This window comes from Neltuma alba, unplaced genomic scaffold, assembly GCF_004799145.2.
Source record: "Neltuma alba isolate B1F8T4 unplaced genomic scaffold, ASM479914v2 tig00010816_pilon, whole genome shotgun sequence".
Classification (NCBI taxonomy): Eukaryota; Viridiplantae; Streptophyta; class Magnoliopsida; order Fabales; family Fabaceae; genus Neltuma; species Neltuma alba.
The window spans coordinates 14,470-157,697 of record NW_021635624.1 but is presented as its reverse complement, the minus strand read 5'-3'; the positions used below and the strand labels follow the sequence as shown (position 1 = coordinate 157,697).

The 143,228-nt window shown below is 34.2% G+C and overlaps 13 protein-coding genes and 1 long non-coding RNA gene across 17 annotated transcripts in view; 11 read left to right on the top strand and 3 right to left on the bottom strand.

The window, feature by feature from the left end:
* Nucleotides 1-6,330: 6,330 nt before the first annotated feature.
* LOC114759311 (probable pterin-4-alpha-carbinolamine dehydratase, chloroplastic) lies at nucleotides 6,331-9,851 on the bottom strand. Its single transcript, XM_028948478.1, has 3 exons — nucleotides 9,351-9,851; nucleotides 7,538-7,730; nucleotides 6,331-6,607 (listed from the first exon to the last, which is right to left on the bottom strand). Exons 1-3 carry the CDS (start codon nucleotides 9,708-9,710, stop codon nucleotides 6,516-6,518), a joined length of 645 nt encoding a protein of 214 aa, XP_028804311.1. The 5' UTR covers nucleotides 9,711-9,851; the 3' UTR covers nucleotides 6,331-6,515.
* A 2,936-nt stretch (nucleotides 9,852-12,787) lies between these two features.
* LOC114759290 (pectinesterase 1-like) lies at nucleotides 12,788-14,691 on the top strand. Its single transcript, XM_028948452.1, has 2 exons — nucleotides 12,788-13,312; nucleotides 14,641-14,691. Exons 1-2 carry the CDS (start codon nucleotides 12,788-12,790, stop codon nucleotides 14,689-14,691), a joined length of 576 nt encoding a protein of 191 aa, XP_028804285.1.
* Nucleotides 14,692-16,754: 2,063 nt separating this feature from the next.
* Nucleotides 16,755-19,475, top strand: LOC114759289 (pectinesterase PPME1-like). Its single transcript, XM_028948451.1, has 3 exons — nucleotides 16,755-17,267; nucleotides 18,191-18,636; nucleotides 19,316-19,475. The coding sequence occupies exons 1-3, from the start codon at nucleotides 16,755-16,757 to the stop codon at nucleotides 19,473-19,475; spliced, it is 1,119 nt and encodes a 372-aa protein (XP_028804284.1).
* LOC114759310 (biotin carboxyl carrier protein of acetyl-CoA carboxylase 2, chloroplastic) lies at nucleotides 19,072-35,766 on the top strand. The gene is made up of 9 exons (XM_028948477.1): nucleotides 19,072-19,076; nucleotides 30,070-30,075; nucleotides 32,880-33,048; nucleotides 33,935-33,988; nucleotides 34,107-34,270; nucleotides 34,379-34,694; nucleotides 34,830-34,901; nucleotides 35,187-35,252; nucleotides 35,510-35,766. The coding sequence occupies exons 3-9, from the start codon at nucleotides 32,896-32,898 to the stop codon at nucleotides 35,531-35,533; spliced, it is 849 nt and encodes a 282-aa protein (XP_028804310.1). The 5' UTR covers nucleotides 19,072-19,076; nucleotides 30,070-30,075; nucleotides 32,880-32,895; the 3' UTR covers nucleotides 35,534-35,766.
* Nucleotides 21,267-27,503, top strand: LOC114759313 (uncharacterized). Of its 2 annotated transcripts, none has more exons than XM_028948481.1 (3): nucleotides 21,267-21,439; nucleotides 23,148-23,387; nucleotides 27,238-27,503. In XM_028948481.1, the coding sequence occupies exons 1-2, from the start codon at nucleotides 21,367-21,369 to the stop codon at nucleotides 23,369-23,371; spliced, it is 297 nt and encodes a 98-aa protein (XP_028804314.1). In that variant the 5' UTR covers nucleotides 21,267-21,366; the 3' UTR covers nucleotides 23,372-23,387; nucleotides 27,238-27,503. The 2 variants fall into 2 exon arrangements, with proteins under 2 accessions (XP_028804314.1, XP_028804313.1); XM_028948480.1 differs by having other exon boundaries at nucleotides 23,148-23,392; nucleotides 27,243-27,503.
* On the top strand, nucleotides 25,273-27,491 carry LOC114759312 (uncharacterized). Its single transcript, XM_028948479.1, has 2 exons — nucleotides 25,273-25,443; nucleotides 26,990-27,491. The coding sequence occupies exons 1-2, from the start codon at nucleotides 25,371-25,373 to the stop codon at nucleotides 27,217-27,219; spliced, it is 303 nt and encodes a 100-aa protein (XP_028804312.1). The 5' UTR covers nucleotides 25,273-25,370; the 3' UTR covers nucleotides 27,220-27,491.
* Nucleotides 35,767-37,426: 1,660 nt separating the features above from the next.
* On the top strand, nucleotides 37,427-39,339 carry LOC114759317 (expansin-A23-like). Its single transcript, XM_028948484.1, has 2 exons — nucleotides 37,427-37,557; nucleotides 38,711-39,339. Exons 1-2 carry the CDS (start codon nucleotides 37,455-37,457, stop codon nucleotides 39,337-39,339), a joined length of 732 nt encoding a protein of 243 aa, XP_028804317.1. The 5' UTR covers nucleotides 37,427-37,454.
* Nucleotides 39,340-41,462: 2,123 nt separating this feature from the next.
* LOC114759308 (E3 ubiquitin-protein ligase At3g02290) lies at nucleotides 41,463-47,806 on the bottom strand. The gene is made up of 4 exons (XM_028948475.1): nucleotides 47,549-47,806; nucleotides 46,421-46,847; nucleotides 45,774-45,883; nucleotides 41,463-41,880 (listed from the first exon to the last, which is right to left on the bottom strand). The coding sequence occupies exons 1-4, from the start codon at nucleotides 47,666-47,668 to the stop codon at nucleotides 41,854-41,856; spliced, it is 684 nt and encodes a 227-aa protein (XP_028804308.1). The 5' UTR covers nucleotides 47,669-47,806; the 3' UTR covers nucleotides 41,463-41,853.
* A 14,245-nt stretch (nucleotides 47,807-62,051) lies between these two features.
* Nucleotides 62,052-73,328, top strand: LOC114759305 (AUGMIN subunit 5). Its single transcript, XM_028948470.1, has 10 exons — nucleotides 62,052-62,914; nucleotides 63,288-63,830; nucleotides 64,568-64,709; nucleotides 65,082-65,240; nucleotides 65,670-65,879; nucleotides 67,617-67,802; nucleotides 68,020-68,179; nucleotides 69,320-69,509; nucleotides 70,026-70,158; nucleotides 72,651-73,328. Exons 1-10 carry the CDS (start codon nucleotides 62,397-62,399, stop codon nucleotides 72,777-72,779), a joined length of 2,370 nt encoding a protein of 789 aa, XP_028804303.1. The 5' UTR covers nucleotides 62,052-62,396; the 3' UTR covers nucleotides 72,780-73,328.
* LOC114759307 (vegetative cell wall protein gp1) lies at nucleotides 65,014-84,877 on the top strand. Its single transcript, XM_028948474.1, has 4 exons — nucleotides 65,014-65,026; nucleotides 71,681-71,686; nucleotides 82,599-82,879; nucleotides 83,281-84,877. The coding sequence occupies exons 3-4, from the start codon at nucleotides 82,720-82,722 to the stop codon at nucleotides 84,420-84,422; spliced, it is 1,302 nt and encodes a 433-aa protein (XP_028804307.1). The 5' UTR covers nucleotides 65,014-65,026; nucleotides 71,681-71,686; nucleotides 82,599-82,719; the 3' UTR covers nucleotides 84,423-84,877.
* LOC114759309 (uncharacterized) lies at nucleotides 80,883-82,663 on the bottom strand. The gene is made up of 2 exons (XR_003741900.1): nucleotides 82,413-82,663; nucleotides 80,883-81,647 (listed from the first exon to the last, which is right to left on the bottom strand). It is a non-coding gene; the product is annotated as an uncharacterized LOC114759309 (long non-coding RNA).
* Nucleotides 84,878-99,276: 14,399 nt separating the features above from the next.
* Nucleotides 99,277-102,192, top strand: LOC114759306 (pentatricopeptide repeat-containing protein At3g46790, chloroplastic-like). Of its 3 annotated transcripts, none has more exons than XM_028948471.1 (3): nucleotides 99,277-99,401; nucleotides 99,629-99,776; nucleotides 100,008-102,192. In XM_028948471.1, exon 3 carries the CDS (start codon nucleotides 100,101-100,103, stop codon nucleotides 102,072-102,074), a length of 1,974 nt encoding a protein of 657 aa, XP_028804304.1. In that variant the 5' UTR covers nucleotides 99,277-99,401; nucleotides 99,629-99,776; nucleotides 100,008-100,100; the 3' UTR covers nucleotides 102,075-102,192. The 3 variants fall into 3 exon arrangements, with proteins under 3 accessions (XP_028804304.1, XP_028804305.1, XP_028804306.1); XM_028948472.1 differs by lacking the exon at nucleotides 99,277-99,401 and adding an exon at nucleotides 99,428-99,504; XM_028948473.1 differs by lacking the exon at nucleotides 99,277-99,401 and having other exon boundaries at nucleotides 99,520-99,776.
* Nucleotides 102,193-107,624: 5,432 nt separating this feature from the next.
* On the top strand, nucleotides 107,625-129,111 carry LOC114759304 (auxin transport protein BIG). The gene is given in 15 exon segments (XM_028948469.1): nucleotides 107,625-107,940; nucleotides 108,290-108,396; nucleotides 109,690-109,852; nucleotides 109,943-112,161; nucleotides 112,164-116,021; nucleotides 117,368-117,985; nucleotides 118,085-118,265; nucleotides 119,182-119,416; nucleotides 119,498-124,030; nucleotides 124,111-124,333; nucleotides 124,625-125,023; nucleotides 125,115-125,258; nucleotides 126,157-127,173; nucleotides 127,332-127,835; nucleotides 128,041-129,111. Coding segments are annotated over 15 exon segments (15,294 nt in total). The 5' UTR covers nucleotides 107,625-107,684; the 3' UTR covers nucleotides 128,878-129,111.
* Nucleotides 129,112-139,978: 10,867 nt separating this feature from the next.
* LOC114759303 (rhamnogalacturonan I rhamnosyltransferase 1-like) overlaps nucleotides 139,979-143,228 on the top strand; it is a 4,164-nt gene continuing 914 nt past the window's right edge. The window contains exons 1-7 of the mRNA XM_028948468.1: nucleotides 139,979-141,235; nucleotides 141,780-141,847; nucleotides 141,968-142,056; nucleotides 142,141-142,306; nucleotides 142,411-142,700; nucleotides 142,854-143,058; nucleotides 143,129-143,228. The exon at nucleotides 143,129-143,228 is cut by the window's right edge and continues 58 nt beyond it. Of these exons, the coding sequence (XP_028804301.1) occupies nucleotides 140,656-141,235; nucleotides 141,780-141,847; nucleotides 141,968-142,056; nucleotides 142,141-142,306; nucleotides 142,411-142,700; nucleotides 142,854-143,058; nucleotides 143,129-143,228 (1,498 nt within the window). The 5' untranslated portion in view covers nucleotides 139,979-140,655. The remainder of the gene's footprint in view (nucleotides 141,236-141,779; nucleotides 141,848-141,967; nucleotides 142,057-142,140; nucleotides 142,307-142,410; nucleotides 142,701-142,853; nucleotides 143,059-143,128) is intronic.

The window sequence follows — 143,228 nt, the reverse complement described above, 5'->3', positions numbered from 1 at the left end:
TTCTCCTGTCAAAGAACATAAAAAGCTATTTCTTTTTCTTGTCTCATGAATGGAGGGAAAATAGTGATCAAAGAACATCTGCTTGAATTCTGTCGAAGTAACTCCTGAGTCATTTATGCCACTTATGCTCCTCCACCACCTCTTAGCTTGATCCCTTAATAAGACCACCGCCGCTTGTACCTTCTGATAGGTATTACAGCTACACGCTTTGAATACTGTCTCCATATCATCGATCCAAGCCTCAGCTTTATCAGGATCCATACCCCCATCAAAAGTCTTTGGGTAATGACGCTTTATATCTTTCCATACACTCTTAAGGTTCACCGTCTCCTTTTTTTCTTGTTACCATTACGAGCTATTCTCTTCTCTGGTTCCTTCAATAGAGCCCCTGCGAGTTCTAGAATTACCCACAGACAGCTCAAGAAGCCCACTCTCTTTGAACTCTTCCACAGCTTTCTTGCTCCTCAGGTCTTCCTCCAACTTCCTTACCCTCTCATCTACCACCATAACTACCACTTCCCTTAGCTATTGCAATAAGGTTTCTTGGTTAAACTGTAGAGGATTTGGTGGTTGCTTAGGTGGGTTTGTGGATTCATCCCCATCCCGATTAGTTTGTCGGGATCACGTCCGTACTGTCCTCCCCACCTAAGGATAGAACACACCAAAAAGAAACAAAAGTAACGTCAAGCACAGACATAAAGTAACAAGGAAGGTTATATAAGATTATTATATATTGCCACTAAATGTAATGTAATACAACCCAATTCACATAATCTTTAGCACTGATACCAAATTGTAATGACCATTCTTTCAAAACCCATTTAGATTAAATCAAAAAATTAGTCATGATAGAAAAGAGGAAACCTTAAAATTTTAAAATCACTATTATGGTTAAAAGAAATAAACTTATATCACGAGCAACATCGACTATTAACTTGGGCCTTGGACTTTCAAAGTCCAGAAATATCATTTAACCATTAGTCCAAATCAAACTCATACTTTCAAACATACTAATTGATAAATCATTTTAATATAAGTTATAGAATCCATTAGTTAAAAGTCAACACTTTTAAAGAGTGCCATATGCAGATTCTTAGAGGTTTTTAGCCTTCTAACGGCCCTCTCATTTTAGATAGTAGTAATTAAAGGTATTAGTTTATAACGTTAGAGTAGATGAGCCCTATATGGCAATATATAACAAATAAGCACAGAACAAAAGTCTGGAGGCAATACAAGCTATAACAGCACATTATTCCTCCAGAGCCTTCCCTGATGGGCTACCACCTGAACTATCACCTAAAGATAGTAGAAACCACAGGGTGAGACAAACACCTCAATAATCAACTATCCAACTCATCATACGTACTAGCACGTGCTCGTGAGGTGTCAAGTGGGACAGTTATTAATTCTCAAGAAATATAGATATATCCATAGAAATCTAATTTCAATAATCAAAACCCTCATTATGGGGCTAATACACAAGCCACATAAATCTATCCCTTACTATGAGGGATCAATCAGACATATAGGCCTATCCTTTACTGTGGGGGACAAATAAGAAAAGAAGTCACAAAGGCCTATCCCTCACTATGGGGGACGAAGGAAGCCTACTAATGTGCACCAATAGTGGCCTTATCACATGGTAGAACAGGACTCAACTCGAAATTCAAATCACAACCAATCATTCACAATATAATAAGAAATATCTCAATTTTTTCTCAACATATATCCACAGGATATAGACCATATATTTTTTCAAATGGCTCAATCACAATTCCAAAAATCTCATAAGATAATCTTCATAGCTCAAAAGATATAACATATCTACTAGAGTTTCAAATAACACATCATTATTCTTAAATAGCAAAATACTCATAAACAACATATTAACACATATAACAAGTGGAAAGTGATTATCTCTCGCCAAAGCAATAAAAAGGATTACCAGAAGGTCAATTATTTGTTCAACCAATAATTAATCTATATAATTAATATAACAACAAATTAACATAAGCCTATATATTAGTTAAATTTCTAATTAAATGAAATTTTATTTTATTTTTATTTTAAATTCTTGCAACTCTCATAACCTAAAATTTAGTATTTTATAACTGACTTATAATTTTCTAACAAGCCAAATTATTTATTTACAGCTTCCAAATTATTTACTTTAATAAAAAGGATTTTTCAAAATTTTCAAATATGAAATTATTATGTTCTAAATTCTAAAAATCTCATTTAAAATTTAAACCTTAAAGCCGAACCATAAAAAAGTCAATAGTATCTCAAATATTTATATATAAATAATCTAATCAAAATTTTAATAGTATAACTATCACACACACACATATATTTCCATATATAATAAATTTTTTAGATAAAATAATTATTTTAAAACTTTCAGTTGCCCAATAAATAAAACTAAACATAATAAAATCTCAATAATATATCAAACAACCCAAATAAATTATTTGACTTAAATTTAGTCGGTAAAAATATAATATAAATCATATATAACAAATTTTTCAACTAGAAAAATTAATCTAAGTATTAAAAACTAATAAATGGACAAATCTAAACCAACTAAAATTGACAACTCATTTACCTCTAAATTTTTATGGTAATCTTTTATCAAAACTCAATACTTACATCATATATAAGTCAAAAATTTTCTCTAATCATTATAGTAATACAACTATTAGGAAGCGTAAAATATATAGGAAATATTCATAAAAAAAGTTTGATAAAAAGAAGTATATTTGTGTATCTAAATTATTTTCAAAACTTATCCTCTCCTTCACTGGTCTGTTCCTATCTCTCTCGTACTATTTATCTCTTCCTCATTCTCTCTCTTTCTCCCGCATGCACCTCATCTTCTACGTCCCCTCTCTCTTTTATTCTTCATTTTCCAACCACTCTCTCATATTTTTTTTCTTCTTGCATCAAAATCCCCCTCCCCCAAAGTCTTCTTTCATTACTTCCTTCTCCCAAATTTCTTTCCCATAGTCAATGCCTCAACTTTCGGTGGAAAGATATTACACATCATTTTTAGTGTGCTAAGGGGTCATAGGTTCAAGCCTTTCCTTAGCCACCTTTTTTTTTAAAAAAAAATCTTCCAGCCACCGGAGCTACAATAGGGGCCACCAGAGCTCCAACCTCCGACGGTAGCCACCTGAGCGCTAGTGGCCGAACCTCTGACCTCCGGTGATCAGAACTCCTACGACCATTAATATTTATTTTTTAAAAAAATAAAAATGAGGGGTATTATTGTAATCTTACTCTTAATTTTAATTTCAGTTTGATCGTTTAATCTTGCAGTGACAATGTGACATTTCAAAATATTTTGGGGGTTGTTTGAAATAAATTCTCAAGTGCAGTTTTTAAGCGAAAATTTTCCAATAATAAAAGCTAAAGCAATTGATGACTGTAAAAGCAAAAGTAAAAAGATGTTAAAGCAGCCATCTACTGTTTTAGCATTTTTTTACTTTTGCCTGCTAAAAGCCTCATAGGAAACTAGAACAGGCGCTTTTAGCCTAAGTCTAGAAGCCGTCGACCCCGTGGGTTGAAGTTAGGGGTGGAAATAAGCCAGGAAGCCTATCAAGGACTTGTGGCCTAGCCTGTAAGTTGCCTGACCTGACCTGACCTGACCTATTTCCAAACTAAAGTAGGTTCAGGCCTTTTTAAAGGCCTGTTTCTCTTAAAAGGCCAGGCCTAGGCTCTTTAATAAGCCTGTTGGGCGGCCTGAGCCTGTTATTTTTTTAAAAAATATTATAATTGTAAATTTATAATTAACTTTTTTAGAATAATAACATGTTTTGATTAATATTGTAATATGCCTCATACCATATTTTTATCCTGAATAAGATCATGTTTGAGTTACTCTTCAATATGCCTTGAATGATGATTTCTGTAATATGCACTTTATTATTCGTTCAAATCCTACTTGCCCGATGATGATTTCATGTTTGTCATTTTTTACTTTTATTTACCTACGCAAAACTACTCTGTTTTTCTAATGTACATCACCAACAATTGACAATAGAAATAACCCCTATATGAATTTGACTTTTGTTTACCCCTTGTATTGCGACCATTTTAACTACATCTTCTCCTCAAGTTATTAAATATTTTTCACTTAAATAATATGATTTGAAACATGAACAACAAAATAATACACTACCATTTGAATATTAAATATTTTTCACTTAAATATTTTAGATAATTTTTATGTTTGTATTTTAGACAATTTGGATTGAGTTATTGTAATTTTGAGTTGATTTAAATATGTTTAAAAATTTTTTAAAAAATACAGCCTTCTTAACAGGCTTCAAGTCAGACCAGGCTTTTGCGTAGGCCAGGCTTAGGCTGAATATCAGGCGTGTCAGAAGCCACAAGCCAGGCTCAGGCCAATAGGCTTCAATACAGGCCTGACCTATTAAAGGTGAAGCCTAATCTGGCCTTGCCTATTAAAGGTGAAGTCTAATCTGATCTGGCCTGTTTCCACCTCTAGTTGAAGCAAAACCTTTGCTAAGTTTCAGACTTGGATTCTCTCTACTACCCTTCCCATCATTCTCCCTTCCACTACCCTTCTTTTCTCTTCATATTTATTGAATCAAAACTCTAGTAGTCTAGATTTAATATTTTATAATATTTTATAAAAATAATATTATTATAAAAAATAGATAAATATATTTAAAATGTTAAAATCTAATCTGAATAGTTCATAGCTGCAGACTGTTATTATAGAGCAAATTTTTTCAATTTTTTTAATTACAGATATGAGCTGACTAGATTTTAACAGTTTAAATTTATTTATTTTTTTAATAATATTATTTTTCTAAGATGTTAAATCTGGATCATCGGAATTTTGATCCAATAGTTGTGAAGAAAAAAAGAGGGTAATGGAGAGGAAGAGGATGGGAAGGGTAATAGAAAGGATCCAAATCCCTAAGATCCTATTTGGTAAGAAGTATTGAAAATTAGGGATACGGATTGAAAAAATTTATTAAAAGAGTATTTAACATAAGAGATTACTTGTTATATGGAATTAGTCAAACCCATATATATGAGATTGGGGAATACCATAGGGAAAGTGATATTCTTCAATCTTACCTCTATGAATTTGCCTACTTCTATGTAACAAGTAATTACTCATACCAAATAATATTTTAATGAGTTTTTTCAATTGTAATCTCAATCTCTGTATCTCATTTTCAATGTTTCGTACCAACACATAAGTTCCTTGGGACACAAAGGCGGAATTGTCCATGGAACAAACTGAAAAAAAAAAAAAAATCAAAACTGATCGATCATCACAGATGGAAACGATGAACTCATCAGGACTCTAAAAACTTTTATCATACGTTAATATTCAAACCAGTCTTCATCATTAAAAACTCTAATTCAATTATTCAACCTGTCCATCACCCCAATGCCTTCACAAATGCTACCGTATATAAACATGAACCTGAAAAAAAAGAAAAACAGAGAATTTGCAGTGGTTGGACTAGATCGGACTTCAAACTCGCAACGGAAGCTAGATAGCGACAATGTCCCAGTCGATGGCGATGATAACCATGGAAGGGGTAAAAAGGCGACAAGCTCCAAAACAGAAAAAAATGGAGGTAGTAGAAATCGATATCTATCATTGTAGATCAAAGACGTACAGACACCGTTGGTCATCTGCTGCAATCTGCAAATCATTAAATCGAAGAGGGAAGTCGGAGAAATCGTAGATCGAAGAGCAAGGCACCATCTGCCGGTGCTCGTACCATCATCCTCTGCCGTTGCCCGCTCCATCGTCCTCAAGCCGTCCTCTGCCTTGTCGTCATCCATGTTCACCGTCATTTTCAAATCTGCGGGAGGGCAAAATGGTCACCATATTTGAGCTCCATGGAGCTGGTCTCAGTTGCATGGGTAGAGGCATGGAACCCAGTTCCATCGTTTTTTATGGAAGCGGGTTCCATTGAGAAGCGGGCTCCCAGCCACCAAACGTTCCAAATATATGGTTTAGATTCCACTTCCACTTCCTTGACCTCAGTTCCACACTACCAAACGGGATATAACGTCACAATTATACACCCTACAAGAGGAGCATCGACAAGTTTAAAATCCATTCGGAAGGTCCCAGGGCTTCTTCATTTTTTATTTCTTTCTATTTATTCATTTAAAAAAAACTATAAAATTTTAAATTGAAATTTACTTTTTTGGCAACAAAAGAATTTTTTTAAAAAAAAAATTCAAATATTAAAAATATAGATGCTATGTTTCGATTATTTTCTGTGTTCATTGAAATTGTTTGAATCCTCTAGCTACTGTCACTACAGGAGTGGAAAGTACTTGAATTATTGATGCTGACCACAGTTGTGGACAAATAAAAAATAAATATGTACGAATACAATTGCTTTGAGGGAAAATGACCATTAAAAAAAAATAATGATAAGAACTATAAATTCGAAATTTCCAATACAGTACAAGCCAGGAGTGATTTTGTGAGAAGAAAGAAAAACTACTCATTAGGCCCAAATTCTTTTCTTTGGTGCCAGATCTGCCGTCTTTATCTCATCTATCTTTGCTGCTATTATGAAGTCATTCATACTTAGTCCTCCTGCAAAAATTGAAACCCCTTTTAATCAACCAAAATCTTCACATCTTTCTTTTTTTTCCTCAACAATCCATATGAGAAAAATGAGCAGACTTAACTAAACAGTAAAAATTGAATGATGTAAATCCTAATGGGTTCACAAAATTAAAGAAAGATCTTTAGGGAAGAACAAAAACTATGGATAATATCCCATGTAAAAGAAATGTACTTTGCATTCTACTTATGTGTACTATTTTTATGTTTTTTGTTAGTAAAAAAACTACTTTTACACATACTTTATAGAACAAAGCAAACTACTCATTTTCATTTCGTTTAAATTACTAATAATAAAATAATACTCCTTTGGTCCCATTTATAAGGGGAGAGAGAAGACATTTTTTGATCCTATTTATAAGGTACTGAATGAAATTTTTTATATGGATATACAATTTTATCTTTCATTTATTATTGTGTTGACTTTGTTTTAAAAAGGTATAATGTATATTAAATAAGAATGAAGTTAAAAAGTTGTTGAATTTTAAATGAAAGTTAATGAAATTTAGGGTTTTTCTTAGTTTGTGTAAAACATGTTGAAAATGACTTATAAATAAGACAAAAAGAGTACATTTATTCAATAATTAAAAATGGAAGAAAGGCATTTCAGACATTGAAAACATTCTTGCAGTGTCAAGTTCTTCCATAATTCCGAGGATGGAAAATCAATCCCTGAAAACGGTTGTATCAAGTTTCCTAAATGAAAGGAATAATTGTAGACACAATGAATCAAACATGCATGCATTGTTTCCATTTCCATTATATTCTTTAAGGTACACTTAACTCTGAACCAGATGAGACCCTAAGATTCATTTTTGGCATACTCGCATGTCCATGAATGACTTGATTAGTTAAACTAATTTTATAAGACTGAGGAAGTGGGACTAGTTTAAGGTTTACCAATGGAAGCTGTCCATAATTCTGCTCGCACTTGATTTGGTTGTTCCAAGTGGAGTGTTGGGAAATGGCCTGAAGCCTCTGTAACCTTAAGGATCCTGTTGATCAGTTCAACTCCGCATTTAAAATCTCTCACTTTCCACAAGCATTGAAGTTTAAGTCCTTCTTCTTCATCCAATAGTCTCCAACCAACAATCTACAGGAACTAACAGAATGCACGTTCAGAAAGAGCAAGTGAAATGGACTTCCATCATATTCGCTTTCATTGACCAAGAATGAAACTTACTCCAAAATAAGAGACTCGGATAAAACTAGGAAGGAAATGACATTAATTTACAAAAAAACAGTTTTCTTGGGCAAGCATTATCGTACATTTTGTTTTCAAGTCTACCAATCTTGATTAACATGGTTACATAAATGATATTGATGTAAGACTGACAAACTTATGAACCAAGTTCCAACTACTAATTTGTGCACTTGACATCACTGGAAAAAAAAAATGCCAGAAAGAAATCAAGTATAATATAAAACTAAAGTAAAAGTATCCAATACTAAATTTAAAGGCTTGTGGAACATTAACTTCATAAGAGTATGTGGTAACTAACCCTAGAACAGAGAGTGCATAAGGGTAAATGGCAATGATTGCAACTAACAGTGCATGACAGCTTGAAAGCAATACGCCAATATCTTCTTAATGAAAGAAAAATTGCATTTCTCTTTTTCTCGATGTGGAATGGGACCCAAAAAAACTCATAATCAAGGAGTACAGAGCACAAAGTACAGAGAGAAGCTTCGCGTATTGAGTTGCAGGAGATTAAGATGCAAATTATGGATGTCCATTTTTCCTATGCTCAAAGTTCTACCAAAAGAGACGCATATGCAAAAAAACCATCTCGGCCTAAACTTTGTATATTCCTGATTAGGAATGGTCCTTGTTCCCCAATTTTACACAAACTAGTTCTATTGCAAAGAGAAGAGACGAAAGAGTTGGATCAACCATGTAAGTAAGTGTATCAGCTTCACATTCACCATATTATAGTCAAAGGATCCCCAAATTAGAGACATCGAAGAGTTAACTTGATCTATTTTACATGGGCTAAAATCAAAATCATAGGAATAACCTGATTTAACATATGCAACCCAAAATACAATATCTTACGCTACATCCGCAGACTACAAGATTTTTATCAGCTCTACGGTTCAGAGATCAAGAACCTAAAGTCAGTAAATGAACAATCTCTTTTCAAAGGCTAAGCAGCGAACTAGCACAGCCAAGTTCTGTCAATACTTGAGTATTACTGCTGATAAATGTATAAGCCAGACAAAATCATGGGCAGAAATTATTTCTCATAACAAGCTGGGCTGCAAACAATAATAGATTCATAGGTAATTTCAGGATAAACCATTCAATGACTCAAAGTCAATTCCAGCTTAGATATTGCTGGTAACAGACGTAAAAGACAAATAGCTCATAAGCACTTAGGCAGAGATCATTTGAGAAACACCAAGGTTTCAATTTGGTCCTCAACAAAAAATTTCATTCATTTTAGTCCTCCAATAATTAAAATATTTGTAATGTCCAGTTTTGATCCCATTTTTATTCAAAATTAACAGCAAACACAATTTAGCACATTATCCCTCATCTATCCTATTGTGACCAAATTGAAATAAATTATCTATCAGTAACCAAGTTGAAAGTTCACCCATCCAATAACCAACATAAGTCTTATCCTCAAAATTTGACAGCAAGACTGCATAGTTATACAGTTAATCGACAGAAAGAGTAAAATTAAGCAAACGGGTCATAAATTCAGACCTTCTTCAACAGTTTTTTGGCATCATCTTCAGACATGGGAGGCTGCAAAGGCGAAACAGGAGAGCACTCTTGCTGGGCAAGGGAAAGAGCAGAGAGATTGGGGATAAGGATTTTGTGCTCAGTGTCCTTGAAACCCAACACTTTCTCTCCAAACTGGCTTTCCAATTCAGCAGGAAAGGGGTCTCTGGCGCCAAAATCGCCAAGCAAATCAGGGGCCATAGCTCGAGTTCTGAGGCGAAAAGCAGAGGGAGTACATCGAGAAGGAATTGAGGGAGAAAAGGCGGGAAGAAGACGAGGAGTGGATATGAGATGCAGAGCCACAAATGGAGAAGAAGAAGAAGAAAGGTTGGTTATGGCCATTTGATTCGTTTGTGAATGAAAAAGAAAGATTCGATGGAGGGGAAGTAGAGTCGTTGAAGTGTGCCTGTGAAGGAAAGAAGGTTTTGAAATCTGGTGGCTGAGGAGTGAGGGAACAGGATGAGGATTGGTGGTGAGGATGGAATGGCAGCGTTTGGTTCGGACAAGAGTCAAGCTTGCCTGCAAGAGGATACAATAGAGTCAAAATTTTCATTTATTTAGTTGAGATTAATATTCTTTTCTAAAAAAATAAATTAGACACCGTTCTTGAATTTTTAATCGTATGTAAATAATTTTTAGAATTTTTTAAAACCCTTATTTTCAAGTTTTTATATGTCTGTCTGGTTTTTAATATGTTCATTATTCTGCTAATAAAGTACTACTTCTCCAGTTCTAAATCTAAGATCCTTATAGGACCGGAAGAGTATAATATGTTATTAACTATGCATACACTTTCTTAAATTTTATTGTTATGTCACCTAGTATGATCAAATTTTAAGTTATATATAAATAACTTTTTTTTAATTCTTAAGTCATATAAATAAATCATAAATCGTAATGTACTTTTGACTAAACGGAAAAATTGATATTAATAGGTCATTTGCACAAATTTAAAAATTTAAAGAATATGATGATTTCTTATTATTATCAAGTTCTAAGAGTTAAAGAAATTCTTTAATTAAGTTGTATGTGATTTAAAGTCATCAGGGTTATACATAATTTATAATTTAAAAAATATAAGCTAAATTATATATAATACTATTGTGTACATATCTATGATCATTAGTAAATAATAACTATATTTTATTAATTGATAATAACATACTACATGACATTTGACAATGAACAAAAGGGATAATTAATATGTAAGTCCTTACATTTTCAACTGGTTTTTAATCAGGTTTTTATAATTTTTTTTTCTTTTCATCAGGTCAGACCTTACACTTTCACATGTTTTTAATCAGGTTTTTATCATTTTTTTTTATCAGGTCCTTATTATCTTACTTTATTTTTAATCAATTCCTTATTCTTCATTCTATAAAAAATAATATTCTATAAATAATAAATTATTATAACAATCTTATGTTAATATTCTTTTAAATTTTTAGCTAAACGTATATATTATTTATTTTTCAATTCTAATTTTTATAATTATAAAATTCAAATTATAATAATAAAATTTTCTAAAATTAGAATATAATTATAAATAATTTATAGTTAAGTATAATTAATTGTTTTGATTAATTATTAATTACTAAATGATTATATCAATTATTTTGTCCAATTATGTAATTATTAATTTAAAAATGAAATAAATTTTAAAGAATAAAGTTAATAAATAATTTTTTTAAAACTACAAAGAATCTAATTAAAAAATAAATGAGACCTGATAAAAAGAAAAACAAATGGAGGGCCTAATTAAAAACACATGAAAGTAAAAAGACTTGATAAAAAGAAAAAAAATTATAAAGACCTAATTAAAAATCATATAAAATTATAAGGAGCTAGCGATTAATTATCCCTTGAACAAAATCACTATGCTCATGTAGTGAATGGGCTTAATGCTAATATAAATTACGACGTTGTGACATATAGATAACTTTGATTTAATTTATTTTAGGAAAAAAAAAGAGTTTTCATTTTGACTTCAAGAAGAGCCAACGTGGCAGCTTAGAAATTAATTTAAAATTAAAATTAATCTTTTTCTAAGATTAACGACTTAAGATTTAAAAATTTAATTGTCTTGTTGATATCTCCTACCGTGTCTACTAATTAAGGCATGTTATGTCACCAAAAAAAAAAAATTCGGGCATATCATTTAATTGTATTGCGTACGATGTATATATACAGGCATGCATGAGTTACCACTGATTAAAATTTGCGTGCATGTTTCGAGGTTGCAACTAAAATCATGTTTATTACCTACTTTTACGAAAATTACGATTTTAATATGTTCCAAAAGGCAAAACTAAACATTACTATAATAAGAAGCATTTAGCATATTATTTGATGCTGTATATTATATATGTGAATCTAAAATGAATCATTTAAGGTCAAATTTTTCTCTAGAAGTTTTGATTAATAAGTATGGGTGTGTAATAGTTTTTTTTAGATTCAATATCATCCCAAAAATGTTAAAAGAGAAGCAATGTCAATCGCCTTACGCTAAACCGATGTCTATTGCATTACACCTTATGCCATTTTACGTGAACATAACTGTGTTTTCTTCTTTAATCATTTTTGCTTTGGAAGTTTCGGGAAAATGGTCTCTCTATTTTCTTTTCCCTCCATTTTCATCGATCCCCTTCTCACCTCAGCTATAAGATTGAGATTTTAACAGTTCAGATTTCATATTTATAAAATTATAAATAAAATGTTAAATTTTCAAAAAAAAATCAAATAAAACTACTAAATTTCAGTCAGTATAATTCAAAACAATAATAAAAAATTATTTTTAAAAACATGAAATCTGGACCATTAAATTTCAATTTTAATGGTTGAGATGGGAAGTTGATATGGAAATAGAGAGGAAGAGAAGTGGAGAGACTCTTTGTCTTGAGGTTTTGAACTATCAATAATGCCCCGGAGGTTTTAAAAAGGGACCAGTTTTGCCCAAATTTAATAACAAAATGAAGTTGTAGGTGGCGGAGGGTCTAACATGGTAAACATTTGCTTAGCTAACATTAATATAGGATAACATTACCCTTTTTTAACATTTTTGGGGGCAACATTAAATCCAAAAAAATTTCGCATACCCACAATTCCTACTCACAAACTTTTAAAACAAAATGGAACGTTAACTCTTACCTAGAACATGCATTAATTTGTTCAAGAGCTTTAGGTAACATTTTATGAAACTCAACAAAATTGAAACGAACAACATGGTATAAAATATAATCAAAACAGTATACTTTCATAAAACCCAGATATGTACGTACATCGAACAGATTATCGAAGAGCTATACATAACTACGCACACGCACACACATATATATACGCATCCAAGTCTCATGCCTTTACATTTCTTACATTGTCTAGTATAATAAACATCACACCACCATCATCATTTATCACTCATCATGGCCACAAAAGCAACTAGCAGCTCCGCCATCGCGGCGGCTGTATTTATGGTGGCCGCTCTGATCACCACCGTCCTCTCTGACGACATGCTTCCAGTTCCCGGCGACAAGTCCCAACTTACGAAATGGTTCAACGACAACGTGAAGCCACTGTCGTCGGCACAGCTTGAAATGAATAATAATAAGGGCCTAAGAATAATAAACCCTAAACTTGCAGCTGCAGAAAAACGAGTGAAGGTGGTGAAGGTGAAGAAAGATGGAAGCGGAGACTTCAAGACGGTGTCAGACGCCATTAAAGCCATCCCTGAAGGTAACAGGAGGAGAGTAATAGTGTATGTTGGAAGTGGGACTTACTTTGAGAAAATAAAGATAGAGAAGACGAAGCCTTTTGTAACTCTGTTTGGCGATCCTAAGAATTTCCCAAACTTGACCTTCGATGGAACTGCACAAAGATTTGGAACTGTGGATAGTGCTTCCTTGATTGTTGAATCCGACTATTTCGTTGCTGCCAATCTCGTTATTTCGGTTTGTATAATCCAAATCTCTTTTTTATTTTCACAAATTAAACTTAATATACAACATATATTTTGATTTCTTAGCCAAAGCTAGTTATATATGGAAAGTTATGTAGGGGAATATAAGTTGAAAATTTCATAAATTTCAAAATCTTAAAGTTTTGAGTCAACATGTGATCGAATCCACTTAGATGCATCTTCTTGTTGCTATAAGCTTGGCAATCCAGATAACTCTATGTCCTAATTAATTTATAGTACCTTTATGTATTATTATTTGGCTAAAACACATAGTAATCGTTTAATTTTACATGAGGTCATGTCATTAGCAGTGTCTTTTAGTTATTTAACTTTTAATGATATTAACAAAAACTGCTGAGTTGAAATTTTAAATGTCGAAAACATAATTTTAAATGTTGACATATTAAGTTTAATTTTTAAAAATAATAATTATTAGCACAAAAAAATATTACTTGAGACTAATGGTGTTAGATTTAGAGGATTAAAAAGATATTTTATAAAATTAATAGACCAAATTGCAATATTATATAAAGTCAAAGTACTAAATAGTCCCTTCTTATTTTTGAAAGAAAGTGCAATACAATATTGTGATGGATAGTATATTGTGAATTTTTATCTAATCATTATACTCATAAATTCTTTATTAATATTGAATGCACCACATGGATTTTTGTCATGTAAGTATTTAGGGAATTCATATTATTTACTTTTGCGGGTACATGCATGAATGATTATATAAAATATTCTTAATATAAGAGCTTGTTTGATTTTTAATATTTTTTCTTTCATATTTATTTTTTTTCTTCAAAATAGTCATTATAGTAATTGCACATGTTAAAGATATCATCAAATGATAATTCTAGCTAATATACTATATGATTAGCAAAAGTGTTTTAGAAAAAATAATACTTATTTATAACAAATAATTAACTTAACTAATCTTCACAAATTAATCAATTAAATCTTATATTAAAGACTAGAGGTAGTAGTATATTACAGGGAAAGAAGGGTTGGGAAAGAAGGCATTCCTTTGTATAAACATTAGAAAATTAACTGAATTTAGAGGTTCAGATTTCATATTTATAAAATTATAAATAAAATGTTAAATTTTCAAAAATAAATAAATAAAGTCAGATAAATCTACTAAATTTTAGTCAGTATAATTCAAAACAATAATAAAAAATAATTTATAAAATTATTTTCAAAAACATGAAATCTGGATCATTAAATTTTCAATTTTAATGTTTGATACAGGAAGCTGATGGAAAAAAAAAAAAAAAAGTAGAGCGACTCTTTACCCAAAAGTTTTAAACTTTTCAGATGCATTCGGCACCAATCCCATTACTTGTCAGATTCACACCCAACGACTGAACGACATCCGCCGCTCCCTTTCTCACATAGCAGTCTTTTTTTTTTTGGGTCAAATTTCACACATAGTAGTCCACAAAATGTACCGCTTCTAAGTTGTAGGGGAGACTTTTGACTTTTGACTGTCTTGTATAGAAAAGAAAATGTTCACCCTTTTTATTTATCATTTGTACTTTTTTAATATTTTATTTTTAATTTTATCTTTATTAATTAAAAAAAGAACAAATATAAAAGTGAAGAGAGAGGAAATGAGTGAGAAAAAATATACTCTCCCATGTATGAGTATTTGGATTAGTTTTTTAAAAATGATTTTATAGTATACAAAATAAATATATAAAAAGATTTTTATCTCAAATTATGCAAAGACTCTCTTTTAAAGTGCTTTTAGGGTCGCCAAACTCTCCTAGTGCATGTTTGATTTAGGGAGATTTCGGATGAAAACTAAATTATAGTTTTAAAAATGATTTTAGAAACAAAAAAAAAAACTTAAAATCAAGCATGCACTTACTGGTTTTGGGGGAAAAAGTTCCAAATTCAATAAATATTTTGTTCGGAGAATCGGTGTGGGAAAATCACAGGGGGTTTGGATTAAAAAAGTGATTTTAAGTAAGTGAAGATAAAATTTCTCTTACATATTTATTTTGTATACTACAAAATTATTTTTAAAAAGCTAATCCAAACGCCTATTTTTATGATTTCTCCTCAGATCTAGCCAAGCGAACACTGCTCCAGCAATATTAAACACATAACAGAAGTACAGTGGAATTTTGCTTTCCTTTTCTTTTCAGGGTCTAACATTGTAGGTTATGGTTATCCTCATCAACGTTGCATTCTTTAGTAAAATTACCTTTCATCACAACTGCGTTGCTAATTGTTGTGGGGGCGGGAAAAAATCTAAACCGTACCTTTAAATCCAATTTTATCAAGTGAAAATTATAATGAAGTCCGAAAGAAGAAAAGTAATTACAAAACAAGTTTCATAAGTTGTCATTTTCTACTTTATAATTTTTATTACAGGCTACTTAAATTGATATTGAAAATTTTTGGTAATTATCTTTTTTAATTAGGATCTCATTGTAATTCTCTTTTTTATCAACCCAAATTTGAAGTTTTTAGTTAGTGATTTTTTTTCAAATGACCAATTGTTTTTAAGAAGTGATATTTATCTGTTTATACTTAGATTATTATTTTATATTGGGAAAACGACAAAAAAAACCTCCAAATCAATATTAATATTTTAAATTATAGTAGTCACCCATAGCATAATATTTCAAACCTGATCATATCATCAAAAGCTCCAACCTTCTTATCTTCCTTTACAAATTTTAATACTACCTCCACTCCCGATTATAAGAGTTAGTTGACTAATTTGATGAGATTAACGAAATAAGTTAAATTAGTCACTTGTAATGTAAATAGATGTTGTCTTTCCTAAAATATCATGATTAATCAAGTGTATTAGCTATAACTATCATTATTAGAAAGACTATCTTAAACAAAAATACATAAATATGAGAGACAAAGTGGATTGAAGTCTTATATTTATGATTAAAATAAAAGTCAAACGAGGTATTATATTAAGAACCGGAGCTAGTATTTTATTATCTGGATAGAAGAAGGATGTAGAATAATAAAACTGTTCGCATTAAATTCAAACTTTTTATTTCTTAAATTCCATGAGAAGGATTTAAATGCTACTTGTTGCTCTTTGCGTCGAAACTAACTCCAGATCACCCATCTGTTACTTTATAAGAGAAATAACATCACTATATTGCTGTTTTAACGTACAGCAACAAAAAGACCAAGTCTGTTTAAAGAGAAGGGAGTTTCGAGATTTAATTTTCTATTAATGGGCATTCATAGTTTTAGTTACTATTAGGTTTAATGGCTGAAGATGTTGAAACAAAAAGCGAAGAGCTCTCCAAGTCTCACATATTTAACCATACCAGCTCCTATAAATTGCAATTCATTCCGCTCTCATTTCAAGAAATATTCCATCTAATAAACCCCATCAGATTCAAGGGAAAAAAACATCTTTACAAAACAAAAAAAATAAGATAAAAACCATGACGGCGGTGGCCACCAAAATAAGTCGTGTTTCTTCATTTCAGGTGGCCGTTGTGGTGGCGGTTATCCTCGCCGCGGCCACGACGGTGTTGTCGGACGACAACGCGCTGATCCCATCGGACAAAGGTCAATTGGACCAATGGTTCTCAAAGAACGTGCTGCCATTATCAGCCCGGAAGGGTACTCTGGACGCAGAACTGGTGGCCGCCGAAGCTAATCCGAAGACGGTGACGGTGTCGCAGGACGGAAAAGGCGACTTCAAGACGATAACGGACGCCATTAACAGTGTTCCGACGAATAATGCGCAGAGAGTGATAATCAAAATCGCAGGTGGAGTATATAATGAGAAGGTGACCATTGATAGGACCAAGGATTTCATCACTATGATCGGTGATCCTAAAAATATGCCCAACTTGACTTACAATGGTGACGCTAAAAGATACGGCACCGTCGATAGTGCTACCCTCATTACCAACAGCAATTACTTCGTCGCTGCAAATATCATTTTCTCGGTTAGTATGTATATGCTTTCCCATGTGCTTTAATTTTCTGTTCTATATTGAAGCTTATAGATAACTATATCTTTGCATGGAAGTATTTGTTGAGGAGCCCTGCGTAACGGGAAGATTTTTTTTTTTTTTTGTGTTAAGCTCAATATCACCCGAAGCGTGTTAAAATTAATAGAAATCAATGTCACCCTTTTACCATTAAATTAAAAAATATCAGCAGTTAACATTAATTTTTTAACGATTAAGAAATATTATTCTTTTATTAATACTTTTTGGGTGATATTGAGTTTAAAAAATTGTGAATACCCATAGCTTATTTGCGAATACTTCTTCTAAGGCAAAATAATGACCCCTAACCCCTATATTTAACATATTTCTTTAGTTCTTAGTATAAAAACTAATTAAATGGTTAAATTTAGTTTTAAATATAAGAAATTAATTTATTTTATTTTTCATGTTTATCATTTTTTAAACTTATTTAGTCAACTTATAAACTAACTTATTATAATCTAATAATGTTTACAGGGATATTTGAGAGGAATTATGTTATATTTGTTATAATTAACTAATATTTTATTTTTTTAATCTATTCAAATTAATTAAGTAACTCTTATACTAACTATTACAGCTAGTATATAATAATATGAAATTTATATATTGTACGTTTTTGCATGAATTTAGATCAGTCATGAATAAACTTGATTAATATTAGGTTACACTTGACCGATAAATTTCACATATAAGTATTCGATATCATTTAATTATATTTTTTTTTTTATCAGAGGCATTCCCATTTGTGTTTAAACTGACATTATCAATTATCAAGTAGACCGAAAGATCATCTAAATCTAAATAACATGTATTATCTTTGTCTACATTACTATGGCACTTCATATGATGGTGTTAATTTCACAATTATATTGTAGAACTCGGCACCGATGCCGGATGGGAGAAGGGAGGGAGCTCAGGCGGTGGCGCTACGAGTTTCCGGCAACAATTCGGCATTCTACAACTGCGTGCTATTAGGGTTTCAAGACACACTGTGTGACGATAGGGGAAACCATTTGTTCAAGGACTGCACAATCCAAGGCACAGTGGACTTCATATTTGGGAGTGGCAAGTCCTTGTATCTGAACACGAAGCTCATCGTGGTGGGGACGGTCGGCGGCGTGATCGCGGCTCAGGCGAGGGAGAGCGACGACGACACCATCGGCTATTCCTTCGTTCACTGCGACATAAGTGGCACCGCCAGTGGCACCTTCTTGGGAAGAGCTTGGATGGCTTATGGCAGAGTTGTGTACGCTTATAGCACCATTAGCAACATTATTACTCCTCTTGGTTGGAACATTAACAACCATCCTGCTATGGCCCAGTACGTACTATTTTCTCTCTTCTTTGTCTCTTTCCCTTTTAAAAATATTTTCTTATGATAAGATATTATGTATGAGTAAACTTGATTTCATGCGAGAAATTTTCGCTAAAATTGGATTTAATTAACAAGACACCCACACACATACACACACGCGATTAAGATTGAAAGGAGTATTTTCCTCTCGGTTTGCTCTCAAGAAAATACTTAACATGTCTTGCAATGTGACATATATATATGTATATGCTTTGTGAAGTATTACCTCTGGTCTTTAATATAAAAATTAGTTAACTAATTTAAAAACTTAGTTAAGTTAATTATTTGTAATAAATATGTATTGTTTTTTCTAAAATACCCATGCTAATCATATGTATTATCTAAAACTATCGTTTGATGAAATCTTAAATATGTATAATTACTATAAAGACTATCTAAAAAAAAGGGTAAATATGTGAGACAAAATATATTGAGGTTTTAAACTTAGGATCAAATTGAATGTCAAACTAGCTTTTATATTAAGACCCGGAGATGGTATTTGATTCAATGTGTGTGTAAATATTTTAACTGGTAATAAACTACTTTTTGGGAGATCAAAGCATATTTAATTTAACTAGAATTATTTTTATCATATATTGCGCGAAATTTTGACAAGTGCAAAATAATAATGAATAAATAAATGCAGGACTGTGTATTTTGGAGAGTACCAGAATAGTGGAGATGGTGCAAATACAAAAGGACGAGCCCCGTTCACAAAGATACTAAATGACGCTGATGCTAAGCAATTCATCTCTCTTGGCTTCATTGAAGCTTCTAAGTGGCTGCTTCCTTCTCCTCAAGCCTAAAATTTTATTTTCGGATCTTATTTTTTATTTTTTGTATCATTAACTCTAAAAAAAAAAGGTCAACCACTGATAATCGACGGTAACATATTCAATATTGTCCATTTCGAGGTCCTAATATATGTGAGTGTGTGCAAATGTAATTTGATTACATTAATCGGAAAAAAATGATTTCCTTTCTATTCCTCTGGGGTGAGTGTGTGTGTGTGTCTTGCTCGGTTGAAAACAATTAAGTCTGCTTAAAAGTATTGAATTTTCAGTTTATTATAAAAATATAATATGTCTCTATAATATACATACAATTCAATTTTTAATTAATAATCACAAAATTCAAACGTTGAAAAAGAACGGGAAAATATTAGCTATCAAGTTTGACAGAACAATTTTGCATTTTATAGTAATACTCTTACTACTTTCAGTCCTAAGTATAAGATTCACTTTAAAATTACACCACAAGATAAATTTTTAAACCTTTTTTAGTCAGTGCTCTCAAATTAAATTTTACTTATTCCCCTTCCCTCAAATATCCAATTTATCATCTCAATCCTCCTTATATACTCTTGTACTCCTTCAATGAAAAAAAAATTAAATTTGGTAAATATATGAATAAGTCTTACATATATATGATCAATATCAACTTTCAAATTTGGTCCTCCATTAAGAATTGAAAGGGTATGTTTTAGTGTTTCATATTTAGAATCAAAATGAACTTCTCAATTAAATTCTACGTTAAAAATTAGAAGAGATTCTTAGTAGAATAATTTGGGCATGCATGCCACAATACCACGTGTATTTTGTGCTTGTACAAATTCACTGAATTGCAATGCTTTATACCGTTTATGTTGATCCAAATGTCAACATTAAATTAAAAAAAAATTGGGTTTTAGAGATAAATTAGAAGAGTTTCATTGCAGTTTAATTTTTCGTATATTAATATAATACTCATTTGCATAATTATTGGTCTAATAATAAATGTGTGCTAAACAAATGAACAAAGACTCTTTTTTTTTTTAATTAGCATTTATAATACTTTTTTAATACCCATCTAGTACTCTCTAGTACTCTTATTATCTTTCAAGGAGTTAATCTGTTGATTATATATGTAGAAACACAGGTATGTTATCATTAGCCTATAAACCCACATGATGAATAAAATTTGACATATGATCATGTGAAATTAGAGAACTTGACCTAAGTGTTTTCCAATATTTTATGTCTCATTATCCAAAATATAATTCCTTGAAAATTAATGTTTGGATGAAAAGTAATTAATTAATATTATTCAAATTTTTAAATATAAATATTAAAAATTTATGCATTTATATTTTTATAATATCAAGTTATATGATTTTTCTAAAAGAATAATTCAGTTCACCTAAAATCATGTTCCTTTAGAAAATAATGTTGAGATGAAAAGTAACATTCTTTATAATTAAGTAATATTTTTATATAGCATTAATTAATAAATCAATTTAAATTTTATATTTTGAATAAAATTAAAATTTTTAACCTATAAAATGTCTTCATATTAATTATAAAACCAACTCATTATTAAAATATTTACAAGAAATTAAAAAAAGGTATCGCATTGTTTCGCTATTTTCCTGGTTTCGGCCCAACAACCCATCTCGAAGTGACTATAGTGGGCCTAATTCACTGGCCTACCGAGGCCCATAACATACCGAACTTGGTGGAATACTCGAACCCGACCTAACCCGATTCAGTCCAAATGGGTACCCGAATATTCTTAGACGGGTACGGCACAGGGCTGGATTCCCCAGAAAAGTAGAAAACAGATTCCGAGTAACATTGTAACGCTCCCAGGAGATCAAGGAAGAACCGGTAAAGGGTGTATACGTCATCTTCTGTTGCATCTCATCTCGTACTAACTGTCATGGCGATGAACAATGGATTCAGATCTGCAGTGAGGCTCCTCAATTCTTCCGACACGGTGGTTTCAAAGTCAGGTCAGTCACGCGTGTATAATCCTTCCTCTATTTGGTTGATGATAACCTATTCAAAGAGGTTATGGATCGATCGTCGAACTTTGAGCCAATTTTTTATCTGCATTTTATGTTTCCTTAGTTTTGCTGTATGAAATTTTGGTTCTTTTGTTTACCGATACTCCTGTAGGAGTGAAATGAAGGTTTTTTTTCTTCTTATTATTGTGAATTTACGTGGTTTTGATCTGAGAAGAGGGTCAATATCAGCGAGTAATTGATTAGCTTCTCACATTATTGATTCTGAGTTTTTGGTTTTTAAGGGTGATGGGTTGTGGGCAAATAGACTATTGCAATCACGGTTTGACAGTTTTTTAAATGAAATTTAATGAACGAAGACGTGGGGTATTGGAGGCTTGTATTTTAATGAACAAACACGCTTTGCAAAATATGTTATTCTGCTATTTTACTTCAGAACTGTGTTCAAGACCTACTCCTTCGGGAATTTAGGTCCGAACCCTCGGTTACCATGCTCAATGGTTCAACCGAAAATGTCATGATATCAAGACCAAAAATAAGGCACTTTCTGCACAACATTTAATGCTGGCCAACGATCATGTCAGTTTGGCTTGATGACCTAAGGACTGATATGTGATATATAGTCTTGACAGGTGATTCTTTAGAACTTAGGGTAGTGGAAGAATTCCCAAGTGAGATGCTTCTTTTGAATTGCTTTAATCTCTGGAGTTCATATGGTCAAGTTTGTGGAGGATTTCAAATCACGAAAAATAATGTATGCGGAGGATAAAAGGTTCGTCTTAATGGACAGAAGCATGTGCAACTTGCTAATAATATATCTGGTGATGGTTGTGAATCCAGCAACAAGAGTGAATGAAGTACAATACAGGATACTACACTAATTCTGGTAGAAGTTTAAAATTAGGGCCATGGAGGCACACAAGAATCATATCGTGCCATGTAGATGAGACTACTTGGAATATAAACATATGGCAAGATAAATTGCGAAAGCAAAATTGCTTGAGGTTGGATTGCTGGTTTTAAAAGTAGTAGAGCCATTGTACGAAGGAAGTGGCTCAACTAGGAATTGAGAATTAGCTTTAAGAGGAATTGCTTTGGCAACATATAACGGGGTGTGGATCTTCATGTCCTAGGGCAATTGGGTTATCATCTGAATTTGGAAAAATTGTTTCTGGGAGTTGGAATTCATATTGACTTAGCATCCTATGTTTAACTTGGTATCATAATTGAATTGTGCGTTCTCCTAGGATTGGCAAGGTTGAAGCCTCTTGTTTGTTGATTCTTTTGCTACCTTCTCATTTTTCGTGTTTACTAGCTTGCAATTTGACATTTTATCATCAGTTCTTCTATGATAAAACTGGCACCTGATATCATTACATATGGGTTGGACTTTAAAGTTCTATGCAAGCCAATGTCTTCTTCAGTATTTTGACTGGAAGAATGCTGACCCCCCTAAAAGAAAAACAAAATGAAAAAAACCCCCGCATGCCACTATTTGAAAGATCATGAAGATACTAACGAAGCGTATCATGCATAGCAATGGTTTAAATGTAATGTATTGTCATTGTTCTCCTTCCCTTGTTAAACTTACGTAGGTTTTGTGCCTGTATGGATTTTTTTTTTTTTTGGAGAAAAATAGTGTGGTTCATTCTGGCAAGCGTGAATAAAAAGATAAAGGCATGTTAGTTGTTGACAGTGAGCAGAGGTTTCCGTTCCACTGGGGTTAAGAGAATGGGAGGTGGACACGGGCATGGCCATGACGAGCCAGAATATATGCATGCAAAACACATGTACAACTTGGATAAAATGAAGAATCGCCCCTTGAAGATGTCCCTTGCTGTGTTCAGTGCCTTCAGCATTGGTGTTGTTGTTCCAGTCTACGCAGTCGTTTTCCAGCAAAAGAAGACAGCTTCTGGCTAGCCGTCTGCACATGATTTGTTTGCTTGCAGTTGGGAATCCCAGACTAGCTGAATGATGATTTTTGTGCTGTTTTGGATTTTGTTTCTGAGCAAAACTAGAAATGGGTTTTCTCTGTTTCTTGATAATAATTGGTTCAGTGATTGTTCCCTAACGCTCAACGCTTGTACATTTTCATATCTTCAAAGGAATAATATACTTTGATTGGTTGATTTGGTTTGGTAGTTTGATTGGCTTAGTTTGGAGCAAGTTTTCAATTTTGGCTTTCTTCTTATGGACGGTAAATGGAGGGACAGTTCAGTAAACTACTATACTTAATGTTTTTCTATTAGGACTGAATATAGTCCTCATCTCCCGCTGAAGATCGAAGTTTTACAATCACCACTTCATGGTAGTCGCCAAAACTAAGCTAATTACAAGCATGTTCATGAAGTTTCTAACAAAATAAGCCCGATTTGTTCCTATGCTATTCCCCGAATTCCAATGAAAATGAGCTACTGTTCTTTTCGGTAATATCTTTACAAACAGGTGAAGCCATTGACATTCTTTATCCTTAAAGTTACATGTATTTAGTACATGTCCAACATTATTCCATAATTTATTTTCTTATTTTAATTTTTTACATAATTATCAATTATACAATAAAAATACCTCTTCAATGTAATCATTTTATCTTAATCAAGAGCTGAGTTTTTTTTTTTTAATCCCTACTATTGTTATTTTTGCACGTTTATATACTAGAATAAATGCTTGGCCTTATTTAGGGCCTGTTTGGTTTGAGGGGAGGGGAGGGAGAGGGAGGGAAGGGGAGGGGAGGTTTCATCCTCACCTTGTTTGGTTTGATTAAAAAGGAGGGGAGGGGAGGGATAGTAATAATCAATTTACCATTTTACCCTTATATATTAGTTTATGTTTTTTATTGATATATTATATAAATTAATTTACATCTTAATTTAAATTATATAATTTAATCAAAATTCAGTCTTATCATGTTAATATGTGTATTAAAAAATTGGTATAGTAATTTTTCATTCTAATTAATATAATAATATATTTAAAATAATCAAATTAACAAATTTTATATGCTCTAAGAAAAATGAAATTTTATTTTCTTTAGGCTATCTTTTTTTCCAGCTTTAAAATATATTTAATAAATAATATATTTATAAAAAACAATTAATTTTATAATATTATAATTTTTTATTTAAATAATTTTTATTTTTAAATAATTTTTATAATATATTTTTAATTATAATAATGTATATATTTTTTATTTTTTTTACTTAGGATAATATATTTTTTATTTGAAATAAATATTATAATAATATATTTTATGGGTAGAAGTGGAATATTAAAAAAATCATAAGGACATAATGGTCCAAAATTTTGGCTCCCCTCCAAAAACCCCCAATTTGGAGGGGAGTCAAAATGGGGGGAGGGAGGGGAAGGGAGGGGAGGGGACATTTTAGCTCCCCTCCCCTCCAAAATTTTTAACCAAATGAGGGGAGGGGCTCATTTTCCCTCCCCTCCCCTCCCCTCCCCTCCCCTCCCCTCCCCTCCCCTCCCCTCCAACCAAACACACCCTTAGTCTGTGATAATTTAAAATTGCAATATTAGCACAAGGCACAAGACTCGTACTAAAGGGGTGTTTGGATAGAAACCAAACCATGGTTTTAGAAGTGCTTTTACGGATTACGAAACAGATATGTAGAGAAGGTTACCTCGTTTTGCGAAAAAGTACTTCTGAAACCGCGGTTTTGAGAATGCCAAACACCCCCTAATTTCACGATTCTAGAGTTGACCCGGTTCTTGTAACAAAAAAAAAGAGAGAGAGAGAGTTGACCCGGTTCTGTTTAGTCCGGTTTCCTAACAAAAAGGGGCCGAAAGGACTCGATTGGTCTAGAAACCGGGCTCGACTGCGAGAGAAGCAAGAGGAAGAGGCAGCCGCGCAGAGGAGCATCTTAGCGGTCGTCTTCTGTGGCATCTCATCTCGCACCTTGCTATGGCGTTGAACAGTGGACTCAGGTCTGCGGCGAGGGTCCTCAAATCTTCGGACTCGTTGCTTTCGAAGTCAGGTCAGTTGCCGCCGCTTTAACCCTCGTACCGTCGTCACGCGTTGTCGACTCCCTCGCTTTTTGGTTGCTGGGGAGCTGTTTCAAAATGCTATGGATCACTCGTTTTTGAATCTCCTAATCCTTAATCATGTATGAAATTGAGTGCTTTTGCTTGCCGATGCGCATTTAGGAGTGAAATGGAGATTTTTGTGTATTTGTGCTGTTTTGATCTGAAATTGGGTGAGGGGATAACTAACAAGGAACCTTTTGGCACGATTGATGTGACCTTTGTTGTTTTGCTTCTTAAGGTCATAAGGTGTTCTCTTTTTTCTGACCACCGTTTCTGAAGGTGTAGGTAGTGTGGAAATTGCGACAATGCAATAAAAGAGAAGTTTGTCATGTATTTACTATCATAATATTTTAACAAAATAGAATATGATTTTTTGTGTAGGGACTTTGTAAATAGGTGAAAATTCCTCAGCGTTGTTGTATAGTCGTCTTATTTCAATTGAATTAATCATATTCTTGTCATGTTTTAATCTGAAAACCTCAAAGCAATAATACAACAAATTGTATGTACATTGAATTCAACTATCTTTTGGCCTGTTTCAGGTGAATTCAGTGAAAATTGAGGTAAGGTTAATTCAGTTGCTGTGCTTGACGTTAAGTTAAATGATATCAAAACTTTAATAAGGGGCTGTCTACCACTCTAGACAGTTAAAGTGTGCCCACGCATCATTCCATTTTGGTTCGATGATCTTTATATAGATATTAAAGTAACAAATTTTGTTGAACATGATGAGCTTTTGTCATCTGTACTCTGAGAAAACCCGTTCAAGAATTATTGTGACCTATCTTGGTTCATTGTGTGTCGTGGAGTCTAGACTTGAATACACTAGGAATTGAAGCAAAAAGTTGAGATCAAGTGCGGAAGGAAGACACTGTGATGTTTGAATATTTGACCTTGAAGGAAGAAGAGTCGTTAATATGAATGGACTCATTTAGTGATAAAAAATTAGATCAAGGTAAATTGCAGTCGTAAACCTTGAAGGCAGAAGATCCATTAGATGAAGGAAGTAACTATTGTAGAACAAACAATTAGCTAACCATAAATTGTAGTGGCAACATATAGTGAGGTTGGGACTTGGGATATTCACGTCCAATGGCGATGGGGCTATCAACTGAACTGGAAAAGAAACGTGGTTTTGAGTTGGAAATGATAATGGGCCTCTCAGGATAAAGTTAGCCTAATGAATTTGGCGATATTTTCAATCTACGAGTATATTTTTCTGCGTGATTCAATGCTTGAGATGATAACAGTAAATTCTAACTACTACTTTGGTTAGTACTGTTGAAAGTTTCCTGTTTTCTTGTTCATTTGCTACTTTCATCTGCACTATGTTTACAAGCTGCAATTTGGGCATTGTATTCTTCCATGATAGAACTCGCGTCAGATCTTCTTCCTTTATAAATAGAACTTGTGGACCTTTTATCCCTTGTATGGAGATGGAGTCATTTTATTATTTGTGCTGGCGAGCCCAAATAAACAAACATCTTGTTGTAACAGTGCACAGAGGTTTTCACTCAACCGGGGTTAAGAGGATGGGGGGCGGACATGGCCATGGCCATGGCCATGATGAGCCCGAATATTTACATGCAAAACACATGTACAACTTGGATAAGATGAAGTATCGTCCATTGAAGATGTCCCTTGCTGTGTTCAGTGCCTTCAGCATTGGTGTTGCTGTTCCTGTCTATGCAGTCATCTTCCAGCAAAAGAAGACAGCTTCTGGCTAACTCTCTCATCACATGCTCTGTTTACTTGCAGTTGGGGAACCCAGACTAGCTATGTAATAGTCTAGTTTATGTGTTGTTTTAAATCCTTGTGGTGATAATTTTTTTCCATAATTCAATCTAGTTCTCAGTTGGGGCTTAGTTGAGATGTTGGCGACCATGAACTGCCGTGCTTTTGGTTTTTAATCTCATGAACTATTTATATGACACTTGAGTTCCATTAATGTGTGAAATAACTGCGAGGCAGTTGAAGATAATGACGGAATTATGATTAAGAAATTTTTGGAGTTCATGTGTAGTTAACTGTGTAACAGTTTGCTGAATTTCATGTGAACTAGTTTGGTACTCATTCCATCCTCAGAAATAAGTATATATAGCTAATTCATTCTCATTAAGAAAGTTAATTTTAAAATCATTGCATTTCCAACCAAGTTGGAAGCCATTTTTATCCGAGTATGTTGTTTTTCGCTGTTTGATCAGCCGAGGACCTCAGTCATTCAATGTCATTTTCATAATTAAAGGTTTTGACTGTTATTATTTGTGTCAACTGCAACCGGCCACCTGTATCGCTTCAATGATTGCCTCAGGGGATGCAATTCCAAACCTGTAACCTCGGCTCTATTAATAAGCCGTTGAATGAAAAAGAATTATCATTAAGGCAAGTATTATAGTGTACTTTAACCATTTTAATTATAAAATGGGCTAAGGTGGGCATTTACCTTAAAAGATTTCAGGGGCGTCGGTGTCTGAAATTATTTTGGACTTAATGTCGTCTTGAAAGATTCTAAATAGTAAGTTCATTATAGCTGTTATTCAAGTTAAGTTTAACTATTAGTTCATCAAATATACATGTCATTCATATCATTTTTGTTAAAGATGCAAATTTGTCTAGACGTATTGAAAATTTTCAAATCATAGTAATGTTGTCAAGAACATAATCCAGGTTAAATTTGATTATTACATGATTAAATATGCTGGGCTGATAGGTTTACATATCATTGAAGTTATTTTGTTTTGGATTAATATGCAAATTTATTTCAGAAGTTTAAACTAAAAAACATAGGATGATAGAATTAAGATGTATCCTGAAACATTTTTTCAATATCACATAGTATCCTAAACTAATTCAGTGTTCATCCAACATCATAAAATATTTTTTTTCTGTAGTATCCTAAAAGTATTTACCCTTTAAGTATTTTTCTCTACAGCAATGAGCACCCTAAACATATGATATTGAGTATTACTGAACAAATATTTTAGAGGGTTGGACGTAAAAGATTACTGAATAAATAACTGCTGAGTTGAGTGCTGGTCAAAAAAGCATTTTTGTTTCTTTAAAATCAAAGTGCTACTCAAAAAACATGATACTACCTCTGGTCCTAGATATAAGAACTAGTCAAAAATTTGAATTTAGTCCTAAATATAAGATACTAATTCACTCTGTCTTCTAAAATCTATACGTATAATGTTTTCTCCAAAATATCCTTATTGATAGTAAGAGGTTTCCAACAAGGAGATAGTTCCAATGTATATGACTAAGTACAGTAATTTAGGGAAGTCAATGCACATTTGTTACAAATAATTAATTTAACTAATTTTTTTTAATCTTTTAAAATTAGTTATCTCACTCTTATATTAAATATCAAGATAGTACTTGGTAAACCACAAATTTATTTAAGATATTGAGTGCTAACATTGGCATTAGATACAACTTAACACTACGTAGGGGGATGCCATCCTTAAGAAAAATATGATATTTAACGTTTTAGACTAGGGAAGTGGCATCCAGCATGAACTATTTTTCTAAGTACATCCAACATCCTAAACTATTTAGTGGTGCATTCAACATTTTGAAATATTTATATAGGTGCATTCAACACTCTAAAATACATTTTTATACGATTTTATGCTTTATAATTTATTATACTGGATGCATCAAAAAATAATTTGGAATGTTGAACGCATCTGAAAATAATATTTTAAAGTGTTGGATGTATCAAAAATATAATTTAGGGTATTGGACACACTTAAGAAATGCTTCTTACCAAATACACTATAAAATATTTAGGGTGGTGATTGCATTTGAAAAAAAATACTCCATTCGGTTCAAAATATAAGATAAACTTTGTCTTAGTTTCTTTTTTCAATAAGATAGCGTTTATTTTTACCTAAGTATTTAATGAGTTTTTTTTTTCCAATTTTACTCCCTATATATTTTCTTTTCTCTTTGATTCATTTATTGCATTTTTTACTTATTCTCTTTATTAATAAGGATATATTTAGAGAAAAATATATTCATTACATGTTTATTGTTTTGAATTAATTTTAACTAATTTTTTTAATAAACATAAATAGATAAAATTTAAGAAAAGTAATAAAAAAAGACTTTGGAGTATATGAAATTATAATTTGGGTTTTTCAATTTACATAATTACTGTCAGAGACCTAGTTTTAAATATGAATTATGAAATGTGGGGGAAAAGAGCAAAGTACCCCCTTCTTCTTCTCTTTCTTCCATCCCATCCTCTCCTTCTCTTCTCTTCTGCAACTCTAAAAATTTTTTTTACTCTTTCTGGAAACTTTCTTTCTTAATTCTGGTTAACTATCCAGCAAGAGTATGTATTTTTCTCATGTTTCTATTTTTTTTTTTATATTCCAAATTTTATCATGTAATTAATTACTTCACCCCACCTACTACTCGCATATCACTCTCTTTTCTAGCCCTTTTGTTGATTCCGTCAAGCTTGAATCAGTTGTTAGGAGTTCCACTGCCAAGTAAGAACCCTTGCCTCTACCTTTCTCTACAATTGGGTGCCTACCTAATTATTTTGGGTGCAGCCGTGTAGGTAATAGTGGAGGGTCAAGCCTATCACAAATCATGTTTCAAGTGTTCACATGGTGGCTGTCCCATATCACTATCAAATTATGCAGTTCTTGAGGGCATTTTGTTTCAAGTGTTCATGGTGGCTATCCCATGTTATGTTTACTTACGTAATAAAGTGGGAAAACTGATAAGGAGGAGGATGAAGAGTGTTATTATGATAACTATGGTAAGAAGTTTTGTTTTACAGATAATGGTGAAGAGTATTATTATGAAGAATATTTTGTTTCTATTATAAAAATAGTTGTTGTCATGGTCATGCTATTTTTTTTAATATTATTGGCCATAAGAATGTTGTTATTTCCAATGTACATGTTGTTATTAGTATCCTAGTGATGAAGAATATTTTGTTTGCAAAAAGTAGTTACTCCACCGATCTTAAATTGTTATTTCCAAATATAAACTTGTTATTTTCAATTATGAACTTGTTATTTCCTATATAAAACTTGTCAGTTCGTCACACTCAGCTTATTATTCCTAACAACTTACCAAACTTATTATTTTAAATTTTAAATTTGTTATTTCTTATACAAAATTTGTTAATTCATCATATTCAATTTGTTATTCTCCATAACTTACCAAACTTATTATTTTAAATTTTAAATTTTTTATTTCCTATACAAAATTTGTTAATTCCTCATATTCAACTTGTTATTCTTAATAACTTACCAAACTTATTATTTTCAATTATAAACTTATTATTTCCCATGTAAAACTTGTCAATTTGTAATACTCAACTTATTATTCCCAACAACTTACCAAACTTATTATTTCTAATTATAAACTTGTTATTTTCTATGCAAAATTATCAATTCATCATACTCAACTTGTTATTCCTAACAGCTTACCAAACTTGTTATTTCTAATTATAACATGTTATTTCCTATATAAAACTTGTCAATTCATCATACTTAACTTGTTATTCCTAACAACTTACCAAACTTGTTATTTCCAATCATAAACTTATTATTTCCTATACAAAACTTGTCAATTTCTTATACTCAACTGGTTATTTCTAACAATTTACCAAACTTGTTATTTCCTATATAAAACTTATCAATTCCTCATATTCAACTTGTTATCCCCAATAACTTACCAAACTTATTATTTCCAATTATAAACTTGTTATTTCCTATACAAAACTTGTCAATTCCTAATGCTTAACTTGTTATTCCCAAATACTTAATAAACTTGCTATTTCTAATTTAAACATGTTGCCAATGATAAGTTTAATATGAAAAATAACAAGTATTGAAAACCTAATCACATTAATTGAAGCTTGATAAAATTTAAACCAAGTCAAAAATCAAAATGAAAAATGCATAACTCATGCTTTCTAGTTCATTATGTTATACTTTTTGTGTTGCCCTTGAGCTTGGTTTTAATTGTTTATATATTTTTTTAAAAAACAAAAAATAGTAGGGATATAAAAGTTCAACTTGTCCATACTTCAAAAACTTGCCAGCCAAAGAAAGCTTATCTTCAAGCTCACTTATCGCCAATCATTTATAAATAAAGAGAACATAAACTTAAAGAACAAATCAAAGAATATTAAAAAGGAATCCTCTGTGTTCGACTTTGTTCTCTGCTTACATACCAATCAATGAATCAAGGGGAAAAACAAAACAAAAAAGATCATATTTGAATTCTCTTTTTTGTGTGCGGATTCAAGCAAGAGTGAATCAGAAGATGAAAATGGAGAGCATCTATTGCAGAAGATGAGGGCAATTCCTTTAGCAGTACCTGTTGCCGCCGCCACAACTATCTTCAGCTTCAACCCAGTTTTGTTGAGTTTGATTCTTGTTTTTCTTGGTATCCTTATTTTTGGTCCCGTCCTTCACTTGTTTTGGGAGAAGGAACAAAGAAGACAAACTCAAATACAAAGAAGATGATAGAAGAAGAGAGAATGAGAGAAGTGGGGGGAGATGGGGGTGGGGATGAGGATGAGTATGAGGAACTAGGGTTAGAGGAGAAGGAAAAGGAAGAGGAAGGAAGGAAAGAGAAAGACAGAGAGGGGGAGGAAAAAGGAGAAGAAAAGAAAAAGAAAGGATGAGATAGAAAAAAGATAAGAAAAAGGGCATTTTTACTTTCTCCAATATTTCATAATTCAGGCAGCACTTTTGTTAATTCAAGTATCTATTTCACAATGTTTTATATTCAATGGCCTTTGTTTGCAATTTTTCCTAGAATTTGTTTTTTATTTTGAGTACTTTTCAATGGTAGATTCACCTTGGCGTTCTAAGATTTGGCAATGCCTTGGGCCCTTTCGGCCTCCTAACTGATCATCCGCTGATCCACTAACCCAAAGCCGCAAAATGGAGGATAAACTAGACCCATCAGATCGTCCCAACCTAATAGTAACAGCAGTAACCGTTAGATCATCAAACCCAGCGCCCTCTCTTACCCGCTGATCTGCAAGACCAAAGCCTCGCTTATCCGGAGTTGAAGGAACTCTCTCTTCCCCCGAGACAAAATGGTAAGAAACGCAAAATGAGCGACTGAGTACAGACAAAACCAAAGCCTTTTTTATCCTTCCAGGTTAGTTCGACACTTTAAACAGTGTGACGTTGATATCGCACACATTGTAATCATCGAAACTGATTCTAGCCTCTAAAAGCTAACACTTGTTCTTCTTACTTCGTATTCTCCATCCATCCCCACATCCCTCCTTTCTTCGATCTCATCGCCTCCACCTTTTTTATACTTGCTTCTTTCATCATTTCTTGTATAGATCAGAAGAGAGCCATTTGAGCTCAGGTCGAGACCCCGAGTAAGGTTCAAGCGTTTGGTTAGTTCCAATGGCCTCCTTTACTGTTCCCTGCCCGAAATGTGTTTCTCCTCTCCGCTTAGGATTGAACTCCCAGAATCTGCAGCGGCCGAGGCAGTCCAGCTTGAAGCCATGCCAATCCTTGCCAGCCTCTTTCTCTGATCCAGCGTTGTTTGGCAGTCGGGTATCTGATTTTAATCAATTTCAAATTTTAATTATGAATCTGGTTTAAAATGAACGACTCATTGTCGATTTGTTCGGATTTTAGCTAATGTTGTCGCTATTGGGTGTGCTTTGCTGTGTTATTGATTGTATATCTTCTGAATGAAGAAATAATAAGTAATAATATGATAAAGAAGCTAAGGGTTGGTTCATGCCTCTCCTTTTTATGGAAGACAGAAGGATGTAATTTTAGATATTGGTTTTTGGGCATGTGGGGGCCGTGAGGCTGAATTATTTCCATTTTTAGCATATCAACTTTTATCCTATTGTTGATGCTAACTTCAATTATTTTATACTTATCCAGTATTAAGCGAAATTCCGCACTAGGGGGCCTATGGTTTCGATAAAAAGGAAGAGCTATTCTTTTGTTCCAAAGACTCATCTTTACTTGAAACTTTTTTCAACATCTCACATATTATGGATGACTTATTCGGTGGTCCCTAGGCCGCAATTCTGCTATAGGAGATCAATGTTTAATTTAAAACTATATTTGCAGTAATATGCATTGCTTTGACGCCCTGGAGCTTGGCGTTGGATTTGAAACTTACTATAAGTTCTCTGCTTGTTATCACCAGTAAAAATTTTAGTCAGTAAAGTACATGATATGGATTTTATTTAATGAGGGCATCTGTTAAAAATATGCATTCAGGTACCACACCAGTAGTTTTAGTGCTTAAATAATGTCCTATGTGCTTAAACTTGGAAAAATTCATGATTAATCCATGAAATGAATTTCAGTTTGATGATGGTTTTTTTATTGATTGAATACAAATAAACAGTCATTGACTTCGCAGCTTTATGTTATGGATTATTTTTATTCAGCTGTTCTATGTGATTGTCTCCTGCAGAGCCTTAACAGGAAGCAACTTCCTTCCTTAAAGCTTCAAGCACAACCGAATGAGGTCAGTTTTCCATGAAATGTATTTTAAATGAAAAGCATCATGAGAGTTTGTTAATTCGCCTATTCAAAGAAATTCTTTTTAAGGCTGTACCAATATGTCTTACCCTGCTTTTCATTAGGCTACTGCTATCAAAGATTCTTCAAACTCTGCTCCCATGCCTAACATCGGATCTGAAGTTGCATCATCGCAAGAGAAAGATGACGGGAAACTCTCTGGTCCAAGCACTTCTGTGGATGAAGCTTCAATTTCTGCATTCATGAGTCAAGTATCCAATCTTGTCAAGTAAGACTAAGCAACTGAAATTTGGATGCAATCTCATATTTTCCATATTTCCATGTTAGATATGTATTGTTTACCATACTTGGTGTTATATAATTTCCATGTGCACAGACTTGTCGATTCCAGAGATATTGCGGAGCTGCAACTTAAGCAATCAGACTATGAGCTTTTGATAAGGAAAAAGGAAGCTTTGCAGCCTCCACCAACCACAGCAGTAGCTCCAGCACCTCCATCTCTACCCTATCCCCCATTTCCTTCTCCACCACCATCTCCTGCTCCTGCTCCTGCAAGCCCTCCAACTTCAAAAGCTGCACCTGCCTCACCTTCCCCAGGGAAAGCAAGCACCTCATCTCATCCGCCATTGAAAAGTCCAATGGCTGGAACCTTTTATCGAAGCCCAGGACCTGGTGAACTGCCATTTGTAAAGGTATGTATATTTTACTTATTTTCTGGTAATCTGTCAATTTACAAATGCTATTGATTATTTAACTATGTCATTATCAACTCAAGTATATAATTTTTACTACATAGAATAGTCTTGTTTAATTTCCTGCTGCTTCAGGTGGGAGACAAAGTGCAGAAAGGCCAGGTCTTATGCATTATTGAGGCTATGAAACTGATGAATGAAATTGAAGTACGTGTACTATCTTTTCTTTTGTTCTTGCATGTCTACATTGTTTTTCCCCCTGTATCATTGCTTTTCGAATTACCCCAGTTGACTCAGCATTAATGATACTCCTATATACCAAAACCCTTAAACAAGGCCTATCAGTAGGGCACCCTTAAGAGCAGACTTAAAGAACCACTGATACACTTTCTGTTTGCTTCATTTCCATTTTCTTGAGGTGCTTTAATCTCTAGTCGTTGGCTACGATAAAAACCAAAATTCACATTCTTTGGTTCTCCGTTTTTCTCCCAGGCTGATCAATCAGGAACTATAGCTGAGGTACTCTTGGAAGATGGGAAACCAGTCAGTGTAGATACGGTACTCTCTTTCTCTCCCCTCACTCCAGAAAGAAAAAAAATTAGTAGATAAGACTTGTATGAAGTTCTTTATGTGTTAGTTATTAAAAATCTTAATAAAATTGTAACATGTATGTATTTTATACAACTTATCATTATATTGTCGTCATTGGAGAATCTGATAACGAACACTGAAAAAGCTGCATCCAAATTGTGTCCAAATCGAATAATTAAAATAGATGGTTCATTTCTTTAACTTAATACTCGTGTTTCGTGCAGCCGCTTTTTGTAATTGCACCATGAGTAACAGGAGGGACCTTCTTCAAAGTTGTGGGCAACCCCCTTTGTTGGGTAAAATGAGGATTTTCTGAATTTTTTTAATGAGTTCCTTTGGTGTGTAACTTAATTTACTTCTGTTAGTCTCACTTTTAAAATCCGTGCTTCTTCATCCTTGCCTATTTATTCTAAGGTACCTTTTATTCATGAGGTCTTCAACTTGTTGAAATGAACTCCGGACAAAGTTGCAGTCTTAAGTAGTATGGTGCTTTTGTAGTTTAGAATAATAGCATTTTTCTGAAGCTGAGAGATGGAATTGTACCCAAAATAATGTTTGTTTTATATTTGAGCATATCTTATTCTTGGAGTCTCCTCATTCTTGATATCACAGCCCCAAAGTTATTATTTATTTAGTTATTTTACTATTTTAATCGAAATATATTTATGGTTTTTTTTCCCTGTTTGTTTTCCGAATTTTCACTTTCTAGACTTTTCCTTATTTGTGACTTGAATATTTAAGTGAACAATTAAAAAATATGTTAAAATTTGAAGGTCCTTTGTGCCATTAAATTAAGGTTCATGTGGCTGGAAATTGGAATCATCAATCAATCATTGACTACTCTCTCTCTAGAGAATCTTTTCATACACGTTAATAAATTTTAAAGAAATCAGAAAAATTACGGAAGAACTGAGAAGATGTATTATGTATGAAATTTATATTTCATAATTATATTGTGTACTTTTCCTTTTCTTTATGCATATTTGCCAAATGCACTTCCAAAATCAAATTTTCAAAGTAATTGATCTAAGTGTCTGAGTTAACCCCCCAAAAAGGCAGGTTTAAGGGTTAAACCTCAAAAGCACTGAAGCCTCAAAATGCTATCAATAGGTAAATTCAATGAAGTTTTTTCCTCTAATAATGAAATGCAGGCAAATGGAAGCGTCCTGCCAGCTTGTTATTATTTTTTCAAATTTCACAAATGAATATTTTTCATTTTTTTGTTTTTATATTTTATAAAATATATTTATAACTTATACAAAATATTTGAATATTTTCATTAAAAATTATAAAATGACTTTAAAATATTTTTCTCTTCATGCTGGTACTATCTACTCCACCACAAACGTATCTATTGGTATAAAAATTGAAAAAAATTAATTATAGTAAAGGACTAAATTAGGAAGACAATTCAATAGAATAAATTGGAAAACATCAATTCTCATAAAATATCAAACTGAAATGGCCAAATTCATGATCTTAGGGGAGAGTTTCCCTTACTTATGATCTCTCTGCATTTGTCCTTATTGAAGTTGCTCCTATCAAAAATTATTAAATCGCTGTTGTGAAATAAGTTGAAATTATCATCATCAAAAAAATAAATTGAAATTGTCATTTTTGGCCCGATTAATGCAAGAAAAAAATTCTGCATCAAGTAAATTTCGTTACGCCTCTCAATCATAATGTAATTCATTGTATCAAAATTTATATTTATGCATAACAAATATATAAAACTGGGTCAAAACTAGTAAATGCATTATTTTAATCGGTCAAAAAAATTAACTTGTATAAAATAATTAGCCATAATTAAAGAAAAAGACAAAAAATAGTTGTCTTCCTCTATTGATTGACTTAAATTGTATACCATCTCAATCCCCTCAATCACTCACTGATTTATATATGAATCTCATTAATTACTGATACATGGAACATAATATTTGGCTTTAAAACTTAAATATCAATTAATTTTCTGTATTTTTATGAATTTAATTATTTCTGATTCAAGAATATGGAAGCATTAAATGACCACAAAGCCCTGTATATAAATACCACCTTTCATTTATCAAAATTCAGATACATATGTGAATTCACTTCTTCTTCCTCCTCCTCACATATTAATCTTTAAAAGCCATGGCTATGTCTGTGTCTTGTTTCTTCTTGTTTCAGTTTATGGCCATTGCTTTCTCCGCCCTGGCTTCTTTTGCTATTGATGGAAGCTGGCATGATGCTCATGCAACCTTCTATGGTGACATGTCGGGAGGCGAAACCATGCGTAAGTGTGTATATTTGTGTGTTCTCTGTGTTCAGAGTTTAATAAGTTATACTGTTCATGACTTATGAATAATGCGGATCGCATTAACTCTTAAATATTGTACTATCTTTTTTTTCTCATCTCATATGCTAATCTCATGATAAAATAGTTCGTGAAAAATTCTCACAGTTTTTTTCTGAGGAAAAAAACTATTGTTTTTCCAGTGTTTTTCTGTAAATTACCCCCTCATATTTTTCCTCATCAAATAAAATGTTGTTTGATCATTTCTTTTATGAATTAGAGTGAGTACCCTGTGCAGTTGTTCAACTTTGTTCTGAATTTGTGTGTATATCAATTATAAATTTATACAAACATATAAAATAAAGAGTTAAAAAAGAAGAAGAACAGTCTAGATTGCCAATGAGTCTCATTTTGAAATTAGTTTTCCATTTCCTAATCTTTTCAACGCTGATTCGTTTTTTTTATTTATAAAATTGATCTTTTTATCAAAAAAATTAATTTTCCATATATGTATACAATTTTTTTTTTTGGGGGGAGCCCTAGACTCCCTAAAAAGACAAACTTCACTCCGAAAAACTTAAAAAGACCAAAAAAAAAAGAAATAAAGTAAATAAATAAAAAATTATTGACTTTGAAACGCAAGGATAATTATCTAGTCCACCTCAGATTTTGCTATTAAAGAGAGTAATCCTCACCTGTCATGTATATATACAATAGTGTTTATAATAACCTCCAAAAAAAAAATCTTTCATATTTAAGAAAAATAGGATATTCAGTGTCATCTCTTGCCAAGTTTAGAACATGTGAATTTATCATATAAGTTCTTTTCCAAAAATAGATTAATTTAAATATTTGAAAATTAACAACTCCCAATTCATTCTGTACGGTATATAATTCCCCCTCAAATCATTAAATTAGCGATTAATTTTTCCCCTTCTTTAAAAAAAAAAACAAAGAACATCCTCCCCCATTTATATATATATATATATATATATATATAGAAACATAATTTTCTCAGTATTGTTCCAATTTTATCAATGTCTCCGAAGGGATAAAATACCGAATATTTATTATTATTATTATTATTATTATTATTATTATTATTATTATTATTAAAGTGGTATGAATATTGTTATTTCCTTCCCATTTGCAGAAGGAGCTTGTGGTTATGGAGACCTCTTCAAGCAAGGCTATGGCCTGGAAACGGCAGCCCTAAGCACAGCTCTCTTCAACAATGGTCTCACCTGCGGCGCCTGCTTCGAACTCGAGTGCGTCAACGACCCGCAATGGTGCATCCCCGGCGCCGGCACCATCAAAATTACGGCCACCAACTTCTGTCCGCCCAACCACACTCCTCCGGACGTCAACCACTGGTGCAACCCTCCCCAGCAACACTTCGACCTCTCCATGGCCATGTTCACCAAGCTCGCTCCCTACAAGGCCGGCATCATCCCGGTTCGCTACCGCCGTGTCGCCTGCGCCAAATCCGGCGGCGTCAAGTTCGAGCTCAAGGGCAACCCTTACTGGATAACAACGCTGTTTTTCAATGTGGCGAACGCCGGCGACGTCACCGACGCGAAGATCAGGGCAGGTAATGGCGGCGGCGGGTGGATTCAGATGTCGAGGAATTGGGGTCAGGTTTGGCAGACAGGGACGAACCTGATGGGACAGAGTTTGTCGTTTAAGGTTACTACGAGTGATGGGAAGATGTTGGAGTTTGATAATGTTGTGCCATCGAATTGGCAATTTGGTCAGACTTTTGAGGGAAATCAGAACTTTTAATTTAATCAGATATTGGTTAATTTATAATTTAGACTAATTTTGTCGTTGAAATTAACAAATTTTTTTTGAAATGACTTTCTAGCCTTAATTAGCTTCGATTTAATAAGATACTCTTCCGATCCTTAATATAAGACTCATTTAACTAATTTGATTAGATTAAGAAAGTTAGGTAAATTAGTTAATTATAAGAAAAGTGACACATTTTTTCCAAAACACCATAATCATCTTTCTTAATACTCCCTCTCCCTCTTCTACTTGATTATGGTTGAGGGAGTATCCATAGGGGTAATTTAAAGAAAATTGATAAATATGTGAAATGGAAATTATATTTAGGACCAAAATCAACTTAAGAATTGGATCCTATATTAAGGACCGGAGGAGTACATGAGCATCCTATATTTTATGATAGATGTTGCATTTCTTATTCTTCTTGTTTGATTTTTTTTTAAAACTAAAGTATGGGTATCCTCTTATTAGAAACAATCCTATTTGAGGTACTATCTGGTACTAAATATTTCAATCTGAGCTGTTTTAACACATCAGTAAATCAAGTAATTGATCCTCCGTTCCATCTAGTAAAAAATTTTAGACAATCCATCTAGTCAAAAGTTTTGAACCAATCAATCAAATCAATTTTTTTTTAAAGTCTCCCTGAAACAATATCATTTTGAATTAAAAAAGTAATAGCAATCCGCCTGTAATTGTGCTTTTGTAATTATTTTGTCAGATTACGTATACTAAATGTTTCATTTACTCATAAATTGAGTGTAGTATTAAAACTCAATATGAGACGTTTTGAGAGATCAATAAATTGAGTAATTGATCTTCTGATCGATCTAGTCAAAAGTTTTGAACAAATCAATCAGATCAAATTATATTAATTCATGAAACAATATCATTTTTAGAAGATGTTTAAATGAAAACTAAATCAGGTTTTTAAAAGTATTTTTACAGAATACAAAATAAACATGTGGAGAAGTTTATCTCGTTTAACAGAAAAATCCTTTTCAAAAGTACTTTTTCGTATTACTAAATATCTCCTCAATTAAAAAAGTAATAACAATCCATCATAATTGTGCTTTTGTAATTATTTTGTTAGATTATGTATGGGTTATACAAAATGTTTCATTTACTCATAAATTGATACCTTTTTTTATTTAAATATGATTGGTTTTATGGTTATATATAAATATTTTTTAAAATCGTTTAATTAAATTATATTATTTTAATTACAGAGTTCCTCCTAATTTAATTATACATCCTAATTTAATTATAAGTGGACCCTATTCAGCGGCTGAAGCGAAAGATATGTTTTGGACTGATACAGGTTAATAACATGGGTGCGTTGGATGCGTCAGTGTGAGGGGGAGAGAGTACTGACGTGTGACTTGTTTGACAGAATAATATATGCCACGTACACATGCGAACATTAAAAAAGTGATTGAATAAAACTAAATCATGATTTTAAAATATTTTTACGGTTTACAAAATAAATATGTAGAGGAATTTTTTTCATTTTACAAAAAAATACTTCTGAAATTATAGTTTAGAAGTTGCTCAACACCTCCTAAATCATGAACTATTGAAGGACACACATATATTTATGGGGGAAATTATGTTATAATTATAGTATTACCGCTGTTCTTATTTGTAAAACTTCATTTCTAGTATAGATAAGACCGGATGTATATAATAATGATTCATTATAGCTTTTGCTCCAAAAAATGATTCATTAATTACAGTTATGATGCTTTTTTTTTCCCCCCGACCTGGATACAGCAATGATTCATTGAATGCGTACGTTTTGTGTTGTTTCAGAGCTGTCATGGTAAATGAACCACATGATTCCTTCTCAGATGAATTTGGATAGTTGGCCCAAATATTTTTTAAAAAACGAAAAAACCAGAGAGACATGACAGCTTTCTTATGTGCTGTGAAAATTCTCATTTCTCAGGACGTCTTCTCTCTCTTTTTTTTTCCCGTTTTTTTTTCACACGTAACCAAAAACACTTTCAAACATGTTTCTATTTTTGCCCAGGCAATTCTCCTCTCTCCCTCTCTCTCTCTCCCCCCCCCCCCTTTCTTTTTAATGCAATGAGCCAAAAATAAACACACAGGCCAGATCAATCAGCAATGTCAATATCAATATTAATATTCCCAAGTCATAAATATTTTGACTTCATTCCTTGTACAAAAGAAGATATATGATCTATTAACACTACTGAAAGAAGCACCGAACCAAAGGAAGAAATACAACTCTCAATATTACAAGGCTGTAAACATGTTTCAATTTAACTCATTTTTTCCTTTCCCAAGGTATTATTAAAAATGGAAATGCTGAAGATAGAGAAGCAGGAGATAGAACGTACAACAATGGTTAAGGAAAGTAACACGCTTACTATACAAGAACTTAATCTGTAGTATTCACAATGTCTACACTTGGTATTAATTCTTCCTTTTGCTTTTTGCATCTGGTGGTGGCTTCATCCGCAACACAAGCCTCTTGAAAAAGGATTATGGCGTTTCATCAAATTCCATCTCCTATACATAACCAAGAATACAAATCAACCATCATTCCATGAATGGGTTTTCACTTTCCAGGGCAATATTCAGCTCATCAATCAGAAATTCACTTTGTTAGCAGCCATAGAGAATATCAGACACTAGACACCTAAGGCTATTTCAGTTTGAGTGATAAGAGTAGAATGGGATGGGGGTATATGCAAGTCTAAGATTCAATCCCTCCTGATGTAACAACTCTCTCTCTCTCTCTCTTTCTCATTCACACACACACACACTGACACAGAGAGAGTCAGATTTTTTGCTCTCATAACACTTGCTCAAAAATCAAAGTCACTTGTATGCATAAATGCGATAAATTATCCCAGTTTCTTACTTCCGCCTCTTGTTATCAAAATATTTAATGATATAAGTGATTGCACGTCTAGGAAGCATTGACACTTCAAAAAAATAAATGAACTTCCTATATTATACATCAATCAATGTCAATAGAAAACATAAGATCTATAGCAAATAACACTATTAAAATCTTCTGAATGATGTGACTCATTTCTTAAACTCCTCACAATATCTGATGACTCGTCTAATTTGTGCGAAACGCGACATCTATCAAATCAAAAGCTGGACATTTCACACATAGTTTGTGCCACAATGTCCATGTTTCAAAGTGTTTGTCCATATGTTGTAGACCCCGCTGTAAGAACTTAATATGCACTAGTATAGGGAATGTGGGTGGAAGTCAATCAAAGTGAAGAACTTGCAACTTCAACTCATGCAACAAACCTTCTCATTACACCATGACGTATAAATTAGTATTCAAACCCAGTTTCCTATGCAAAATTTTTACTATAAATTGAGGAACGGAAATGGAATTCTAATATCATGCAAGTTAGGTTTGCAACTATGCATTGGGGGAGCATTTGGGTGCATAACAAATAAAAATAAATAAATATTTTAAGAATATATTTTTTGGATTACATATGGATAAGCTAAAGCTAGAAGCAAATAGCACCCACAACTTCTCACCAACAAAGGTGAGTGTTTCGTGTCACTAGGTCATATGGCCATTGGCATCTTCTACATACTAAGGTAAAAATATTATATATTTTATGTACTTTTAAAAATTTAAATCAAGTCCTCGAGCAAATTTAAGCTTCCGTATCTGGTTCTACAGTAGAAACAGGAAAAGGGGTAGAAACATAAAAAGAAAGCAAGAAAAGGGCTGGTGTTTTAGAGAGGCTAGATCCCATTCCCTCCCACAATTATTGCCGAATTTTCTGCCTACCCACTCTCTCTCTCTCTCTAAGCCCCCCATTTATAACCTCTAGATCCAACTGCTGTATAATGATGCTACAATGCCAAAAATTAATCACAATGCTATAATGCCAAAAGCATAGCGCTTACATATCAAACATTGCTTCAAGCTTGGTGGCGTTACCACTGAGTCCTCCAACTTTCCAATATTAATATTTTATGGCACATTGGTATTGTTTGCAAGATCATTTTATAGGAATAAATATTAATATCAGTTAAAATTAAATATATTACTTAAAAACAAACGACATGAACCATAAATAGACAAATAAGATGTTTATTTAAATTATCCGCACCATACCTCCTGCCAAATATAGTGTCTAGAGGCACACCAGATGCTCCTCGTCCAAAGGGTGCCAGATTTTAATTCCAATAAGATAATCTTATAAAAGAACAAATATATTCAGAAATTTTACAGGGGAAAATTGCATTACCCAATGGCAGTTCACCAGAATTTGAAGTTCTCTAACACATAAAGAACTCGGTGACACTTTCAAGATGAAAAGTGCAACATATGAATACAATTCTTTTTACAATGTAGCATTTGACAACTTTTTATCCATATTAAATTGTTTGAAATCTGACATAGTTCCTCAAACAGCCTTCACATGTCCCACACCCACCCTTATAGATCATTCACCAAGCCTTTTACAAGCTCACACAGCGCCGTCAACCCAAAACTCCTAACAACATTCTATTTCATAACCAGCTCTTGCTTGACTTTGGGTTGGGGGGGGGGGGCGTTTCTAAAGCCCAATAACCTTATCACTGGTGGGATAAAAATTTAATTCAATTATTTAAATAATCAATCAAGTGGTTAGAACTTTCCATGTGGCGGTTTTCTTTTGTTTTTTTTTTTTTTGGGTTTTGTTTTTGAATGAAGCCATATGGAATTTCATGATGGGCTAGCACATTCAAAGATGCCAACACAGAGAACATGCCGAATTTATACTCAAGGGCACAGAGGTACAAGCCAGTAGAAAAGATCTTAGGTCATAGAAATTTCCAAATGGACTTTGAGTCTATCATTGATTGATTTATCGGGCTTAATCGAATTCCCCATGAACATTTTATCTGGATGATAGAACCAACAAACTCAAGGATCACTAGTAGGCTCAGCGTTCAATCTACAGGTTTCCATAGTTACACCAGCATCAAATTTAGAGTTGAAACATCAACAAATGGAGCCTAAGAATGATAAACTGGTGGCCAGGCTTTGCATGTATGCAGTGTAGATATTGTAGCAGCGGCAAATCAAATGGATAGGTTAAGACTTGGGAAACAGCACAAAAAGTTATGCAGCTTATACAAGTAATAAAGCAAGAGGAAAAGGTTGGGAGCTGGGACTTTTATATAACTAAAACAATAAGGCAAGTAAATCATAGATATAAGTGAGGATTGAATAAAACCTTAGCTCATGGGCAAGCTAAAATCCAGTCTTAATTGGTTAAATTTAACCGCCAACACTCAATTCTTCAAAACGGTTCACACGCAGTTTCTCTTTTTAACTGAGTTGTTTATTTTACATTTAAAATCTTCCTGCTAGAACTTTAATAGAACTATATTTTAACTACCTATCCATAAGAAACAAGGGCTAAAACCAGGAAACTGCTCACTAATCAAACTCTGCCACTCAACGAACACCACATAATGATAATATGCCTAATATGACTCGGAAAATAGAAATTATATGGAAGTACTGAATTAAGAACCCAGCCCCTACATGCCCACTTAAAACTCAAATACTTTCAAAGTCTGCATCTTCATGTTCAGAAGGAGGATTCTCGTATATAGCAGGAAAAGATGTCAACGCATACAAGCCTAGAAATTCACGTTAGTTTCAAAAGTAGCTGACTATAAAGATTTATCATATAACTGTTCTTGCACCAACGAAATTCTGATAGTGAAGTGAAATGGAGGAAATAATTTGTGACAGACTAATTCCACATGCTTAAGTGCAAAAACCTGCATTTTAATTGGGAAAAAAATGTGGAAATCGCCGAACTATATGATTCCTATAAATTCTAAATATATTCATAAGTGAATCAGCACGTAAAACTGTTGATAAATTACTAGTGGCAATTAGAAAGAAGGGGAATAAGTATATTAGGAGAAAAGGCAAATATAAGTCAAAATTGATCATGTAAACTCCTAAATGTACACTAATGAATTGAAAACAAGCAACAGTTCCCTTTGATATTCATGCCTAGCTTTCAAGAGACCACAGGCACTTAAGAAACAAAATTATAAATTACTTAATTGCTGCACATCTAATTAGCCTAGTTTATGGTTTTCTACTCTTCTGTTCCATTCTTTCTCTGTTTTTTTGTTTTATAAATTTTAGGTAGGGGTGCAATCTCAACCCAAGTCAAAGACAGGGTGCTTGATCCAGCTGCACCATTCTTTTATTTCTAAAGAAGGGTGCCTTATCTTCCTCTTCTCTAGGTTCTCCCACAACAGGACCTCTTTTTATGTAAAACATATTTATAAAGATAATTAAGCATGCAGTTTAAGAGTCTTTATTCATTCTATGCTTGTCGCCGGTGAAATGCCAATCATTACAGCAAGAAAAAATTCACAAACCAAAGGAGGAAAAGTACCTTCCCACACACTGGACAGTTTTCACTTCTCTCCATCCACTCATAGATGCAACCAAGATGAAAATGGTGAGAGCATTTTGTCATTATCTTTGGATTCTCTTGGGTATATTCTGCAAGCAAAAGAAATATTGTAAAACCATCAGAATCTTCAGATCCCATTTTAGTAATAAAGAATTTGCCAGCATCAACAACTTATTCATTGAAACAACGATCATATGTCATGAAGTTGAATACTAATTTCAAACCCTAGCAGGTTCCTGAGTTTCTTAAGCAAAGGTTAAATTCTAAGTCAATGCTTCTTCAGAAGTGAAATGTTACTCCTTTCCTTCTTTAAAATCAACTAATGGAAGACCAAAACAAAACCATTGAGAGAATCATATTTCATTTTCTGAAAACGATATGCATACTTTACTGATTCAAACATCTTTTAAAACTTTTACGAATTGAGAATAAATTAAATTACGTGACAGAGGTCAGAGTCACAAGAATGAATGAGTGTTCCATACATCGTCCAACATAAGTATAAGAAAAAAACAAGTCAAAGGCCGGACATTCAGTTTTCTCGCTCCATATCAAGACATGCACCAAAACATTCGATGCTATCATCATGAAGCTTCAAACAAAAATTCCAGATTTAATATCTCTACCTTCAAGACATGTTGGACAAACATCTTCATCTTCTAATGGTGCATAGACCGCCGCAGCTCCAGGTGTATATTTTGCTGATGAAAGTCTTAGTGAGGACTTAGAAAGGTATTCCTTTGATCCATTTTCACAGGCACATTCATTCCATTTGTCTCCCATACTCAATGAGTCTGAATCCACATCTAGATCACTTCTTAGAGGTTGTGATTCCTCATTTGAATGACTTGAACCCTTCTCACGTCTTGAAACTAGTCCATCACGTTGCGAGAGAAAATACCTAGAGTCTGCGTCATATGGCAAAGGCCGGGGAGGAGCACGGTACATCCCTGATAATGAACTATCCAGGGATGCCGTAGAAGTCATAGATGCTGCCCCCTGGACGGATGAAGAAATGGAATGCACTTCACGCCTACGAAATACTGTATTATACTGAAATTGGAAGTATGGAAAAATGTTATATTTATATTGTAGATATGTAGCTCTAATCAATGAAAAATACCTCACCATGAAAGATAGATCTACCAGTTAGGATTAAGATATCTTTTTAAAAAAGAAAGTGAACGATAATTAATGTCAGTGACCAATGATACTGCAGATTTGCCACTAAAACGCTCTCAAAAAACAGAGAAAATTAATCAAAAAGCAATAAACATATTATCTCTGTCTCTCACAGACTTGATTTGTGACTTTAATAGGACAACCTGAAAAGCATTAGAACCTCATATAGCAAACTTATCCCTCCTACAATAGGCTTACAGGCAACTTTAATTAAAGGCGCACTTCAACAACAAATCTTCTTCATTAGCATACATGCTTATATGTGGCAAATAGAAAGCCATGATGTCTACGCATATTTTTATGACTTGAGGAGTGACAGAATGCAAGCAATCTACCTGCAAGTGCAATGGCCTTTCCTTGTTATAGACAAATGAACAAAAAGATGTACATGTGCACCAATGCTTAAAACAACCAGAGGCATGATCCTAGAGAAAATATGACAGACAGGCATTCTACTCCATAGAGATACAGGAAAAAATGGTGCATGATCAAGTCATTAGGGAAGGCATCAGATTCAAATTCTGAAACATGAGACAGAGAAGGGAGAAAGAGGCTAGGATTAAAAGACATACCACATTCAAAAAGTTATGTATGAAGCAACTGAAGCACATGCAATTTCTATATACAGAACTATTTGGATTTACATAATCTTCAAGATTCTCAACACTTAAACAACCACAAACAGAACCCATTGTGCCAGCTTCTGCGTCTTCCTTAAAATTTTCCCACTCCCCAACTAATCAACAAAAATATTTGGTGCTACATGCAGGAGATGAGAAAAAGTGAGGGCCTCCAACAGCAACAAGATTTGATAAATAAGGAGAGGGGATTCTAAATTTCCAGAAGCCCCACCGCGTCCGCAAACCAGGACCCTCCCTCTTCCATTTCAGATGCCCCCGTAATATGGATTAGCAGCCTGTTTTATCTCTCTCACCTGCAAAAGAAGCCACAATTGCATACAAATGCTCAGTGAAACAGACGGGAAAAGCTATAGCGGCTGTCATTCAGAGCTAAGATTTACTTTTGAAGGACCAAAGACTGGTATCGAGCAATGCAGGTTTTGATCGAGGGATAACGCAACATATACTTCGCTAGAAAATTGGGGGTGTGATGGTAGTCGAGGATACAGCTAAAAAATTATAAATTGAAAGAAGACAATAAGATATTAAAAAGAAGAAGAAGAAGAAATAGAGAATAAATGCTCTAAAATTACCCAAAAGTTGTGGAATCTTTTACCACAACCGACAAATCAATGACACATTTTCCTTCAAATTTTGGAAAAACTGATTCTTTACTTCACTGATGAACAGTGACGATGCATCAACTAACAGTAAAAATAATTGATTGTCCTTCTGATGGCTCATCACAACCGCTGATTCACCCAATATGTCGACAGAAAATAAGCAGGCGAAGCATGATCATCCCATACATGGAAAATTAAGGGAAAAAATTAAAGAAAAATCACATTCGATTTGTCTACTTCGACACTTCAACTTTCCATCAAAGAAGAAAGATAGACCCAACCCAACGAAAAATCAAAACACCCATTCGAGTTATCACATTCAAAATCATCATCGCAAGCAAGAAATCCAACTGTGACACCGAGATATTTGAAAAAGGTACCTCAGTTAGAGAGGGAGAGGTTAGAGGTGGAGAGAGGAGAAAAAGATTCAATTTGATCTTCCGTGGATGCAACACAACAGAGTTACACAGAAAGACTTCGAAATCAAGTGAACTGAATTGAATTCACATCATTGGAATCTAAAAGAAACTAGACGCGTGTCGGTTTACGGATTATTGGGCCAGAACAGTAATAAATTCAGTGAAATCGAATCCCTCTCACCGTCTCTTCTGCTATTGCGGGGCTTTGGTTTGGTGAGTGAATGGATGAATCTAAGCCAATCTTCATGTGCAAAGAAGCCTGAAAGCGAAAGCCAGTGCCACTGCCACTTTTATTAAATTCCAATGATGGCATAAGTTGCGGCACTGCGCGTATATACAGTACAAGCCCTAACTAACGTTATTTCTAAGTGCGTACGTTGGACAAATACGAGTCCTATTAGGCCATTAGGTGTAGGATTTCCATCACTGTGGAATACATGGTCGTCTGGTCTGGTAACCTGTCATCAATTTCCAGCTGCCGAGCAAGTCAACCAATATACTCTCTCTGTTTTTTTTTCTTTTTCTTTTTTCTTTTTGCCCTTTTCGCCCAACATTTTTTTTTTCCCTGTGAATGACTCGCGCACCATTATAAGGATTCGACTCAGGACATCACACTCTTGAAAAAAAAAAAGAAAGGATTAAAAAAGGCTTAACGTGAGCTAGTTATGATGCCCCAACCCAATATACTTAGAGATAATGTACCAAACACAAAAGTATACTTGTATATAGGATAGGATGGGGGCAACCCCATCCCAATCCCATCTCGTATTTAAGAGAGGACACTTTTTTTTCTTGTGTTCTGTCTCATTTTGATAAAGTCTAATCTTGATCGAGACAAAATATAATGAGAATAGTATAAAGATGTACCATTTTTTGATTTTTTTTGTATTTGAAAACTAATTGTACATGGTTTTCTTAAACTCTAATTGGTACGAGAAAAATGGAGGGAGCAGTATCAAACCAAAATACTTAATAAGTATTAGCTCTCCCTGAAAAGGAAGTGATCTAGCCGCACCTTCCAGTACGACTACCTTGTTACGACTTCACTCCAGTCACTAGCCCTGCCTTCGGCATCCCCCTCCTTGCGGTTAAAGTAACGACTTCAGGCATGGCCAGCTCCCATAATGTATAGGAGGATACAAAAAAATTTTAATTTGCATGATTTAAAAAATTTAAAAAGTGGGACTAAAATCTTTTAACTAGTTTTGTTTACTCTTTAGTTTTCATCAAAATTCTATAACATCACTTTTCACCAAAAGAAAAATTATAACCCTACTTTTCCAATTTTTTTTAATGGAGCGATCATTAAAATTTTTCCTCTTGTCCAATTCTCTCGTACCAAGCATACCAAACATAGTTAGAGTTAATAAAATAGCTCTGATCCGATGGATATTCATGGTTCCCCAATTATCTCCCAAATTAACTTCTATGGAGGGCGTTTGGCATCTTCATGATCTGGCCTGGAACAAGCAAAACTTCTTTGGATCCCTCTTTGCAAGCTCAGTTTCTACACCAAACTCAACTTTCCTTTGGCTTGCAAGTCATGGAAACACGTTGTTGCAGTAACGTCTTCCTTCACTAATGCTGAGACAAAGGAAGTTTATGGCTTTCATAAAGGCTACGCGATCGTTAGTTTCGATTAATATTTAATGTCTGGTTTGTTTTATGTCTAGTGTGCTTGATTTCCTTATCTAGCTAGTCCGTTTGTTTCTCTATGCATGTTTATTATTCGTTTTCTGATGCTGTCGTATGAGGCTGTTGTTGGTTTTCCGTAGCTTTTATGGTCAAAACTTTGAATTCTGGATCTTCCTTCCAGTTGCGTTTGCAACATCCTTTGGGATATCCTATCCGAGCCCTTCACCCTGCTGGCTCATCTAGGTAGTCATCACCACACACTCTCTGCAGTGTAAAGTTAGTTCTTCGCCACCTACATCGTTTCCGGCAATGTTCTTTGCGTGCAGCGTCTGAAATGAAATGGTAAATTAGCTCATGCTTTTTTGTGCTTGTTTTCGTTTAGTTGTGGTTGTTGTCTTATGCTTTCATGAGTTTTATTGCCCCTTTGATTTACTTATATAAGTACTTATAAATACATTTTACGTAAGTTGAGATAAAACTCTTCTCACATGTAGTATTTATACTTTTTTTTTTTTTTTGCTTTGAGTGATTGTCTTTTGGAAAAGAGTAGTATATACACAAGTCCTTACTTTACATTAATTTTTTAAGGCATTTAATTCCAAAAAGTCAATGGTTTAATTCAAAAGGACTTCTTCACCATGATCCTATGGGAACACGTCGCATCCTAGCGGGGAACAATCCAAAATGCACGTTTAAAACCGCATCACTCTTTCCGAGTGATTAAGCCATAAGTGACTTTTAATATTTTTATTAGAATAAAAACATTTTAAAACTGTTGGCAAAATAAAAATAAAAATTAAAAGAATTAAGATGCGAAAGTAACCAATATACCCCTGTGCACAGAAATTACAAAATTGTAGAATACTCACATTAAGTTTTTTATATCTATTATATTAAGTTTTCCGATCATATATAAAATTATGTGTCCTAATTTTCAAAATATTAGCATTTAATGATAAATTCATATGAAACAAAAACAACATATGATCATATGTAATTAGAAAGCTTGACATAGTAAATATAAGAAATTTGATCAAAGTTTTTTAGCTAGACGTAAAAGTAAACATGACCCTTCTAAAACAGAACAAAACTCCCATCTTGATTATGTGTATTTTAGCAATTAGGTGAACTATATGATTGCAAATATACTTCATAAGTACCTTTGCCCCTTAAGTCAAATTAAAAAATTGCACGCTTATTCTCTTTAATTTTTTGCTAACAATTTCACGATATTTCAATATTAAATATATTTTCTTCTTATCTTAGCTTCCAATGTCAATATTGAATAAACGTAAAACATTGTAACAAATCATTGGTATAGAACTTTATAAAAGGAATCACAAAGTCACTCATTCAAATGTTTGATACATGGGGACCTAGGGAGTACATCATGAAAGGGGCCGGGCAAGGATCCTTTTGGCCAGGTCTTTTTCTTTTGACCAAAAATTATGGATTTGAGACAGGAGCATTATGGGATTATACATTATTTAATTCCATTTCTATTAATCTACTATGCATATTAAACAAAATGCATAAAAGCATTATATTTATCTTTTTTCGACATGCCAAATGCGGAATTTTTGTTATAATTTTAATTCATAACTCCTTTCCTCTTCCTATTTTTTTTTAAATGCTTTCCATCATACCAAATTCGGGAAGCTTTTGGAAAGACTGAAAAAAAAAATACTCTATATACTAATATAAAATCAAGAAAAAATGAATCTTTTAGTACTTTCACTTTTGACTCAATCTCATAACTCCTTTCACTTTTAGTATGATTTGATACGAGTCAGTTTGTGAACTTTTGACTCGCTCAAAACTCAATCCTTATCTTTTCCCACTTTTTTAGAAAATGATCCTTATTAGGCATTGATGTGGCTGCCAAATCACCACCCCCATCATCTTCAATCTCCTTATATGTAAGAAAGCTCAACGATTTTTTTACAGCAATTTAATTTGCTTGAAAAAACAACATGAAAATCACCATTTCGATCATCTTTGACCGCACAATTTGGCGATAACCTTCACCATATAGACATACACATGAGGGAGGAGAGTTCATTGCTTGTTACTAAGGCCGAAGGAGAAACTATGGACGTATAATTGAGCAGTAAGGGCTCATCTTCCCTTAACTAAGGTCGGGGGTTCGAGTTTCGCTTGGGCATGGAAAGCGTTAAATTCCCTGGCCAGCTATCCCATCCTTTGAGGTGCCTACAATTAGCGAATTCGGATTAGTCAGGGCCGTTGATATACCTAAAAGACGGTCTGTCTAGGATATTGGATGGGTCACCCAACAAAAAAAAAAAGGCCAAAGGAGAAGGAATCTGTTAGACATTTGGTGGATTAGGTCCGAGCTCAAGAACTTTAGGGTCCAAAATACAATTAACTAAGAGTTTGGGGTTAGTATTCATAAAATACCCTTTATTCATCCAAATAATACGAGGGAACAATTATAGCACATATTTTTTGAACAAATGGGTTCCCAAGATAAAGGAAAAAGTGGATGCATTAATTGATTAATACAAGCCTCGATTAGTAGCAAAGGGATACACTTAATAGGAAGGTATAGATTATGAGGATACTTTCTCACTTATTGTGTGTTTCAATTTAATAAGACTTATTTTGATAATAGTAAACAGTTTAGACTTAGAGAATTACATCAAATAGATTAAATTAGCTTTCCTAAATGGTGATTTAGATGAACAAATCTATATGCAACAATATAACATCCTGGGTTTTTAATCATGAGGTTTGGAGACTACTAAGTTTGAATTTGGATAATTAAGTTGGTTAATCTTTTAGTCTTGAGGTTAATTAAGACATGGAAATATAAAGGATGATGATTGAGACCAATATCTCTATACTTTTATGAGTATTCTTGGAAATTAGGTGTTTTCAAGAGTTAAATGATCTTGCTTTTGATTAATTCCTTTTGTATTGGAAAATAGACATCTCAAACTTTTCAAAAATACCTAATTTGTAATTTTTGGAGATTTATGAAATTAGTTATGAATTTTCAGAGCCAAACCTTTTTATATGTGTTTTTTGCTACATGTTTGCTATAGCAAATAACATTGTATGTTGATCATGTCATTTTTTAGACGTTCACTGGATGTTCGTTGTGGCGATCAACATGGATCGTTCACATTTGCCAGTCCATATTGTTCGCTAGACGTTCACTATAAGGAATGCGTTGATATTTAATTTTATAAATCTGTTTTAGACGTGATTTTTAGAAGGTTTTGGGAGGAAAACTCATGAGACTTTGCTAGGGTTTGGCATTTTCAGCCTAAGGGAGTATATTTGAGCTTTCAAACATCAAAATAAGTAGTCCTAACATCATTTTTACTATTTTCTCTTAGATTTATGAAATTTGAGATAGTTGAAATCAAAGATTTATGATGATTTTTGAATGGGCTAAGGTTTTCACCGAATCTGTTGGATTTAAATGACTCATGGACTAGATTAAGAGTTTAATTAGTGTAGTTTTGTTGGATTCAAAGTTATATGGAATTTTGAGCTAGGATTTGATTTTTTTTTGAGTTAGATTTTGTTAAGTCATGATAATATGATAGTTTGAATCAAGGTTTGATGATTGGGTTATACTATTATAAGTTAGAATTGATATTTAATTGGTTTAAATTGTTGATAGAACTTGAAATTTTCAAATAGGTATTTTGAAGCTTAGAACCTGAGGGTGAAATTGGGAATTTTGCTCAAATTGATTAATTTGATGTGAATGAATGATTTAGATGAGTCAATTAAGTTATTAAGAATCTGAGTGTAGTGTTGGAATGGTTAGATTGTGATTATGACAAGAGTTGGGCTCTGTAAGAAGTTTAAGTCTTTATGTTTGTTGTGAACGACTCTATTAATTATGAATTAATATGTAGTTACTTGTGATTATTGTAGATTAATTATAAATTGTTGGTTTGAGCATGAGGCTTGGTTTGATTGTGATATTGCATAGCTTTGTTAAAAGGAAACTACTTTCGACTTATTATGCATGCTTGAATGATGTTGTGAGTGATTTTGGATTATATTAAATTTGTCAAATTGCCATTAGGCTATTATTTAAGCCATGAGATATATTATTGTTGAAATTACCTTGAAATACTTTACGTTATTAAAATATAACTACGAAACTATGATATCATAAACTTGTCTTGTGAGACATGATTTTATTGAGAAATAGTTTTATGGATTTACGTTAATGAATGAAATTAGAATTCTTGATTTTGGCAAAAAATATGAAAAGTGATTATCTTGTTGATAAATAATTACTGTATAAATATATTGAGTAATGATAATAGGGGATGGTGAACGTCATTTTGATGGGAGATATAAAGGGGTGTAATATTTTATAAAAAAGAGGAATCAAGGTGGTGGACTTCCAGATGTACACTGGTTGATCCTTTGACCCTTTTTGTGTGTTTTAGGGCATATGGCACTCGGTTAGTGGACTAGAGGGGGAACTCATAGTCCGATCTTATGCTCTATAGATTTTGGTCAGTTCACATCACTTGATCTATGAGCTCGTTATGTTGAGTTACTAATCATATAGGTGAGTATCAGCCCATGGTTTTAGTTAGAGAAAATAAGGTGAGAAGAAATAAGGTAGAATTGAGATTAAACTATTCTACTTTGATATATGTGTAACCATATGACAACTATGAATATTATTATTTTTGTAATTGTTACACTTAATACTTCTCAAGCACTTATTTATATGTCTAATGAGTAAGATTGTTGGTTATTGAGACTTTAGTCTCATCTCGTGATTTAACATTTTCAGGTGACAACTTTGGCGCTGGTCTATCAGGGAAGGCATCGAGAGCTTAGCTATCAAGTTCATCTTGTATAGCTTCTTTTTGTTATGTGATGGGTATTTGTATATTGCTACATAAGGTTTATTTTGCATACTTTGATTTATTTGACTATTTATATTAACTATATACTTTTGATAAATGGTTACTGGAGTAAATGCTGGTAGAAGGTTAAAGACCTTTAGGTATTCAGTTGTGCTTGTAAACTGTGAATCCACATATCTTTTGAAAATATTGGAGTACTATTGGCTTGAGAAGTTATAAAAAGTATTATTCAAAAAATTCCTTATTATGGGCTTGTAATTAAATGTAACATGCTTGGCTTCATAATACCCAAGGCTTAGTTATTATGAAATATTGTTACTCTTGGTTTATATGCGACTATTGTAATAAAAATCTAATATCCATAATAGCTTTCAAAGGTTTTATTTTGATTCTTTTCTATTATAGATAAGTATTAAAAGATGAGTTAATCTCAATTAATCATGATAGATATTTTCAAAAATTAGTTTAATTCTTTTCTATTATGGTTAGCCTTTCTTGTGATTCAAATGTTATACTAGATTTATTTTCTATCATAATTAGCGTTATTAAATGGTGATTTAAAAAAGTTAGTCATCGAGTCAAAAGAACTGTTGTTACAAACAGCTTGTTGGTTTTATTAAGAAAGATACATTTATGGACTAAAGCAGTCATCCAGACAATGGTATTTGAGGTTTCACAAAGCCATAACCTCATACGACTTCAAAATGATTCAAGAAGATCACTATGTCTACATAAACCGGTTTGACAATAATTTTGTGATGTTATCCTTTTATGTACACGATATACTATTGGCTGAAAAATAATCTAAAATTTGATAATAGCTATTAAAAAATGACTATCATCAAACTTTGAAATGAAGGATATGAGAGAAGCAGTGTATATTATTGGAGTTAAAATCCAAAGAGATCGCACAAAGAGAATCCTCTCTCTTTCCTAAGAAAATTATATCAAGAAAATTCTTGAGCAGTTCGATATGAAAAATTATAGTCCCTTAGACACCTCAGTAGTTACAGGAATAATACTAAGTCTTGACATGTGTCCCAAGATAGAGTCAAACAAGAAGAAAATGCAAAGAGTTCCTTATATTAGTGCTGTTGGTAGCCTAAGGCATGCAATAATATGCAAAGACCATATCTTTTTTTCATAGTTGGATTAGTAAGTACATTTTAAGCTAACCCAGGTAAAAGACATTGGAACGCAGTGAAAAGAATTCTAAGATACTTGAAGGACACATCAGATTATGCATTGTGCTACCAGACAAGAGATCTACTCCTAGTTGGATACTCTGACGCTAATTTAGGCGAAGATGGTGATGAGAGAAGATAGATTTCTGGTTATACCCTCTGTTGAATAGTAGCATCATATGTTGGAGTAACAAAAACCAAACATGATTGCCCTACATACAATGGAAGCTGAGTTCATGGCATGCATTATAGCAGTTCAAAAGGCAATGCGGCTTAAATGGTTTATAGAGCACCTTAGATTTGGAAATGAAAGTACAAATTTGAATTGGTGCACTGTGACAATGCTGCAACCATAGCTTACACTAAAAACCTTAATATCATAGCAAGACAAAGCATATAGATGTTAAGTGCATTTGTGAGAGACTATATAGCACATAAAGTTATCGCTTTATAATACATAGTAACAAAATGTATAGTTGTTGATTTCTTAACCAAACCAATATCAAGAGAATTATATGAAAAACATGTGAAAGTGCTTGGCATGCGAAGAATGTAAAATTACAAAACTTATAAGACGTGATTATGTTTTAAAGAAATTATTATTTTATCATCATTCTATGTTACATAGTAGTATATAATATCTAGTAGGCCATACATGCTGATAAAATTGACTCTCACACATGGGCAATTGCCTTTGACACTAAAGAAAAGTGTGCAAAGATGAGACTTGTATGTTTATCAGTAAACCAGTAACAAACATTGATTGTAATATGCTAAATTTTATTCTAGGATTTATGCCAAAAAAACTAAAATAATAATTAATTAATTAATTAATAATAAAAACTTTCCAATGAAATTTCAATAGAAAGTTTGGAAGAAATTTATTAGGGGGAAGCTCCTTCTAAATAAATGTTTGAGGGGTGATATATACCCCCACACTTCGTTCTTTCTTTCCCCAGGTGCTAGAGGGAAAAGAAAAAGAGAATGAGAGAGAGTAAGGAGCAGGTCTTCAATTTTTGTGAAGAAGAGGGTAAGTTTTGGAGATAATTTAGAAATATAAAATTACTTTTTTTCATTAAACTTTCTTTATAAATATTTTCTATATATTTTAAGTTTTCTAATGATGGTATTACTATAGTAACTAGAGAAAATTTGAAATTTAGGTAAAGAGTAAGTATTGAGTTTTGACAATAAATGACTGTAGGAATTTAGAGGTAAATGAATAGTTAATTTCAATTGGTTTAGATTTGCCCATTTATTGGTTTTAGTATTTAAATTAATTTATCTAGTTGAAAAAATTGTTATATATGATATATATCATATTTTTACCACTTAAAATTAAGTTAAATAATTTATTTGGGTTGTTTAACATATTATTGAGATTTTAGTTGGTTTAAAATATTGAAAATGCTGAGTTTATATTATTAGACAATTTTTTGATGTTGAAGCTTAACTTATAAATTAAGAATTTTATACAATGGAATGAAATTAAATTAAATTAGAAATTTAACTAAAATATATAAGCTCAATTAATTAATTGATTAGCTTATATTAATATGTGGTCATATTAATTGTGTAAATTAATTATTGGTTGAGTAAGAGATTGGCCTTATGGCAATCCTTATTATTGCTTTGGCGAGAGGTAACCATTTTTCACTTGTTATATGTGCTAATATGTTATTTGTGAATATTTTGTTATTTTCAAATAATGATGCGCTATTTAGAACTTGAGTAGATATATTATACTTTATAAGCTGTGAAAATTATGTTGTGGGACTTTTGTAATTGTGACTAAGTCGTTTGGAAAAATATATTATTTATATCTTATGAATTATACTGAAAAAAGATTGAGGTATTTCTCATTATATCGTGAATGATTAGTTGATATTTGAATTTCGAGTTGAGTCCTGTTTTGTCACGTAGTAAGGGTGCCATTGGTACATATTGGTTGGCTTCTTTCGTCCTCCCATAACAAGAGATATGCCTTTGTGACTTCTTATTCATCCTCCAAAGTAAGGGATATGCCTATATGTCTAATTAATCTCCTATAGTGAGGGATTGACTTATGTGGTTTGTGTATTGCCCCTATAGTGAGGGCTTGGATGATTAAGATTATATTAATATACGTGTTTTATATTTCTATTGATATATCTATATTTCTTGAGAATTAATAACTATCTCACTTGACACTTCACGAGTACTTGTTAGTATATATGATGAGTTGGAAAGTTGGTTATTGAGGCTTTTGTCTTACCCTGTAGTTTTTATTATCTTCAGATGATAGTTCAAGTGATAGTCCATCAGGGAAGGCTTCAAAGGCATAGTGTGCTGTTATAGTTTGTATAGCCTCTTTTCTTTTATTTTATGTGCTGACTTATTATATATTGTCACATAGGGCTCATCGACTCTGATGTTATAAACTAATAATTTTGATTACTGCTATTTGAGAGGAGGGTCATTAAAAGGCTAGAGACCTCTAAGACTTTGCATGTTACATTCTTTTGAAAGCATTGATTTTGATTAATGGACTCCATAACTTATTTTAAAATGATTTATTAGTTCATATGTTTGAAATTATGAGTTTTGTTTGGGTTAATAGTTGAATGGTGTTTTTGGACTTTGGAAGTCCAAGGCCCAAGTTAGTGATTGGTATTGCATGATATAAGTTTATTCCTTTTAACCATTATAGTGATTTTACAATGTTAAGGTTTCTTTTTTTTTTTCTATCATGGTTAATCTTTCGAATAATTATTTGATATAATCTAAATAGGTTTTTGAAAGAACGGTCGCTACATTAATAGGATAGAAAAGAAACAGAAACTATAATCGTCTTGACTAAAGTGTAAGTGTAGCTAGTCAAGATGAGATCCAATAAATGAACATAAATGTAGATCAAATCATGGATGCTCAAATTCATGATGCTTGTGGCTAGACATTAAATTCTTTACAAATTGACATCATATGTGATGATTGGAATAAAGAATTTAGGTTTAGATGGTGGGAGTATCTAGACTCAAGTTTGTATGGTGTTAATAATAAAATTTGAAATTGACACGCACTCTTATGGTATAAGAGTAATGCAGTAGCATGCAATTCATATTGTATGAGCTTAATAAATCAGCAAATAGATCCCTGCTTCATTGCTGTGTGAGTCTCTGGAAAGTACAACACTTCAATTGATGTCCTTTAACTTTGACTTTATCATGAAAATATACTCCAATGCCTACTGCTTTAGCATATAACCTATAATTATGACAAATGTGATCTGATATTTTATGTTAGGAAATCGGCTGATTATAGTAAAATGATATATGGGTGAAAAGAAGATTACTTGAAGTATACACTCCTATACTAGTGTTTGAGATGTGTCCCTCATATTTTTGTTAGTTTCATAAGTATAGATACTATCCATACAAGAAAGGAAATTTCAGTCTTATATTAGCTCGAAAGGGATTAAATTAGCTATAAGGAATGCACATAAGTAAATTTAGGACATCTGAGGTATAACAAATCAAGTAAAAGCTACGCTAAGAAGGTTGTCTTGTACTGGTCTCAGAAAAGAGATTTCTAGTACGAACATCTAAAACAACAACGTCTTGCCTATGACAAGCACTTAATATGAACAAAAGAAAAACAGAGTGGGCTATAGCAACTAATCCACCAAATATGGGTAGGAAATGTTGGATTAGACCTGATTCATTCTTGGTGGATTAGGCCCAAACCCATAAAATTTGAGGTCTAAAATATAATTAATTAAGAGTTTGGGGTTATTGTTTGTAAAACACCCTTTATTCATCCAAATAATAGGAGGGAACAATTATAGCACGTATTTTTCGGATGAAAAACTGCATAGTAGTGTGATTATAAGACCGTGTGTGTGCATAATAAGGCTATTTCGTTATTCTTTCCCCTCTATACTATTTTCTCTCTTGCCTTCCTTCCAAAGTGCACTTGCTGTATAACAATCTTCTGACTCCTCCCTATGATTGAACTGTGTGTGGGCGATCAAGTGAGTTCCAAAATTCCTCATAATCAAGTTAAGAAACAGAGTGTCCAAGTTGTGGGGTATGTGCATTTCATCTTAATTCATCTTCCTCTTTCATGATGGCGAGGAGTTAATTAAAATTAATAGAAGAGTTTAGTAGATAGAGTATGAAATGATGATCAATAGATAGAGATGAAGAAATAATGAAAGAAAGAATATTGAAAGAGGAGAGTCCGATGAGCTTTCTTGCACAAAAGGAAGTTTAAGATGATAGAGATGGTGACTTGGCAGCGACATCAGTGCTTAATAGGATGACCTAGTTATGAGCAGGACTAATAAGGATCATTTTATAAAATTAAAAAAAAAAACATATTGGATGTACGTATATTTTTTTTTTCAATTTTCAATTTGACACCTATGTGTTATTTTTCCTTCTAATTAAAATCTTTAATTTTACTCTATTAATATTGTCAATCCTTGCATAGAGATTAAAAATGCTAATACAACAAATTCACAGGAGCTAATGTTGCAAAAAAAAAAAGTAAAATTAAATGATTTAATTAAAAGAAAAAATACATAGGTATCAAATTAAAAATTAAGAGAAAGTATAGGTATCTCCAATATAGTTTTCCCTATTAAAAATAGGAAAAGATAGGGACTGAGTTTTAATTGAGTTAAAAGTTTAAGGATTGAGTTGCAACAAGTTATACTTAAAACACTGAGTTCCAAGTAAGTTAAAAGTTGACAGATTAAAACATTGATTTTTCCTAAAAACAAAATAAAAAATTGTTGACCATATAAGGAGGAGAATATAAGTTTGAATATCAGGAAATGCACTCATTTAGAGGATTTTAACTTTAACGGTCTCTATCCAATAAAAATGAGTCTTCAATCTAAAATGGCTTGAGGATATTTTGAGATAAAAAAAATTGAGTTATCCCCCCTCAGATCTTGTATATTAGTCATCTTTTGAAATAAATTGGTGATGGTTTTATGTATAAGTTTTTATACTTAACATAAAATGTTCAAACGACTTTTGAAATAAATTGGTGATGGTTTTGTGTATAAGTTGCTTTGCTTAACATAAAATGTTCAGATGTTTGTTTGGAGAACTGCTCACGTCTGGTACTCCATTGTAACTCGAACATAATTGACTTTAATTAAATATATGAATATTTGCAAACAATAAAAAAATACAAATAAACAAATGGAAATTTAATTATTTTTTAAAATTAACCTTATTTATGATTTTTATATTTTTTATTCATATTCTTAAATAAGTGTAAATTTAAAAAATATTTCATTTTTCAGACTATTTTAACTTGTGTAAGATACTCTCTCTCTCACATTCTATTTATAAGTTTCAGATTTGGAAAGGATTTGGTCCATTTTGGTTTGTTTTAACATTTAACTTGTGTAAGATATTAATCTCTCTCCAAGCCATTCTAAATCATTTTGAGCAAATTTTAATAATAGAAATTAATCTTTTTTTGGGGTAAAAAGTAATAGAAATTAATCAATACTATTTTTAACCATCGCCAAATGCAAATAATCTGAAGGTTTATTTAGAATAGTTTATCAGCAGTTTTTTCAATAGTGATTTATAAAATACAAAATAATTATGTAAAATTATTTTTATAAATATTTTTGAACATGATTTCAAATAAGTCCTAAGTATTCCCGAATTTCAAACTCAAATACGAATAAAGCAGCGCCCTCTCTTGTTTGCACGGGACGGTATAGCGACCAAGCGAGCGCGGATTCAGAGTGTTTTGCTTTGCTTGGCCGGCCATAAACCTCCGCTTTTGTCAGATCTGCGATTCTTCTTCCCTTTTCTCTTTCTGATCGCTCACATACTCCGACACTGTACATTCTCTTTCAGTTCTAAACGAAGAATCAGAAAAACCGATTATCTGGCAATTCGCAAGTGCTCGCTTGTTACTGTTTCATACTGAAGATGATCTCTCTTCTTCTGATTTCGGACCAGGTTCAAGAAAGTTAGCCTTGGGGGGGTGATTTGGAGTCAATGAGAGGTTAGTCTCAGAACCTACGATTTCTTCCGACCTTTGAATCCGGACTTGCAATGCAGAGCTCGTTGAGCTCAGTGGCTCAACCAGAGGCAATACTGGAATGGCTTCAAATGGAAATGGGGTATAGGCCCTTGTCTCAGTATGGCGCCTCAAGTAAATCGCATTTGCCATCGGTTGAGTCGTTTCGGAAGATTTGCCGTGGGAACATGATTCCGGTTTGGAATTTCTTGATAACACGGGTGAAGTCGGAGAAAACTGTGGAGAATATTCGGAGAAACATAGCGGTTCACGGTGATGCAGATCATGGTGGCAGTGTTAGCAGTTTGGTGAGTGCCGGAAAAGAAGAGGGTAGGAGTAAAGGGAGGAAAAAGGAGAAAATATTGGCAGAGAGTTCGAGCGCGGCGGAGACTCGAGAGGCTGCGCTGCAAGAGCGAGATTTGGCAGAGAAAGAGGTGGAAAGGTTGAGAAATATTGTGAGGAGGCAGAGGAAGGATTTGAGAGCTAGGATGCTGGAGGTTTCAAGGGAGGAGGCTGAGCGGAAGAGAATGCTTGATGAGCGGGCGAATTACAGGTTTGAGATCTTTCATAACTTGCCAAGAATGTGACTTTATGGTTAAGTACTTAGTGATATACCATTTACTTCTCTCTCCATAAAATCTTGTTAAACCTAGCTTTAACAAACTCAAATTAGGATACACGTTTTTTATATTATTGGAGTCGTAAGAGTGTAGGCATTATCTTATCGCTTGCTGGGATGAACTTCTGAAATTATGTGTTCTCATCCATGTTGCGATGCCAAAATTGAATAAGCCAGGAATTGGTTTCAATAAAAATATATACATCTTTGCTAATGAGCTGTTTGAAAGAAAGAGAAGAAAATAGAGGACAAGCTTAATATGTTTGGCTTGACATGATTAACGTGGTGTTTTAAACCCACTGTGCAGGCACAAGCAAGTTATGTTGGAGGCATATGATAGACAGTGTGATGAAGCGGCAAAAATATTTGCTGAATATCATAAACGTCTTTGTCACTTTGTAAATCAAGCAAGGGATGCTCAAAGGTCAGGTGTTGATTCTTCTATTGAAACGGTCAATAGTTTTAGTACCAAAAGTGAAAAGGAAGCTGTTTATTCTACTGTTAAGAGTGGTAAATCTTCGGATGACGTCATTCTTATTGAAACTACAAGGGAAAGGACTATTAGAAAGGCTTGTGAATCTCTTGCCTCTTACATGATTGAAAAAATAAGGAACACTTTTCCTGCTTATGAAGGTTGTGGCATTCACATGAATCCTCAATCAGAAGCAGCTAAGTTGGGATTTGATTTTGATGGAGAAATTTCAGATGAGGTTAGGGCTGTTATTGTGAATTGCCTAAAGAGCCCTCCTCTATTGCTTCAAGCACTTACTGCATACACATATCGGATCAAAAGTCTAATTTCTAGAGAAATAGAGAAGATTGATGTGAGAGCGGATGCAGAGACCTTGAGGTATCAAAATACATATTGTTTTTTGGTATATTTTTAACTTCTTTCTCATCTTGTTTTGTTGTTGCTCTTGTTAAGCCTCTGTGGTTCTAATTTTTGAGTTTTGAACCTTCCACAAATTCATTAGTCATTGTGTTGTAACTTTCTTAAAAGTCACTTAAGCTTAAGTGGCAAATCACACAGCAAACTAAAGTGTGCAACACTAAGAAATGTGGCCCTCTTCCCCTTCCTAACATTCAGTCCGACCTCTTAGGAATGAGATGATAAATAATTTGAATTTATAATGGTAAGGATATGTTTTGTTTAATAGGGATATTAGCGGATTTTAATGATTGATTTTTCATAAAGATTATCATTATACTTTATTATAATGCGTAAATTAGGATTATAAACATTTAGTATAATAATTACAAAGTTACTTTGGATTATTTAATTTATCAGCTATCAGTATTTTAGTGGAGTTTGACTCAGTTTCTGCAATCCGCATTTATATATGTATGACTTTTTAGATATTGTTTCTGTTACATTTTTTCATAGTCGACATTGCTTAAACTTTTAGGGTTTATTGTCAAAATTTCCATGTTTTATCCCTTTGGTTCTATACTGCCAAGCCGTACAGTGTTGTGGATGGAATGTGGAATACTTCTATGCCTTCTAGGAACGTTCTGTTTTATTTATTTTGTCTGAAATAATTTTAATTGCGGTGTTGATTATATGCAACACTTGCATTTCTCAATCAGGTACAAATATGAAAATAACATTGTCATGGATGTTTCCTCTCCTGATGGGAGCTCTCCATTACAGTATCAACTTGGCGGGAATGAAAAAATTGGAGTTGATGTACCTTCAGGAGGAAGTCAAAATCAACTTCTTGAGAGACAGGTCTTCTCCTGGAATTAACATTTTTATCTTTCTAAGGACTTGTTACAACTTAAGACCTAATTTGCTCTTTAATCTTGTTCCTCCTATTCCAATTATCTTTTCTATTGCCTTGAGCTTCTGCTGTTGTATCTACATAGTCATGTTACCATGTTCTTTCTCCTGAAGTTATAAATGGATGTGCCAATAAGGTTCGGTGTTTTCTCACAACTTTTTGCACGTTATAGTTAACTGTCACTAAGCCAGTTTATGAACCGTCAAATAACTTGATTCTATGTGGAAAACAAGCCTTGCCAATAATTACTTATTGTCCTTTCTTAGTTCTGCTTATAATCATGGAGGCAGTCAATTGACGTAACTTCTCTGCGTTTACAGAAAGCTCATGTTCAGCAATTTTTGGCTACTGAAGATGCGCTGAATAAGGCTGCTGAAGCTGGGGACTTATGTCAAAAGCTCATAAAACGTCTTCATGGAGGCAGTTCAGTTGGTATTGGAAGCACCTCGCAGAACATTGGCAGTCTTCGGCAATTTGAGGTTTTCCCCCTAGAGGAAACTAATGATTAGTAATTAAACAAACATAGCAAGTTTCTATTACAAATTTGAGGTTTTTCATAGTTATTAATAACATCCCATTTATTCGTGAATCTTTTACAAATTTCTATCTAATGAACAGTAGACTAAGCTTCTTAATGAAGATTTTGGCATGCCTTTGATTGATCAATTTTGCCTATGTTTTTATTCTTGAGATTGAGACGGGCTTGAGAACTTTTTTTTGGTAAGGTATTCTCGCATGTGGTTGGTTATGATTTTCTGTACTGTGCTTACGAAGAAGATTCTGAAAGTTGATTTTCTCAATAAATTCTAATATTCTGGAAACCAGGTGATTTTATTGGGATTTCTATGTCTATGATGAATTAATTACTTATACGTCTGCCTTTTCTTCATTTGTCTTCTGGTATTTAGTTGGATGTATGGGTGAAGGAAAGAGAAGTGGCTGGTTTGAAAGCTAGCTTAAATACCCTGATGTCTGAAGTACAACGCTTGAATAAATTGTGTGCTGAGAGGAAAGAAGCTGAAGATTCTCTTAAAAAAAAGTGGAAAAAGATTGAAGAATTTGATGCTCGTCGATCAGAACTTGAGACAATATACACAGCACTGCTAAAGGCCAATACGGTAGGTTCCATTCATTATTCTAGTGTTTCTTGCTTTTATATGAGTAGTAGTGATAATGAAACATCCTTTACATTTTATCATCCTTGGTTGATCATAGTACCCTCAAGGCCTCAACCCTTTCTTGTATCCATAGATTAGCTCTAGTTTTTTTTTCCTCTCTCCCTTATGTTTGATAATAGATTCATCCATTTAACATTGCTGCATTAATATGACATGTGAATTTCAAATTTGTAAAAGAAGATGTAGGTCTTGAAATTCCAGCTAGCGTAGACCATGCTATGTATCAGATAGTGATAAGGGAGATAACAAAGTTAACCTAGTTAATTGTGGAGTCTGTTGCAGACCTAAGAATGGGCTTGGGTCCTTGAAATCTTGTGTCTAAAGGCACTGCCTTGTCAACTGAATGGCCAAGTCATTTCCCTTTGTAGGTAACTGCTGTATGGCATAAGATTATTTGAAGTTAGTGTGGCATAAACCTGAACGGGTGGGATGCCAGCATTGCAATGAATGTGGCTTGTGCCAATCCTTGCATAAACCTAAAAGGATATGCCTCCTCTATGCCACTTCTTTCTCTAAAATTGGGTGATCGCCCAAAAATAGGATTTTGGGAAGATACTTGGGTTAGAAATTCCCTTTTTTGAAGTTCATTCTTCACTTTATCTATTTTGTACCATGCACAGCTCTCCGATCAAAATTTTCTTTACTATTCTTAATGCCAATCAATCTATGAATCTCCATTCTTTAAGAAGCTTGAATGATAACAAAAGCAATGAGCTTCAGTCTTGCTTTTCTTGAATTGGTTTTATTAATTCTTTAAGTCAGGATGAGAGTTTAGAATCTTAATCCTTTTGCTATTCTCTTTTGCTAATGTTATTTTCAGTTCCTTACTCATTCTCCTACAAGATAAAGATTTTTTCTCAATAAGCCAATTTGAAAATCCAAAGCTCCTCCAAAGGAAAAATCCTTTGTTGGGACAATGATAATCAATAGGATAAACACTTTTGACGTGTGACATGTTTGATAGCCCCTTGAGGGTCTTTCTCCCGAGGTGTATGTTTTGTGCACATCTGAGTCAATAACTTTGCCCAATCATCTCTTCTCTGTCCATGAGTGAGTTACATTTGGAATAAACTCTTTGGTGCTCAATGAGATGGTCAGACGTGTCCTAGTACTTGAGATCAATTTCTCCAAAACATTTTTCAGGAGTTCGTAGCAAGCAGGATAACAATACTTAAGTGGCAATATGCAGTTTATGGGAATCTACGGTTTGTTTTGTCGAGGAGTGCCTGTAATTTCAAGGGCATATCTTCGCCTTTCAAACATGCTATGGGATGAAATTGTCTATATGACTACTCTTTGGTTGTCAATCTATGGTTTATCCGAGGAAACCTTTGTTTCTAATATGCAAAGAAATTTTTAACAGCTCTACTAATCCAATTAGCTCCTTAGGGATTTTGTTACATGGTTGTATTTTTTTTTTTTAATGATTCAGATTTATTTTCCTCAACAATTTTAACTCTTTAATTACAATTTCTTTATTTATCAGAATGGTTTTAGATATGTGTGAGGGCTGAGTATTTGGGAAGCCAAGAAAATTTGTCCCTGCATCTTCTTTGATTCTATTCACTTTCATTAAGTAAAGCCACTTCGTAATTGTTGTTGTTTGTTGGTTTTTATTCAAAATAATTGTAAACAACTGTATTTGATATTCTTCTTTCACCACCTTTCTTATTGCAGGATGCTGCTTCATTTTGGAGTCAGCAGCCATTAGCAGCAAGGGAGTATGCATCAAGCACTATAATTCCAGCATGTGCTGTTGTCGTTGAGATTTCAAATAATGCAAAGGATCTTATTGAGAAAGAAGTCTCTGCTTTTTATCGGAGTCCAGATAATAGCCTTTACATGCTTCCTTCTTCGCCACAGGTTTGAAATGCTCCAAAAGCCAATATATTTCGTGTGTATGATTTACTCACAATAGCTATGAAGAAACGGAATTCTTAGCTCATGGTGTTTGATAAGTGAAGATGCTTTTTATAAGCTATCATCTTTTAGGGCTTCACTGAGACTTGCATTAAATATCAGTGAAGTCATGCAATTAGTTGTACCTCAACTAATTATTTCTTAAATGATTCTTCTTCAGGCACTCCTAGAGGCCATGGGCACCAGTGGCGCTGGTGGACAGGAAGCAGTTGCAAATGCTGAGATGAATGCAGCTATTTTGACAACAAGAGCTGGTGCTCGGGATCCTTCTGCAATTCCATCAATCTGTCGTGTATCAGCTGCCCTCCAGTATCCTGCTGGTGAGTATACAATTCTTTATTTGAAATTCAAGTGGCATGTGTTGATCATAAGCGATATGAATGGGTAGTCTTTCAGTAAATCTTATTCTTTGTATTTCTTCTGCCAGAATGATTTTCCTTTGATATGATCGATCTTGTTTTCACTTCCATGTACTTATTTTATATATTGATTTCACAAGTGCTTTATAAATTAACATAATAAGGATTATAAATTTTTAAATGGCCATTTGTTAAAGCCATGCTACATGGTATAGCTAAGGTTCTTCTTGCTTTGTAGTCTGTTTGCTCTGGAATATGTTGGTTGGAATCCTTTGCCAGATTTGGGTTTCCCAGAATATTTGGATCAATTTGTATTGATCCAGGATAATTCACGTGGGAAGAAAGTTAGATTGCTAAGATGTGTAATGTTCAGCTTCCCTATGATTTGGTGCATTTTATTGGAAAGGAACGGTAAAATTTCCAACGGTGCCTTAATAACCTCTTAATGACTTGCGGGAAAGGGTCATGTCTGTCTTTGATATTTGGTTCATGAAAGTTTCAAGGGTGTCTCTCTTATTGATATAAATAGGGACTGGGCAGCATTGTTAAGTTTGGAGTTTTCCTTCTGATGGAGCCCACATTCAATGCTATTAAAATGATAGAAATCTGGCAGTGTAGGTCTGACCAGAAAAAACCGTACATCTAGTGGAGGTGGGATAAGTCCTTATAGAGGATGCTATATAAAGGTGTGTTCAAATAATAAATTGATAGTATTTGCATTTAATTAGCTTTTCCACAAGATCGTCCCAATAGGTGAACATAGAAAAGGAAAGGTGGAGGATTTTGGAAGATGTTGGAGGGTTATAGCTTGACTAATTGCGGCAGGAGAGGGGAAAAAGCAATTAGTTAATTTGGGATTCTAAAGTTTTTCTTGTAAGAGAAAATTTAACATAATTATAGCATATGGAATGCAGTGGTAGAATGAAGCAAAACACAGTGAAAGATGTATTTTTTCTTGAGTCTCAAATACGTGCTTCTGGTTTGTATTATTTCATTTTCTTGTATTTGGAATAATACGACACATTTTGTTGTGTTGCATTTACTCATGTTAGAAGCTGTCGTAATGCCTGATATGTTTCTATGTTGATTGGATCGGTTTAGGGGGTTCAGATGCTGGTCTAGCATCAGTGCTGGAGTCCTTGGAGTTTTGTTTAAAACTTCGAAGTTCAGAAGCTAGCGTGTTGGAAGACTTGTTAAAGGCTATTAATCTTGTCCATATCCGGCAGGATTTGATAGAAAGTGGTCATGCACTATTAAACCATGCTTATCGAGTTCAGCAGGAATATGAAAGGTAAATATGAGTCTAATTCATCTTATCTGAGGATTTTGGCTTCATAGATCCTCCATGAATCTTCATATTCTGGTTTTGGAGTATATATTGGGCCCAGGTAGCATGGGCCTCAACTGTTTTCTTCCGTTTGAGCACACTACTTTCATCTCCAATTTGTACAAGGAAATTTTCCCTGCAGCAAGATTCCTATTTTCATTCTTCCTTTTGTTTTGACCTTCTGTTTATTTTGAATGTCAAGTGGCTATCTCCCATGATTCTAACTTGAAGTCGAACTGTTCTTTTGATCTAAGATATAGATGTATATGTGTTATGCTATCTGTGGCACGGTGAGCTGCTTTTCTGCTCATCTTTCTCTTAATTTTCCTTTCCTATCTGCCTCTGTTGATTAATTAAATAATGTTAAAATTTAAGCAAGACTAAAAGGTTCATATGAATTTTTTTTTTTTTTAAATCTCCTACAGCCTTGGGAATTTGTCAAAAGCATCCATTCTAACAACATTTTGTAACATGCTGCAGGACAACAAGTTTTTCTTTGAGTTTGGCTGCTGAACAGGAGAAAACTGTTGTGGATAAATGGTTGCCTGAACTTAAGGCTGCAGTCCTGAGTGCTCAGAAAAGCTTGGAAGAATGCAAATATGTCTGGGGTTTGGTGAGTGACTGCCCCTATAAACCCTTTTATGAGAAATTTTTCTTAGAAATGCCAAGGAAACATATACTATGTACAATAATTTGATAAAAATTTAAACCAAGAGAACAGCCACATTATCCGCCTTGAGAAAGAAACCCCAATTCCGTGATGCTTCCAGAAGCCAAATCACTTACCATATGCCAAGTATCTGTTCTCACCGGTTCTTACTAGCTCTCCTTCCTATTCTACTGCATTTGTTTCTTTCTAATAAAAGAAATGCTTGTTTAGACTACAACTGTGGTAGAAAACATCAAAAGAAAATGTGTCATTCACACTTCAGTAGGCTGGGGTTCACCTATATATAGTATTCCCCTCTAACTACCCACGACTGCTAACTAAAACTCTTGTTATTTCTTTATTCCTTACCGCAATTATAACATTTCGCTAATAAAGCCTACTAAGTACTGGTGACTTCTAGCAAATGTCATATAGCCCACCCTAAAAAAGCATCCTTGCCTGCAACGATGGAGGAAGGAACTAGAGAAGTGACGGTAGAGTAGTCTGGCAAGAGGCATAACCAGGATATCGGTGTTGAATTCATGAACATCCACCATCCATTCCAAGCCCCTGCATGTTTTAACAATCACTAACTGCTTTCCATTTGCTAGTCGTTTAGAGCCTCTGTCCAGTATCATGCCAAGCTGAGGACATTTAACTTAAGGTACATGCATGATGTTGTGCATACTGGCCCATGTCAATTATGATAGTGATCTGCTTCTTGATTTGATTGAGGACTTTTAGTGTTGAAGCTCCTGCCTTGGCATTAAGTACTGTGGCCATAGGAGGATCAGTGGAATCTTGAACCAGACCAGCTGTCGTTTCTTCCATGGCATCATGAACTATTCTTCAAGTTTATCTTGGGCCACAAGCATGACTTGCTTGGATCCCTTACACTCGCCTCGTGTTCTCTTATCCCCCATTCCCTTCTCCGTGATGTGAATTTAGGCTTGGAGGTGCTACTGCCAGTGGAAGTGACAGCAGAGGCATACCAAGAACAAGGGTCTGCATCTTTGAACCTGGGATACCAACAGAGTCCAATGTCATCTTCAATGAAGAAGAATAAATTTACTTTCAGGTTAACATTTGATGAAATCTGAAAACAAGGATTGAGAAGAAGGAAACAGCAATTAACTTCTGCTGACTGGTGCATTGGCGTGTAACACTTCAATATGGTCCTCTTGAGCACTTGCCATCTGGATGGTGTCTATTGTCTTAGCTGACTTGACATTAATAGCCGACTTCACATTAATTTGCTTTTCCGGATGTCCTTTCTCAAGCCTTTGATGTAATGGTGAATGGCAACGTCCTCTGGAACATCCACTTCCATTAGAAACTAATCAAACTTTCCATCATAATCCGCAACTGAACCATCTTTTCACAGATTCATAATTTTGATTATCACGTTACCCTTCCCTATGTTAATAAACCATGTGAGCTACCTGGAATGATGTTTCTTCATGAAGTTCAATGTGCCATTCCAGAGCTGTCTGTTCAAGATGGATACTCAGATTCTTAAGTTGCTGGCAACAGATGTGCTGTCAACTTTGAAGAACTGGCAGCATCCATGAGACCATCCAGAGAAATTCATTTCGTTCAACTTTGTAGATTCCACATGACTCCCTAGTGGATGTCTTCTGAGTTCCTTGTGAGCTATTGAGCGAATCGATCTGAGGAATTGGTTTTGTTGGGTCCAAGCAGTGCAATAGGTCCTCAATTATTACTTGACACCTGACCAATCTTTGTGCCAGGAACAAATGTTCATCATATTCACTGTCGCTGTAATCAATACCTTTAATGTGACCTCAGCCATAGCATTTTCAATGCAGTTTACGAATTGCTCCAAATCATTGATGTTGGTTGAGTTCTGGTCCAGCTTCAATCAAGTGCTGTCCAATGGTGCCATATTCTCTTCAAACCCCTATTCCAAGTCTTAGTCTCTCATGTGATCTTTTCTTCGGCAATGCCTTGAGGTAGAGTCAGCTCTGATACCCAAAAAATGATAGGAAGAAGAAATCAAAAGAAGATGCCTCATTCACACTTCAATAGCCAAGAGTACAACTATGTATATTATTCTCCTCTCTAACTACTCGAGCATGCTAACTGCACGTACAACTATATATAGTTATTTATTTATTCCTTGTCACGCATGTAACACTTCACTAAAGCCTACTGGTAACATCTAACATGTATGAACTTTCCCTAAGATTTCTAGATGTATGCCCAGATCAGACGCAACCTAGGCTAAGCATTTGACTAATGCCCCTTGGAGTCTAACGGAGAAAATGCATTCTAGACAAAACTCAGGTCTCCTTTTTTTTTGGTGATAAGACAAAACTCAGGTTACATAAGAGTAGCTTAGTTTGATAAGATTTTCTATTATGATAATCTGATTTGTATATTTATGATTATTTATAAGATTTCTTTCTAAAATTGAGTTGTTACTGCTACTTCAGCTTGATGAGTGGTGGGAGCAACCAGCATCAACTGTGGTTGACTGGGTCCTGGTTGATGGGCAAAACGTAGCTGCCTGGCACAATCATGTGAAGCAACTTCTTGCATTTTATGACAAGGAGCTATTGTGAGTTAGACTTATCTGTACCTTCACTTAAAAAAGCCTCTCCTCGGGTCACATTCTTGATGCATCTCCCACTTGAGTAAACGATCATTAAGGCAGTGTGATATTGGCTGAAAATATCCTATTTCGGTTTTTCAAAAAAAAAAAAAAAAGGAAAATGAAAGGGGAAAGTGGTTGTTGTAGTTCTGACGGTAGCTGCATTGGGGGGGAAAAATCCTTTTTTACCTTAATGATTAGATTTGTACAGTTATTGTTGTTATTATTATTATTTGTTTTCTTTACAAGCATTTTGTTTATATTACGTCATTTTATTAGATGTTAGTGTTAGGTTTTGGACTGGGTTGTTTTCGTTTTCAGTGGATGTCACTAATGTCCAAAAAGGCAAGTTCGTCTGTGGCTGTAGAGCTTGTTTGTATTATTGATTGCTTGGTTGCTAAAATCATGTTTCATTTTACTGACTGTTGTTTCTGTGTAACTTTATGATCATGAGATGACTATTTGTAACTGTTTACCTTCTCAATAGGTTCCTTACATTAATATAGTCAGTTTTCACTGACATCATGTGTGGTTGTCTTGATGGTAAAAAAATTGAATAGTTCAGTCAACGTGTTAATTTTTAACAAATTATCATTCATCTATATTGGCATTTATTGGTGCATTCCCGTCTTTTGGTCTCTTTATATAGTAAACATCGATAGTGACAGAGGAGTCTAAACTAAAGTTTTGTGAAAAACCACTTACAGTTCAATGTTTATTTAAAGAATTTACTTAAATAGTGACCTGTTATTTCAGTCGTTATTGTAAAGTATCGGAATATTATTATTTTTAATTTTTAATGCGCATCCGATGCTTTTAGGTTCTGAGTCAATACTTTAAAGTTGATTCTTCGGGCAATTTTTCAGAAGAAATTAATTTTTGTTCCCGATTGTGAATTTTTTGGTAAAACGGAAATATTTTATTTATTTGCTAATATATGTTTTTGCCAACACTTGCTAATATATTTTACTCATGTCATGGACAGTAGGCAATTAGGTATTGATAAAGTATGATTAACGATTATGTCGTACTTGGTATTACTAACAATATTAGTATACTAGTTTGGATATTTTTTGAATTATAATTATATGTTTAATATATTTTGAAAGTATTGACGCATAGAATATATGTTGTATTTGTGCACGACGATATGTAAATATAACAAAGCATTTAAATTATGTTTGGAGTAGCAGAAAAGAATAGGATAAAATAAAATAAATCAATAAATTACATATAAAATAATGCTTGTGTTTTTATTGTAAAATAATGAAAATAGAATGTATGATTAAATAATGAAGAAATGATAAATATGACCCAATAAAATTGTTTTGTCTGTGACTATTTTTTCCCCCAAAGGTTTCAATAGCTTCTGTTAGTATTTCTTGTTTTGTTTGGTATTATATTAAATGTCAGACTTTGTATTTTTCACAGCATCACATTAGATCCGCATAGGATCTCATTCAAGTCATAGTCTAAGCAAGCGGCTAAGCTTGAAAGCTGTATTTCCGTCTATTTTGTCACTTTATAGAATCATCTTTGTGCTTCAATTGAGCAAAACCATGTGACTCAAAACATTATATTTCATTTGATAATGCCTGGAGGCTAAAATATGGTATAGGAATATATCAGACTATCCCAAAGAGATCATGAGAATTTAAATTGAAATCTAATGAAGTTTTTAATTTAAAGATGTCATCTTGGCATATCATACTTGATCAACAGGCAAATATGAGTAGAACAATCCTCGTGGAGCTCACTGAAGTTAGTTAAAGTCTTGGTTAGTCAAGCTTATACAATTGTGACAATGTTAAACGGGGTACTAACATCAACATTCAAGATAAAGGTAACAAAATTGGGCACTTTTGGAATTCAAATAGAATAGCAAAAGGTGCACTAGAAGTCTTATTTTACTGTATCAGGTGAGTTATATGAATTGCACGACATAATTGTATCCTACTAATAAGTACATTTTTAGATAAATTGCTAATCAAAAAGTTCCCAGATGACATCATTAAGTGTTCTTTTCAATTTTGTTCTATGTTGTTCTCTTTTTTAACGTCTTCAATAGCCTTCTTTGCATATTTTAGACCACTTTAAATGATTTTCTACCATCTTCTTCAATAGATGTCACTGGCAAGAGGTATAAATAATTAAATTAAAATTGCTTCAATACTATTAGGAGGATCTGGGGAGGAAGAAAATGTGGCTAGCACTATGCCCAAAGTGCGTGTTATCACGTGTGGGCTTTATAGACAGTGTCATGTGGGTCTTTGACTAAATGGACAATATTGGGAATAATAAGAAATTGTAATGACCTGATACCAAAAACATAACGTATAAAATACTCATTCAGTTCTTAATATAAGATTTATTTAACTAATTTGATTAGATTAAAGAAGTTAGGTAAGTTAGTTAACTATAATAAATATGACATATTTTTCTTAAAATACTTTAATCATTTTCATTATATCCTCCTTATCTCTCATACTTGATTATAATTGGAGTATTAATAGGAGTGATTTAGGAAAAATTGATAGATATAAGAAACAGGTCTTATATTTGAGACAATTAGATTTAGGTTAAAAATTGATCATAATGATTAAAATGACACGTTTAATTGAGCCAACTATAAAATACATTAGAGTAATAGATGATATTGAGGAGTAGAAAATCATAAAAAATAGATTTAATATCTAAAAGATAAATAGCATATTACTAATCTTTAAAAGATCAAGTCTGTAGTTCGTATTGAATTATAAATAAGGTCTTCAATATCTTATATTAAAGTCCGAATGTAGTATTAGTTGATAGATGTTGATATTAATAGAAAGGCTATGACTGTTTAAACAAAAGACTTTAAGGGTGTGTTTGGATGAAACCAAACCGTGGTTTGGAAAAGTGATTTTGGAGAATAGATTCTGGGAAGAATAAATTTTATGAAAAAGTGATTTTGAGAAATGAGAGTGTTTGGATAGTTGTTATCAGAAGCACTTTTTATATATACAAATTACTAAAAAAAAGACATAAGTTAATATGATAATTACAGAAAAATAGATTTTATGATATATTTTAATTTGAAGGAATAAAATTGTTAATAATATTTTTTATTAACATAATTAATAATACATAAGATAATATAATTAGTAAATAATTAATATGTATATATATTTATAAAATATAAGATTAAATATGTTTATTAAAAAAATAACAAGATACATATCCTATAGGCTCTCACACTCTCCCTTTTTTCTCTAAAAGCAAAAAAATTTTGTTTTTTCCAAAACCATGATTTGTGCAAATTGGGTGGGTGTTTGGATGACTTATCACCCAAACCATGGTTTGGGGTGTCACCCAAACGGTACCTAAGTTGAATGCAGAAAACGGTTTTTATAAAGTCGCTCATGATTGAGCTCAATAATAATTTTCTGGTGAAAAAAAGATTAAAATAATTGCAATCAAAGAAAACAGGGGAAAAAAAAGGGCATTACTAAAGGCTTGCGAAGTAGCTTAAGAAATGTACTGTGTGGAAGAATGTGAACACATAATCTAAAAGAAGAGGAGAAATATGAACCCCACTTGTTATCTTGAGATTTCAATCATTGATGAGCCTTCTTTGATTGAACACCCGAAACCGTCGTCCGTGAACGAACCCTTTTGTGAACCCGTGAATTGAAGAAAGTGACTTCCTACATTCCGATAGCGACTTTGGCAATAATCTTCTTAAACCTTTCTCCACGGCCACTTTCTTTTTTTTTTTTTTTTAAATCTAAAAAATTTATGTGAGCTGAATGTGGAAAAATGAAAACCCAACAAAATAAAACAATTTAAAGCATTTTGATAAATATATTTACATATTACTCATTGAGAAGGTTCTCATATTAAGGATAAAATTCGAGTAAATATTTTTATGAGCTATGCGTCATTTCATTACTGCAACTTCAATTTTATTTTATTTTATTTCGGTCTAATATCATAGTCCAGGAAAAAAGAAAGATTCCATACAATTTTTTTTTCTGTTTTTGTTTTTATATAGTTTCTCCATTTTTGGTGTTTACTCAAGCATGCTGAACCAAGTAAATATGAGTAATAGCTAACCACCTTCCTTTTTTTAAAACAAAAAAAACAAAAACAAAATGACATTAAAAGGAAGCATAGTTTACTTGTTACATACCGAAAGTAAACCCTATTTAAAAAGAAAGAATTGACGATTCTAAATTCTAAATTTACGGGTAACAGAAAGAAAGCAAGGTTTGGCAATTAACTTGATGATGTAGACTATAAAAAGATTCCAATTTTTTTACCTTATTTCAAGATTCTGAATCAATTTTACTGTTAATACCCTCTGGAGTTGGACTTTTTAACTGCTCAGGGGGTTTTATTTTTATTATCCTTAACAATTATTGAGATCCATTTTCATATTAACCAGATAGGAGCCCATAAAATTGAAAAGAACTTTTGAGAAATTAGGGTCACGCATTATGAAATTTAATTAAGAAAAATGACAAAAAAGAAGAAGAAGAAAGTGATAAGAAACAGAGTCCAATATAAATAAAAATATGTCAAATAAAAAAATTTTATAATAGTGACTTCCTTTTACAATATTATTAGATATATAGATTTACAGCTTATCACAGACAAATTGAAAATAAAAATTAAAAATGCCTGAGTGACTCACATATGAAAAGATGCCACTCTTTTCATTATAAAAACTAAATAACTAATTTATAGAAATTAAAAAAATTAGTTAAATTAGTTATTTATAAGAAGTATGTATTGGTTTTCTAGAATATTATTTTAACCCTCCAAACTTCTGTAATGGCTTCGCAGATAATAGGAGCGGCACTATGTTAGGACTTTGCTTTTTATTGTTTGGAGACATTCCCTACTTTGTATTCTCCAAGCTAGGGCTTGCCTTCTCATTTCATTTAAAAAAAATATTATTTTAATTATTTATATGAGAGGCTACCTTAAAAAAAATCCATTTAATAAGTATAATTAATAGGCGTAATTTAAAGAACAGATTATAAATTTGAGAAATAAAATAAATTGAGATATCATGTTTTATACCAAGTGAACCCTTTCACTTGCTGTACTTGCAACATTTTGTATAAATTAATATACTACTTCCGGTCCTTATTATAAGATCCCTTGACTTTTTGTTTGGTCCTAATTATAAGACCCCCAATCCATTTTATCTCTCATATTTATACATTTTTTTCAAAATAATCCTTCTAATAATGATAGTTCTAAGCCAATACACTTAATTAGCAAGGATATTTTAGGAATGGCAACACTTATTTATTACAAATAACTAACTTAACTTACTTCCTTAATCTCTTCAAATAAGTCAACTGGGTTTTATAATTAGGACCGGAGGTAGTAAAAAAGTAAGCGTATACACAATCAATAATCAATATGATTATATAAGGGAAGGCAACCAATTCATTGTAAGTTCATAAAGATTTTGATTCAAAAAGACACATGTTAAACTATCACCACATCTGAACATACAAAAGTAAAACATTAGTATTTTATATAAATTTTGAAATATCCAACGAGAAAATAAAACAAAGAAAACAAATGGCCTGTATATCTATTACAAAAATCATTACTATCTTAATAAAAACGTTTTATGCACAAAATGTTTGGTACAAATGGGAAAAACATTCAAGATCTTGGAATTAAAAAAATCGTTAAATAATATTATTAATGATACTAAGAATATGCCAATGAATATTATATGATATGCTTTTACTTTTTACTACAAATCTTGCAAGGTAAAGTTAGTTAAGACGTCAGTAACTAGAAAATGAAAAACAAACAGTAATGATTCTCTTGGGAACCTTCTGAAACAGTTCCACATGTCGGAAGCCATTAATAAAACAAAGCTTTAATATTTTCTGATTTTTTGAATAAATTTAGGATTAATACAAATTTTGGTCCCTCAAATTTGGACCCAATATGGTATTGGTCTCTGAAATTTAAAACGTGTGGATATTGGTCTTTCAAATTATGTCCGTTTCAGACCGTTAGTCCCTTGGCATCGTTAAATTTTGCTGACGTGGCGTTAACACCATTAACCGATGAGTTGGCATATAGGTGGCATATGACCTGGACATGGTATGGTCCCTCAAATTTGAGGTCATTTTGGTATTGGTCCCTCAAATTATATTTGTTTCTGGCCGTTGGTTCTTGATAGGTTTGTGCCATCAAATTTGTCTGAGTTGGCTCTAACTTTGTTAACCTATGATATGGCATTTGACTTGGCAACTAAAACTTGATGATGTGGCATGAGCAATGGAAGGCTATGGTCAAAGAGAATCTATGCAATTAGGATTCACTTTTGTCAAACACACAGAGCTTTTGCTCCTATATTAGTGTGGAGGAAACCAGTGTATTCTCAGCTAAACCTTCTATCTCCTCTGCTACCTTTGGCCAAAAAAGTGACTTAACAGTTCATGAGAAGAAGAACCGGCTTCAGATACAAAACCACTCTCATTGAAGCCATCTTCTTCTAGTACAGACAATGATGAACTTCCCAAGAAAAAAGAGAAGCTCATTACCAGAGTAAGAAGCTTGAGAAGAAGCAACAAGAACCTCACCGGCAACTCCAACAAAAAGGCAGGCACGACCAGCAAGCCACCAGAGTCGCTGAGACCAGATAATAGCAAAGCAGAGGGTTCTACAGGAACAGATACAAAGAGGAGGGCCTAAAGTTATTAGGGACCAAAGACCAGAAACAGATATAATTTGAGGGACCAATACCATCAGTTTTAAATTTCAAGGACCAACACCAAAATGGCCCCAAATTTGAGGGACCAATATCATGTCCAGGTCATATGCCAACTCATCAGTTTAACGGTGTTAACGTCACGTCAGCAAAATTTAAAGGTGCTAAGATGCCAGGGACCAACGGTCTGAAACAGACATAATTTCAGGGACCAATACACACGTTTTAAATTTCAAAGACCAATACCAAATTGGGCCTAAATTTGAGGGACTAAAATTTGTATGAACCCATAAACTTATTTACAATTGTCAAGCATATTAAATAATCTCTATAATATCTGATCCTGATTATTGACCATGAAAGATCAAATATATTATTATTGATCAGTCACGTGAAAATTAATTACAGCTTTTATCAGAAGCTAAACTTTTCTAGTTTCCTTAGTGGAATTAAACGATTGTTTTTTTAGAGCACCAAATTAATGTTTGTCATGGACATCGATTCCATCACCTTCTCCCATGTTTTCCCCTTAATATATAGTTCTTTTGCTAAGATTTGACCAAACTGGATTTTTAACTACTAGGTTCTTAATATAAAAGCTAGTTTAATTTTTAATCTGGTTTTAAATATAAAACTCCAATCCCCTTTATCTTTTATATTTATTCTTTTTTTTAAATAGTATTTGTAATAGTTACATATATTGAATATTTTATCAAATGAAAGTTTAACTAATATACATGATTAACAAAGGCATTCTAAAAAAGGCAACATCTATTTATTACAAATAACTAACATAACTAATTTTTTTAATCTTCTCAAATTAATAGACTAGATCTTATATTAAAGACAAGAGGTAATATTATTTACTTGATTTGCAGCTGCATCAAATAGATAATATGAGTGAATAGGCAAGTACCCCATTATTTAATCCAGTTAATCCCTATAAAAATATTTTTTTAAAAAAGAACTTCAATAGTATTTAATTTTCATGTCTATCTTGTCACTTAAAAAACCGCATGCAATGGTTCTGATAATCCTAATGCTACTTTGATTTTCTGGTCCGCTTCATTTTCTTGTTTATGCTATCAGGAATTTGTCTCTTCTTCCAAGGAACTACAACCCAGTTTGAACTAGTCAAATTTTTTTTTTTAAGTTTTAAAATTTTTTGAATCATGCTTCTAAGCTACATTTAATATATCCACACATTATGTGAGTATTAAAAGAAAAGCCAACGAGAAAATGTCAAAACTAATATGTGTGTATATGTATATATTATAAAAACAATAAATTTATAATTATATACATATTCCTCATAAGTTATATTCTTGCACTGTATAAGGTATATGATAAGCATTGTTTTTATAATATATATATTTATAATATACACAATCCAACCATTAATTCTTCAAGCATTGCCTTACGGGCTTCAATCATCAGCCTAGTTTTTATAACCTCGATATTTTCATCTCCATCAACTTGTATAAACAATTAGATCTGGAAATACGGGTGTGCATAAACAAGTAAATGAGGCCGACCACAAAATAGCATGTCAACACACACAAACAATTGCCACCTGGGGTCACAGGTGAGTGAACATATGGTGCAACACCATTTTAAAAAAAATTTTAAAAACTTAAAGCTACAATTTGAAAAAGAAAAAAAAAATACAAAGAGGATAACTATTACCGCATCCCACCGGGGAAGATCAAAAGTCATATATATTCAGGTGCAAGACCTTTCATGTAGCATCAAGACCAATCAACCAACCGCTTGTTGACCATAGGCCATAAATGAGATGATATCAAAACTGAATGTTCAAGAAAAATCAAATTCTAATACATATCTTGCTATGAACTTCCCCAAGTTTTGCCCACTTATCATTTTTCCCAAGACTGTTATTCTTCTCTCTCCTCTGCAACTGCAAGAGACTTGACCACAAATCCAACTCAAAGTATAATCCTCACATGAAAGCAAAACTGTTACCACATGAATACATACGAAATCCTCCTATGCATATCAGTTTCCCATGATGCTTACACGCGGAAACTGGGTTCAGAGGGGCGCATATCATGCCGCCAACATCGTTTGCTGTCTACTTCCCGTGTGAACCTGACATAGAAAGTCAATAAAGCAATTCTTTAAGTTGGTTGATGTTATAAAGACCCGATAAAGTTAATCATATTGCACCCTATTAGTATCATGATCAATTCATTCCCTGAAGGTTTGTTATCATAATTTTAGCCAATATTTAATACAAGACATCATTCCAATTTGACTCAATTATATAAAACTTCCCTAAATTTTACCTTCCGTACAAACAAATCTAACCATTAAAACTAGACAAAAAAAATCCACAAAAATTTTTGAAATCGTGCAAATAATCCCAATTAGTTTGTTGTTTCTCTTGTGTAGTACTCTTCCAATCATAAATATAAGACTTATTTTGTAGTGTGATTTACATTATGAAATGAGTCTTATATTTAGAACTGGAATAGTATAATAAGTTGGGGTTGCTTACCCGCTTATATTCTTTTTTACAGCTAACTGCCTTAAATTTTATATTATGTGCTACCTTCCTAAACTTAGAGTCATGAGTAATAAAACTTAAGCAAATAAAACTTCTATGTTTGCATTCCATTACTTATATTGGCCCCTCATATCAATTCATTCTTTAAAAATTTCCTATCAAGATTTTAGCCAACATTTTAAAGAAGAAAGTATTTCAATTTTTACCTCAACTTGGTAAAGAAAACATCGACAAAATTAATGAGTATTTTTATTTGTTTTAGAGACAAATATGATAGCAACCTCAGTATAAAATATTGTCTACTTCCTTTGTCTTTTGTCATCATCAGCCGTGTCTCATGAACTTACAGAATATGTGGCCACTTTCTTGGTCTCGTGAACCTGCAGGGACCCAACTGTAGGATTTGTCATTTTTCAAACAATTCCATCAGAATCTGTGGCTAACTTTGCATGATTGGCATAAATAGCCCATCAAGGGTAGGGCTTCGTATGAAAGTTTGCGTCCTATTTTCCCTCTCACAGAAAGCAAGAAAGGACAGAGAGAAGATAAGGGAGTCCAGTATTGAAGGATAAGTAGTCTTTCACTATTTATATAAAAGCAAAGTGTTTAATCTTTCTTTCCTCATAGGCAGATTTTCAGTGAATTGAAGGAAGAATGTCTTGGTTCCTAGTAGTTCTGATTCTCAATCTCACATTTAGTGGCCTCTCAGAGGCCGGCCATGACAAGAATCTTCTTACACCATTTGTTGTTGGCACTGTCTACTGTGACACATGCTTCCAGCATGATTTCTCCAGGAACAGCCACTTCATTGCAGGTAAAATTTCAGCTGCTTAGCTTTCTTGTTGCAAGATTAACTCTCTCAAGTCAAACTTTTCGTTCTATAAAGAAAATGTACATTTTATTTGAGTTGGATTTGAAGCTAGCAAATTTTGTTGGTTTCTGTAGAAAACTTAGATTGAGGACAATTTATGAAAATTGAAGGAAAATTGTTTATATGAATCCAAATAAAAGAAAATGTCCAAATTGAAATTCCTCTTCCAATTTTTTCATCCTATCTATTCCCCTTACTTCAGGCATATCCTTGTGCTCCATGTTAACATTAAAACAAAAAACGATACTTAACAGTTGAGGTTCTCCCTGTTAACAAGTATTAGCCCTTTGGACTGGCTCAAGCCAACCAAGAAATGGCTACCTAATGTGTGTTCGTTTGTGCAGGTGCATCAGTTGCTGTAGAATGCGAAAATGGGGATTCAAAGCCAAGATTCTGGAAAGAAGTAAGGACTAATGAGCATGGCGAGTTCAGAGTTGAGCTTCCATTTTCAGTGAGTAAACATGTGAAGAGAATCAAAGGGTGTACTGTAAAACTGATGAAAAGCAGTGAGCCTCACTGTTCAGTGGCCTCAGCAGCAACTTCTTCTTCACTCGGTCTCAAGTCAAGAAACCAAAGAGAACACACATTCTCAGCCGGGTTTTTCTCATTCAAGCCCCTTCAACAGCCAGATCGTTGTAACCACAATCCAAGTAGTGGTCAAAACTCAAAGGAATTTAATTCTGTAAAAACCGGGTTCCCTCCAAACTTGCTTCCTCCTCCACTTCAGAATCCAACCACCCCCATCGGTCTTCCAAATCTTCCTCCTCTTCCTGTAGTACCTGAGCTTCCACCATTGCCTCTACTTCCTCCTCTGCCACCTGTTATAGGAATTCCACTACCACCAATCCCAAAAAATGATCAAGAGACCAAAAAAGCTCAGTCTTCAGATGAGAAGGTAGCCCACCCTGATTTCTTGTTCCCTCCTATCCTGCCTCCCTTGATCCCTCCTATCCTGCCCCCCTTAATCCCAAACCCCTTACAGCCACCACCCTTAATCCCAAACCCCTTACAGCCACCACCCTTAATCCCAAACCCCTTACAGCCACCGCCATTAATCCCAAACCCATTTCAGCCACCACCCCTAATCCCTAACCCATTTCAGCCACCAAGGCCACCACTCATCCCAAACCCATTTCAGCCACCAAGTCCTCCACCACTCATCCCAAACCCATTTCAACCCCCACCAGCAAGCCCAGCACCGCTGATCCCCAACCCATTTCAGCCACCACCTGCAAGCCCAGCACCACTTATCCCCAACCCATTTCAGCCACCACCTGCAAGCCCAGCACCACTGATCCCTAACCCATTCAAACCTCCACCATCAAGCCCATCACCATTGCTTCCTATTCCACCAATACCTGGTTTAACACCATCTCCACCGCCGCCTCCTCCTCCTGCACCAGTCTTTCCATTTCCTTTCCCTCCATTATTCCCACCGCCTAGCCCTGGTAACCCCCCTTCTTCTTCACAGACAACTACTCCTTGATGGGAGATTCTCATGCGGATTCAATCTATAAAAGATAAGTAGAAGTATGTAAACATATAAAGAATGCACCCCACTAGTATGACTGAATTGTTTACATGTCTCTTCCTAATTAGTTTGGTTTATCTATCTTTTATAGACTGAACCTACTTAAGCATGACTCTTCCTTGATCAAATAGAACCTACTTATAATCCTCCAAACAATTCCTTCCACATTAAGAAGTTGTTTACTTTCATTTGTGCAAATCCTAATATAGTTATCATATAATCAGCAATAGGTGGGGATGTATCTGCAATATGCGGAGTGTCTATTATTGAAAAAACAGAGACATTATTGTTGTAGTAGCAATAAATAAATTTGGGAATGTCAACATGTTACAGTTTCATTCATGTAAACTCTTACTATTTATTTGTTTGTTTTTCCTGAATTTTTCTTTGAATGGACACATTTGTTTCTGAAATACAGAATATTGCAAAGCTCACCGACTCTTGCACGTACTTCAACGTGAATTTTAAATTAAAAAAAAAAAAAAGAACACCAAGAGGAAGAAGAAGACATTTCCAACAGTTTCATTTGATTTGTAGGTAAAGTCTCATGCTTCAATTAGACGGACTGAAATCAAATTCAAACCCGCAAAAATCTAGCATTGAAAACGGATCAATTTGTTCAGTCTTACAAAGTTGTCATTGTCGGTGACAAAATTAAAGGTCTCTGAGAGGCTTGGGGTAGGGTGATTTAATAAAGTTGATGCTAATTATTATTATGAGCAACAAAAGTCCTGAGAATGTTGCAAAAGAAAGTTTCCTGAAATGAACTACATTTGGGCAAATTAGCTGACACTGCTATTACAGCACTTTGTGGGCCAAACTTTTAGAAATACCAATACTAATGACAACTATGGTTACAAAGTTACTCATCGAGAGTCTCAGGATAGAAACAACCTCTCACACGTGATAACAACTTGACAAAAGTTTACTACAAAGCTCACTAATCACAAGGCAACCAAACTCTTACTCCGACATGTACTCTAGCTTTTATCATTAGTGGATTTCTTGCTTTTAACTCCAAAAAAATTAAATTAAAGAAAATTAAAGCAGAACTCATCGAGTTTCCTTCAACATCAATCTACGTCATATGTTAGCCCTAGGGCACTTAGAAAGCTAAAATCTCTAGTTTCAATGGCAAAGTCTAAGAGTAATTTTGGCGATCATCAAGACCAGAAAGAGCATATTTAATATTTGACTTTATTTATGATGTTAAGCATGTTAAAGCGTAATAATTTGATTGTTTATTCGATCATCCGAGATATGAAGACATCATCAAAGGAATAATCACTGAGTAAGACCATACCTCAAAGGACATATTCAGAATTAGAATTTATTTAAGATATTAAGCATATGCAATGGTCTCTTGCTTCATTGTGTAAGACATAAAACTAAAAATAAAAGGGAAAAAAAAATCCCCTCTTCAATGGCAAGCCAGCAACTACTCAAGTCATTCAAGAAAGCAGAAAATCATGGAGCTAAATGAGAAGCAAATAAGGAAGTCCCCTTGTGCTGCTCCAACAGCGGTGAGCTATAATATAACTACCTTTTATACACGGGAAAGACTTGAATGTAGTTCCTAATAACTTTTTCATTTCATTTTATTTTACTTTTGATAAAAAGTTCCTTAATAGTTAATACCTCTGCAATTAAGTTTCTCTGCCATGAGAAGCGTCTGTTTTCCAGGCAAGTTGATGATTCCTCCATTAGACTATTCACTTGTCATGCTTTAAAGGAAAACTTGTCTACTCGTTACATTTAAATATGGAACCTATTAGACAAATAGTAAGGATATAAGAATAGAAATCTAATTCTTAGCCATGGAATCTTTGGTCCTAAAAGCCATTTAATATATTGTTCAGCAGCTAGCCAATAAATCTAATAACGGAAAAGAGATGGCAAATGGAAAATATAATGGATACTCTCTAGAGAACCAAAAACTTCAGAAATTTTAAATAAATTTGATCTGCCAGTCCGGGCGGAGGCCAAACTAGTTCTCACTTGCCTTGGGGCTCGGGTAAGCAAATTAGAGAATTCAAATATGTATTCAACACGTGATTACACGTAGTCATATGAAAATGCTCGCTCGAAACCAGCTACTCATTTATCATGCGTGCTGAGTGGTAGGGGAAAGAAGATTATACCGAGAACGAAGAGTAATCGCAACCATCAACGGCATTTCCAGTGGAAGAACCGGTGGAGTTTACGGGAACAAAGTCGAAGGTGACGCCTGTAAAGACGGCGCCACCATAAGAGGAGGTTTGTTACGTTTTGATCGTATTGGTTGTGAACTGTCGGTAAAGGGTACCCTGCAAATAAGAAGCTCATTAGCTAGACGCTGTGGACGAGATGGGTTCGTTGCGCGGGAGACCCAAAGATTTTTGTGATGGACATTTAATTGGCAAAAAAAATTATACCGTCAGTGTCAAATGCTTCTCGCATCCTAAATTGCCATGGTAGGCAGCTGAGTTCTACAAACAAAGCTCTACCGAAAGTAGTATTATTTTTATATTAAAAAAAATTATCTCTACTAGTCTTAACTCCTAAATACTGCCTCTTATCTTTGATACTCTTCCTATCTTTAAAATAAGACTTATTTAACTAATTTGATTAGATTAAGAAAATTAGGTAAGTTAGTTAATTATAAAAAATATGACATGTTTTTTCTTAAAACACCATAATAATATTTCTTAGTACCCCCTCTCCATCTTCTATTTAATTATAGTTGAAGGAGTATCTATAAAGGTAATTTAGAAAAAATTGATAAATATGAGAAATAGCTTTTATATTTAGGACCAAAACCAACTCAACAATTAAGTCATATATTAAAGACCGGAGGAGTATAAGACCTAATTGATTAATTTGAAAAGATTAAGGAAATTAGTTAAGTTAGTTATTTGTAGTAAATATATGTTGTCTTTTTAAAATACTCTTATTAATCATGTGTATTTAAATTATAAATTGATAGTCACTCCTTAATATATACAATCATTATAGGGATTATTTGATAGCAAAATGAATAAATATTGCAGACAAAGTTGATTAGGGTATTATATTTAAATTCAAATTGAAAATCAAACTAACTCTTATATTAAGAATTGAAGGTAATAGAAGATATAGTTTGCACTAGCATTATAGTCTTACTTGACAATGGGTAACCAGAAAATAAATCAGAAAAAGATACAGAAAAGGAGCTAATTAATAACTTCAACTTTTTTTTTGAGAAAACAAGGGCAAGAAGGAAATAATATCTTCCATGATAGTGTTACCTCGTCTAGCTTGTTGTGAAATAATGCAATATGTGTGTCAAATAAAGTCCCACATGGGAAAGATGAGAAGAAGTCTAAGTGTATAAATGAGATCAAGCATCCTTGGGGGGGTAAATGGGCCAAGAGGGAAGTGGGCCTCGCGCACACAACAACAGGCCACCAGGAGGGAAACGCAGTTGTAAACCGGCGATTTCCCCCCCTACGCGTGAATTAAACGCGGTAAAGCCTCATTTTACGAAAATTATTTTAAACTTTGTTGAATATTTTTTAATAAAATTATGCTTACCAGAAAAGCCTTATTTTGGACCTGTTAAAAGTCAAGAGGCTTACTGTTTCGTTTTGTGGCCGACCGGACGCGTCTCGCGGGGTGTAGGCGAACGTTGTGTGCACCAACGTTCGCGTCGTTCCGTCTCCAACGGAACCTTACGTTGCTTTAGTCGTACCCGCTCGGCGAAACAGAGGGATGCGTCCTCCGGTGATGTGGCCATTCGCGCCTATATAAGGGACTGTCCAGGCAGCGTGAAGAGACGCTATTCCATCCTCTTCCTCTTCTCTCCCACGGGTGTTTGCTGTTACAATTGCTTTCGCTGTTCTGCTACCTTGCTTCGCAGGAAGGGTTCGTTTGATCCTGGGGAGTGCCACTGCCTGTTACACCGAGGGGTTGCGGAATATCTCTCAAGGACAGTGTCCTTGTGACGCGACTCGAACCGGATTTGCTATTCCTCATTTGCTGCCGCCAACAATCTTGAGAGATACCCTGAACAATGGCTGCAAACAACGATGCTGCTGGCTCCAGTGCTGTTCCTGTCAGCGTTCCCCTGAACGTCCCGGCAGCCATACCGCTTGCTAGGCCATTCCCTGACACATCCAAGATAGAAATGTTTGATGGAAGCAACTTTAGGCGGTGGCAAGAACGTGTCTACACAATTCTGGACATGCATGGAGTTGTCAATGCGCTAACTCAATCAGAACCTGCTGCAGATGCTGATCAAGGACAGAAGGATATGTGGCACCAGGCCAACAAAGTATGCAGGCACACCTTGATCAGTACACTCTCTAATGATCTGTTTGACATCTACAGCGTCTACAAAGAGGCCAAGCAAATATGGGAATCATTGGTTCTCAAATATACTGCTGAGGACGCTGGGAAGCAGAAATTTGTGGTCGGAAACTTCTATAGGTGGGAGATGACCGATGACAAAGACATCAAGCTTCAAATCAATGAATACCACAAATTACTGGAGGAACTTCGGGCTGAAAAGATCAATCTTCCTGACGAGTTCATCGCTGGGGTCCTGATTGAAAAGCTACCAACCTCATGGAACAACTACAAACAACAACTCAAGCATAAACAGAAACAATTGTCGCTTACCGGCTTGATCACTCACATCATCATTGAAGATACCAACAGAAGGACAATACAAGCAGCGAAAGAGAAAGAGATGGCTGCCAAAGCAAACCTAGTGGAAACAAAACCACGCAACAAGAGGTACGACCCTAACTCAAAGAAACAGAAAAATAAGAAACCTGATTACAAACCCAAAGGCACTAACTCCAAATTCAAGAAGAAGGGCAATTGTTTTGTTTGTGGCAAACCTGGACATTATGCAGCACAGTGCAGGAAGAGGGCTAAGGGAAGTTTTCAAAAGGATGAAAATCCTCCCAAGCCAAATGTGAATTTGGTTGAAGGAGATGACAGCGACAATGATGAAGTAATTGCTGCAATGCTTTCTCAGGCCCTCCTCATCTCTGATGTGAGAAAATGGGTGGTAGACTCTGGGGCTACCAAGCACATATGTGCAAACAGGGAAATGTATACCTCCTTCGAAGAAGGGGAAGATCAAATTTATCTCGCTGACTCCCGAACTGCAAAGGTTCAGGGAAAGGGAAAAGTGGTGCTGAAACTCACATCTGGGAAGTCTCTAGTGCTAAATGATGTTCTGTACGTGCCCGATATGAGAGCAAATTTAATTTCTGTGGCTCTCTTGGGAAAGGCTGGGGTGAAAGTGTCATTTGAGTCTGACAAAATTGTGATGACAAAGAACAATGTTCTTGTGGGGAAGGGTTACTGTAATCAAGGTCTCTTTGTACTGAGTGTCGATATGAATGATAATGCATCTTCTTCTGTTTACTTGGTTGATTCTTATGATCTATGGCATGCTAGATTAGGGCATATTAATAGGAAATACATCAAAAGGTTGCAACACCTTAAATTAATTTCTGAAACTAAAAGTAATAATATTGGTAAATGCGAAATTTGTGCAGAAACCAAAATGACGAAAAAATCACATTTTCCTACACAAAGAGAGACTGAGTTATTGTCATTAATACATACTGATTTAGGTGATTTGAAACAAACAGAGACTAGAGGTGGTAAAAGATACTATATCACTTTCATTGATGATTATTCTAGATACACTAGGGTGTACCTGTTAAGAAATAAAGATGAAGCCTTTGAAAAATTTATCTTATATAAGGCAGAGGTAGAAAATCAACTAAATAGGAAAATTAAAAGAGTTAGATCTGATAGAGGAGGAGAATATTTATTACTAAATGATTTTTGTGAAAAAGAGGGAATAATACATGAAGTAACACCTCCTTACTCACCTGAATCTAATGGAGTTGCAGAAAGGAAAAATAGAACTTTAAAAGAGATGATGAATGCTTTGCTTGTGAGTTTTGGTGCACCTGATAACTTATGGGGTGAAGCCTTGTTATCTGCTTGCTTTTTACAAAATAGAATACCTCATAGGAAAACTAACAAAACACCTTATGAGTTGTGGAAAGGTTTTGTACCTAATCTTAAATATTTGAAAGTGTGGGGGTGCCTTGCAAAAGTTTTATTGCCTGATTTTAAGAAAAGGAAAATTGGTTCTAAAACTGTTGACTGTATGTTTATTGGTTATGCTCAACAAAGTGCTGCTTATCGTTTTTTAGTTTTGAACCAAAACACAATTATTGAAACAAAGGATGCTGAATTTTTTGAAAACATTTTTCCATTAAAAGTTGAGCATATTCCCAAAGGTGTTGAAAATCCTTCTGCCTCTTTCCAAGAAAAAACAAATCAAGTTTTGACTGAAGAATTACGGAGAAGTAAAAGACAGAGAAAGGAAACATCCTTTGGAGATGATTTTTACACATTTTTAGTACAAAATGAACCTAGAAACTTTTATGAAGCAATCTCTTCTCCGGATGCAGAGCTTTGGAAAGAAGCAATTAAAGATGAAATAGACTCCTTAAATAAAAATAAAACTTGGGTTTTGGTAGACTTGCCTTCAGGAGCAAAACCTATAGGTTGCAAATGGGTCTTTAGAAAAAAATATTTTCCTGATGGAACCATAGATAAATACAAAGCACGGCTTGTAGCTAAGGGTTTTACCCAAAAGGAAAATATTGATTATTTTGATATATTCTCTCCTGTTACAAGGATATCATCTGTTAGAATCCTTATTGCTTTAGCATCAATTCATAAGCTATTTATACATCAAATGGATGTCAAAACAGCATTTCTAAATGGTGATTTAGAAGAGGAAATTTATATGGTACAACCTGAAGGGTGTGCTGTTCCTGGGCAAGAAAACAAAGTATGTAAGTTAGTAAAATCTCTATATGGCTTAAAACAAGCACCCAAACAATGGCATGAGAAGTTAGATCAAGTTTTAATGAGTGGTGGTTTCTCTACTGTCGAAGTAGAAAGATGTGTTTATACCAAAGTTATGAATAATGATTGTGTGATTATTTGTTTATATGTGGATGATATGCTTATTTTTGGAACCAGTATGAATGTGGTGCTTGAAACAAAAATGTTTCTTAATTCAAATTTTGATATGAAAGATCTGGGTGAAGCAAAAATAATCCTAGGTGTTAAAATCACAAGAAATGAAAATGGCATCTTACTTTCTCAGGAACATTATGTTGAGAAAATACTGAGAAAGTTTGAACATTATGATGAAACTCCTTTGAGTACCCCTTATGATGCTAGTGTGCATCTAAAGAAGCATAAAGGAGATCCGATTGCTCAATCTATGTATGCACAGATTATTGGGAGTCTGTTGCACTTGATGAATTATACCAGGCCAGACATAGCATATGCTGTGTGCAGATTGAGCAGATATACTCACTGTCCAGGCAGTGAACATTGGGAAGCTCTGAAGAGATTATTACGATATCTGAAGGGTACCATGAATTATGGTATACTATATAGTGGATTTCCCGCTGTATTAGAAGGATACAGTGATGCTAATTGGATCTCAGATTCAGACGAGACAAAGTCCACTAGCGGTTATGTTTTTACATTTGGTGGTGGAGCTGTCACTTGGAAGTCAGCCAAACAAAGCATCATAACTCGATCCTCAAGGGATTCTGAGTTAGTTGCTATGGAATTGGCTGGTACAGAGGCTGAGTGGTTGAAAAACTTCTTAGCAAATATCCCATTGGGAGACAAGCCAACGCCATCAATATCATTACACTGTGATAACCAGGCATCAATAGCCACGGCCAAAAATAAAACATTTAATGGCAAAAGCAGACACATTCGATTGAGACACAATATTTTAAGGCAGCTGCTAAAGGACGAGGTGATCTCAATCGATTTTGTGAGGTCAGAAATGAACCTAGCAGATCCATTAACAAAACCCCTAGGGAGGAAACAAATTATCGAAACATCGAGGGGAATGGGACTAAAGCCAGTATGATTACGACAGCGATGGCAACCCAACCTTTGTGATTGGTGATCCCATGAAGAAGGTTCAATGGGTAAGAACAAGTCGCTCGTTAGTACTGCTAGCACTAAACCAAAATTACTAGTCCCTTCCTATGATGTGTGAGAAAGTGCTAGATTGCATATTGGAGGGTTGAGCAAAGCTCTTAATGATTTCAAATCCTACGGGATGGTGTATTCAGTGCAGGTACACTTAAATGAAATCACCTCTACGAATGTGGAGTGGGGCCGCTCCTATGAGATCATGGCAAAATCTCTAGAGCATTCGTTATGCACCAGGCACGCGCACGGCCGTTATAACGCGCAAAACCGTCGTTAACAGCGGAAATGTGGGGGTATAATCTGACTTTTAATGCCTCTAGTACACGCCGAAGAGATGACAGTTCATAGAAGCAGGCTTCACTGGCATCTCTGTGTACTAAGTGTTATCGGTCTAGGTCTAGTTCATAGTCGCAAGAACCACTAGATACAATGATTATACCCATGTGTGTAACTCTGGCTCTTTATTTGACACATGTGGGGGATTGTTGTGAAATAATGCAATATGTGTGTCAAATAAAGTCCCACATGGGAAAGATGAGAAGAAGTCTAAGTGTATAAATGAGATCAAGCATCCTTGGGGGGGTAAATGGGCCAAGAGGGAAGTGGGCCTCGCGCACACAACAACAGGCCACCAGGAGGGAAACGCAGTTGTAAACCGGCGATTTCCCCCCCTGCGCGTGAATTAAACGCGGTAAAGCCTCATTTTACGAAAATTATTTTAAACTTTGTTGAATATTTTTTAATAAAATTATGCTTACCAGAAAAGCCTTATTTTGGACCTGTTAAAAGTCAAGAGGCTTACTGTTTCGTTTTGTGGCCGACCGGACGCGTCTCGCGGGGTGTAGGCGAACGTTGTGTGCACCAACGTTCGCGTCGTTCCGTCTCCAACGGAACCTTACGTTGCTTCGGTCGTACCCGCTCGGCGAAACAGAGGGATGCGTCCTCCGGTGATGTGGCCATTCGCGCCTATATAAGGGACTGTCCAGGCAGCGTGAAGAGACGCTATTCCATCCTCTTCCTCTTCTCTCCCACGGGTGTTTGCTGTTACAATTGCTTTCGCTGTTCTGCTACCTTGCTTCGCAGGAAGGGTTCGTTTGATCCTGGGGAGTGCCGCTGCCTGTTACACCGAGGGGTTGCGGAATATCTCTCAAGGACAGTGTCCTTGTGACGCGACTCGAACCGGATTTGCTATTCCTCATTTGCTGCCGCCAACATAGCTATCCCTATGTTCGTAAGGTGAGTAAACTGTTTCACAATGACCGCAATGGTAAGGGTGGATCCTTAAACATTTATAGTTGATGAAAGTTCTCCCCTGTTCTTTCAAAACCGCTAAAAGAATTGAAGCGGTTGACCTTGGGAAGAAATTCATGAAAAGCACGTTACCATCTTCCTATGTTGCAATTTAATTCTATGAAAAACTAGAGTCCACCCTTCATTGTTAATATTACAAATCAGAGATGTCATGAACATAGTTGAAGGTAGTTTTTAAACTGTTCGACTTTCTACAAAGGCAAGTGATGAAAAACCCAGTGTCTCTCAGATTTTCCTTACAAGTTACAACCGCGAAAGTATCAGAAACAATTTCTGCATGCCTCTTTCTCCAAATGATGTTTAAGAGAATGACAATATCCTTAAGCAGGTATGAGTGATCATTCATGCGCAATTTAACGAAAGTATTATTCAGCTATTAGAAGAAGTTCGGAGAATTAAGATCATCAAATTTGATATTAAAACATTCAAACCCAACAGCTCCTGTGAAGGGACGACTGAAGAAAAGGTGCTCAATGCATAAGCCAAATAAGCACAAGCCGGATACACAGCGATGGTGTGCACGCAGGATGTCAATATGTTAGGATAGATGAAAAAAGAGAATAACAGGAAGAAAGAGGAGGGAAAGGAGAAAAGACAGATGGAAACCAGGATATAGCTCCAAGGAGACTTAAGATATTTCAGTAATACTTTCTGATGTCCATAACTGAAATAAGACAATACTATCTCCAGTCTTTAATATAAGAATTCATTTGATTTTGATTTTAGTCTTAAATATAAGATCTCAATCCATTTTGTCTATCATATTTATCTATTTTTTTTAAGATAGTCATTATAATAATTATAGTTCTAACCAATATACTTGATTAGTAAGGTAATTTAAGAAAGACAATACCTAATTATTACAAATAACTAACTCAACAAGCTTCTTTAATTTACCTAAATTAGTCAACTAATTCTTATATTAAGAACTGAAGATAATACATTTAATAGCCTAATACATCAATTACTAGTAACTATTTTAGTCTAGAAACTGACATAAACTAACCTTATCCAAACATAGAAAACTGATGCAATAATAATAAAGCATAATTAAAGTAAAAGGCTATCAATTACTACGTCCCCTCCTAGAATAAATCAACAAGGGTCGTTTGCTCCTATCACAGTGGAAGGCAAAGCCTTATGGAGAAGCTTCCATTTAAAATAAAAAAAAAAGAAGCATACTTTAACAGGTAGAGATATAGACTACAAAACTTTCCAAAATGGATCATTAATTTTACATAAAGGTTGTCTTAGGCACAAAGAGAAACCGTCTTTGATAGAGTAATGGGAAAATTAATCTCTTCGTTCTTGATTTTTAATTTAGTTATAAATCAATTTCTTAATTATGAGTCCGTACAACTCAATCTCTCAATTTTCAACTCGTCTGTAATTCAATACTTTATCTTTTCATTTTTGAATGGTATTATCCTTCTCATCAGTAACTCATCCTGCATGGCAAAAATTTTCTTCCACCTTAGCTCCACGTGGCATGTAATCTTGGTTTCCCATCTCCTTCGCATGCTCTGTCCTGACTCCGCTTTTCAATCCAGTGAAGAAACAGAGTAGGAGGAATTACAAGAGGCAGGAGCAGTGGAAGATGCAGTGATCAACATTATAGGTTGGCCTATGCGCGCGAAGGAAACTAGAGGAACAGCCGAGTTCAAATTAAGGGGGTGTTTGAATAGAAACTAAACTATGGTTTCAAAAGTGCTTTTACGGATTACGAAGTAAATATGTGGAGGAGGTTACCTCGTTTTGCGAAAAAGTGATTCTGAAACCGTGGTTTTGGTTTTGCCAAACACCCCCTAAAGCAGCTTGTTGTCAATTCTGGGCTTGACGCGAGGCAAGCTTCAGTGCAAGCTTCGGCGAATCAACCAATGGAGGTGGCTGACCCTAATATTCATGAAATAATAGGAAATTAAAAAAAATCCGTTTAGTATGAGAAAAATAAAAAGAAGGAAAGGGGAGGAAAATTTTTAATAAGTTTAAATTAAAATATTTAAAAGAAATGGAGTTAAAAACTTTAAATTAATTTTTTATTATTCTTTTTTGTCACTTGTTCTTTTTATTAAAATGTTAAAACCACAGTAATTTAATTTTTTAAATAAAGCTTCTTAAGATTTTACTTCACTTATCTAAAATATCTCATCTTTACTAGAAGATATCACAACCTTTTGGAATCACAGTCGCCATTGTTATTCTCTTCTTACTCTCAACCTTCTACACCACCATCCGAGCCACTTGCAAAAATGGTTCTTTACTTGCATAGACAAGATTGCCTTCGGTTAAAGCCTTTTTTTTTAATTTTTTTTTTAATTTTAGTCAGAATCTAGTTGGTTTATGTACGGGCACACTGATTTCATGGCATTGAGTAGGAAGCCGATTCATTTGGGCATTGCTTACAATTTTGGTTCTCCGGTTTTTCTTGGATCTGGCAATGGGCATCGGTTCATTCTGGGAAAATTATTACGGAACAGGCTAAGGAACGTGAGGAACCAAGATTACATGCCACGTGGAGCTGAGTTGGAGGAAAATGTTCGACGTGTAGAATGAGTTATTGATGAGAAAGATAATAATAATTTTAAAAAAAATGAAAAGATTAAAAGACTAAGTTATAAAGGAGGCAAATATTAACGGACTGAATCACACCGAAGCATAGTTACAATACCAAGTTATATAACCAATGAGGATTGAGTCTAGCGAAAGGGGTTAGTCTCTCACAAAGTGATGAACCAAGGTTCGAATCTCTGTTGGGAGAGGTGCCTACGTTTAGTGTTCGACAGTGCCTTGAATAGGATATCACCTCCAATAGGAGGATACCTATGTTTTAGTTAAAAAAAAAAAAACACCGAGTTACAAGTGAGTTAATTTTTCTTAGAGTATTTATCATATTTATTACTAGCTTAGATCATTCGATTAAAATTACATTAGGGGAAAAAAGTGGGGGACTTAAAATTACATTTACAACATTAGATGGATACATAGAGTGTACAGGTTGACAAGTCCATTTGATAGGATCCCAGCTATACATGTTATACATTAAAAGATTAACAAATTCATAAGGAGATTCCCCCGGGGGGGGGGGGAACTAATCCAGATTGTATGCTACCGTAAATGGTGGTTGAGAGGTATATTTCCACTTTCCATTTAAGATGATTAAGAATAATTATCCACATGCTTGGCTCTTCCTGGCTATATCCAAAAAGCATTGTGTTGTATGGTTACCTGTGGTTTTGCCTTTTCCTTCAGCAGAAGAGTCAGTTGGGAAAAATAGGGGTGCTGGTGTTAGTTTGGTTTTTTTTTTTTTTTCCTTTTGGGCCAAATTTTTGTTTCTCTGCCTTGTCTTAAGCAGCATGTTTTGGGCTAGTTGAATTCACATGTTTCTTTTAAAATCTACCAACAAATGCTGGCGGTGTTTTTCTTAAATTTTTTTTAAGAATTTTATATTTTATTTCTTATACATATATTACCATATAGGTATATAATATTATCATTTAAATTTAATTATTATGTTGCTGGTTCAATCAAATGATTCAACCGATCTGAGAGGTTGAATCATAACTCATTGTCCTATTCCATTCAATGTTCGGTCTGGCTTTCAAAACATTGGTTTTAAGTACCAATATTTTGTTTGAGTTCAGTTTATTTTTTTCCTTAAAGTTATCTATAAAAACTGGTTTGAAGAATTAATTACGCATGTTTCTGAATTCAACCATATGTTTTCATACATAGAAATTACCTTTTCTAGATTTTAGGGACAATGGGCAATTAATTTTCCATATATGTATTTATGGAAAATTTTTCTTTTTTTTTTCTATAGGATAATTGTATGGAAAAAAATAGTACTGCCAATTAATCAAAATTGTGGGAAAACACTTGGCAAAATTTTTTTGGAAAACATAATTTACGGTACGTATGTGGAAAATGAGCTGATATAAACGGAAAAAAAAAGATGTACAAAAAATAAACTACCACGATTAAAAGACCATTTTGGGGCAAAAGGACGAAACCAAAAAACAAAAGAAGAAGCCTGATACTAGCATACAGCGGATGCGCGGACGCGCAAAATATCAGGAGCAGGGAGAGGCGATATCAGCCCACAAATATCTGGAAAAAATCATAACGTATTATTATTATTTGAACAAAATTCTGATTAAGGAATATAAGTTATTACTCGTCTTATCCTAAATATAACATCCTTATACTAGTGTATATAAAAATCTTATATTTAAGACCAGAAGAGTAGATTTTATGACGAATATATAAAAATAAAATCCAAATTTTATATAATGAATCCAAATTTTTATATGAATGAATGAAAACCCAAACTTCTTTAAATCATCGCGGGTCACTGGGCAAAGATTATAACTCAAACTTGTTAAAGCTTCTCACTGTCATGTCATCACAAACACCTCCCCATGTATTACGGTATGCTACCTTAGTATAATAGCCCATCTAATTTTTATTTTAATCATAAATATAAAATTTCAGTCTATTTTGTCTCTCATATTTAGCTTTTTTTAAGTTAGTTTTTGTAATAATAATGATTCTAACTAATACACTTGATTAAATAGGATATTTTAGGAAAGATAACACATATTTATTACAAATAATTAACGTAATTAATTTTTTTAATTTATTCAAATTAATTAACTAGTTCTTATATTAATGACTGAAAGTAGTAATATATTTTGTTTAAAGTATTTAATTTTTTCACTCAATGTTCCTAACTAAATACATACTTTTTAACTACTTAATCAAACTCTTCTAACTAATTATTTTTAAGGAAGGAAATTTTGATATTTTATAAAAAATAATTAATTTTATTAATTTATGAAAAGTTGTTAATTGTTGTTATCATGCGTTTATAACAAGAATAAGGTAAAAATATACTTTTATTTCTTAAAATTTATAAAAGATTTTAGTTTGATCTTTTAATTTTAAAAAATATATTCTTAGTCTTTCAATACGAAAATTATTAAAAAAAATGATGTTGAGATTTTAAATATTAATAAAACATGATCAACTATCAACATATTAAGTTTAATTTTAAGAACAATCATGATTATTGTAAAAATTGTTATTAAGACTAATAATTTTAAAATTAAAAAATTAAAAAAATATTTTTTAAATGTAAGAGGCTAAACTGAATTATTGTATAATGTTAAAATATACTAAATGTATGCTTTATTCAAAGAGCATGATAATACTCTTAATATTAGTTTGGAATGATTTATAAACAGTATTGTTTCACATTCTATTCACAAATTTACAACAGTGTTTTGTTATTATTATTGCTACTACTTCTGTTATCATTGATTTACTATTTAATTAATGGCTCTGGTAATAACATCTCTATTCACTCTTAATAAAATTAAGCCATTTTCATCCCTTCAACCGATTTGAATTTTTAAGTTTCAGTTCATTCTACATTTTGCAATGTTTTTTCATTGGTAAAAATAAGGAAAGAAAAGCAATTTTCCGCTCAATTTGCTGGCAGCAGAGGGAATTTCCATTGCCATTGGCAGTCAGCAGCAGAAGCAGCAGCATCGGAGAGTGAACCAGCTGCGCCTTGCTCTTCCACTGCCCCCTCAGGTGTCGTAAAACCCTAATTTGTTACTTCTTTCCCTTCTTCTTTTGTTTAATTTTTATCTTTCTTCATCTTGCGATTTTCCATCTCGGGGTTCAATTTCTATTGGTAAGCTATCTCCGTACTAGCCTATGGAATTTTCTTCTGCTTTCAGTATTCGACGCCCACTTTTCCTCCCGACTGTGTGTTACTCGTTCTCATTTGGTATTTACTCTTGTATGAATCTTTTCAGCTATACTGAGGCTGCTTTTGGACTCTGTTAAGTGAACGAGGTGATGAATCCCTCGCTTTTGGTTTATCTTACGCTCGCGGAGAAATAATGGTCTCTACGTCTATGAAAATAAATAAATAAGCCAGTGACAGTGTATGTTGTTCCCGAGGTAATGGCGGTAGATTCTAATTGTTTTCTGGAGTATATTTCATCAGCTGTTATGGTATATTCGAGCTTCCTGCTTCGTCTGTTATATGTACCTCAGGTTTTTTGGTAAACAAAATTAATGAAAGAAATTTGCTTGCAAGGGATGATGGATTTTATCTTGGATTTTTTTTGGGTAATTTTCCCTAATCTTATGGCTGGAATGTGTTTAAATTTAGTTGTTTCTCTTCTGTAGCTGCCGATCCAATCAGACACCCCAGGAAAATATAGCTGTAGTAGGAGCCTGAGGAGCTTTTCCTGGAGAACGAGTGCATTGAAATTGTGTCTCATGTGGGTGCTTCAAAGTCCATACAGTGTTAGGCAAGTTCACTTTAGCAATCATCTTCACTATAGCCCTTATAGGCGTTGCTATTCAAGTCCACCTGTCTGCTTTATCTCCCCTTCAAATCCAATTACAAAAGGCGGCAAAAGCAATGACCAATTGATTCAATCATTATGTAAACAAGGAAGCCTCAAGCAAGCCCTCCAGGTCCTTTTTAAGGAGCCCAATCCATCTCAGCATACATATGAACTTTTGATCTACTCTTGTGCCCACCAGAACTCGCTTTCTGATGGCCTTGATGTTCATCGCCACCTCATTGGCAGTGGCTTTGACCAAGACCCATTTTTAGCCACTAAACTCATCAATATGTATGCTGAATTAGGGTCTATTGACCATGCACGCTGGGTATTTGATAAAACTCAGGAAAGAACCATATATGTCTGGAATGCACTCATCCGTGCACTAGCTATGGCAGGTCATGGTGAGGAGGTGCTGTATTGGTATAGTCAGATGAATTGGGGTGGGATCCCGTCAGATAGGTACACATATACTTACGTGCTCAAAGCTTGTGTTAATTCAGAGTCAACAATCTTTCCTCTCCAGAAGGGGAAGGAGATTCATGCCCATATTCTGCGACATGGCCATGAAGCTCGTGTTCATGTTATGACAACTCTGCTGGATATGTATGCTAGGTTTGGTTGTGTATCAAATGCAAATTCTGTGTTTAATGCCATGCCTGTCAAGAACTCAGTCTCATGGAGTGCTATGATTGCATGTTATGCAAAAAATGGTGTGCCCATGAAGGCTTTGGAGCTTTTTCAAGAAATGGTTCGTGAGGAACGTGAGTCAGTTCCAAACTCTGTGACAATGGTAAGTGTGCTTCAAGCTTGTGCAGCTCTTGCTGCTTTGGAGCTAGGAAAACTGATTCATGGGTATATTCTTAGAAGGGGTCTTGATTCAATCCTGCCTGTTCTTAGCGCCCTTATAACAATGTATGGAAGATGTGGTAAGCTTGAATTGGGGCAACATGTGTTTGATCAGATGAGAAAGCGAGATGTTGTTTCATGGAATTCTTTGATATCAAATTATGGGATGCATGGTTTTGGAAGAAGGGCTATCAAGATTTTTGAAAAAATGACCAGCCAAGGAATTTCACCGAGTCCCATATCATTTATAAGTGTTTTGGGAGCTTGCAGCCATGCAGGCCTTGTCGAGGAGGGGAAGATTTTATACGAGTCTATGGTAAGTAAGTATGGGATTCATCCAAGTATGGAGCATTATGCTTGTATGGTGGATCTTCTTGGCAGAGCAAACCGGTTGGATGAAGCAATCAGAATTATAGAAGATTTACGCATTGAACCAGGACCCAAGGTCTGGGGCTCCCTGCTTGGATCTTGTAGGATTCACTGTAATGTCAAATTTGCAGAGCGAGCCAGCAAAGCGCTTTTTGAGTTGGAGCCTTGGAATGCTGGCAACTACGTTCTTTTAGCTGACATATATGCTGAAGCTAAGATGTGGAATGAAGTAAAGAGAGTAAAAAAGCTTTTGGAAGCTCGTGGGCTGCAAAAGATTCCAGGCTGCAGTTGGATTGAAGTTAAAAGGACGATATATTCATTTGTCTCTGTTGATGGGACAAACCCGCAAAATGAACAACTCCATGCTTTCCTACAGAAATTGTCGAGTGAGATGAAGGAGCAGGGTTATGTTCCGCAGACAAAAGTTGTTCTTTATGATCTTGATGAAGAAGAGAAGGAGAAAATCATATTGGGACATAGCGAAAAGCTTGCTGTTGCTTTTGGACTCATCAATACTGCTAAGGGTGAAACTATTAGGATCACTAAGAATTTGAGATTATGTGAAGACTGTCATTCTGTTACAAAATTCATTTCAAAGTTCGCTGATAGGGAGATTCTTGTTAGGGATGTCAATCGTTTCCACCACTTCAAAGATGGGGTATGCTCTTGCGGCGACTACTGGTAGTTCTCTGTAGAATTTTATGCAGTAGAAACGCCCAATAAATTAGTTCCCATATTGTCAGAGAAATTTTATGAAGGTATAATTTAATATACAGCGAGAGCTCCGTTTGTTGCTGATTATTTTTTTTTTAAAAACAAAAAATTAGCCGTAGTCTGATGCTGATTCAGTGCATTTATATAATTTTACTCTTTTTTTTTTTGGGAAAGCAGAAAGCAGTTCAGTTATACAAAGTGTAATATAACTATCGAGTTTAGGCCTCTGCGTTATTCCGCATTAGGTTTAAAGCGTTGCATTCAATAATGGAGTACAAAATACTGGAGGCATGATTTTGTTTCAAACTATATGGCGAGCCCCATTGTTTGAGGGTGTAGCTGATTATTTTTTTCTTCTATTTGTTGGTAAAAATTGCATATGATCCTTAAAAAGAATTAAAAAAAAATACTAATGGCTAAAACATTTTTCTATTAAAACTCGAAATAAAAAACGTCTATGTATTGCGTCATGAGGGGCGAGAGACCCAGATGATCTTATACCATACCATGAAAATACTGTAATTTGCACGGTAAATGTGCGTAAGTTGTGATTCTTGTAAAAACGAGTTCCCTTAAAAATGTATTGGGGAATGTTCGTTTTCATGGTTCTACCGTAAAAACATGGTTTTGTGGCTTTTAATTTTGAATTAGCTTTTTAGTAGTGATTTTATAATCGTATGTGTTTTATGGGAAAGTGCTTCTCAGGATAAGCCTGCAGCAACTATAGTTTAGGCCAAAATCATAGTTTTGGACTCAAAATCATGATTTTAGAAGAAGTGAATCCATTTTACTTCTAACTTAAATTGAAGAGTGTCAGAGTGCTTGGGAGAGTAGATCTCAACGATAACATAACTTTAACACCCATCAATTATTTTTTTATAAACATATTTAATCTTTTATTTTATAAATATATATATACACATATTAATTATTAATTAATTATATTATCTTATATATTATTAATTATGTTGGTAAAAAATATATTATCAACAATTTTATTCCTTCAAATTAAAATATATTATAAAATCTATCTTTTATGTAATTATCATATTAACTTATGTCTTTTTTAGTAATTTGCACATATAAAAAGTACTTCTGATAACAACTATCCAAATACTCTCACTTTATCAAAATCACTTTTTTACAAAATATGTTCTCTCAAGAATTTATTTTCCAGAAACTATTCTCCAAACCATGATTTGATTTCATGCAAACACATCCTAAAAATACAACTCTTTTTAGGAAAAAAAAAACACACACACACACAGGTCTTTTTTCTACCAACAACAAGTAGGAGTATTCAATTTGTCCCGTCCCAGTCCTTATGAGTTCACGACGGGACGGGATGAGGTAACAAAATTTTGAGATAGGACAAAAACGGGACGAGACGTAGGATGGGGTCGTCCCATCCTATCCTTTTTTTAAAAAAAATTATTTATTAATAATTATTATTAGATTATTCAATTTACTTATTAGTAATAACTCTTACTTTTATGGTATTTTTAGCTCTTAAGTTATAGTATTATCTCGACAAAATCTCCTTTCTCAATAGAATAATTCATAAAGTCATTATATAGTGTTTCTTTTATGGTATTTTTTTTACAGTATTGTTTTTACACCTTTTTGATACTGTATAATTGAGCTTTCTACATAATATTTTTTTACAATATTTTTATTTTTAGAAGCCCAATAAAAAATAAGTATTGTAACATACAAAATTCATATAAAAATTATAGTTTTTTTTTTAAAAAAAGGGAAGCGGGACGTCCCGGTCTCGTTCAGGGGACAAAATCCTTGTCCTATCCTTGTTCACTAGGACAGGCCTGTCCTGGTCTTGTCTAGTCCCGTGAACACCCTTAACAATTGACTGTAATAAAACTAGTTTTATATTCAGTTGGTGCAGTGTTTGGGAGGGGGAGAAGTAGTCTATGAGTATGATAAGTTAGTTTGTAAATTTGGGAACTGTTTGTCATAGCTTTTGACCAATTTGACTTATAAGTCAAATTGGTTTTTTAAACACAATTGCAAAAGCACCTAAAGCTTACTTATAACTTATGCAAAAGTAACTTTTTAGAATTAAAAGACATTTTTGCCCTTATATCTATGTTGTTCTTATGTTTTTCTCTATATATTCCTTATAATTTCCAATCAGTTTTTACTTGTTTATTTTTAATATTTTAAAATAATTTTTAACCATTGTTATAATATTTTTAATTTTTAATATTATTTTTTTATATTTACATAAATTATACAGAGTATATCATCTAATTAATTATGTAAAATTATTTGGTTCAAAAATTTTCATTTCTAATTTAAATATATTTTATTAATTAAATACAACTTTTTCATATTATAATAATTTAAAATTATTATATTTTGTAAATTCATATTTTTAATCATTTTTATTATTTAATAGAAGTTATATCCATTTTAGTCATTCTATAGACTAACCTTACTCATTCAATCATAATCAAAACAACTTTTTCACTTTACAAACTAACTCTTATAAAAGTCAATCTAAATACAAATTACACTATCCAATTTAACTTTTACTCAATCTTATATTTTTTAAAAAGTTAAATTGAAAATATGTTACTTTTTCTATCACTAATCCAAACAGACCTATTGTTACTTGTAAAGCATAAAGATTAAGAATTTTGAAAGCTCGTACGATTGCCAATTTGTCATAAAGCATTTTAATCAATTGCAAAAGTTAAGTCCTAGTTTAATTAGCACTTCAATCTTCTCTGTCTTACCCAAGTTTTGGATGCGTAAAACACGAACATCTTATTTGGTATGAAACATTTAAAAAAAAAAAGTAAGAATTGAAATTGAAATTTAGAAAATTTATTAAAAGAATGTTTAGTGTGAAAAATTGCTTATTATCTGGGATTGGGTAAACTGATGAAACTAAGATGAGGAAATACCACAATTTCTCAATTCCACCTTTATTGTTTGCCCAATTTCAAACAACATTTAATCCTTCATACTAAATACTGTTTTAATAATTTTTTAAATTTCAAACATAGTCCTTAATTCTCACTTTCAATATTTCATCAGAATCAGAGTATTTGATTCAACAAATGATCCAATCTTGAAACCATTTAGCTGCAGCTTCTACCGAAGATAAGCAATCAGATTGCACCAAAACATAACGAAGATCAATGGTTCTAGACATTAACAAAACGATTCTGAGCCTTACTCCTTTAGGCTTCATTTGGTTCAATGGAGGGGAGGGGAAAGGAAGTCATGGTTTTGTTTGGTTAGAGGAGAGGAGAAGGGAGGGGAGATTTCTTGTTTGGTTCATAAGGGGAGGGGAGGAGAGGTAATTATAAATTGACAAATATGCCATTTTCTCTATATTTAAACTGATTTATTTTTTATTACAATATTTATATCAAAATTATTATTTCTTAATTTATCAATTTCAAAAAAAACCAATTATCTCACTTACATGTGATAAAAAATGATAAAACTAACAAATTATAACACGCATGTTATGATATGTACATATTAATATATGTGCATGTATCTGATATTATAATACAGACATGCTATGATATATAATTAAATATGTTACGATATGCATATATTAATATATATGATTATATTATAATTATAATTTTATTATTATCATTATCAAATATTATTAGTGGCTAAAAAGAAAAGAAGTGAAAAAAAGATTCTTAATAAGATGAACAAACTTGGAATATTGAAAGTTAATATGGGTAGTTTGGTAAACATTAGATATAATATTTCTCTCATCTCCAAAAAAACCCTATTTGAGGGAGTATGAGGAAAGGGGACCAAGAAAATTTCTCCCTTCTACCTCTATTCCCAACGAAACACACTTATCTCCTCCTTCCCTCCCCTAACAACTTTCCAACCAAACAAAGCCTTTAGGTGCTCTATGCCCAACTGCTTTAAATGTGACTCTCTTGCAATTATTCAAGGAGTGTTTCATCTTCTCTCTTTCGCAACATTAGCTTTTGAGATCTCTAGTGACAGAGCAAACAGCATCATTATTCATGCTTCAGAATCTAAGTTTTTCAGCTTTGTAAAGAGGTGGGATAATCTTCCACACAAGTATAAAAGACAGGGGCCTTGTTATTGTTATGGTACAAGTAATCATGGTTTGTTACTGAAAGAATTTCTATGGAAGAGTCACATTTGCAGCTGAGCTTCCCTTGCTCGTTATGTGCTTCCATGCTTTGCTTTTCTGGCCTTTTCTAGCTATTTTCTTGAAAGTTATATCATTCCCCCCCCGGAAGTACTTTACGTTGCTCTATTTGTGTATTATCTTACTGTAAGCAAGAGAACTCTTACAACTTTTAATATGCTCTTCCGGTCCTTAATAGAAGACCTATTTAACTAATTTTATTAAATTAAAGAAGTTAGGTAAGTTAGTTAATTATAAGAAATATGATATGTTTTTTCCAAAATAGTACAATCATCTTTCTTAATGTCCTCCCTCTCTTTCCTACTTGATTGTGATTGAGGGATTATCCATAAGAGTAATTTAGAAAAAATTAATAAATATGAGAAATAAGTCTTATATTTAGGATCAAAATCAATTCAGCAATTAGGTACTGTATTAAGGACAGGAGGAGTATCATTTGTTTTGTTTTGTTTTTTAAAGAATGGGCTAACTTGTAAACCCGTTTTAATTTTTTTTTTACTTTTAAGTTTAATTGTGAATGAAGATGTGAGGAAATGTTGATGAATTAATAACTTTAATAGTTGATATTTAATCAAATAAAAAATTTAAATATTGACATTAAATAAGATTCTTATATGGTTTTTAATAATGTGCAAATATTAACTTTGAATTATGAATTTTATGAATTATTATATGGTTTTTCCCTTCTATGATATGTGTTATTTATCATTTAGTATCCATATGTTTGTTTGTATGTCATCGTGACGCCTTACTTTATATGTTATATTGTAATTTCATATTTTAAAAATAAACAAATTAACAAATTTATAACCTATAAAGAATGGACTTCTTAAATTGAATTTCCCACACACACACACACAAAGCTGAGTTACTTGACTCAAACTTTTTCTAATCCAAACTCATAGATAACACTTTAGGTTGTGTATGGGACTCACCTTCATATTATTTATCATTATAAATACAAATAATATCATTTATTATAAATTTTATTTTTTTAGACAATTATAAATTTTATATTAACAACAGAGAAAAGATTATAGTTGGCAAAAATGAAAAAAAAAAACAAAGAAAAGATCATAAAACCAAGATAAAAAAGCCCCAAATCAAGGCAGGGATTCCAGTTTCCTTTCCAAGCAAGAAAAGAAAGCAAACACCACGACAGTAGCCCATGTGTCTGTGAAGTGCCTGTTCCTTCATACCATTGCCTCAAGATTCTTACTTCCACTCACCGCCTTCCTACAGTTTTCCATCTCCCTTTAAATACGACAAGCACCCTGCTTTTCGTCCTCAGTGACTCACTAACGAGTCTCTGTATTTTCTCTCCTCCCTTCTATTCATGCCTTCCTCTTTCAGTGCTACCAGTCTGTACATCTTTCGTTTTCTTCTTTGATTTGCATCGACATGGATGAGAACCTCAAGAAACTTGCGGAAGCTCTCTTTGTTGATAGTAAGCCTTTGTCGTCAGACGATCTTGTACAGAAGCTCCGCTCCGACGATGCGATCAGGTTAGGACTCAATTCTTTCTACTCGATTCTCAAGCGCGGTGTCGAGGTGCTTGGAGATGGAAGGCTGGGCCTCCAGTTGTGGAACGATTCGCAGATTCAGGCAATTTCTTCATTCGCGTTGGCGATTGCTTCAGCTTCTCGATCTTTGTCAGGTACTTTAATGATCATTTCTTTCTATCCTGGTAGACGCATGCTTCTTGTTTCGATTTTCTCATGGTCCTTTTATGTTACATGCTTTGCTAACAGTTAGGTTTTAGTTTTGGAACTGAGGTGTATGAAATGTCTAGCAGATGATGGAAATTTTCAAGTTAGTATGGTCCCTTTTTGGGCTTTTGATTGTTTTGCCCCGAGTTTTGACGTGTTTATGTTATGGTGAAAAGTTTTCTGAGCTGGAAGTAAAGCAATTATACTTATTTAGCCTGAAGTACATTTTTCAAAATGCAAAAGTTGAGCTTTCATCTATCTTAATTTCTGTTGCGTTTGGTATTATTGCTTGAATAGTGGAGAAAGCGGAAGCTATTCTTGTTGCAATTGTGCAACAGTCGACAGAATTTGCTGTATGTTACATGGAAACTTTTGGATTCAACAACGATGATCTTGGGATTCAGGTATGTTTCTGTTACACTCTTTCGAGGCTAAGTTCTAATGAGTTCCTTTTTTTTCGTCCTTTCTTTCTCATGTTTCAAGGGTTCAAAATTAAACTAGATGAGTCCTGCACAATTCACCAAAATTGGAGGAGTAGTTTGATGAAGTCTAATCTGATCCAATTCATTTTCCTTCTCTTGGAAATCATGTTTCATGCTCTGTTGACGAAAGCTTCTAGGTCTGTTCAATATAATTCATATAATTGTAGAACATTCTACTCCAGTCTTGAAATTGAACAATGGTTAGCATATAATCATGTAGTTACATTGTCAGATTAGAGTTATACCTCGATAAGTTTTTGTGTAAGTGTAGTTTCTTGACTGTCCGGACTTTGGGGGTCTTTATCTCTGGCTAAGCCTACATCATCTCTGACTGTCTGGAAAAAAGATGCTATGTGCTGGGATCATAGATAGCTGTTTCTGAATTAGCATTTTCTTGGGGGTACTATTTGTCTGTCCAACTCTAGTAATACTAGTATTTAATAATCAATAATGATGAGTTTAGAAACTGTGACCTTTTTCTGCCCCTTTCTTTTCTTTCTTTCTTTTTGCCAGATCAGTTCCACAGTAAATTAGTTACCCTGCTGCGTAAGATTTGATGGACTAACATTTAGTATCTGATGGATTCAAAGGGTCTTAACCCCCCATGGATAGAGAAATATTTTGATTAAAGAAAAGCAAAACTATTAAAATTAATAGCACGATCAATTAAGTCATGAGCAGAAAATAGTAAACAGAAAAAGGAAAATAGTAAACATGAAATGATCACCTACATGTAAAATGATGAATTGTTTCTAGAACAGAACCTACATTGCTGATTATTTCATAAGATATTACCCTGTTGCTCAATAAAACTAGCTTCACACTGATGGATGTCTAGATTGACAAACAGTAGAGTAGCCAAGGGATTTGAAATTTTGGATTGGTTTATGTAGTTAGGAAGCTTGGACCCTGGGATAGATATGACGATTGTCTTTCTTTCTTTCATTCCCTTTTATTTTAAAGGAACAATGTATGGTATGGTATGGCTAGAGATGGGTATAAATATATACCCCGGGGGGGGGGGGGAGCCCAAAGGTTAGGGGGTCCCCAACCATATATTCTTGCATGGATGTCTTCTTAATTTCTTATAAATATTATGTTTATAATTTTCTGGTCATTACGCAAGAAATATTCAAAAACATTACTTAATTGATCTGTGCTATTTTTTTTGGTGGTTACCCTTTATTAATTCCTTATATATGTTGGATATTCCAGAACAACGTGATTCATCTTTTAGAGATAGCATTGGCAGATGAAATGGATAAGGCAGGGGACATGTTGCTACCTAGGTCTGCAACCGCATTTGTAGACATGTTACCAGTGGTTGATGCTCCTTCTTGTGATTTTGTGGACGATCACATCAAGTGCCATCTTGAAGGTATAATGTTCATTTAAAATATCGAACTTATTATTTTTCATGCCTATTCTTTTAACCTAACGGACTCAAATTCTTTTTATATGCAATAAGGCTTGAAATTTGCAAAGGAAGGAAAAATGTTGGATTGGCTTCTAAAGACATTCGCTTCTGAACGTGTGCCGCCTGATAGGCAAGGATCTGGGTTCAGTGGACCTACTTATCGTCAAGATTGCAGTAGATTGGTCTTTACATCCCAGCAATGGGCAGTTGCCCATGGGAAATACATTCCTCGTTTAATTCTGTTGTGCAATAAGCTTATAAAAGTTGAAGATATCTTTGATGAGAGGGTGATGGGTGTAAATTTCCGAAAGAGACTTTCATTTGCTTTGAAGATTTTCAAGTTACTTGGGAGTCTTCATAAGGATGTTCCATGTTTTGAATATGATGCCTCATTGGTGAAGGCAGTTGCTTCATTTGCTGATGCTTTGTCTAGCTTGTTTAGAGTTGAATTTGAGTTTGTGTCTACACATGCTATTCCTGAGGGAAGTTTTGATAGCATCATTCTAATGGTTGTGGAAGAATTCCTTCACATTGTTCAAGTTATTTTCAGCAATAGTAATGTTCCCCAGAATATTCAAGCTACTATTGTAGCATCTATGACGGAAAGTTTAGATTCTTCTGTATGGAGATATGACAAGTCTGCTTCAAATTTGAAGATTCCGTTAGCTTACTTCCCCCGTTGCGTCATTTATGCACTAAAGCTCATTGATGATCTGCAGAAACAGAGGCATCAGGTTTTTCCTGAGTGGGCAGATTTTGATGCAGAACTTGCTGGTAGTTCCAATGCCGCACAGAATGATTTACCCTCATGCATTGTTCATAATGAGACTGTTTCTTTACTAAAGAAATACACAAATGAAGAGCTTCTGAGGCTAATATTTCCTGCATCAAGCCAGTGGGTAGACAATTTGATGCAACTTGTTTTGTTCCTTCATTCTGAAGGAGTAAAATTGTGGCAAAAAATGGAGAGGTCATCTTCTAACTCTGCTAAGTTTAGTTGCTCGTCTGATGTTGAAAATGCTTTATGTCATGAAGATGAGGCTATTTTTGGCAATCTTTTCTGTGAGACTGGGCGTTCTGTTGGATCTGCTGATGGATGTGAACAGCCACCTGCAGCTGCCGTTTCTAGCTCCAGCTATCATAACATGCCAATTCAAGCTGCTACAGAGCTTTTGTGCTTCCTTAAGACATCTGTCTTCTCTCCTGAATGGCATCATTCTCTTTATGAGGATGCATGCAGCAAGATCAGCACAAGACATGTCGATGTTTTGCTTTCCCTCCTCAATTGTCATGACAGTTCTGAAGATAATATGTCTCACAGTTCTACTCCTTTGCATGAAGACAAGAAGATTGGACAAATTCATGAATTGTGCTTTGATCTTTTGCACAGCCTTCTTACAAAACATGCTTTGGTTGATTCACTTGAAATCTATCTTGTGGAGAAGATCCTTACTATAGAGAATGGAGCCTTTAGTTACAATGATAGGACCCTGACTTTGCTGGCTCACACATTGTTTTCTCGGGCAGGATCTGTTGATAGTGTGTTGAGAACCAAAATTTATCAGGCATATGTTTCTTTCATTGTTGACAAGGCAAAATCTATAAGGGTAAAATGTCCAAGTGTCAAGGATCTTACTGGTACCCTTCCCTCATTGTTTCACAATGAGATAGTTCTTATGGCATTTCACTTGTCAGCTGGAGAGGAAAAAGCAGTGTTGGCAAACCTAATCTTCTCAAACCTTAAAGAAATTTCTAAAGCAGCATTGGATTTGAACAGCACACAGTTAACTTGCTGGGCTTTAGTGGTTTCAAGGTTGATCTTTATTCTTCGTCATGTGATGATTCACCAACATACGTGTCCTACATCATTGCTTTTAGATGTGCGGTCCAAGTTAAAGGAAGCCCCATTGTCTGGGTCATCTCAGTATAGTGCGAATGATCACTTGTCATTTTGGTCATCCAGTGCATTAAAAACTGTTATGGGGGGATGCTATGGAGAGGAAGCTGTTCTTAGTAGCTTGACTGATCAAATGATTGATGCGTCAGGGTCTTCTTCACTTGATAGAGATGACTTGGCAATTGATAGCTTAAACCTGAATTGGAATGACATATATAAGGTCTTTTCACAAATTTTGGGATTTTGGGGAGGCAAAAAGGCATCAGCATTGGAAGATCTAGTTGTTGAAAGATATCTTTTCAGTCTGTGTTGGGATATTCCTTTTATTGGCTCTCAAATAGACCGAACAATCGTTCCTCATAGGGGAATTTCGTTCTGGATTTATCTGACATGTTGCCTTTTTTCCACTTCAGTCATTCACTTCTAGACGGTCATGATGTCATTGAGAAGTGCACTACTTTTCCAGATTTTATGCTAAGCTTGCTTCAGCATTTAGATGCTGTGTCCATACCTCAAGACATTGATGAATTAGGTTGGGATTTTCTCAGAAATGGGATGTGGCTTTCTCTGGTTCTCTCATTCATTAATATTGGCATATGGAGATATTGTACTGACAATGCACTTTCTAAAGAGGGTCTTATCTGGACAGAGAGTCCTTTTGGGGATCAAAATACTATTAAACTTGCCGGAGGCATGATTTCTTCCATGATTGGAGCTGGGCAATTTGCATCACTTGTGGTCCTGTTCTCATCCTTGCTGAACAAATATGTGCAGATTCATCAGAAAGCTTTCCTTGCTACCCTTAGTTACAAGCAGAAGGTGGCTGCAGGGTTTTCACCGATCTTGCTTCTCAAACATACCGGAATTGATAAGTGCTTGCAGGATGAGCTTCTGCAGAGGAGTGGCTCCAACCTAAGTGAGCTGGAGGCTGTTCTTAGTGTATTATCAAGGTTGGATGCTACTGTTCAGAGAAAAGCGTCAGGAATGCTATCTAGGGCCTCATTAGAGTGCTTGTTACACGGCTTTCCTTTTCATCTTTCTACTTATAGTGCAGCTATGCTTTCTTCTATCCTTAGCATAAGAGGAATAATCTTTGTACTTGATGGGTTGCTTAGAATACAAGATGTTGGGGGAAATGTTAACCTGGAGATTGGGGTCCTTCAACAAATTCTTGACATGGTAATGATTATTAAGTTTGATAGGATGTTTGAAAGTATCCATGAGAAATGTGATTCTATCTATCGCAACTTAAGTGCAGAAATGGAAAGTTCTAGTCATGCAAATTTAATTCTAATGAAGCAAATGGAAGGATTTCTGAGGGACACCAATGCTGGAGGAGTTGGTGATGGCACAGTTGATGAATGGATGATAAGCAAGATAATTGACATTTTGAGCAGCCTTAGAAAGGACCCATCAAAATCTGCCATATTCCAGCTTTATCTTGGTGTTGAAAATGCGTCAGGGCAGATCAACAGGCTTTTGCAGTTGCATCCTGGTGGTTGTTTGGTTCTGATTGACTCTCTAGATAGCTGTTACTCTGAATCGGTTAATGTGAAGGTTCTTGGTTTCTTTGTTGATCTCTTATCTAGTGAAGTGTTTCCTGATCTCAGAAGGAGGATGGAAAGAAAATTTCTGGATAAAGATACACATAACTTAGCCAAATGGCTGGAGATGAGGCTTTTGGGCAGCTTAATGGATTCTGGAGGTGGGGCCTGCAGTGCAAAGGGGTGCTCCACTTCCCTAAGGGAATCAACTATGAATTTTATTCTGTGTCTTGTGTCATCATCCTCTGAGCAATCAAAAGAACTGCTGCACCACATCTTTGATTCTGCATTGCTGTCTCTTGATACTGCTTTTTTGCAGTTTGATATGCATGCTGCCAAGTCATATTTCAATTTCATTGTGCAAATTTCAAAAGGAGAACACTTGATAAAATTGTTGCTGACGAGGACAGTAATGCTGATGGAGAAGTTGGTGGGCAATGAAGATTTGCTTCCAGGGCTGAAGTTTCTATTTGGTTTCATTGAAAATGCTTTGAGTGATTGTGGCTCTGGTAAAATCTCCCTAGAAAAAACAACTAGCAAATGTTCTTCAGGCACTTCTCCTGGGGTAGGCCATGTTGCTGGACCAGTGGGATCCAGGAAGAACTCTGAGACATTCGTTCTTCCTGCCAATCAGGAAGGGGGATCTGCCTCTCTTGAATGTGATGCAACTTCTGTTGATGATGATGAGGATGATGCGACCTCTGATGGTGAGGTTGTTAGCATTGATAAAGATGAGGAAGAAGATGCTAACAGTGAAAGGGTGCTTGCCTCTAAAGTCTGCACTTTTACATCTAGTGGCAGCAATTTTATGGAGCAGCACTGGTACTTCTGCTATACATGTGACCTGACAGTATCGAAAGGCTGCTGTTCTGTTTGCGCTAAGGTTTGTCACCGGGGCCATCGTGTTGTTTATTCCCGCTCGAGTCGGTTCTTTTGTGACTGTGGTGCTGGTGGTGTTAGAGGTAGTAACTGTCAATGTCTGAAACCTCGGAAATTCACTGGAAGTAGCGATGCGCCTGTTAGAAGCACTAATACTTTCCAGTCATTTTTACCCTTTTCTGAGGATGGGGATCAGCTGCCAGATAGTGATTCAGATTTTGAAGAGGACACCTGTTCAGATGCAGACAACACTATTAAATTGTCCATCCCAAAAGAGCTTCAAGATGGGATTCCACTGTTATTGGAGGAACTTGATATTGAGAGCCGAGTACTCAATCTTTGCACTTCGTTGATGCCATCTATAATTAATAGAAGAGACTCTGACCATTTAAAGGATAAGAAAATAATGTTGGGTGAAGACAAGGTGCTCTCCTATGGTGTGGACCTCTTGCAATTGAAGAAAGCATATAAAAGCGGATCATTAGATCTGAAGATAAAGGTTGATTATTCAAATGCCAAGGAGCTTAAATCGCATTTAGCAAGTGGTTCTCTTGTCAAGTCACTGCTTAGTGTTAGCCAACGAGGTCGACTTGCTGTTGGTGAAGGTGACAAGGTTGCTATATTTGATGTTGGACAGTTAATTGGACAAGCAACCATTGCACCTGTCACAGCTGATAAGACCAATGTGAAACCACTTTCTAAAAATGTTGTTCGCTTTGAAATTGTACAACTTGCTTTCAACCCTGTGGTGGAGAATTATCTTGTGGTAGCAGGTTATGAAGATTGCCAGGTCCTTACATTAAATCCTCGTGGTGAAGTGATCGACCGACTTGCTGTTGAATTGGCTTTGCAAGGTGCATATATTAGACGTGTGGATTGGGTCCCAGGCTCACAGGTTCAGTTAATGGTTGTGACTAACAGATTTGTAAAAATTTATGACCTGTCCCTGGACAATATCAGCCCAATGCACTACTTCACTTTGCCAGATGATATGATTGTGGATGCTACTCTTTATCTGGCTTCCCAGGGAAGAATGTTTCTTATTGTGCTCTCAGAAAATGGTTCCATATTCAGGTTGGAATTATCTGTCAAAGGGAATGTTGGGGCCATGCCAGTGAATGAAATTGTACAGCTTCAGGGTAAAGAAATTCATGCAAAGGGTTCGTCATTGTACTTCTCTTCAACTTATAAGCTACTTTTTATATCATTTCAAGATGGCACCACAGTGATTGGACGTTTAAGTTCTGATGCTGCCTCTCTAGTTGATATGTCTTCTGTATGTGAGGAACAAGATGGGAACCTACGGCCAGCTGCAGTTCATCATTGGAAAGAATTGGTGGCTGGAAGTGGCTTATTTGTCTGCATATTGAGTGGCAAGTTAAATTCTGCACTTGCTGTGTCAATGGGGGAACGTGAAATACTTGCACAGAGCATGCGGCATCCAATGGGTTCAACCTCACCTATAGTTGGAATGACTGCTTACAAACCACTATCAAAGGATAAAATACACTGTCTTGTCTTGCATGATGACGGTAGCCTTCAAATATATTCACACGTCCCTCTGGGCATTGATGCTAGTATGAGTGCAGCATCAGAAAAAGTTAAGAAATTAGGATCTAATATCCTCAGTAAAGCCTATGCTGGTACAAATCCTGAATTTCCTCTTGATTTCTTTGAGAAAACTGTTTGCATTACATCGGATGTGAAACTGGGTGGTGATGCCATCAGAAATGGTGATTCTGAAGGGGCAAAACAGAATTTAGTAAATGAGGATAGTTTTCTTGAGAGTCCCAGCCCGGCAGGTTTTAAGGTATTCTTTGAAAGTGAATGCTGATTAGGGTTTGCTTTGATTTACTGCTACCGCTTTTTTTTTAAGTATGGAATAGCGATTATGATGCTTAAGGAGGCTCATAGCACCACAAATATCATTATTTTCCAAGTTATTAGATAAATGCCCATCTTTATGGTGGGGGACTACAATATTTTTGGTCGTACTCTTTGGGAGTTTGATTCACAGGATTATACGTTTCTCTGCAACACACTGTTTCTTGTTGAATACTTAAATTTTTATATTTCTCTGGATTCTTGCTAATTTTTCAAAAATCCCCTGTCAAAGTTGTGCACCATACGTTACTTCTACGTTTTTGTAGGTTGGTGTTAGCATAGTCATAATCATAATCATAATAATATCATCAATTATACCTTTTATTTGAGTGTGTTTTAGTATTAGTATTCGGGATTTATTATTTAACTATGTATTTTCTTCTAAATTTCTCTGTCTTAGTTTTAACATGTATACGTGATATATTTTAATTTTTGTTTTCATTTTATTATTTTATAACTTATTACGATTAACGGTTACTATATTTTATTGTTAGGTTATACTTGCTAATTTTCAAGTTTTTAAATTTTATTTTTTATTTTGATGTAAGTATTAGGGTAGGGATGGAGAAGAATATAATTTAAAAATTTTTAGAATATTCCCCCGGGGTCCTGATAGGAATCCAACATTCCAACTTGTAGAATGAACTTGAGGTATGCAGATGGGATGGGGGATGTTTCCTGGGAATCTTAATCCTGGGAATGCAACATTCTCAGGAATATTTTGCTAGAACCTTTACTTTTACCGGTTGGGCCTATATTATTTTGAAAACAAATATTCCTTTAACATAGGTGGCCCTTTGTAGCTGATATTCTCAAAGGTGGTTAATTTGATTACATTTATTCTTTGCTCTCCATATAGTTTCTAAATTTAATATAAGCAGAAACAATGTTGATTATTAGGTGAAAGTAGTTGTGTCTGGCTCTTGTTTAAATTTAAGATTGTCTTTATGGGAAGTCAATGACCTTCTTCCTCTTGAACCTTGTTGCTAGTAGTTCCCTTTCATCTGAGTGCTTTTGTGATAGATATTCGACTATAATAGGGTTTTAGTTACTAGAAACTTAAGTATTAGTAGGGCTTGTATGATACAGATTTATAGACATGATTGTGTGGGAGGTGAGTCTTAATGGTGGTTATTGTTTCTTGCTCACACTGGTGTATTTCCATTTTGATAGGCTCATGTTAATTGCTTTGGTTGCAATATATGAACCTACGTGAAGTGCTTGATTAAATTTCTCCCTCCATAATTCTTTTTCTTTTGTGCACTTGTACAGATATCTGTCTTCAATTCAAACCCTGATATAGTCATGGTTGGCTTTCGAGTTCATGTGGGAAATACATCAGCAAGCCACATACCTTCAAGTATTTCTATTTTCCAGAGGGTTGTTAAATTAGATGAAGGAATGCGGTGTTGGTATGATATTCCATTTACTGTTGCTGAATCACTCCTTGCTGATGAAGAATTTACAATCTCCGTGGGTCCAACCTTCAATGGCTCAACCCTTCCCCGAGTGGATTCCCTCGAAGTTTATGGACGAGCTAAAGATGAGTTTGGTTGGAAAGAGAAAATGGATGCTGTTTTGAATATGGAAGCAAGGGCACTTGGTTTGAATTCATCTGTGGCTGCGTCTGGAAAGAAGTGCCGTTCAATGCAGTCTGCACCTATTCAGGAGCAGGTAATAGCTGATGGACTTAAGCTTATTACCAAGTTCTATTCATTATGCAGGCAGCAAGGGTGCTCAAGGCTTGAGGAAGCAAGAGCTGAGCTCAGCAAACTCAAGTGCAAGGATTTACTTGAAACAATATTTGAGAGAGACCGTGAACCAGTGCTTCAGGCTTCTGCTGGTCGTGTCTTACAGGCTGTTTTTCCTAAGAAAGAGATATACCACCAAGTAATCTGTTATAACTTTCTTATATTATGCCTAGTTTGTTTTCTGCATGACTTTCATTTATCATGTGGATTGTGACTCACTGGAGTTTTCTCACATTAGGTTAAGGATACCATGCGGCTTCTTGGGGTGGTGAAATCAGCCTCAATACTATCATCAAGGCTTGGGACAGGTGGTAGTACGGGATGTTGGATCATTGAAGAGTTCACTGCTCAGATGCGGGCAGTTTGTAAAATTGCATTGCAACGGCGTTCTAATTTGGCAACTTTTATTGAGACAAATGGTATTACTATGTTTTTCTGGTTTTCTCTTATATACATATGGACTAAGATTTCCTTTTCAATTCCTATGCCTTTTGGTCTTAGTGAAATTTGTAACTCCTCTGGTCCTTAATGTAGGACCTAATTGAGGAGTTAATACTGGTCTTACATGTAAGATCTATTTCACATGTTTATCAATTTTTTCCCGAATTAACCCTATTAATATTCCTCCAACAATAATCTAGTACAAGAAGGAGGTGGGAATTAAAGAAGATGTTTAGGGTGTTTTAGAAAAAACATATCATATTAACTAGTTTAACTAGCATTCTAAATCTATTTAAACTAGCCAAGTCTTACATTAAGGACTTGAGAAGTATTATTTTTGGCAAAACAATTGTTATGGTTTCTAGTAGACTGGAGAGAATATTCACACATGGTTGATATAAACTTTTATATCTGCTGTATGTTGTCATTTGGAGATCGTTACTTCATCTCTCGCATGAGGGCCAATTCCTTTTTTGATTCAAGCTGCACTTTGTTCTTGCATATAGGTTTCTTTCCCTGTATGAAGTTTATGTTTCACTATCAATTCTGACTGCATTTTTTTTTGCGTTTTCTTTTGTACCAATTGGTCTCATGTCCATCTTTCTTGCTCTATATCTGTTCTTCCTGCTTAATGATGAATCTTTTTTTTTTTTGGGGGGGGGGGGACAATCCTGTCCTGAGTAGTTGATGATTACTAATTATGGTTTTGCCATGTACTTATTCATGTGGCTTCTATTAATTGCATTAATTCATAGCATGCTTCATCTTAAAATATATCTTTTCAAAGATTGAGGTGCAGGAGTATGAGATTAAATCGATTGACTAATCTGTCTGTGGAAGCATCTTTGGAGACAGTAACCATTTTGATTTAAGCTCCTTCTCTTGCTGGTGTAGGTTCTGAGGTGGTGGATGCACTTGTGCAAGTTCTATGGGGAATTTTGGACTTTGAGCAGCCTGATACACAAACTATGAACAACATTGTCATGTCTGCTGTTGAACTAATTTATTGCTATGCTGAATGCTTGGCTTTACATGGAAAGGATGTACCACTACGCTCTGTGGCACCTGCTGTGACATTACTTAAAAAACTTTTATTTTCTTCCAATGAGGCTGTTCAGACTGCCAGCTGGTACTTTCCATACTTTTCCCTTGAATTGATATATTTTCAGTTGAAAATGATATTTATGTTTTACTTGTGTTTCTTTTCCAGTTTGGCCATATCTTCAAGATTGCTCCAGGTGCCTTTTCCAAAGCAGACCATGTTAGCTACAGATGATGCTGTTGAGAGTGCTGTGTCCATTCCTGGGGCTACTGATGGCAGTGGGGGAAATAACCAAGTCATGATTGAAGAAGACTCTATAACTTCATCTGTTCAGTACTGCTGTGATGGTTGCTCTACTGTACCTATACTTAGGCGAAGATGGCATTGTATTGTTTGTCCTGATTTTGACTTGTGTGAGGCATGCTATGAAGTACTTGATGCAGACCGTCTCCCTCCACCACACTCTAGAGATCATCCTATGACAGCGATTCCAATTGAAGTGGATTCAGTGGGAGATGGCAATGAATTTCACTTCACACCTGATGATGTTAGTGATCCTAACTTGTTGCCTATTCCAGCTGGTGGCAGCATGCAGAATTCTTCTCCATCAATTCATGACTTGGAACCTAATGATTCAGGAGAATTTGCTGCTTCATTGACTGATCCTGTCTCAATTTCTGCTTCTAAAAGGGCTGTAAACTCCTTACTTCTTTCTGAGCTTCTTGAACAATTGAAAGGATGGATGAATACAACTTCAGGAGTGCGGGCAATTCCTGTTATGCAGCTTTTCTACAGATTGTCATCTGCAGTGGGCGGACCTTTTATAGACAGCTCGAAGCCTGATAGCTTAGATTTAGAGAAGCTGATCAAATGGTTTTTAGATGAGATTAATCTCAACAAACCATTTGTGGCAAAAACCCGGTCATTATTTGGGGAAGTTGCAATCCTTGTCTTCATGTTCTTCACGTTGATGCTTAGAAATTGGCATCAGCCTGGTAGTGATAATTCTATGCCAAGGCAGAGTGGAACTGTTGACACACATGATAAAAATGTTATCCAGCTTCCATTACCCACGACAGGGGCTGCCAAGCCTTCAGCAGATGATCATGATAAGACTGACTTTGCATCACAGCTGCTTCGAGCATGTGATTCTCTTAGGCAGCAATCTTTTGTAAATTATTTGATGGATATATTACAGCAGCTAGTGAATGTTTTCAAATCTCCTGTTAACAGTGAAAGTGCACTTAATTTTAATGCTGGGCCTGGGTGTGGGGCTCTGCTAACAGTACGCAGGGACTTGCCTGCAGGCAATTTTTTGCCTTTCTTTTCTGATTCATATGCTAAGGCACATCGAACAGATATATTTATGGACTACCATAGGCTGTTGCTTGAGAATACTTTCCGACTGGTTTATACCCTTGTTCGGCCAGAAAAGCATGACAAAATTGGGGAAAAAGAAAAGGTCTACAAGACATCATATGGGAAGGATTTGAAGCTAGATGGATATCAAGATGTTCTCTGCAGTTACATTAATAATCCTCATACAAATTTTGTAAGAAGATATGCCAGAAGGCTTTTCCTGCATCTCTGTGGAAGCAAGTCTCATTATTACAGTGTTCGGGACTCTTGGCAGTTCTCTAGTGAAGTTAAGAGACTTTATAAGCATGTAAACAAGTCTGGTGGTTTTCAGAATTCAATTCCATATGACAGAAGTGTGAAGATTGTGAAGTGCCTTTCCACTATGGCTGAAGTGGCAGCTGCACGTCCACGAAACTGGCAAAAATATTGTTTAAGGCATGCAGACATTCTGCCCTTCCTTGTGGAAGGGGTGTTTTGTCTTGGAGACGAATCTGTTATTCAGACTCTTAAACTTCTGAATTTGGCCTTCTATACTGGAAAAGATATTGGCCTTCTGTCCCAGAAAACAGAATCTGGAGACACAAGCTCAAACAAATCAGGCACCCTATCTCAAGAAGTAAAGAAGAAAAAGAAGGGTGAAGATGGGGCTGATTCTGGTTTGGAGAAGTCCTATTTAGACATGGAGGCAGCAGTAGATGTCTTCACTGACAAAGGTGGTGATGTCTCAAAGCAGTTTATAGACTGCTTTCTCTTGGAGTGGAATTCCAGTACTGTTCGTGCAGAGGCTAAATTAGTTCTTTATGGTGTCTGGCATCATGCTAAGCAGTCATTTAAGGAAATCTTGTTATCGGCTCTCTTGCAGAAAGTTAAATTCCTACCAATGTATGGCCAGAACATTGTGGAGTACACAGAACTTGTAACTTGGCTGCTTGGAAAATCCCCCGATATCAGCTCAAAGCACCAGGTTTCTGAACTTGTGGACAGATGCTTGACCCCTGATGTGATTAGATGCATTTTTGAGACGCTCCATTCCCAGAATGAGCTGTTAGCGAATCATCCAAATTCCCGCATATATAATACATTAAGTGGCCTGGTGGAATTTGATGGATACTATCTTGAGAGTGAACCTTGTGTTTCCTGCAGCTCCCCTGAAGTACCTTACAGCAGGATGAAGCTAGAATCTCTAAAATCTGAGACAAAGTTCACTGACAATCGTATTATAGTGAAATGCACTGGGAGTTACACAATCCAGACTGTGACAATGAATGTTCATGATGCTAGAAAGTCAAAGTCAGTTAAGGTTTTGAACCTGTACTATAATAATCGACCAGTTGCTGACTTGTCAGAGTTAAGAAATAACTGGTCTTTGTGGAAGTGTGCAAAAAGTTGCCATCTTGCTTTTAATCAAACTGAACTGAAAGTTGAATTCCCCATTCCTATCACTGCTTGTAACTTCATGATTGAACTGGATTCATTCTATGAAAATCTTCAGGCATTATCTCTTGAGCCATTGCAGTGCCCTCGATGTAGTCGTCCAGTCATTGGTAAGCATGGATTATGTGGCAATTGCCATGAAAATGCATATCAATGCAGGCAATGCCGCAACATCAATTATGAGAATTTGGATTCTTTTCTTTGTAATGAGTGTGGGTACAGCAAATATGGGCGTTTTGAGTTTAACTTCATGGCAAAGCCAAGTTTTACATTTGATAATATGGAAAATGATGAAGATATGAAGAGGGGATTGGCAGCCATAGAATCTGAGTCAGAGAATGCTTATAGGCGATATCAACAACTCTTGGGCTTCAAGAAGCCCTTGCTTAAAATTGTTTCAAGCATTGGTGAGAATGATATGGACTCACAACAGAAGGACTCTCTGCAACAAATGATGGTGTCTTTACCTGGACCATCTTGTAAAATCAATCGAAAAATTGCTCTTCTTGGAGTCCTGTATGGTGAGAAGTGCAAAGCAGCTTTTGATTCTGTGAGCAAAAGTGTGCAGACACTCCAAGGTCTGCGAAAGGTGCTTATGAATTATTTGCATCAGAAGCATTCTGATAATGGTGTGGCTTCAAGATTTGTGGTTTCAAGATCACCAAATAATTGTTATGGCTGTGCGTCTACTTTTGTGACACACTGCTTAGAAATATTACAAGTTTTGGCAAGGCATCCAAATTCCAAGAAGCTACTTGTTTCAGCTGGCATTTTGTCTGAGTTATTTGAAAATAATATTCATCAAGGTCCCAAAGCAGCCCGTGTCCAAGCAAGAGCAGTGCTTTGTTCTCTATCAGAGGGTGATGTAAATGCAATTATTGAGTTGAACAGTTTGATACAAAAGAAGGTTATTTACTGTCTTGAGCATCATCGATCCATGGATGTTGCTGTCACTACACGTGAAGAGATGCTGTTGCTTTCTGAGGTGTGTTCTTTGGCTGATGAATTCTGGGAATCAAGACTACGTATTGTGTTTCAGTTGTTGTTCTCTTCTATTAAGTTAGGTGCCAAACATCCTGCCATATCTGAGCATGTCATTCTTCCTTGCTTGAGAATTATATCTCAGGCATGTACGCCTCCAAAACCTGATACATCAGAGAAAGAGCAAGGCCTTGGGAAGTCTCAAGTGCAGACGAAGGATGAAAGTAGTGCAAATGCATCTGGGCTTTTGTCCAATGTCAGTGGAACTAAGTCATTTCCAGATTCATCAGAAAGAAATTGGGATGCGACACCTAAAACTCAGGATATTCAATTACTGAGCTATTCAGAGTGGGAGAGGGGCGCTTCCTATATTGATTTTGTTAGAAGGCAATACAAAGTGTCTCAGGCTGTTAAAGCTGCTGGTCAAAGGTCGCGACCCCAAAGACACGATTACCTAGCCCTTAAATATGCTTTGAGATGGAAGCATCGTGTTTCCAAGACAGCCAAAAGTGACTTATCAGCATTTGAGTTGGGATCATGGGTTAAAGAACTTGTTTTGAGTGCTTGTTCCCAATCTATTAGGTCAGAGATGTGTATGCTGATAAATCTACTGTGCGCTCAAAGTTCATCCAGGCGATTTAGGTTGCTGAACTTACTCGTCTCTTTATTACCTGCAACACTGCCTGCTGGCGAAAGTGCTGCAGAATATTTTGAGCTGCTATTCAAGATGATAGATTCAGAAGATGCTCGTTTATTTTTGACTGTTCGGGGATGCTTGCGGACAATCTGCACCCTAATTACTCATGAAGTTAACAATGTGGAGTCTTTAGAAAGGAGCCTGCGCATAGATATATCTCAGGGATTTATCCTTCACAAGCTTATAGAACTCCTGGGTAAATTTTTAGAAGTTCCAAGTGTCAGATCAAGGTATATATATATACTGCTTAAATTATTTTACTTTTGCATTCAATATATTTTTCTCATCATCTTATAAAATTTTATGTCAGATTCATGCGGGACAACTTACTTTCTGAAATACTTGAGGCACTTATAGTAATTCGTGGCTTGATAGTACAAAAGACAAAGTTGATCAGCGATTGCAATAGACTCCTGAAGGATCTTTTAGACAGTCTGTTGCTGGAAAGCAGTGAGAACAAGCGGCAGTTCATTCGGGCCTGCATAAATGGTTTGCAAATACATGGGGAGGAGAGGAAGGGGCGTACTTGTTTGGTAAGGACGATATATTTGATTTTTTTTTATATTTTTTGGATAGCCAACTATTTTAGTTTGTTTTATTTTCTAGACTTATTTTTGCAATTTTCTATCTAACAATTGTCTAGTTTGATTCTGTTGTTGGATAATTTGATCTGCTTCTCTTTTTCATAAACTGTTCTGGTGACCAGTTGCTGGACATGTCATATACAGATAGTTTGCGTGTGTGTCTATTTTTTAGTTGTTATCTATTACCTTGACCGGGGAGATCATTATTAATTTGCTTGTAATCTATACTGTCATTTGCAGTTTATCCTAGAACAGCTCTGCAATCTGATCTGTCCCTCAAAACCAGAGCCTGCATATTTGTTGGTTTTGAACAAGGCTCATACACAAGAAGAGTTTATTAGGGGATCAATGACTAAGAATCCATATTCAAGTGCTGAAATTGGTCCATTGATGCGTGATGTTAAGAATAAGATCTGCCATCAGTTGGATCTTGTAGGTCTCTTTGAGGATGACTATGGAATGGAGCTGCTAGTTGCTGGCAATATCATCTCTCTTGATTTGAGCATTGCACAAGTTTACGAGCAAGTGTGGAAGAAGTCAAATCAATCTTCAAATAGTGTGGCTAATTCTACCTTATTGGCAAATGCTGTTACCACATCCAGAGACTGCCCACCTATGAATGTGACTTATCGACTTCAGGTTTGTTACTATTAATGAACATTTGATTTATAGCTCATTTCTGAGGAATTTTGGCTTTGAATGTGAACCATAATTTATGTACAATTGTCAGGGATTGGATGGTGAAGCTACTGAGCCTATGATTAAAGAATTGGAGGAAGATAGAGAGGAATCTCAGGATCCTGAGGTTGAGTTTGCCATAGCAGGTGCTGTTCGTGAGTGTGGTGGATTGGAGATACTATTGGGCATGATTCAGGTTTGTAGGATAATTCTCTATTGATTTTCTCAGAATTCTATGAAGAGTTCATTCATTGGTGTTTTGTTCTGTAGCTGCATCTTAAAATTAGAACTAGAACTACTTGGACAATTCGCCTTTAATGGAAGGGAAACTCCTAATTGTATTGGTAGGAATTGCAGTACATTTAAATTTAAAATTCATCTATATCATGTTGAAGTTCTACTTTAAGCATGGATTAGGGTCTACTTGAAATCTCAAGAGTGACAGCTCTTTACGAAAATGTTAGATTTGATTCGTAGGTGATGAATGGTAAAATCAGATGCTATCATCTGTTTTATTAGTTCAGCCATCAAGGAATTTGTCCCAAAAATGAATGTTCTTTTATTATTTTCCTATGTTGACCCGATTGTTCCATAGAAAATTGCAGCATTTCCCTGAAAGTATCGCATGTGAATAAAATTAATAGAGGATTGAGGAGCTTAAGAATTGAAGATCCTCTTTTTGTTCTGTAGTTCTCTTCTTCCACAACAGGATTTCTGTTAGTGTGTAGATAGATTTACATATGGGATTTTTGCAATACCTGTCTTCCTGATTTTTTTTTTTTCCGTTTCGTTGTTATTCAACTATTTTTTCCCCATCATAAATCCGTTTTCTGAAAATTAAACAGAGATGTGAGTCATGAAAGAGCATCTCAGCCGGAGAACCCTAGATTTGACTCCATCTTAGCGGTCACATCCTCTTCCATGTTTTAATCTCTGCTATAAATCACAGAACATGGGCCGCAGAGAGTTGATATTTTGTTGTATCGGCTTCAACTACATAATGATGGAATGATTTCGTTTACTTAGTTTTCTCCTGTTTTCAAGTCCTAGTCCAACCTGTTGTGAAGTTATCTCACTTTTTGAATGATGTGCAGCGACTGCGAGATGATTTTAAGTCCAACAAGGAGCAATTGATTGCAGTTCTGAATCTGCTATTGTACTGTTGCAAGATAAGGGAAAACAGACGGGCATTGTTGAAGCACGGAGCCCTAGGTTTGCTGCTTGAGACAGCTAGGAGGGCTTTCTCTGTTGATGCCATGGAGCCAGCTGAAGGCATACTTTTGATTGTGGAAAGCCTGACATTAGAAGCAAATGAAAGTGACAGTATTAGCATCACTCAAAGTGCTGTCACTAGTGAAGAAGCAGGAACAGGTGAAGAGGCAAAGAAAATAGTTCTCATGTTCTTGGAGAGATTGTCGCACCCATTGGGCCTCAAAAAATCAAACAAACAACAGAGAAACACAGAGATGGTTGCTCGAATATTACCCTATTTGACTTATGGTGAACCTGCTGCAATGGAAGCTCTCATCCAACATTTTAGCCCTTACTTGCAAGATTGGGGTGCATTTGATCATTTGCAGAAACAAATGGACGATGTGAAAGATGAGAGCATTGCTCAGCAAGCTTTAAAACAGAGGTTTACACTGGAAAACTTTGTCAGGGTTTCAGAGTCACTGAAGACGAGTTCCTGTGGAGAGAGATTGAAGGACATAATCCTAGAAAAGGGCATAACTGGAACTGCAATAAGGCATCTGAAGAATGGTTTTGGGAATGCAGGTCAGGCTGGTTTTAAGACTAGTGCTGAATGGGCATCAGGCTTAAAATTGCCATCTGTGCCTCTTATACTGTCCATGCTGAGGGGTTTGTCAATGGGGCATCTCCCAACTCAAAGGTGTATTGATGAAGAAGGTGTCTTACCTTTGCTGCATGCCCTGGAAGGAGTCTCTGGAGAGAATGAGATAGGTGCAAGGGCTGAAAATTTGTTGGACACACTATCTAGCAAGGAAGGAAAAGGAGATGGGTTCTTGGGAGAGAAAGTAATCAAGTTGCGACATGCGACGAAGGATGAAATGAGGCGCAGGGCTCTTCGGAAGAGAGAGGAGTTGCTTCAGGTACTGTATATTGAACGTCTTGTTTACAATTGGCATAGTGGTGCCAACAATGAGCCATAGATATATTGGCTCTCAACAATAAACTTGTTTAATGCTTTACACTCTAGTGGAAACTGATTTCTTTTCCCCTCTTGTACTATCTTCTCTGTTTGATGCAGGGGCTTGGTATGCGCCAGGAACTTTCATCAGGTGGTGGTGAGCGGATTGTTGTCTCTCGGCCTGTCCTTGAAGGTTTGGAAGATGTGCAGGAGGAGGAGGATGGATTGGCTTGCATGGTGTGCCGGGAGGGATACAGTTTACGACCCACTGACTTACTGGGTGCTTACTCTTACAGTAAGCGTGTGAATCTAGGAGTAGGTGCATCAGGAAATCCCCGTGGTGAATGTGTTTACACTACTGTAAGTTCCTTCAATATCATTCATTTCCAGTGCCATCAGGAGGCCAAAAGAGCAGATGCTGCCTTGAAGAACCCCAAGAAAGAGTGGGAGGGGGCCGCCCTTAGAAATAATGAATCTCTATGCAATTCTTTGTTCCCTGTTAGAGGTCCATCTGCTCCACTGGCACAGTATATTCGCTATGTCGACCAGTACTGGGACAACCTCAATGCGCTCGGACGTGCAGAGGGAACCAGGCTCCGCCTTTTAACCTACGACATTGTTCTGGTATGTTGTCTGGCTTCTTTGTCTATTTTGTTTCTGGATAATGTGAATTTAATGCCAAAATGAGAAGGGAAAACCTGATTAAAGAATTCTTGAGTATGAGAAAAGATTATGAAACTAGAGAGTTTATCTGCTCTACTATATTTATATAATCTGTCTCTAAATGGTTGTAGCAATTTTGTCTCACCTTGTTTTTCACTCCCTGTAGATGCTTGCCCGGTTTGCCACAGGAGCATCGTTCAGTGCAGATGCCCGAGGCGGGGGACAGGAAAGTAACTCTCGGTTCCTTCCTTTCATGATTCAAATGGCACGTCATCTCCTTGACCAGGGAAGTCCTTCCCAGCGTCGTACCATGGCTAGGGCTGTATCGTCATACATCAGTTCTTCAACTTCAGATTCCAGGCCCCCCACTCCATCCGGACCGCAACCTACACCAGGGACGGAAGAAACTGTCCAATTCATGATGGTGAACTCGCTCCTCTCAGAATCTTACGAGTCCTGGTTGCAACACCGCCGTGGTTTCTTGCAGCGTGGTATTTACCATGCATACATGCAGCGCACTCATGCTCGCTCCTCAGCACATCCCTCATCTGGTTCTGCTACACCTGAGAGGGTGGAATCATCTGGAAGCAGTACAGAAACCGGGCAGAATGGGGAGCTTTTATCCATCGTTCGCCCTATGCTGGTTTACACAGGCTTGATTGAGCAGCTACAGCAATTCTTCAAGGTAAAGAAACCGGCTGGTCCTCCAACTGTTAAAACTGAAGGGACTTCATTGGTGGCGGCGGCAGCAGCAACAACAGAAGGGGAAGAAGAGAGTGGGAACTTGGAAAGTTGGGAGGTCGTGATGAAGGACCGACTGTTGAATGTGAAAGAGCTGCTGGGATTCTCCAAGGAGATGCTTTCGTGGCTGGACGACATGAATTCTGCTAGTGATCTGCAGGAGGCCTTCGACATAGTCGGTGTTCTGGCTGATGTCTTGTCCGGTGGCTTCACTCGCTGTGATGATTTTGTTCAGGCTGCCATTGATACTGGAAAATCCTGAATTTAATATTTGTGTGATTCATATATCTCTTTGTAACTCCAGCATTGTAAAACGCATGTCTTGACACTTACGTTCTTATGAGCACATGAAGTGATGCTCATTTTTGCAGGAGTCATGTATAATCTGGTCTTTTTGACGTTTTATAAGGCAATGCACCAAGGGTTAATTTGTCTGAGTTTGACAGTGTAATTATGACTAACTAAATTTTATAAACAATTGCTCTCATTTTGGTGACCTAGGGCCTGTTTGGCCAACGTTGAAAATCATGATTTTGGATGCCAAACAGGGGAAGAAATTAGCAAATTATGGTTTTGGACTGAAACCATGGTTGAGTTCAAAATCATAGTTTCAGAAGAAGTGAATTTATTCTGCTTCTGGTTCAAGTGAGAGAGTATAATTGTATCTATCAGAGTAGATTCAAAAGGTAATATAACTTTAACACCCCTTAATTATTGTTATAAACATATTTAATATTATATTTTATAAATATATATACACATTAATTATTTATTAATTATATTATTTTATATATTATTAATTATATTGGTAAAAATTATATTACTCCTCTGATCCTTAATATAAGACCTATTTAACTAATTTGATTAGATTAAGGAAGTTAGGTAAGTTAGTTAATTATGAGAAATGTGACACATTTTTCCTAAAACACCATAATCATCTTTCTTAATACTTCCTCTCATTCTTTTACTTGATTATGATTGAGGGAGTATCTATAGGGGTAATTTAGAGAAAATAGATAAATATTAGAAATGGGTCTTATATTTAGAACTAAAACTAACTTAACAATTGGGTCCTATATTAAGAACCAGAGGAGTATTAACAATTTTATTTCTTCAAATTAAAATGTTTTTTTTAATAATTTGCACATATAAAAAGTGTTTCTGATAACAACAATCTAGACACTCTCATTTTATCAGAATCATTTTTTTATAAAATCTATTCTTCACAAAATCTATTCTCCTAAAAATCTATTCTGTAAACCATGGTTTGGTTTTATTCAAGCATCCTTTTAGAGTTTGAATCTAAGGGTCCCAATTTCAAGTGTCCAATAAGAAATTGGTGAAAGAAAATAAGAAAGCATATTATAAGAAAGTTAAGGTGCAGGGTCAAAAATTGGGTGTTTTGGGTGTTAGTTGATTTATTTTTATTAGTAGTTAATTTTTAAACAAAATTAGAACATAGCTTCCTATAATTTTTGAAAACTCTATGACCAGAGTGCGCCCTCACTGCCCGGCCCTTACGCTCACTGTCGTCTCTCTCCCATCTGGCCGAAGGACCAACTTTTGTCATTTCCAAGGAGGATGTGATAATCTTACTACCTCCGGCTTTAATTATAAGAGCCAGTTAATTAATTTGAGAAGATTAAAAAAGTAAGTTGAGTTAGTTATTTATTCTAAATAGGTGTTGTCTTTTCTAAAATATCCTTACTAATCAAGTGTATTGACTAGAACTATCATTATTAGAAGGGTTACTTTGGAAAAATATATATAAATATGAGAGACAAAATGGATTGGGGGTCTTATATTTAGGATTAAAATAAAAGTCAAACAAGATTTTATATTAAGGACCAAAAGTAGTATGTAGAAATGATATGTAAGTATCTTTATAAGTAAAACATAAAAGCATACTCCAATCTTAGTGAGTCCTAGATCCAACTCACCTAAGCTTTCTCTCACTAAAAAATTTTTCTAACCAGATAGATTCTAAGCCACCAAAATACCTGCTTCATCTCCACAACCCTAAATTTGTGGCACACTTGATGTGAATCTGTAAACTGATAAGTTATTCTAAATTAACAAAATAGACAAAAATAATTTACTAAAAAGGTGTACTATCCATATTAATGTGCAATGCATAAAGGAGCGTGCAATAGTAACAAGTTAAAAGCGAGAATTTTCTCGAGAACGAGGAGCCGACCCTGGAGAGTAAGAGCTGCATTACACATATACAACATGATTGTTCACGCATTTTAATTTTATTCAATCAAAAAACATCCTAGTTTTCATAACAACATTGCTTCTAACTTAAGAAACATATAATCAACTCTCTGAAATTCTGATCCCACCCTGTCTAGATTCATTAAAATAAAACTTTGGAGACATAAAAGAGTAAACAAACAACTTTCAGTATCTTTCACGTATACTTCCGGAGTATTTAAACATTGTATTTCTTAATTTTATAGTAATATTTTATTTTATTTATAACATTTCTTTTGCGTGAGATTAAAAGTGCCATCCTCTTTGAAAAGGTACACACAAGTGCTAGGAATCAAATAAATTTATACTCCTTTCAATTCTAAATATAAAATCTATTTTGTAGTGTAATTTATAGTAATTTATACCACAAAATAGATCTTATATTTAGAATTAGAAGAAGTTATTAAGTGTCCGTTTGGATTAGATATGAAGAATTGATTTTGTGTTATACGAGATGAGTATATCAGATGAACCTTACCTAATAAAGCACCAAAAAACTTTTTTGAGATTTGCCTAGCATTAAAGCATAAATATGAGAGACAACTAACTTTTTAATTCAAAACAAAATTATTTTAAGCTCATCAAGAGAAGAAAAAATATAAAATCCTACTCAATCGATCTATCTAACATTTCTAACCAGACGAATTGGGAAGTTCATTCACCAATTTACTGTTCTAACCAAAAAACTTAGATTAATATATATATTAAGTATATATAACATATTTCAAATTTCAAATATTAAAAAAATTATTAATTATTGACTTATTAAATAAAATTAAAGAACTAAAAATATACTTCTTAAAATTAGAATTAAAAGACTAAATTGAAATAATGTACCATAAAATTTGAGCAACAAATGTACCTTGTTTTCATCAAAAGTAAATAATTTGGTCTAAATTGAAACTGCCACCATGACGATGACCGTGCCATGCATGATTTGTCAATGTCAGTTACAAGATAAATAAAGGTATCCATTAATTTCAACGACGTCTGCCTCCACTTTCCTAACACACATACTTTGTGGCTCCATTACCTTCTAATGGGATTTGGCACTCTCCCACTATCCTTTTGTGTGTTAAGTTACCACAATCAACAACATTTTCAACTTTGACTTAGCAATTAATTAAAAATCCCACTGAAAATCTTGTTAGAATATATTTTAATCTAAATAGAATCGAAAAGTAACGTTGTAGGTGTAGCAAAGCATAAACAACATCCCTTATGCATTAAAATAGAAACGATTTGAATTAAGAGGAAAATAAGAAGTTAAAAAAAAGTTTCATATAAGATAGAATTCGGTTTAGAAAAAAGTATTACCTCCGATCTTAAATATAAGAGCTAGTTGACTAATTCGAGTAGATTAAAAAAATAAGTTAAGTTAATTATTTGTAATAAATAGGTATTGTCTTTCTTAAAATATTATTTCTAAGAAAGTGTATTGGTTATAACTATTATTATTAGAAGTACTATCTTGAAAAAATACATAAATATGAGAGATAAAATAGATGGGGGTGTTATATTTAGGATTAAAATAAAAATCAAATTATGTCTCATATTAAGGACAGAGAGTATATATGTATATTAAAATTTTGGCTAAAATATACATTTTATCCCTAAATTCATTTTAAGTTTCAGTTTAGTTCCTTTAATCTATAAAATGTATTTTTAGGTCCTTAATCTTAATACTATTAGTCTCATTTAACCAAAAAAAAATGTTAACTTAATAAATTTAAATGATTTACCTATAACCATGTGAACACTTTTCTCCCAGAGAAATTATTGGGCCTCCATAATAATGCCGATGATCTAAATATTTGCTAACATGCAGCTTCTGACAAGTTTTCCCATGAAGCGTTCCAATCTACAGTTTTAAGGATGTATGGTGTTTTAATATATATTTTCAGTCTTAAATATAAAATATAGGTTTTTTTTGCCAAAAAATATAAAATCTAGTTGAGAAATTTGTTTTGATCTCATTGTTTGGATTTCAATTTTCTTTGTTTTCCTCCTTCAATATTTTTTCTCAAATTATTCTAATTAATTTTATAATTTTTCTTACTTAATTGAAGATGATAGGATAATAGATATATACGTAATATTATGTATAATAATCATGACAGATAATCATATTAGCCAGTTTTAGTGATATTAGTGAATTAATTAATTAATTAAGTCTTACATTTAGAATTATAGAAAGTATAAACTAATTTATTAGAAATGGGATTTGAAAAAGTAATTAATATTTTTTCTAAAGTAATTCTAAATCCTAATCAATGAATAAAAAGATTTGGCTCATCTTAAAATAAAATTAAAAAATTCGTGAGAATTCATAGAGAGTAAAAGTGAAAAGATGAAAGAAAAATTTTAAAATATAAATTAATCAAAAACTGTTGGGAAAATTGAGGATAAATTTCTGATTAAAAATTTAATTGAAAAATGGGATGAAAGGACTTTGTACAACTTAACTTCGTTTGTGTGCAATTTATTATCTCTTGTGTGTAATAATTTTCCTTTGTGCAATATGCAATTTAATTTCTTTTTGTGCAAATAAAATTCTCTTATGTGTAAGTTATTTTCTTTATGTACAAACTAATCCTTATATCGAAACAATTTTGTGTAAACAATCTTTCCTTTATACAATTTATCTTTCTTTGTGTGCAACTAATCTTCCCTCATGCAACCGATCATCCCAAAGACTATTTGCTAATTAAGCACAACTAATCGTTTCTTATGTAATCGATCAGCCTAAGAACTATTTGCTAATTAAATTTGTAATGAGTAATTTATTTCTAATTTTCTCAAACCTGTTCTACTAGTATATGGAAATTACGTCATTTTATCTTATGAACAAAAATTAGGAGTGATTTGCGGCTTTTCCAACAACCGCTACCTTCACTACCATGTGACATCAGTCAGCGGAAGTAGAAATGAAAATGATACAACGCGAAGCACTGGATTCGTACCTCTATCAGTTTGTACTGTGTCCGTATTAGCTGTCCTTGTCATTTTTTCTCCGACCCCATCACAGCTTACTGCAGCGGTGCAGCCTTGCCATTTCCCATGTTGATGCCCCCCCCCCCCCACGCCTAATTATTTTAAGTTAGGATTTGTATATATTAGAATTTTGAAATATTATGTTTCCCTTGTAACCAAAAATCATAATTTCAATAAACAACTATGACATTTAATCCATTGGCCAAAAAAACTGATATTTAATCTTTGAATTTTGCTTCATTTAGAATACAATTGTCAGTGATTAATAACTATGAACTCAATATCAATGATTTTATAGTGGGTATGAGAGCTTCTTTGTAAGATAATGATTGGATATGGGTAGATGTTAATAATGAATTCCCTTTTAGTATAATTGTTGTGATTGTTGTATGTGAGTGTGTCAAACCTAATGTGATTTTCACTTGATAATTCTATTTATGTGATGTATTTTTTACGTAACAATCTTATTCATGTGATGTATTTTTAATTTGGTAATCTTATCACTATATTGATTACTTTCTTATTCTTATCCTACTATTTCTTCTTTTTCGATTTTTTGTCTTTGTATCTCTTGCATGGCAACCTTATTACTACTTCCGCTTTTTATTATAAGAGCTTGTTTGACTTTTAATTTGGTCCTAAATATAAAATTCCAATTCACTTTGTCTTTCATATTTATTTATTTTTTTCAAAGTAGTCCTTGAAATAGTTGCACATATAAAATATTTTATATAATGGTAACTCTAGGTAATATACATGATTAGCAAGGGTGTTTTAGTAAAGATAACACCTATTTATAATAAGTAACTAACTTAACTAATTTTCTTAATCTTCCTAAATTAGTCAACTAGGTCTTATAATAAGAACCAGAGGTAGTACATCATTAAGTGCTTTCTTATCCTAACATGAATCTATGGCTTATAAAAAAAAAACCTGAAGCTGAAATTTAGAATACACTAGCTCGAGTTTTTAAGCTCTCCTCTCCTATTCTCTCATATGTTTATTGCTGGGTTTGCTATTTCTGTTTTTGTTATTCTGTCACTTTGTCTTGTCGGAGGAAGAGTTTATTTAGTTATAGGAGTGTCACCTTTTTTTATTCTATCCTATTTGTGGCATAATGGTAATAACTTGATGCTAGGAGCATCACCTAAGAACAATGTTTTTACAGACGACTCAATCATATTTTTTATTTTTTTCCCCAATATTTCAAGCAATAACTAAATGGTAAAATGATCATAATTTGAACATAAAAATGCATAGTATCTCTAATTCCAGTATAAAAACTAATTGAAGAGTTGTTTTGCTTATATTAAAGTGAAAGGTTCACCCTTGAGCAATTTTTAATAGAAAACAATTGAAGGGATATTTTAACAAAATCAACATACATATTTTTTATAATTAATTTTATTAATTTTTATAAATTAGTCATTCAACTCTCAAGATTAGAGAAATTATTAAAAAAAATCATTTTAATGTAGAAAGAGAAGGGTTCTTGCTGGCAAAAAAATAAAAAACGAAGAAGAGATTGCTCCTTGGACTACTTGAGCAGATCCGAGAGGAAATTGATTGGCTGATTTTGCACCTTTCATTTCATTACTCTTTATTTATTTTAATATTTTGTTTCCCAAAATATTTTACAATTTAAATTCAAATCCCGAAAAGATCGCATGCTTTATTCTAAGAAGAGAGAGAATGGAGAAGACCGCTTGGAACTCACGGGAATTTGTCACTTTCCTAAATAACAACAAACTTATACCCTCTAAGCTCCTTAGTCCTCCCTCTCTCTCTAGCCTTAAGTCTGAAAACTTCTTCAGACTTGATTTTTCCTTATACTGTGAAACAAAGGTACTCTTCCACTTCTTAATATAAGATTTATTTAATTAATTTGATTAGGTTAAAAAAGTTAGTAAGTTAGTTAATTATAAGAAATATGACACGTTTTTTCAAAATACCATAATCATCTTTCTTAATACTCCCTTCTGTTGTATTTGATTATGATTGAGGGAGTATCCATAAGGATAATTTAGAGAAAATTGATAAATATGAGAAATGTGTCTTATATTTAAGACCAAAACTAACTCAATAATTGAGTCTTATATTAAGGATCAGAAGAGTACCGTGTAAGAAAAGTAATGGTGCAATTTTATTTTGATCTTTTGTTTTTTAAATACATTCAGTATTGTGAATTTTTAGTGATGCAATTGCAATTTTACTGATGATTTTGCAGTTTTACTTTTGATCTTATTTCTTAACTGCATTAAAATAAAATATCATGGATAAAGTTGCACAAAATAGATTGTGAGTAAAATTGTACTACTAAAAAATCAAGGGGTTTGCAACTAAGAAATAAAATCAAGACTGCAATTGCGTATTTACCCCATAAAAAAATTTAATTCCCATGTGTTTATGGTTTAACTCAATTTTTTTCAATAGTTTATTTTATTTGAATTAGATGCTTGTTACTTGATTCGTTAATTTTAACGTATATGCTTATGAAATTTTGTTTATAATAATTCACATGTGTTAGAATGATGGTAAATGAAACGAAAGAAACTTGAAAAGATCATAAAATTCTATAAATTAACATTTACTGATTTTTACGCTTAAGGATGAATCTCTGTAATAGATCATATCATAAGAGCCCAATTTAAATTAAACAAACTATAAAAACTAATTTAAAATTAAAGTAAATTATAATGATCTCTCCAGATTAAATTTCCTATAGAATCCGTTTAAGTAGTTTAACACTTGTTTTCTGAAATATGATTTTGAATTTAAGTCTTGTATATGGTACTATATGAAATTAAATTTTCGATTTATGCTTTTCCTTTTGTTTTTTTTTTCTGGAAAAAAATTGAATATCCTACCATGCAGGGTGTTGTATATGTTCCAGTTCAATTCAGATGAGTGAAAGTATCATCTTAGTTTCAAGTAAAGGAAAGACTACCCATTAAAATGACGTTAATTATTCAATTTCAACGTATTAATTATAATTCATTTTGGTTGTAATAAAAAAGACAGACCGATTTTTAAGAAAGAAGTTAATTATTCAATGAATTTTTAATTAATTTTCATACCAACAAACATGAAATGGACACAAAGTGGAATATTAGACCATCCCACTTCCACTAACTGGCATAATTAAGGCTTTAACCACTTTTTTTTAAAAAAAAAAATTCAGAGCTTAGTGGTGAATGACTTTCAAACCCTCTTCCATTTGATGTTGAACTTTGAGGTTTTGTTTATTTTATTTTTGGTCTAATTTCTTTTTCAACTTCAAATGATAGTTTTTATAATAAAGTTATGAAAAATTCAGTGAATATGCTAAAATGAAATTATCCAAAGTAAGGCTAATTAAGACCACGATTGAGAGTTGACAACACTAACTCACAAAGTGAGAAGCCTTTTATTTATTTATTATAAAAGATCAAATGATATTAATAAGAAAAATGTACCATTATATGTTCAACAAAAAAAAAATGTAACATTACCTAAACTAGAAAATAATTTTAAGAAAACATATATCTTGAATGATAGTTCCAATTGCTCTTTCACCAATATGTGTCAATTGCTTGATGAAAGCCAAAATTTGTTGTGATTGATTACTAAAAGAGTATGGCCATGCAAATAAATCCCAAATGACAGATTGTAGCTTTGCTTTTGGTTTTGACTTTATGTAAGATGATAGCTCAACCACTACGAGAAGCCTTTTCTTTAATTGTCTTACAACAATTAGTGGTTTTAAGAATTTTTAATACTATAATTTTAGAAAAATACATTAATTAATTTCACACGCCTTACTTAGCCTATGATGTTTTTTTTTTGAAAAAACATGAAAGGTTAAAAATATAAATCATTTGTGTGTCACATATTAACAGTTAAAATTAACAAAAGGGTCATTTATAAAAAAGAAATTATCATAAGCATATAATTATCTTGATTTTATTTTTATTGTTACGCAAAAATATCATAAATAATAACATAACTATCATATTTTGAGTGATATTAGATTAGATTCATATCATACCGTGGTTTTTATAATCATTTTTATTGATTAGATTAAAATAAAAAAAATCTATAAATATATAGAATGCCAATTTAGGTAGGCTTAATCGATAGTGCTTAGTAGATGGTTGGAGGCTTAATTTCTATTTATTTATTTTTATTCTCTGTATACAAATTAGGCTTTATTACTGATAGATGATACTTTTTTCATTCATATTAAATTCGAGGAAAAATTGTTAAAAGATCCCATCAACAGTGTTCCACATGTATCCTTAGCTATGTGCAAATATTTTTCATTTGAGATATAACTGAAGATAAGCTATGTTATAGACAGTTAAAGAAGAGTTACATTCTCTAAGTATATGTTTGTATCTAAGTACTTAAAAAAACTTTTGGATAATAAATTTTGTAATAAGGATCTTTCATAATTTTTCCTACATTTTATATTAATGTGTATATTGCATCATATATTATTAAGGTTGTCAAACTCATGTGTTTAAACAAACTCACTGTAAAGACGTAAACTCTTAGAGTTATAAGAGTTTGCTTTTACCAATAAATAGCTATTAAAAATATAGGAATAACAATAATTTTATTTAAATATATTTCAAATTTAAATAACTGAAATTAAATCCATCAACTTTTATAATTTATCATACTCAACAATTTTTTTTAATAAAATTCATATATAAAGTTACTGATCATAATCAAATAAAAAAAATTAATACGAGTTTAAAAATGAGTTGACACGATTTTATAAGCTAAAAATATTAAAACAGTAAACTTAGTTATAAACTCATACATTAAATCAAATTTGCACTTAACATGAGTTTAAAAAAAAGTCAACATAAAGTTTATAAATTGAAAACATGAAAATACTAAACCCCGAGAGTCAACTCGTCACTTTCACCACAATGTATATTACAATCATTTACAAATTATTAAAGAATATATATATAGGATCGACCATGCATCCTTTACCATTTTAGAACAAGGCAACGGTTTCGTTTCATCTACTTCACCATTTAGTAATCGAGAATCTATAAATAATAGGCTACCAAATCACTTTCACTAACCAAAACCTTATTTTTCTATTCTTAATTATGTTTTTTCACCTGAATCTTAATTAGTTAGAACTAATCACATTCAAATTATCTCTCTATTTGCATAACTAACAAAGCTTTTGTTTTTATGCATACGTGTATTAGTTTAAGAATAATATACTAATTATGTATACTAAAGCTGCTGATATCATAGTAGCATATGAAGTTATATAAGGTAAAAGATGTATATATTATATTTAATAATTAGTTTAAGAAGATGTAAGGTAACCAAATCTATCATTGGGTGACATATAATATGATTCTATTTTTGAAAATGGAACTAAAATCTGCATATTATTTATTTAATAAGGTAAACTTCAATTCAAAAGGAATATATTTAATAAGGACCCCCTTTATGAAAGCTTAAAATAAGTTATTAATTAGATTGTCTAGAGATTAATTAATGTGATTCATAGTTTAGAGATTTTATGAAAAACATTATTTTGCTTGTATTTGGTTTCAATTATACTGATTGATTTATTGTTCCTTAATTTTTGGATTTTATAATATTTTTATTGACATTTTTATCATATGCTGCATATTATTATTTTCAAAGCGATAGTTTTGGCCAAAAAAGACTGATATCTAAAGTAACTTGTAAAAAATAATATGAAACATTATTTTTGATATTCTGATTATTTCTAAAAATTTAACAAATATTATAAAATTTCTCAAAATAATTCTTTTTTAAAAAAAGGTGATAGAAAACTGTAACAAATGGGTCTAAAGTTTTCTAAAAATATCAACCGTTTTTCTCTCCATAAATAATAAAAGTGAATAATAATAATAATAATAATAAATTAATAATTTTTTTTGAAAAGGCAAAATAACTAAAAGCAAGTTACAGTTAAGAGGAAAGGGTCCGTCCGGCATTTAAACGGCTTCGATCCTTGACACCACATCGCCTCTTCTCACTGTAAATCCACCTCTACCGCCTTGATTGCTGGCTTTCTCTCTAACATTTTCTCAGTCTCTCTCTTTCTCTTCCTCTTCTTCTCTCTCACTCTCTCCCTCCTCAACCTTCCCCCTCGATTCCCGCCAGAATCTTCTGTAATACCTTCATCTTCCTTCTCCCAGAATCTCATTGCTCATCGGCCGTTCCAACTTTCCAACCTTGAATTTGTTCCTGAATCCATTCATACTTGCATTGGATATATAATCTGAATGTAGTTTGATGTACTGATGCCTGTGAGCGTTGATCTCGGCATCCCTTTCCTTCTTCGCTCCCTAAAAACATTTTTCCTCTTTTCAAGTTGTTTCAGTTAGACCCAGTTGAGCGATTTTCAACTCTCTCCTTTGCTTCCTAAATGCTAATTTAGATCATGCTGGTGCGGCTTAGATTTAGTCCTGAAATTCATAGAAGCCGCATTGCCAATGCTTTAGTACTTGGGGTTCTGAAAATTATGGAGGTCTGAGAATTTGCGCACGCGCACTTTGTTATCTGAATAAATTCAGAGCTTCCCCTTGTTTAGTGGGCTGAGAGAGCATCTTTCTAGCATTAGAATATTTATAGTAAATAAGTTTCCTTTTATTAGCATTTATTTTAGCCGCGGAAAGAATCCAAAGGTGCAGTTTCTCGGCATTTAATGATCATCACTTAGTTCAAGGATTCTTAGAAGTATTTGAGAAGAGGAAGCTCTCTCACGTAAGCTGGTGAGTGAATCGAAGTGACCCTTTCACAGATGTTGCTTCGATGGGCGAAAAAAGGCGATGGGAAACTAAGCAAGCGCAGTAATGACATTGACGACATGGAAATGCAGCTCAATATTTTGGGCTCAGGCAAAATCGAAAGGCCTAAGAAATTGATTATGCGGCCTCGAATTAAGGTTTGGATGGTAAGGACAATTACAACTGTGATACTCTGGAGTTGTGTTGTTCAGCTTATGGCTCTGTGTGACTTGTGGGCTCCGAGATTGTTGAAGGACATGCCTTGCTATTTTAGTCACACTGGTTTACCTCCTCCTACAAAGATAGATGAAGACCAGTCTCGAGCTTCAGCTAAGGCTGAACTCTCACCCAGAAATGTAAGGATACAGAAAGAGAAGTCTCGCGTTTCAGATAAGCTTGTCCTGCCAACTGTAAGTGTAAAGATCGAGAAAGAGAAGCCTCGCGTTTCAGATAAGCTTGTCCTGCCAACTGTAAGTGTAAAGATCGAGAAAGAGAAGCCTCGCGTTTCAGATAAGCTTGTCCTGCCAACTGTAAGTGTAAAGATCGAGAAAGAGAAGTCTCGCGTTTCAGCCAAGCCTGTGCTTCCACCCAAAAGTAAGTTCTGGGGCTGACTCGTGTTCATCTTTAAGCTATTAATTACCAATGAACTTTGCCAACTGTAGAAGAAACGCATGTTTTGATCTGTTGCCGGTTACATCTTTTGGGGTTTCCCTTCCCAGATGATTTTTATTTTTCAGGATATACTTTGTTTTGTGTTAGTGAATCTAGGATTTTGATACTAGAGTTCTCACGAAGGAATCGAACCTACTATCCCTTCTTAGCAATTTACACCCCCCCCCCCCGGGGGGGGGGAGGGGTTGTTTCTGCAGCAGCCTCGTTACCCTTGTAGCATTTTTCTCATGAAATGGGATTACCATATAGCATCTTGCACGCCCGTCTTCTTTCCTGATACAATTTGGTGCTTGAGGATTCGAAGTTTTTCTGTTATGAATGATGTCCAATTCGTCCTGCATTTCCTTCTTATTGAAGATTGCACAGTACCTCTTCCCTCCCCTGAGGAGCAAAGCTTTGCTTTCTTTTCGGTTATGCTTTTGTATTTTGATGAACGTTGTACTCAATTATTTATTCTTGTCATCAGGGATATATAAGAACAATGGCTATATTATAGTTTCTTGCAATGGAGGACTCAACCAAATGCGAGCAGCAGTGAGTGCTGAACTTTCTTTCCCTTTAGTGTGATCATCTGACTATATCCATGTGTTTTTAGCTCTAGTCTGATTCACTTATTTAAGAACTATGATTTCAATCTTTGTTCTTCTTCTGCAGATATGTGACATGGTCACCATTGCTAGATACTTGAATGCAACTCTCATAGTTCCAGAGCTTGATAAAACCTCCTTCTGGGCTGATCCGAGGTTTGCCCTTAATTGCTTGCCATGTCTAGGATTATCCTGATTTCTTGTTTGGAATGACCTCATGTATGTTCCATTATTTTGCAGTGACTTTGAAGACATATTTGATGTAGATCATTTCATTACATCTTTAAGAGATGAGGTTCGAATATTAAAGAAACTACCACCTAGGCTCAAGAAAAGAGTTGATGCAAAGCAACACTACTCATTGTCGCCTGTTAGCTGGTCCAAGATATCATACTATGAACATCAGGTAGTATTTGTTTTTGGGCTTCCTATGTATACGGGGTTTTATCAGATTCATAGCTGAATTGGGTTTGCATCAAGGTCTCTGATTCTTCTGAATGTTTGTCACAGATCCTTCCTCTATTGCTGAAACACAAGGTTGTGCATTTAAACAGAACTGACACTCGACTAGCGAATAATGGACTACCTTTAGAGATTCAAAAGCTTCGGTGCCGAGTAAATTTAAATGCTCTGAGGTTTACCCCTCAGATAGAGCTACTTGGTAGAAGGATTGTCAAAATTTTGAGGGAAAAGGGACCTTTCATTGTACTTCATCTTAGATATGAGATGGACATGTTGGCTTTTTCAGGCTGTACGCAGGGCTGTGACAGTCGTGAGGTGAAGGAACTCACAGAAATGAGGTAATCTGCACTCTCTTTTGGGATTCAGCTCTGATCTTTTGACCCTACAAATAACTTAAGTTCCCCTGAGTCGAAGATTTATTAACACGATGTGCTATCTATTTTATTTCTTTGGTATCCATCTGATGTAATAATATAAGCGTGTGGTCATAGATATTCTAAAGACTGGTGGAAGGAGAAAGTAATTAATTCTGAAGTGAAGAGGAAAGAAGGTTTCTGCCCTTTGACACCTGAGGAAACTGCTCTGACATTGACAGCACTAGGCATAGATCGCAATGCCCAAATTTATATTGCTGCTGGTGATATATATGGTGGAGAGAGAAGGATGGCGAATTTACGCGCAGCATTTCCTAATCTGGTAAGTTGAAAGAAGTAGAAACGTATCACAAGCGCATCTTTGTCACTAAAACTTTCTCTAATTGCAACAGGCGAAGAAGGAAACTCTACTGGAGCCTTCAGATTTGCAGTACTTCCAAAATCATACCTCCCAAATGGCTGCTCTGGATTATCTAGTCTCTCTTGAGAGTG

Coding starts and splice junctions, on each gene's coding strand:
- LOC114759311 (XM_028948478.1), bottom strand. CDS start 9,710: ATGGCCATAACCAACCTTTCTTCTTCTTCTTCTCCATTTGTGGCTCTG. Junction 7,731..9,350: donor CCAAAAAACTGTTGAAGAAG/GTCTGAATTTAT, acceptor TAGTTCCTGTAG/ATTGTTGGTTGGAGACTATT. Junction 6,608..7,537: donor ATTATGGACAGCTTCCATTG/GTAAACCTTAAA, acceptor CAATTTTTGCAG/GAGGACTAAGTATGAATGAC.
- LOC114759290 (XM_028948452.1), top strand. CDS start 12,788: ATGGCCACAAAAGCAACTAGCAGCTCCGCCATCGCGGCGGCTGTATTT. Junction 13,313..14,640: donor CTGCCAATCTCGTTATTTCG/GTTTGTATAATC, acceptor TAAACTTTTCAG/ATGCATTCGGCACCAATCCC.
- LOC114759289 (XM_028948451.1), top strand. CDS start 16,755: ATGACGGCGGTGGCCACCAAAATAAGTCGTGTTTCTTCATTTCAGGTG. Junction 17,268..18,190: donor CTGCAAATATCATTTTCTCG/GTTAGTATGTAT, acceptor ATTATATTGTAG/AACTCGGCACCGATGCCGGA. Junction 18,637..19,315: donor AACCATCCTGCTATGGCCCA/GTACGTACTATT, acceptor AAATAAATGCAG/GACTGTGTATTTTGGAGAGT.
- LOC114759313 (XM_028948481.1), top strand. CDS start 21,367: ATGGCGATGAACAATGGATTCAGATCTGCAGTGAGGCTCCTCAATTCT. Junction 21,440..23,147: donor CACGGTGGTTTCAAAGTCAG/GTCAGTCACGCG, acceptor AGTTGTTGACAG/TGAGCAGAGGTTTCCGTTCC.
- LOC114759312 (XM_028948479.1), top strand. CDS start 25,371: ATGGCGTTGAACAGTGGACTCAGGTCTGCGGCGAGGGTCCTCAAATCT. Junction 25,444..26,989: donor CTCGTTGCTTTCGAAGTCAG/GTCAGTTGCCGC, acceptor TTGTTGTAACAG/TGCACAGAGGTTTTCACTCA.
- LOC114759310 (XM_028948477.1), top strand. CDS start 32,896: ATGGCCTCCTTTACTGTTCCCTGCCCGAAATGTGTTTCTCCTCTCCGC. Junction 33,049..33,934: donor CAGCGTTGTTTGGCAGTCGG/GTATCTGATTTT, acceptor TGTCTCCTGCAG/AGCCTTAACAGGAAGCAACT. Junction 34,902..35,186: donor AACTGATGAATGAAATTGAA/GTACGTGTACTA, acceptor TTTTTCTCCCAG/GCTGATCAATCAGGAACTAT.
- LOC114759317 (XM_028948484.1), top strand. CDS start 37,455: ATGGCCATTGCTTTCTCCGCCCTGGCTTCTTTTGCTATTGATGGAAGC. Junction 37,558..38,710: donor GTCGGGAGGCGAAACCATGC/GTAAGTGTGTAT, acceptor TCCCATTTGCAG/AAGGAGCTTGTGGTTATGGA.
- LOC114759308 (XM_028948475.1), bottom strand. CDS start 47,668: ATGGGTTCTGTTTGTGGTTGTTTAAGTGTTGAGAATCTTGAAGATTAT. Junction 46,848..47,548: donor TACATAACTTTTTGAATGTG/GTATGTCTTTTA, acceptor TTCCAATTTCAG/TATAATACAGTATTTCGTAG. Junction 45,884..46,420: donor TTGTCCAACATGTCTTGAAG/GTAGAGATATTA, acceptor TTTTGCTTGCAG/AATATACCCAAGAGAATCCA.
- LOC114759305 (XM_028948470.1), top strand. CDS start 62,397: ATGCAGAGCTCGTTGAGCTCAGTGGCTCAACCAGAGGCAATACTGGAA. Junction 62,915..63,287: donor GATGAGCGGGCGAATTACAG/GTTTGAGATCTT, acceptor CCCACTGTGCAG/GCACAAGCAAGTTATGTTGG. Junction 69,510..70,025: donor GTTCAGCAGGAATATGAAAG/GTAAATATGAGT, acceptor AACATGCTGCAG/GACAACAAGTTTTTCTTTGA.
- LOC114759307 (XM_028948474.1), top strand. CDS start 82,720: ATGTCTTGGTTCCTAGTAGTTCTGATTCTCAATCTCACATTTAGTGGC. Junction 82,880..83,280: donor GAACAGCCACTTCATTGCAG/GTAAAATTTCAG, acceptor TCGTTTGTGCAG/GTGCATCAGTTGCTGTAGAA.
- LOC114759306 (XM_028948471.1), top strand. CDS start 100,101: ATGTGGGTGCTTCAAAGTCCATACAGTGTTAGGCAAGTTCACTTTAGC.